The sequence below is a fragment of the Schistocerca piceifrons genome, chromosome 2 (genome assembly GCF_021461385.2).
Source record: "Schistocerca piceifrons isolate TAMUIC-IGC-003096 chromosome 2, iqSchPice1.1, whole genome shotgun sequence".
In the NCBI taxonomy this organism is placed as follows: domain Eukaryota; kingdom Metazoa; phylum Arthropoda; class Insecta; order Orthoptera; family Acrididae; genus Schistocerca; species Schistocerca piceifrons.
Genome location: NC_060139.1, coordinates 637,722,640 through 637,866,818, shown reverse-complemented (window position 1 = coordinate 637,866,818; position 144,179 = coordinate 637,722,640).

The window sequence follows — 144,179 nt, the reverse complement described above, 5'->3', positions numbered from 1 at the left end:
TAACATATAACTTATGCTTAGAGTGTTCAAAAAATCTGAATCTAACTGCGAATGTACAATAAAACTATGAGTTTACACATCATCTTCGTAAGATTTAATTTCACTCAAAACATAGAAAAACACGGTATTCACATCTAATGCAAAGAAGCTCGTAGGTTACGTTAAGAAAAACAAAACCCGTTTCTTCAAAATTCTTATATTTAACAAATATTTGGTGTGCATGGTGCCAATTGTGTATCTCTCTGTGATCAATCGATTGAGATGCATATCTCCACCATAAGTTTCCTTTAATTTAGGTCTATGGTCACAATTTTTTCTGTTTAACAGTTTAGCATGGGTGCTGTACACCAACTCTACAGTGCTTATTAGCAATACAGGCTGTAGTACGCGGCGACGTGACATACATGAAGATAAACTCTCTCACACAGAATATATCTCCAACTTCTGGTGGAATATGGGGCTACAGCTGTTCAGTGTTCAATAAAAACAATACCAGTCGCCGTTATATACGTTCATTTCTAGACAATACTGGTTGCCTAGAAATAGACCTCTATAACGGCGATTGGTATTGTTTTTATTGAACTCTGACACAGGTGTCGTCAACATCACTCAGCGCTCAGTTAGCTAAAACTGATGGCTGACAGATCTCATATCACATAGCAAGTACCACGGGGTTATATATTAAGGTGATGGCAGGTCAAAGCTCTCCAGAGGTTCTGCAGTGAGCACGATAACATGCAGAACGTGAAAGATCACGAATTATCCTCAAGTCATTGCCATTCAGTCACCTCTCATTTCATAAACGATTAATGCTACACCTTCCAAAACTGTCAAAACATGAGAGTCACATCCCAAAAGATAAATTACGTATCACACATATGTGGGCCAGAAAACAACGAAAAGGTGATGCACTTTAATCATAAAAAAATATATCTCTTGTGGAGCGACATACTGCGTTTTAATTTAACGAAAGTAGACGTTTTCGCACTCGGTGTTTTCAACTCTGCATCCTTACCTAGAACATTAGTAAAATCATCTATTACACTCACGAAATTAAGGATTCTTACGCACTATGATTGTAAACTAAAATATTATGTGCACTTAGCCGCGCGGGATTAGCCGAGCGGTCTAAGGCGCTGCAGTCATGGATTGTGCAGCTGATACCGGCGGAGGTTCGAGTCCTCCCTCGGGCATGGATGTGTGTGTTTGTCATTAGGATAATTTACGTTAAGTAGTGTGTAAGCTTAGGGACTGATGACCTTAGCAGTTAAGTCCCATAAGATTTCACACACATTTGAACATGTGCACTTAGACACATATCTCTTACTATTGTGAAGTATGCACAAAATTTAACCCTGATAACCACCAAAGGCCCCTGCGGGTTCGGGGGTAAGAATAGGCCCGCGGTATTCCTGTCTGTCGTAAGGGGCGACTAAAATTAGTCTCAAACGTTTCGGCCTTATGTGATGGTCCCCTGTCAGGTTTGACCTCCATATCTCAAAATTCTTCCGAAGAGCGCGCCGATTGTGGAAGGGCGCCTTACTTGGTGCATTGTGTCCATCTTGCAGTCAGACCTCTCGCCAGCTTATTCGTCGTTACATTGCAGTCCTGCCCGCTCTCTATCTCTTGGATACATTCCGGCGAGCTCTTTCCGCCATGCGATGTGCAGTGCCACTTTCTGCACAGACGGCAACCATGGACTACATGTCACCTAAAATCCAGTACGGTAGCCAGTCCGTTGTGGTGAGGCCGCCACGTACCCTGTTGGTTGTAGCCCCCTGACAACACAGGGATCGCTCTACTGATGCCTGCGCCGTTTACTCCCCATGTATGCCAAAAAGTAGATGCTCCCTGGGGCATCAGGATTCCCGTCAATGGCCATCCTGCCAGGTGGCCCTTGCTGTGGCTGGATGGCGCCCATGGGGAGGGCCCTTGGTTGGAGCAGGTGGCATCAGGGTGGATGACACCCAAAGAATCGTGGCACATCATCTGTTGCTGGTGGCCAGCCACCAGCAGTCTCTAGCCGTTCAAGGGCTAATGTGTATGACCCCCAATCGTTCCTCTCCCTGGCCACACCATGGGAGGAACGAAAGGCTATGAATGGCAGTGAAACGTATTCGCGCCGGAATATCGTCTGTACTAGAGCTGATGGGGAATCCTTTGTATCCGTGAAGCCTCAGTTCTTTGTAGAGCATTTAGAAGACTTGTCCAAAATGCGGTCAGGGTCAGTCTTGATAAAAACAGCACCCTGTGCCCAGTCACGAGCTTTGCTTGCTTGTACGAAGCTGGGGGATGTTTCTGTTACTATTACCCCCCATAAAAGCTTAAATATAGTCCAGGGCATTATTTTTTACAGAGATCTACTTTTACAGTGTAATGACGAGCTGCGCGCCATCTTAAAGCGATGGGGTGTCCATTTCGTACGGCGTGTCCATGGGGATACGACGGATCATCAAGTTGCCTCCAGTGCCTTCATCTTGGTCTTTGAGGGTGACAAATTACCTGAGAAGGTCAAGTTGATGGTCTACCATTGTGATGTCAAGCCATATATCCCTCCCCCGATGCGGTGCTTCAAGTGTTGGAAGTTTGGCCATATGTCTTCTCGCTGTGCTTCCAGCCTCATATGTCGTGATTGTGGTCGGCCATCCCATCCTGATACACCATGTGCCCCGCCTCCCATCTGTGTCAAGTGCAGAGAGCACCATTCACCTTGCTCGTCAGACGGTAAGATTCTACAGAAGGACCGGAAAATAATGGAGTACAAGACCCTGGATCGACTGACCTACACTGAGGCTAAGCGGAAATTTGAACGGCTTCATCTCATGTGCATGTTGTCATCTTATGCCGCCACTGTCACTACGGCTCCAGTTCCATCAACTGTACCACATACAGTCAGCTCTCAGAGCCAAAGGAACATACCTGCCCCCGTGATAGTGGGGTGCATTTCAATCCCTCTTGTTGCTCCTGCTCCATCTACTTCAGGAGCAACCCCCTCCCCCCCAACCATCAGGTACATCAGTTCCCCCTTCCCAGCTGGAGAAGCGTAAGACTTCTTTGGCTCCTCTCGCCAGAAAGAGGTCCCTTGGGGACCTCCCTTCGCAAGTTCAGACAAGCGGAAAAGCGGATACCCGCAAGTGGCTGGAACAACCACTGGTCGCTGGTCCTAGGGCCTCACGGTGATCGCCTGTTCCTGAGACTGACCCAGGGAAGCCCACCTAGCCAGAACCGCCGAAGGCACAGCGCAAGAAACTGAAGAAGAAAAAGTTTCTCGAGAATCCCGACATTGTGGTGGAACCTGTCCCACCGCTTCCTACAAGCTCAGCGTCTGAGGATGTGGTCGAGATTCTGGCGTCTGCTGAAGACCTGGATCTCGCCAGTCCCTCGGACGCAATGGATGTCACTCGTGTGGGTACTGAATCGGTGGCAGCAAGTGACCCAGCAGTGTAAACAGCCTCCCCAGTTCCTTCACGCCTTTCTCAGCCATGGACAATATCATCCTTCAGTGGAGCTGCAGCGGTTTCTTCCACCATCTAGCTGAGATCCGACAACTTCTCAGCCTTCACCCTTTCCTCTGTATTGCTCTACAAGAAGCGTAGTTTCCTGAAATGCAAAACCCTCACCCTCCGTGGCTATCCGGATTATTATAGGAACCGGGCAGCTTATGAAAGGCTATCTGGTGGCATCTGCATCTATGTCCTTCACTCCCTTCACAGCGAGTCTGTCCCTCTCCAAACACCTTTAGAGGCTGTCGCTGTTCGGGTGTGGACGCCACAGGCTGTTACTATCTGCAGTCTTTGTCTTCCACCGGAAGGTGATGTCCCACAGGATGGCCTCGCTGCGCTGATAGCCCAATTGCCGCAAACTTTCCTGTTACTGGGCGACTTCAAAGCCCATAACCCTCTGTGGGGTGGGTCAGTGGCAACAGGTCGAGGCGCCACTGTTAAACATGTGTTGACACAGCTCGACCTTTCCATTTTAAATGATGGTGCCTTCACACATTTCAGTGTGGCTCATGGTATGTACTCAGCCATCGACCTTTTGATCTGCAGCCCAAGCCTCTTACCGACTGTCCAGTGGAGTGTGCATGACGACCTGTGTGGAATTGACCACTTTCCTATCTTTCTGTCACTGCCACAGCGTCACTCTTCTGGGCACCCTTGCAGATGGGCTATGAATATGGCTGACTGGGACTTGTTCTTCTCCAAGGCCGCTATTGCGCCTCTTTCTAATGAAGCCACTGATGCGGTGGTTCACTCGGTCATCACTGGCATCGTTACTGCCGCAGAATTTGCCATTCCCCGATCTTCTGGGTCCCCTCAGCGGAGGACTGTGCCTTGGTGGTCGCCTGAGATCGCTGAGGCGATTAATGATCACTGGCGGGCGCTCCAGCGTCACAATCAAAATCCCTCAATAGAACACCTCATCACCTTGAAACGGCTGCGTGTGCGGGCCCACCGCCTTATTCGCCAACGCAAGCAGAAGTGCTGGGAACGGTATGTCTCCACCATTGGGCTCCATATACCTCCATCGCAGGTTTGGGCCAAGATGCGGCGCCTCTATGGCTATCGGACCCCTTCAGCGTCCCTGCGCTCTCACTGAATGGAGCTGTTTGTACTGACTCCGGCGTAATTGCAAACTGCTTCGCAGAGCATTTTGCTCTGTGTTCCGCTTCGGCGAATTACCCACTGGCCTTCCGCTCCATTAAATAGTGGGTGGAACGTCGGAGCCTTTCATTTCACACCCGCCATCCTGAATTCTACAATGTCCCATTCAGTGAGTGGGAACTCCACAGTGCCCTAGCCACTTGCCCTGATACAGCTCCGGGGCCTGATCGCATCCACTATCAGATGCTCAAACACCTTTCAGTGGACTGCCTCCTCGACATTTAGAACCGTATCTGGGTCGAGGGTGAGCTTCTGTCGCAATGGTGGGAAAGCAATGTTATCCCCGTTTTGAAACCTGGCAAGAACCCATAGGAGGTGGCAGCTACCGCCCCGTTAGCATCACCAACGTACTTTGCAAGTTGCTCGAACGCATGGCGAGCCGGCGGTTGAGTTGGGTACTCATGTCTCGGGGCCTTCTGGCTCCGTCTCAGGGTGGGTTCCGTAAAGGCCGCTCTGCCGCTCTGCCGCCTGCCGCCTGGAGTCAGCCATCCATACTGCCCTTGCCCGTCGTCGTCGTCAGCACCTCGTCGCTCTCTTTTTCGACATGCGGAAGGCGTACGATACGACATGGCGCCATCACATCCTCTCTACACTTCATGGTTGGGGTCTTCGGGGTCCACTGCCGATTTTCCTACGAAATTTTCTGTCGCATCGTACCTTCCGCGTGCAAGTCACGGCCTCACATAGTTCCTCCCGAGTTCAGGAGAACAGGGTACCACAGGAATCAGTCCTAAGACTCTGCCTGTTTTTAATTTCAATTAAAGGACTCGCTGCGCTGGTGGGAACGTCTGCCTCAGCTTCCTTGTATGCTGAAGACTTCTGCCCCTACTATAGCTCCATTGGCACTGCAGCTGCTGAACGTCAGCTGCAGGGCGCTATCCGCAAGGCACAGTCTTTGGCTGTAGCGCATGGCTTCCAGTTTTCGGCTGCCAAGACCTGCGTTATGCATTTCTGCCGGCGACAAATAAGTTCACCCTGAGCCGCCGCTTTATCTTGCCGGTGAACTTCTTGCTGTGGTGGATACACATCGGTTTCTGGGTGTGGTTTTTGTTGACTTGGCTCCCACATATTCGGCAGCTTAAACAGATGTGTTGGCGGCATTTAATGCTCTGCGATGCTTGAGCCACACCAGCTGGGGCGCCGACCGATCAACCCTGTTACGGCTGTACCACGCGTTAGTCCAGTCCTGTCTGGCTTATGGGAGCCTGGCTTATGGTTCAGCATCCCCTTCTGCGCCACGGGTGCTGGACCCAATCCTTCACAGCGGAATCGGACTTGCCACTGGTGCTTTCCGGACCAGCCCTGTGAACAGCATACTTGTGGAGGCAGGTGTCCCTCCACTGCGGTTACGGCGCCAACGATTACTGGCTGTTTATGCTACATATGTTTGTAGCATGCCTGGGCATCCAAATTATCGTCTCCTGTTCCCATCTCCCCAATCGGGTTGTACGATCGTGGTCCGCATCAGAGAGCGTCTCTCCGGGGTTTTTCCTCAACCACCTCCTTTCCGGACCCCTCTGCATACACCCCCGTGGTGTGTGCCTCGCCCTTACCTTCGGCTCGAATTGGCACAGGGCCCGAAAGATTCAGTCCCTCCAGAGGCCTTCTGCCGCCGCTTTCTTTCCATCCTTGCCACGTATCAGGGCTCTGGCGTTGTGTACGCTGGGTCGCTGAATGACGCGATCTCACCGCGCCCAATAAACTCCGTGCTATGAAGGAGACGACGACTGTGTGGCGGTCGACCATGCGGGTCTCTCGCAAAGAGTCAGTTGTCCTCCGCCGGCTGTGCATTAGGCACACACGGAAGACGCAAAGTTATTTACTGCGTCGTGAGGACCCACCTCTATGTCGCTGCGGGGCGCCCTTGACGGTGGTCCACATTGCGTTGGCCTGTCCCCTTTTAGCTGTGCTCAGGCAGACGTTCCAGCGGCCTGACGCGCTCCCTGCCCTTTTAACAAATAACACTGCCGTGGCAGGCTTAGTTTTGCTTTTTATCCGGGCAGGGGTTTTTTATCACTTAATCTGAGTGTTTGTTATGTTTTTTTTCTGTTTTGAGTCTGGCCCTTGGCCTACGATTTTAGATTGAGTTTTAGTGTGTTTCTCGGAGTTTGGCTTTTCACTTTTTTGTCTCTATCGTCGGCCAACCTCTGTCACACTCTGTGTGATTTTAATTTGTTTTGTCTGATCTCTGTCTGAGTCTTTCTTGTCCTGTGTCGTCTGTTGTCGTCTCCATTCTTCGTTTTTGTCCTGTGTGGGTGTTTGCAGTTCTTAAAAAAGGGACCCAAGAGCATCGCAGTCTGGTCCCTTCAATCTCACAAACCAACCACCCAAGCCACCAAAAGGAACACTCGTGTACAAACGACTAATGACCACAAAACGCTAAATACGTACGAAATAGCTGTACAGAAAAAGCAGAGAAAAATCCAGTTGTACAAACGACTCAGTCTTGTCAGGTTTATTGCTTGCAATCAGGAGATGGAGACAGCTATTCTGTAATCTCCAACGTTCAGTTTTCTCTGTACCTCTGCTGGCTACTCGGTGACACCGTCGGCCGGTTGGACAGCCAGGATCATCAGCAACAGAGTTACTGCGTCAGGAAATCCAGGTTTAGAGGAATCAAATTAGGTTCATGGTAACCAACCCCTTCGGGCTTAATGAAACTCCAGTTTCTGCGTTGTTCAGAATTGCAATCCAATGTTGCATTCATGTCCGATGGACCAGGCACTGCAGCCACTACAATCATTATGTAACACATGAAATGTATTCGCCGTTGTAATACGTACAACCAACAGCTGTATAGCGAAATGACGACTGAAAATTTGTGCTTCACCGGTTAGTGAACCTGGAATTCGCGCTTCCAGTCCTTATTGCGTAGCCGTCAGCTTCTTTCATTGTATGCTGATACAACAGGTCCACCCTTAGGCATCATATATAGCCGCTCGCTTGTAGAAAGATGCATACCAAAAGACTGAGAAGTTGTACGAGTTACACCAATACCGAAGAAAGGAAATAGGAGTAATCCGCTGATTTACAGACTCATCTCACAAACGTAGATTAGTAGTAGGGTTTTGGATATATATGCTCGAACACTATGAATTTACCATTCACCTCGAATAAAACGATTTGCTGAAAGGCAGCCAAGAAGGATTCAGAAAATATAGTTATTGTGAAATATACACTTCTCACGAACTATTGAGTGCAATCGACAGAGGACGGCAAACCGATTTTGACGCGTTCCCCAAAAGTGACTTCTAATTAAATTGCATGCCTGTGAAATACTGTAACAGTTGTGTGATTGGATTAATGATTTCCTGTCAGAAGGGTCATAGTTCGTAACAACTGACGGGAAGTCATCGAGTAAAACACAAGTGACATCTGGCGTTCCCCTGATCTGCATAAACGATTTAGGAGACAAACTGTGCAGTCCTCTTAGTCTGTTTGCAGATGACGTTGTCATATCCCTTCTCGTGAAGTCATCAGATGATCAAAACGAATTGAAAAATGACTGTACGAAGCAAATAGTGGCAGTTGACTCTTTATAATGAAATGTGTGAAGTCATCCACATGAGTAAAAAAAATAATTTCATTTACACAATAAATTAAACTGATCTAAAGGTTGTAAACTCAAGTTAATACTTAAGGATTACAATTACGAATAACTTAAATAGGAACGATGACATAGATAATGCTGTGGGGAAGGCAAGATTGTGATTTATTTGTAGAACACTGATAAAATGTAATAAGTCTACTAAAGAGGCTGCTTACACTACGATTGTCCACCCACTTCATGAGTATTGTTTTATGGTGTGTGATCCGCAAGGCATTGATGGAGTACATCGAAAAAGTTCAAAGAAGGGTAACTCGTCTTCTGTTATCGCGAAACAGGGGAGAAAGTGCCCCGGATATGAATTACTAATTGAGGTGGCAGTCCGTAAAACAGACGTTTTACGCTGCAGCACGACCTTCTCATGAAATTTCGAACACCACCGTTCTCCACAGAATGTGAAAATATTTTGTTGGCATCCACCTACTTTGGGAGAAATCAGAATCAAAATAAAATAAGAGAAATCAGAGCTTTGGTGGAAAGATTTAAGAGTTCACTTTCTTGCATGCTCTTCGGGAATGGATCGGTAGAGAAAAACCTTAAAGCTGGTTCGATGAACTTTTGATCGTGAATTGTAAGTTAACATGTAGATGTAGTTGTAGGAACATAACATGAGCAGCCGCACTGCCTTAAGTCTATCTGAGCACTCTCCACAGCCTAAAGCTTCTATGTCTTGTCAACCATGTGTCTATCACATGCATTCGTACATTAATTACTTATATTCCCGATTCGGCACAAATTTTCATTGTTGTCATTCCATTATACAGCTGTGGTTGTCCATATTCGCAACAGCGAATACATTTCATGTGTTTCATAACGACTGTAGTCGCCGCAGTGCATGTATGAGTGCAGTTTGTTGACACATGGATGGAGACGTATGGAAGTTTGGGTCTGGTGGTGGAGCTTGATCGGATAACCTTACTGTCAGGCGACTGCTCGTGATAAGCAGGAAATTAGGTTTGTGTCCCGATCCGGCAAAAAGTTTTCGTAGTCGTTATTCCACTAGACAATTGATGGGTGTCCATATTCTTAACTGGAAATACATTTGATGGCTTTCTGGCTGAGGTCGCTTGCCAGGCGGAAAGCTGTCCACCCACAGCAGATGAACCAGTTCTTCGCCTTTTTTGGGTTTCTGATGACAATCTCTAAGTGTCACTCGTCCTCCCTTGAGCTGCAACATAGAGGTTTTCTTCACGCAGTGTGTCCCGTTACAGACCATGGACATCTGGTAGCACTCATTGGGCCATACTCCCGGATACCAAAGTGGACGACACAATGGCTCCAGTATTGAGCACTTTTCTCACTTACTACAGTTATACCGTAAATACAAACCCACAACACAAAAAGGAAATGCGCTACCATTGGGACCACACCTTGCAATTAACTGGATGGAAATCTTCTGTTTCAGCAACACACTTCGGACAGGATTCCTCTTACAGCTACACATATCACTGCTGACATACGCTGTAACCCCTTTTCCACGACGTGTAATGCACTATGTACTCACTCGATGGGCCACGTCTCTGTCCGCCGATCCCGAACTGGGCTTGTCTCTCCCACCAACTGTCAGTCGACTCCAGTGACCTCTTGCTGGGTGCAGAGGTAAACAGTCACTGTACCACCAACTGGCCTACTCTGTGCTCTCACGTTTAGCAACTCCTCCACTGTGGGCATTTAAGGTTGTCACAGGTGGAAGCCCTCGTAAGGCGACATGCATATTAGCCAGGACTGACCAAGGACGTGGAGGTCATGGTACACAGCTGCTCAGCTCGTTCCCAGCACCACGTTGCTCCATCCCAATCTTTCACCCACTGTTCAACATTTCATCGAACCTGACACCACATTCATCTGGACTTTTCTGGCCCCTTTTTGGGCTCTACAAGGCTTATTGTCGTGGGCGCATATTCTAATTACCAGTATGTAGTCAGCATGGCACTCTCAAAGCACCCACACCAATGGATTTTATACGGTTCAACATTTTTATGGCAGCAAGCAACTGTTTAGCTCACCACTTCACCCGTTCTCCAATGGCAATGTGGAGCATGTGGTGCGATGAGGAGTTCCACCACCACAGCTTTGCCCACCTGTCTACAACAGGAGCCCAGCAGAGCTCCTCCATGGATGGCAGGCAAGTACTCTCCATGTCCTGGAGCCACAGCCCGGAGAAACGTAGAACTGTAGAATTGCAAACCAGGTGCTTCCAGCATGGGTAAGCTGTTTGGGCACACTTGTGTGGAGCAAAACCCTCGTGGATTCTGACCATGGTGGTTGTCACCCATGGCCAGCAGCTTACAACAGTTGACACTCCATGTGGTTTGGAGCATCAGGGTACCAACCAGCAGCGCCTTCCCACTCCATCAGTGCTGCTGGCAAGATCTGACCCTACCGTTCCTGCTGCCATACATTAATGGTTACAACTTGCGCTCTAGCGCACCAGCCGCTGTTCTCTTGGATGCAGATGTTAGGGTGGAATTCTCAGTGCGATTTCTGGCTTCTCGGTCATCGTCACCTACACCATCGTTGTCCATGCCACCGCGCCCCAGCACGTTGCAAGGCTCCCTGTTTTCTTTCTTTCTTCCAACCAGCCGGCAGTTTTCTGTTCCGGGACTCCACCCGTTCCACCAAATCTCCTTCCCAAGCATCGTCTGGGACACTTCCGGCTCTACATATCCATTACAAGTAGGAGAAATCTGGTAAGGTATAGAACTTGGTGATAGCCGTTGGACATCGCAGCTACATATGCAGATGCTGGTGTCGCCACTGGAAACACCGCCATGACGAAACGCTCGCATAGCAGGAATATCAGCACCTGGGGCTGCCCTTCAGTGTCGGCAGTTCTGCAGTCAGTCGTTATTCCTCTGCGCCGTTGTGTTGATCTTGCTACACATCGTTGTCTTGTTTCTGAATTCGCCACGTCTTAAGTTATCGGTTTTGGTATACTCTGTGGATTTGTTATTCTGCCGTGCCATCTCCAACGTTTGTCTTTTCTCTCGTTACTCTCCATCTGCTTACCCTCAGGGGACTCACTCCGACCCCTCGGCTGGTCGGGCAGTTTCTACTGGCTCTCGAGCCTTTCCTGGGTTTGTCATATCCAGGTCACTACAGCCTGGGTCTATGATTCTGCCATTTTCCTCGCAGATTCTGAGACCGACGTCCAGTGCTGCTCTCTCTCAAATTTCCATCAGTGTGTTCTTTCCGTTGCAACCCATGCACTCTTCTCGAACATACGACTTATCTAGTTCAACTAAGATTAATCTGAATCTTCAGATCAGTCCTCTCAACGCAAATGTGGTATCCCATATGCTCCGTCGGCAGTGTATTTATAAATAACTGGATCTGCTCGCCACTACTGTGTGGGTGGTCAACGTGCTGCTTTCGTTTTAAAATGTCATCGAAGTTTGTTGCGTACGATTTCAATTGTGTAGCAGAGGGTGGCGGAATCCTCATAATGCTGAGCTGGAACCTGTTCTTCTCTGAACATTATAATTTAATGACTTCTGATTCAAATTCTTTGAACTTTGCACAGTTTCTTATCATTGGCAACAGTTTCGCAATTACTTCACGACTCATGTGGCTACTAGTAAATTCTAATTTCTCCTGGACTCGCCTAAAGTTCGGTAAACTGTCTTTAAATTGCGCTATACAAATTTCGATTAGTAGCTCTCCACCAGCGTTATATGGAAGAAAGAAGGGTTTTCCATGAATTTTATTCCGGTACTGGACAGAGACCCCATCGACGCGTCCGAATTTCTTATAACTTCTCTGTCTGGTACCGACAAAGTTACAGAATTTTATTTGCGGATTCTGGTGAATTCTCTGCTCATTAATTTCACTGATTCTACTCTCAGCCAATGATCTTAGTGGCACCACGATTCGGAGTCGCTCAGTTTCTTTTCTCAGCAGTTCTACATTGCGTTTGAGGGAGACAAATGTTCCGTTTGTTCATGTTGTACCGTTTCTGTCGCCTCTGACATTGCTCCTACTTTTCGAATTCTCTACCCTACCGGGACCAGCCTGTCTAAGGCACTTTTCGTTGTTTATGAAACTTCAATTATCCTTCCGTCCGTTGATTTCGATTCGGAATAAAATTTTCTGCCTAATTCTGTGGTATTTTACCAAAATTGCTTTCGGTCCTCCTTTGCTTCATTTCTGTGAAGTTATACTTTGCTGTCTTTCTACTGTGCTTCTTTCCTTCCTGCTTCGGCTTTCATTCTGTCTGCTGCAGCCATTTTATCTGTCTCCTGTGCCTCATTTCTACCTACTTTAGCATTTTCCATCATTTGTTTGAGCCAGAGGGAAATGTTCCCTACAGTTCCTAAATTTGGGCTGCTCTGGGCTTCGTTTGGCCCATTTCTCAAGGAATGCTACAATCACCTTGTACGGTTATCGATGCATTTGCCGTGTTTCAGGTAATGCAGCTGCTTTCGACGGCTCTATCTCAACATTTTCGGAAATGAGTTCTTTCACCTGGTAACCTTTCCAACCTGCTTAGAATGCATTCTACTAGCCCTATCCAATTTAAACATAGGAGTTTTTAAACCTCTACCATTCAATAAACAGACGGTAACTCACGTAAAAGTGAAAAACCTCAGAAATATCAAACGCAAGGAAGACAACTTTTCACATGCTACATGACAAAATCAGCTCCCCAAAAACACGACCACATTCAAAAAAATAAAATACACATAACGCTATCGATGCTGCAGCTGCTAAACAATGATCAAGCGAGACCAAAATGGGACAATAAATGATTTTTGCAGCTGATTTTATTTCCAAAGAACTGCCTCAATGTGCCGTTCTCACGGCCAAAAAATCAAACTATCAGAGAAGAACGATTATGGATAAGGATCGATATGAAAAGTTTGCGTTTCGTTTAAGTTACTGGTCTTACTGGGCCAAACCTGCTCTCAGCACATCTGCGACGATTGCAATGCTCTTTAACCGTAATCGCAGATAAAAATGATCTCATAGTTAGTACTTACAGAAATAGGTTGACACCTGATTTTCAAAGGAACACCATCCGGTGAGGAAAACATATTAGAAACCACAGCATTATATTTACCGTCTTACGGTTGCCCAACCAGTACCAATTGTAGGACAACCGATTAGTGCTGAGAACAACAATTTAGTACCGAGATTAAAATCAAGTCTAAATGTAAAAAGTAATTTATTTATTTAATATTTCTACTAATAGCATATTCAAATGACAGTGAATATATTATTGGCCAACAAAATGAACATTAATTTTCGTAATATTGACTGAGAAATTGCTCCAACGAAACGTGCACAAAATCGTGTATAACACTGAAACACTGAACTCTCTAAAGGTTCAGTTTGATCATGAATGCCCTGGTAACGCTGTTGAGGAGACACAATCTATGTGGAAGACAGCTTTGGAAACGCTACAAGCTTTCCTAATGCCTGCAGCTCAAAAATGCAGAGCAAGCGAGTCCAGGACTGACGAAACAATACAGTTAATCAGGCACATCTAGCAAATCCCACAAATTGGGAAGTGCACAGAAAGTGAATGCGAAAGCTACTCAAATCTCAGAAAACGTGCGCCAGAGTGTACCGTTCAGTGCGCCAGGATGTGCCAGTCAGCACCGGATAGAAACGGCTGAGATGGCGTCAGAAAAATGCCGCCACCGACGTCCGCTGGACCATGAGTGCCCCAGATAGCTTCCCTGTAACAATGATCACAAATTCTCCTCCTCTATTTCACGATCTTTCTAAAAACGTTACATGGAGGTTAAGGCACTCAGCCATTGCCACAGTGCCCAGCGAAAATGTAATATTATTTACCTGGATTAAAACGAAACCTGCAGAAATTTGCCTTGCTTCGCTTATTGAATGCATTTTTAAATGGTTGTTCCCTGCTGCTCTCCGTGTTTCACTCATTGATCGAGCCATTTGAGCTATCTACGGTAGCAGGGAAGCTTATTTGATTGGATAACAAGGTTTGGAGTGAAATGGCAACGAATTTTCTCACGCTGGCCGAGTGGCGCAATGTGTATCCGGTCTGAGATCAGCGTACAGGGATGTGAATTTGTCATGCCTAGCTGTGCTGAAATGAGTTGGAGTGACTTAACGGCAGCTTCCTTCAAACCGGAAAGCCGTTTTGACCGACAAAGTGAAGGGCGGGGCCTTATCGCAATCGCTTCCGCGAACTGCACTGCTGTGGGGACCCTCATACTCTTTTCTAGATCCTCTGTGCTGAAACTAGGCCACGGGACGGACACCTGACCCGCTCATTTCTTAGCCAGATAATTTGAAACTTTTCTTCTGAGATAGCTTGCCTTGTACCAACCTCACAAATAGCCATGAAATGAGAAGAAAAATATTATCACTGAGCGATATGTGACGGCCATGTCACAATAAACGGGCTGCAGGGGTATAAGTGCAGATATTTTTATTGATGGATGAGGACAGAGTATTGAAAAACATTACATCCGTATCTATTTCGTCCAGAGACTGATAACTGTAGCTAGTAGAAAGATTACTGATTTTAGGGTGTTAGTTACAACGAAGTACATGTGGCAAAAGCAAGTCATTAATGCTTATTTTTCCCTAGACAGCAGAAGAGGCGTTGAAGAGCGGACACGTGGACGACACTCGGTTAGTCTATGGCGAAATGCATAATCCACTCAGTGATGCACTTACGGCCGCGCAGAAAACACCAGGTAGTAAATTACTTGACGTGTTTGCTGGTAGACAGACGCAGTGGCAAAACAACAAGCTCACTGAAGTGGGTACATAGTAAGGTAACAATAGTAACAATATCTGGAATTAAGGCATAACACCATTAGACAAATACACTATATCGTGTCGGTTCAAAAAATGTTCAAATCTGTGTGAATTCTTAAGAGACCAAATTGCTGAGGGCATCGGTCCCTAGACTTACACACTACTTAAACTAACTTAAGCTAACACAACCCATGCCCGAGGGAGGACTCGAACCTCCAGTGGGAGCGGATACTTAGAGAGTGTACTTTTTGTGCAAACAAACACTTTTAAAAACTGAACAATGCCCATTGACATTAAGAGACTAAAAGTAAGGTAGATCAGAATGTCAGTGGAGTTTATTGCAGCATTCAAGTGCGAGACGTACACGACATATCGTATTTGGAAAAGTTCCCATACCTTCACTTGTTCAATACCTGTGGTAGCACATACTAAGGAACAACACAACGCATACATTTGCTATGTGGATTCCGATCAGAAACGAGACAGCTGATCATAACAAGTTACGTTCAAAATTACTACCGGCAGCGGCATCATAGGCTTCCAGTCTCGTATGAAACAACTTCTGCACACATGCTAGCATTTCAGCGGAGGTACCCGAGCAAGCTGCAGTAATATGTTGTTGCACGTCATCGGGTGTAGCTATTATGCGTTTGTAGACTGCGTCTTTCAGTTTTTCTGTCAGAAAAAAGGCTAGCGGTGTCAATGCCGGGGAACGGGCCGGCGCTACGGTCGCAGGTTCGAATCCTGCCTGGGGCATGGATGTGTGCGATGTTCTTAGGTAAGTTAGGTTTAAGTAGTTCTAAGTTCTAGGGGACTGATGACCTCCGATGTTAAGTACCATAGTGCTCAGAGCCATTTGAACCGTTTTGAACGGGCCGGCCAACGTACAGGTCCTCTGCATCCGATCCAACTATATGGAAACATTTCTTGAAGATGTAGTACTTTGTGCACAGCGGGCTGGACAGCTACCATGTTGGAACCACAGGTTCCTCCTAGTCTCCTACCCATGGAAGATGGTTTCTTAGGAGGCTGCGGTACTTGTACGCATTCGGGGTTCCGTAAAGGTTTACTGTCCCACAATACACGTTTACGTTAATTGGAAGCCAACGAGGAATGTCAACAGACCAATAGAGCACGTTTCAGCGCTTTACCTGGCTATGATTGGTACATGTGACTTCATGATTAAAAAAAATACGTAATTAATTTGGACTATCCTGTCTTAATGCCCGTATACAGACGTTAACACGATTCTCATAATCGTTTCCATGTAGCTCTTGACTGAGACAGGTGTGATGGGGACGAAATTACATCGATGGAGAACGAGTAGGACACTTGCCTGATTCACGCCACTTCCCCGTGCGATTGCGCGGGAGCTAACGTGCGGATCAACTGCAACTGCAGAAAGAACATTAATTTTCCCCATCTTCTGACGTAACCTTGTTCCTCATGATACGTTGTCTAAGTGTTACGCTACCTAGTTCACGTAACTGGTTGAAGACGTTGACAAATTATTGCAAATGAGGTTGACGTCTGTTGGGACATCTTGCCACATAAACCTACATGAAAGAACTACACAACTGATCATTAAAATTGCTACACAACGAAGGTGACGTGCTACAGACACGAAATTTAACCGACAGGAAGAAGATGCTGTGATATGCAAATGATAGCTTTTCAGAGCATTCACACGAGGTTGGCGCCGCTGGCGACACCTACAACGTGCAGACATGAGGAAAGTTTCCAACCGATTTCTCATACAGAACAGCAGTTGACCGGCGTTGCCTGGTGAAACGTTGTTGTGTTGCCTCGTATAAGGAGGAGAAATGCGTGCCATCACGTTTCCGACTTTGATAAAGATCGGATTGTAGCCTGTCGCGATTGCGGTTTATCGTATGGTGACATTGCTGTTTGCGTTGGTCGACATCCGATGACTGTTAGCACAATATGGAATCGATGCGTTCAGGAGGGTAATACGGAACGTGGTGCTGGATCCCAACGGCCTCGTATCACTAGCAGTCGAGATGAAAAGCATCTTATCCGCATGGCTGTAACGGATCATGCAGCCCCATCAACAGATGGGGACATTTGCAAGTCAACAACCATCTGCACTAACAGCTCGACGTCGTTTGCAGCAGCATGGACTATCCGCTAGGACACCATGGCTCCGGTTACCCTTGACGCTGCATTACAGATAGGAGCGCCTGCGATTGTGTGCTCAACGACGAACCTGGGTGCACGAATGGCGAAACGTCATTTTTGCGGATGAATCCAGGTACTGTTTACAGCGTCATGATGGCCGCATCCGTGTTTGGCGACATCGCAGTGAACCCACATTGGAAGCGTGTATTCGTCATACTGGCGTATCACCCGGCGTGATGGCATGGCGTGCCATTGGTCACATGTCTCGGTCACCTCTCGTTCGCATTGATGGCACTCTGAATAGTGGACGTTGCATCTCAGATGTGTTACGAACCGTGGCCCTACCATTTATTCGATCCCTGTGAAAGCCTACATTTCAACAGCATAATGCACGACCGCATGTTGCAGGTCCTGTACGGGCCTTTCTGGATACAGAAAATGTTCGACTGCTGCCCTGGCCAGCACATTCTCCAGATCTCTCACCAATTGAAAACGTCTGGTCAATGGTGGCCGAGGAACTGGCTCGTCACAATACGCCAGTCCATACTCGTGATGAACTGTGGTATCGTGTTGAAGCTGCATGGGCAGCTGTACCTGTACACGCCATCCAAGCTCTGTTTGACGCAATGCCCAGGCAATCAAGGCCCTTATTACGGCCACAGGTGGTTGTTCTGGGTATTGATTTCTCAGGATCTATGCATCCAAACTGCGTAAAAATGTAATCACATGTCAGTTCTCGTATAATATATATTTGTCCAATGAATACCCGTTTATCATCTGCATTTTTTCTTGATATAGCAATTTTGATGGCCAGTAGTGTATATAGTGAAGTGTGTTTTATAAATATAATGTATGGTGGGCTATCAAGATACAGCAGGAAAGTAGTCACAAATTATAAACAGGTAATTAGTAGGCTTTATGCACATGAGAAAGGGTGTAACACAGGTACCACATAATTCATAAATATACATCCTCACTTTTAAGTGTTAAAAGTACAAATAGCACATTGCGTTCTCCACAATATTTTCTATGTAAAGGTTCAATTTTAAGTTGTTTCGAACTTATTTAAATGGAGTTGTTCTAAATTTGTGTAATTTATTTACAGCTGAAATTTAATAGAATTTGTTTAGTACTCTAGTAGGGACCTCGCAGGTTATGACGGCAGGGTGAATGCCTACTTTGCCCGCATCTCGTGGTCGTGCGGTAGCGTTCTCGCTTCCCACGCCCGGGTTCCCGGGTTCGATTCCCGGCGGGGTCAGGGATATTCTCTGCTTCGTGATGGCTGGGTGTTGTGTGATGTCCTTAGGTTAGTTAGGTTTAAGTACTTCTAAGTTCTAGGGGACTGATGACCACAGATGTTAAGTCCCATAGTGCTCAGAGCCAATGCCTACTTTCCCTATCTCGCAGCTACCTTGTGCAATCATTTTGCAATTCGTTTCGATCTTCCGATGACATTACCCGACGGTGAGTAGCAGTATCATCTACAAACAATCCATTATCCAAACTAGAGCATTTTGTGACAATAACATAACTGTAATGTACTCTACTGCTGCCGGTATATCCAATCCCTTTATAAATTATTTAAGTTGTACGTCGCCCTCTGATGCAGTTGTTTCTTATTTAATAACTGTGAATAATAGGAGCACTGGATGCTGTATCGGTATCAAGTCTTTAAGCTATCGTAAACTATGAGAAAAGAGAAATTTAGATTTACTTTCTTCAAAGATAATTCAGGAGATATACTTGAACTCTGTAAATGATCGTTCAATGATTGGAAACGGTACTACTCCGCGCTGCAGTAAGTTAATGATTCCGAAAATTTGTTGGATAATAGTCACAAGTATAAACAGTGAATTGGATTTCGTAGAATTAACATCACTTCATAACCACTACAAGAGCTAGAATAATTAGTGTTCTAGTACTGCTAACTTAAATCAGAATACGTCCTCAATTCGTGTGCTCCGGAAGTCAAAAGAACAATTGTCAGTTTAAAGTTTCCAACATAATCATATATCCTTCTTATATGAGCTAGTCTGACCACTTGCAGCATTACACAAGAATCACTAAAAGCATAATAAACCGATACTGAAGTGACATCAAACAATTATTTAAATAAAAAACCACTGCCTTGGCCAATTCACAAGTCGTAGCAGTGAAAATAATCAGTGAACTTTTGTGAAACAAGTGTATGTAGTATCTCATGAACGAAGTAGCTCTGTCACGAACAATGAACAAGCAAACACTGTTTTGAAAGCAAACCGATACACATGATAAGTTAGTTACTGATCTCTTCTGTTCAATTCATCCTAATTTAATAGTTATTTTAAAGATACGAAAATACTAATGGGTACTAACGTTCTATGCTACAACTGCAAAAACAGTACGTCTTATTTCCAGTACTTTTCTTCCAGTCATGATCGTTCGCCTTTCGTTTCATACTAGTCTTATGGCAACTCATTGCATTTTTTTTTCAGAATAACGCTGATTAACTTCTGCCTCACACTCAAAGACACGATGCAGCGGTATCTGAAAAAGCTCTCATCTGTTAGTAGCAATGTAAGATCAGAACACAAATAACATTTATTTCAATTACTCATAGAAAGCTTTTGAGAGACTGGAACTATATTAACTTGTTGTACTTGTCACTGTTTGTAGCTATCATACAATAGTCACATCTCGAATTTACTACGAACTTAGACCCATATCAGACCCCCAACTACTAGCTTTGGGTTCATTGACATTACGGATCTGAGCACGTGTAAATGCAGTCGTGAACATTGATCAGGCTGTCTACACTGAATCACTCATTCTTCTGCTAGATCACACTAATGTAGCTCAGAGCTGACCAGTTTAATGTCTTAATATATTTTAATACTTTTTTCCCACTAAAAGCACTACTTCCAACATTGTGCAATTAGTAACTTCCCTATAAATTTGTATAATACTACTGTTTTCAAAAGTTCTCTTCTCACAACAGAAATGCTAACGATGTTTTGTTGTAAGGGTAAACGTTACGAATATCTAACCTCACTACACGATTTACAAGCTAAACGTACATTTTTTACCTATGTTAATAAATAAAACTGACCCTAAGGTCTCACCCTGCTAGAATGATTACATTTACAACCACTAGCGCCATCTGGCGACAGTGAGTGAGCTGAGCGTACCAGTTGCACTACATCAATAAGACGTTCCGTGCACATTCAGAGGATACTTTGCTCCCGTAAAGTCGTTACTAGAGGCAAGCATGATTTGTTGTTGAGTTAAAATGCGTATATTATTCCACAATATAAATAACTTCGGTTCACAAATGGCCGATATATATTCTCAAGTAGTTTCATAATTTCTATTTTCGCTGGAAAAGACAGTGCCTCACATGACGACGAAAGTTAGCCTTTCTTGGAGACTGACAGGCACTACACGTTCTGTTGGCCTTACATCCATTTTATATGTCGCAGGCCGGACCATTTTGGTGCGTGACTTTCCGTCAGATTGTTGATTATGCCTCTCTCAGTAACTTCCCTTAACCCAAAGGTGAGTCCCACGCTACTGTGGCGGAGGTTGACTGCTGATTCGTCCGAATCATACACAGACTTGCAACGTTTACTCGTCACGATGCACAAACTCCGATTGCGGAATATTACGCCTCATTAACGTACAGAATTTACAAGGTCAAAAAATGGTTCAAATGGCTCTGAGAACTATGGGACTTAACTGCAGAGGTCATCAGTCCCCTAGAACTTAGAACTACTTAAACCTAACTAACCTAAGGACATCACACACTTCCATGCCCGAGGCAGGATTCGAACCTGCGACCGTAGCGGTCGCGCAGTTTACAAGGTCGGAAAATATATGAATTTGTTAACGTCTTATCACTTCAGTTGATCGCTGGAATTAAATTGCAGTATACTTACCAGGAGAACACGGCAAGCGCCATAAACCGACTTCTCAGAAACTTCGCTCAGTGGAAGAGGAGTCGAAATAAGCGAGCCCGTGTCTCGGCTTTCCCATATATACACGACCGTTTCTGAGAAAACGACGGTCAAATCTTTAGAGGCACTTTATCTGTTCGCCCTAAGCGATAGCACAGTGGGTAATCTCGCAGCTCCATAATTTTGCACGCCGTGTTCCAAACCATGTTATTATTTATATGTTTGTTTTTCGTTTATGTACCCGTGTCCGTAGAAGATAACCTCGCGAATGTTTTCTACTGTACCCTCAAATAACGTTGTCGTTGTTCGTCTAGTAATTGTACATCTGGTGGATCAACTGAAAAAAGAAAACAGTAAATGAATGAGAAAGTTATTTTAATTTTTTTTCTGTGAAACTCCTGCAGCGTTCCTTGACTCAAAATCAATTACAAGCGCAAGTTTTCGATAAAGTGATCCGTTATGCGTCGTATGCCGCCAAATTACTGTCAACGAGTGTAATCTTCAGCAGTCTTAAATACGTTTCTTTCACGAGTGTGTGCCATACAAAGAAATGTAGCTTTGGCAGGAACTCTTTCACTCGCGGTACTCGCAATTTCTACGTTTCGAATGCTTCTACGATCTGTCTCACCCAAGAGACTTCACCAAATCCTTCTGAAGGATAAACACATGATTAAAATATAAGAATTGATGTAACAACTTTTATAATACTGAAATATAAGGTAATGAGAATTTAAAAATTTGTAACCCCAGAAAATACCGTAAAATGGTTCAAATGGCTCTGAGCACTATGGGACTTAACTGCTACGGTCATCAGTCCCCTAGAACTTAGAACTACTTAAACCTAACTAACCTAAGGACAGCACACAACACCCAGCCATCACGAAAATACCGTACTCACATATATATAATATAGAAATAACACTTATTGTGGAACCCATTTCTAATTTTACAATTTATGTAACGGTCTTGTATCGCCTAACTTAATAAGAAACATTCTGTGTCTACCTTCTACGGAAGTGGGTAGAAAACGAAAAATAAATAAATAAAAGTAAAAATAAAAATCGAGTTTCGGACACGGGTAGAAAAAACAATTTCGGCTGGCACTATAGCGCGCTAAATGGCACCTAAATTACATCGAAAATATTGACTTGTTTTCTCAGAAACGGGCAAGTATCTACGGGTAAGTCGATACAAGTGTTTTAGTATTTTGACTCATCTTCCGCTGAGCGAAGAATCTGAGAAATTGGGTTATGATTTCTCCCGTGTTCTCCTTGTTGGTGCAAGTATGGCACACAGTTCGTAAATATTTATAGATATTTATTGCAGTGGACCTCCAAGAACTGGTGGCTAAATAAATCCTTCACTTTTCACCAATATCGATCGAAACCACCATTATCGGACATCATGTATTTGTTACAGCACGCCGGCCGGAGTGGCCGTGCAGTTCTAGGCGCTACAGTCTGGAGCCGAGCGACCGCTACGGTCGCAGGTTCGAATCCTGCCTCGGGCATGGATGTGTGTGGTGTCCTTTGGTTAGTTAGGTTTAAGTAGTTCTAAGTTCTAGGCGACTGATGACCTCACAAGTTAATTCCCATAGTGCTCAGAGCCATTTGAACCATTTTTTTGTTACAGCACAGCATCCTATGTGGCATCACAAGAACTGTGTCACCAACAAAAAGAACAAAAACATCACTATGCGTCAGTCTCGCCAAGAGTAAACTAGGTTCATACAATTCAGTAACGATAGTGTCCTAACGTTTGTTCCCTTTCAGCTCTGCAGAGCGTAGTAGTCTTATTCGGGATTTAATTTTTTTCCTACGAAACAATAATTACTCACATGAGAAAGCGTTCCCTGTTAGTTATTGCAAACCAGTTGTAAAGTCTCAGTTAGCGCGTTTCTAATGAATCACAGCTTTTATAAGCATATTTAGTTTGAGTAGGAAGCTTCCGTAGCCGGAGACAGACGTTTCGGCTGTGCGGTGCTCGTCGTCCTCGGTAGCAGGCGCAGCCGCAGCGCAGTCAGACGGGCAGCTGCGCGGGACTAATTAATGGCAGCGCAGCACTCTGTCAACGCTGGCTGCGCCTCCGCAGCTCATTAGCCGCGCCACGTGCCCTTACCGTACCTAAGGGGAGCCACTACTTCGTCAGCAGCTGCGGTTATGGCAATGCATAATACACAGCTAGCAGCTTGCATCCAGTGGCGCCCTTGTAGGTGCCAGTATGGCGCAGCCTCCTCTACCTTAAATGAGCCACTGATTCTGCAGCCCTGTTCGTGCTGTAATCAGTCGACTAGACACATCTTCATACGTGTACCGAGTGATTAACATCTAACTGTATATAGGTTAATAATTAAATTTTACACATCTCTGCCTTTACAATCGCAAATAGCCTCCCAAATATACCCATTTTTGTCGCCACGATATTAGACTGTTGGTCCTTATCGAGCCAGCAGAAAGACTATTAATATCTGAGTCTCTCTCATCTCCTCTTGTAGTCGGTATGTTACCGATCTTTTCTTTTAACCAGAAACTATTAAGTTGGTGCATAGCGGTTATGTTTTGCGTGTTGGTATTCCGGTTGATACGGATTTATTTATCGATTGTCATTTTTTTTAAATTTATTGTTCATTCTTGCTACTTGAATTTACATGTTGTCATTTTATCATTTGGAGATGGTGACTGGGGCTGTGGGCCATAGAAAATGGAGTACTAAGTGGGAAAATTGGAAAATTCATGACTTCTATTTAAAAAAAAAGTAGTTCAACAGAGGGCTGACAGCAGTTGAGGCGGCCACAAACATTGGCACCGTGTGTGGGGAGAATGTCATTTGACGTTGGACGGCAAGAAAATGACTTTCCAGTTTTGAGGAGGATCATTTTGAGCCGGCCTGTGTGGCCGAGCGGTTCTAGGCACTTAAGTCTGGAACCGCGTGGCCGATCTGGTCATAGGTTCGAATCCTGCCTCAGGCATGGATGTGTGTGATGTCCTTAGGTTAGGTTTAAGTAGTTCTAAGTTCTAGGGGACTGATGACCTCAGAAGTTAAGTCCCATAGTGCTCAGAGCCATTTGATCATTTTGACAGTAATAAGTCTCCACCTTCAAGAAGATATTCGGGGTTTGATGAATATCGTTTATATGATACACAATGATACACGTCAGTGTACTCGCGAACTGGCAAACGTGGTGAACTGTGACCATTCTACTATCGTGCGAAATTTCCATGCAGTGGCTTGAAATGGCTCTGAGCACTATGGGACTTATCTTCTGAGGTCATCAGTACCCTAGAACTTAGAACTACTTAAACCTAACTAACCTAAGGACATCCCACACATCCATGCCCGAGGCAGGATTCGAACCTGCGACCGTAGCGGTCGCGCGGTTCCCTCTTGTAGCGCCTAGAACCGCTGGGCCACCCCGGCCGACCATGGATTGCAGAACGTTCAGATATCGGGAGTATGGGTACCGTGTGCTCTAAGCCAAGATCACAAGGTCAGAGCGTGGCCGTATCTGCATCCTTGCTTGCTCGTCATCAGTGGCCTCGTGAACAACACCAACCACTCCAGTTCTGTATCTTTACTGGTGACGAGAAGTGGTGTTTTCATGCTAACGTAAGGAAAAGAAATGGATGGTTTATCCCAAACAAAGCACCAACTTCCCGCACAAAGACCTGCGTGCATTCACAAAAGATAATACTATGCATCTGGTGGAACGGCGACTTTGTGGTGTACTACGTATTGCTTCCCCGTGTATATCCATTACTGCTGACATTTATTTTCAACAACTGAGGCGTCTTGCAGAAGCATCCAGGTACAACTACCAGGAAGACTGCGTGAAGCAATGCTACCCCACGATCACGCCCGCAGCCTTCTACTACACTGGTTGGGAAGTCATTTCGCAGACACCTTATTCATATTATCTTGCGCCCACAGATTTTCATCTTTTCCACTCCCTATCGAACAATCTTCAGGGAACTCCCTTCGCGGATGAGTTCTGCGCCTCAAAAGTATTTGATTTCTACAGTCGCGCAATCAAGAAGTTACCCCAGCGATGGCAGACTGTTGTAAATACAGTTTACTGATGACTAAAGCCTCTCTAATGTGTATCTGTTGTGCTTATTGAACTTACAGCAAAATGATACTTGCTTATTCACCAACCTGTTATTTCCGGAATGTAATTTTCACTCTGCAGCGGTGTGTGCGCTGATATGAAACTTCCTGGCAGATTAAAGCGGTGTGCTGGACCGAAACTCGAACTCCAGACCTTTACCTTTCACCGGAAAGTGCTCTACCGACTGAGCTACCCAACCACGACCCACGACCCTTCCTCACAGCTTCCGGAACACTTTTAACCTGCTAGGAAGTTTCATATCAGCACACGCTCTGCTGCAGAGTGAAAATCTCATTCTGGAATCATCCCGCAGGCTGTGGCTAGCCATGTCTCCCAACATCCTTTCAACCAGGAGTGCTGGTTCTGCAAGGTTAGCAGAAGAGCGTCTGTGAATTTTGGAAGGTAGGAGACGAAGTACTGGCAGAATTGAAGCTGTGAGGACGGGTCGCCAGTAGTGTTGGGTAGCTCGGTCGGTAGAGCACTTTCCCGCTAAAGATAAAGGTCCCGAGTTCGAGTCTAGGTCGGACACACAGTTTTTATCTGTTATTTGTCCTAATACCCACAAAGCTTGGGACGTGTTTTCAGTTTTCTATAGACCATCGTTGACACACTTATAACGATCGCACCACTATACCTCAGTATGCTGCAGCGTAACAATTTTCTGGAACAAGATGTTTGGAAGTGAGACATGGATCGGTTCCTCTACAGCGCGCAGTGTAATTACTTGTGAGAGTCAACTCACAATTCTCAAAGGGAAAGATAATTTTTCGAACAAAATTCACTGTATGCAGTGGTCCATGAGACGTATTATTCAATCAAATTATTCTCTTTAATTTCTTTGGAAAAGTGTTAATAGTTCTCAAACTCTAATATATGTATCACCTACAATATTAGTAATTACTCAAATTACTGACAAAAATTGTACATAAGATTCAATAGATAAGCTTGGAGAGCGAACACAGATTGTAAAGTGCCTTAAAAAACAATTGTATATCTCCTCCATTTTTAATGCTGTGTGTCATATAAGGTTTCCTAAGACCTGCAGCATATTATAAACTACGTATTCTTTTACCTGAGGTAATCGTTGAGTTTTCGGCCTACGTTAGAGATATGGGTTTTCAGAGACCTTTAAGCGGACTTTTACCATTATTGATCGTGCTAGACATGTCTTGTACTACGTGTGCCCATTATTAAACGACGCTACAATAATCATGTAACTGACTGTAATGTGCCTAGAAATTGAATGGATTAGGAGAAAGACCTACGTTTAGTGCAGTATACTATTATACACTCCTGGAAATGGAAAAAAGAACACATTGACACCGGTGTGTCAGACCCACCATACTTGCTCCGGATACTGCGAGAGGGCTGTACAAGCAATGATCACATGCATGGCACAGCGGACACACCAGGAACCGCGGTGTTGGCCGTCGAATGGCGCTAGCTGCGCAGCATTTGTGCACCGCCGCCGTCAGTGTCAGCCAGTTTGCCGTGGCATACGGAGCTCCATCGCAGTCTTTAACACTGGTAGCATGCCGCGACAGCGTGGACGTGAACCGTATGTGCAGTTGACGGACTTTGAGCGAGGGCGTATAGTGGGCATGCGGGAGGCCGGGTGGACGTACCGCCGAATTGCTCAACACGTGGGGCGTGAGGTCTCCACAGTACATCGATGTTGTCGCCAGTGGTCGGCGGAAGGTGCACGTGCCCGTCGACCTGGGACCGGACCGCAGCGACGCACGGATGCACGCCAAGACCGTAGGATCCTACGCAGTGCCGTAGGGGACCGCACCGCCACTTCCCAGCAAATTAGGGACACTGTTGCTCCTGGGGTATCGGCGAGGACCATTTGCAACCGTCTCCATGAAGCTGGGCTACGTTCCCGCACACCGTTAGGCCGTCTTCCGCTCACGCCCCAACATCGTGCAGCCCGCCTCCAGTGGTGTAGCGACAGGCGTGAATGGAGGGACGAATGGAGACGTGTCGTCTTCAGCGATGAGAGTCGCTTCTGCCTTGGTGCCAATGATGGTCATATGCGTGTTTGGCGCCTTGTAGGTGAGCGCCACAATCAGGACTGCATACGACCGAGGCACACAGGGCCAACACCCGGCGTCATGGTGTGGGGAACGATCTCCTACACTGGCCGTACACCACTGGTGATCGTCGAGGGGACACTGAATAGTGCACGGTACATCCAAACCGTCATCGAACCCATCGTTCTACCATTCCTAGACCGGCAAGGGAACTTGCTGTTCCAACAGGACAATGCACGTCCGCATGTATCCCGTGCCACCCAACGTGCTCTAGAAGGTGTAAGTCAACTACCCTGGCCAGCAAGATCTCCGGATCTGTCCCCCATTGAGCATGTTTGGGACTGGATGAAGCGTCGTCTCACGCGGTCTGCACGTCCAGCACGAACGCAGGTCCAACTGAGGCGCCAGGTGGAAATGGCATGGCAAGCCGTTCCACAGGACTACATCCAGCATCTCTACGATCGTCTCCATGGGAGAATAGCAGCCTGCATTGCTGCGAAAGGTGGATATACACTGTACTAGTGCCGACATTGTGCATTCTCTGTTGCCTGTGTCTATGTGCCTGTGGTTCTGTCAGTGTGATCATGTGATGTATCTGACCCCAGGAATGTGTCAATAAAGTTTCCCCTTCCTGGGACAATGAATTCACGGTGTTCTTATTTCAATTTCCAGGAGTGTATGTCAGGATTTCTCGTGTATAATTATCACTTGTACTTGAAGTACAATGTAGCATGTACTATGAGAGATCTCCATTCTCTTTGACTATATTCATGAAATCGTAGTGGGTAATAAAATGTACTGATATATAGTCTAGAATTCTACGGATTAACTTCCCGAAAACAGCAAAAGTATTTGAATTCACTATCGCAGCAGAATTACGATTATCTACGGCACGTGTGTGGAAGCATCCAACGATATTTTTTATTTCCTTTTTCCTTTGGTTTCTGTATATCGCTTCTGTTTACACTTTTGGCCATGAGGAAAAATGGTTAGTTACAGGGGTCATTAAAGTGCGTGATACAATGAGAAATATAGTGTGCACTCGAGAAAATTGTTTGTGTTGTCCAAATCGACAGTTAAAGCCTACTATATTCCTTACCATATTTAGATACTATTAAACGACGACTGTTTATGCTGTATCATATGAGGTAAATTACATAATACAAATATACAGATAATCAGCATACTACAGAGGACGTATGATAAAGACATTGTAATATCACATATCAGTATCACCCCATGGGCATCAACGTTGGCTACGGAAATGCAAGTTGCCATGAGACGCCGATAGTGGTCATGTGGTATTAGGTGGACCCAATGGTGCGCGCGCACTGAGCCACGTCTCCAGCGGCACTGGACTACGAGCGCCCACTGCCATCTCAACATAGGATGGTCGACAGCAGCTGCATATCCCTCTCACATTTGAAGCCTCTTCGCAATGTGAACCTACGCAAGCGCCGCCCGTCGCGGGTTCGACTCCATAGTTTGTGCTTTAGTACATAGAGTCCTTGTTGACACTGAGAGTAGGACTCCATTTCTTACTGAACTATTTGTAATGGGTCTTCGTAAGATTGGAGAAATACAAGTTAAGTATATTATCTGCTTATTGTGTTAACTTGTTCGCAATAATCACTGTTCCTACCCAGCCTTCCTACGATGAATGTTGCTACACCACTCCATAGCCCACCACTCCTTATCGTCTACAGTACTACACAACAGACAGTATCGTCGTATCATACGAGAGACAGTATGGTCATACATGCAGAAGTGTGATATATTCTTCACTCAAAGTCTGAATAATTCTCCAGTCATTACAGATCAGTGGATGTACCATTCTATCTGTAGCACAAATGGTAACTGTTATATGAAATATAGAACGCCGAGAGGATGAAGTTAGACCTCTTCAGATCCTTTATTAGTAACTTCACAGAACCACTGACAAATACAAAAACATTCAAATGCAGTCGCAAGTGAGAGAAAATGTGCTCTAATCACAGCACTAACAAGAAGAAAATTATTGGCTACAACAGACTGACACAGTAACCAGAAATATTCTAACCGTTGAGAGACCACAACAGAAAACAGCGTGCTCTAGCTAACATCTGCTCTGTAGCATAAGGCGTAAACATAAAAGGAAAAAAAGTGCTAACATTAGGGAAAATAAGCAAACTAAGAAACGCAACGTCAGACACCTGGGAGGATGCACTCGGAAAAAACAAGACGTATCAGTTATCCTCCTTCATATTTGAACTTTACAACACTGGCGACAGAAACCAGTAAATCGACACTTCTCCAATACGAAGTATGCTAAAATTAGATATTTTCTCAAGAAGTACAAAGTCAGATAAACTGTGATCTGCAGTTTGTGTTTAGGGAAGGACGCTATTCTGTATTAGGAACACAACCCCCGTCTCAGAACAACGAGGTGTGCGTGCTAAATAAAGTGCCTGTCTTTCTCATCGCATATACCCAAGAAATCTGTGGGGCAATGTTTGTATAAAAATTTGAAATTCTTGGTAAGGTCTTATGGGGCCAAATGTCTGAGGTCATCATTCCTAAGCCTACACACTACTTAATCTAACTTAAACTAACTTACGCTATGTACGACACACACACCCATGTCCGAGGGAGGACTCGAACCTCCGACGGGGGGGAGCCGCACGGACTGTCACAAGGCGCCCCAGACCGCTAGGCTGCCACGCACGGCCAATTTTTGTATAAAACTGTCTACTCACATCATTCTTCGTTTCGTGACTGGAAATACAATTAATCCTACTTTCTCAACTCCCAAAAACAATGCTGACATAGAAGGAATGTTGTCAGACGAGTTGTCGCCGTCATTTCAGAGTTTGCATGTTAGTACTTCAGCATAAACATTCCTGGCCTTTCGCAATCACTTCTGCACACTACCCTATCGTATGCTACCCATATGAAAGCGTTTGACGATATATTTAATAACATCCACGTATCTGGGTCCAGATACCTGAGGATCCTCAGAAAGTACGGTGTTGAGTAACAAAATATGCACTGTTTAGGTAGCACTCTGTTGTGTATCACTGACAAATAAAATATTTCATTATATCCGTACTGACATGAAAAACCTTCAAAATGACTTGTGGGAAACAAATCAGACCCTCGCATGGTATCAGCTCTGAAAAATATGTTGTATGCCTGGCATCTTTTCTGACCTCAAAGTGATTCTAGCAACTTTATGGTGATAAAATTTGAAATATGTCCAGATAAGTAATTATAATTTATTGGGAAACATGTGCATGATGTAGATATTACAACTCCGTAGTTTCTTAATATAATTAGGTTCCATGTAAGATTTAATTTTTTACTACATTTGCTTGAAATACGAAAACACATTTGGTTTAGATAGTTTAGTTCCAAAAATTATTTTAACACAAAATATTCATATCCCAGACACTATGTAACAATACTGTAATTTATTAATATCATGTGTGATATCACTTACATGAAGTTTTATTGTAAATACACTCCAACACACTCTCCTTGTCATATGACGAACAGTCATTACACAACACACTTATCCTGGCATATTCTTTACAGACAAACTTGTGACACCCATTACATTGTTGATTGACTTTCTTGGTTGACCCTGGGCATGAATCACACCGTCTTCTTTTCAGATTTGGAACATTGGCTTCCTGATTATCGTGTTCTTTTTCCTTTGGATCATCCTTGAAGCCTGAAGATATTATTGCTGAACGAATGCGTTTTATTCTGCACTGGAGCGACAGGATTCGTCGTTCAATGTGAGGTTTGACTAGTCCTTTTCCTAGTTCCGAGAAGAATTCTTCTCTTCCATTTTTACTTCTCATGTCATGCAAAAATTTACAATACTCAACGTAAGCATCGAGACAAGTTAAATCTAGTATATCAAAAAAGGCAGCAAGTGCTCACCTTCTTGTTTCACTCAATAATGTCTAGCCATCTTGTCAACTGTATTAACTCCTGACTTTTTTGAGTAGTAGAACATTATTATTTCAGGTTTTTTGTGCTCATGCTCACTTACATCAACTGTTTGGTGTAGAGCAGACGATAAAATGAATTATTCTGTATAGGAACATACGAAGCTCAAGCGGTATTATGTGCATACCCAAAAGTTTTCGATAATGGACGCCTCTCTTTTACTGAGAACATTTCTTTTGATATCTCATTTTGGTTGGCCTGAAGAGTTCCCACAAATGTCAATTTATTAGCAAGAAGTTCGTGTCCCAATTGAAAACCTGTAAAAAGAAGTTATCAGTGGTAAAGCTCCTACTACTTCCCTTCAGGTGATCAATTAAATCATGTACCACTCGTTTCCCTTGATTTATTTCCCTTCCGTCAGCAGATTTCCCCGTATACACTTGAGTATTTATGACATAATGGGTCTCACAATCTCCAGCAGCCCACACTTTTCTCTCATACTTTCCCGCTTCCGAAGGAATGTACACCGTGAATGGACACCGTCCCCTGAAAGTACACAGATGCTTATCAACTGTAATATGAGGTCCAGGGATATAATAAGAAATGCAGGCATCAACTAACATTTCAAACAGGCCTTATAGGTTCAGCTTTTGATCCAGAAGCATCTTTTATTTATTCCCTTTAAGTTTATCGTTGAACAGGAGGCACATAATAATATCAGGAAATATTCAGAAGCTCATTGGGGCTCGAAAAATGGGTAAGCCTCTTCTGACCAAAATTCACTCAAAGGCTTCCTACGTGCCTTATGAAAGCCAGCTACTATTAATACAAGAAAGAGTGCCTGCATCTCTGTAGAATCAAGTTCAATCCCGAGTTTTAGAGTTGGGTATAGAGTTTTACTATATTTTGCATGATTTTTGGTATGCATCACTATGACACTCTGCACGTGAATGGTGACAAAATATCTGAAAAAATCTGCCCTTCTCTGTAACTGTGGTGGCGTGGAATATGCGCAGTCTCACGTATTACATTCCTTGAAACATGCTTGCACATTTCAGGTGGTACTACGTTATATGTTAGCTGTCCACTTCTAGACGGACCTGTATATCTTCTTCTACCATATCTCCATCAGCATCACTGTCATCCCCGTTTCGAAAAATTGATTAATTATTACTATCACTTTTCTGTAAATTTGTGAAAGCTTGCTCGAGACTGTAGCCCCTTGCAAAACGTATATCACCATCCATGATGAATAAACTATAACACCACATCTAACCTCCTCAATACTCAGATCCAACCTGTCCGTTTGTCGTAAAAATGCACGTGAATGTATTTTCTATTCATTGTTTACAACAATATAGAAATGAATGTCGGTTTATAAGGTGCTTTGTTACCAAGATTTATTTTCGTAACAAAACTTCTATCTAACACTGAAAATGACATATTCCATACTGGGGTATTGTCTGACTCCACTGTAAAAATTTCAAGCAGCTGTGCTATTAACTGTGATATTATCACAAATATTTTACCCATTTATGATAAAAAGTCCGTGATTAGCATATCTGGAAGATGAGTATCTACATCCACGTTAAAACTGTTTATTTGAAGTTAACAAGCCTTGTGGTCTAAAAAGACCACAGACATAATGCGGGGGTTAACACCCACGTAACAAAGCAGAGGAAGCTGACCTATTTTTAACATACTCGTGACTGACGAATTTCTTGACGCGTGTGTGACCTCATTCTCGGGACGAAATAAGATGATAAAATCAACAAATATCTGGTGGGTACTCTTTCTCTCCCACTTACAGGAGACATGTTTTACGGTCGCACTGGTTCACCACGTCAGAAGCTGTGGTAATTCCGACTGACATTAATTACACAGTTGAGTCTACTCAGAAAAACCAATAATTTCATAACTTCTCAGACATAAATATTTTTAAAGTTATCGTTGAGCATGCTGTGTCACGGTACATACTAATTAAAACTATGTGTATCGTACCACAACTTATAGTGTATCTCGGAGCCGTCTTGGAAAAGAGAGTGATTTGACCTTAAAATACTAACTAGCGCCGCCATACGCGGTACAGCAAGCTCATAGTTGTGCCCATTTATTTGTTTATAGAAATGTTTAAAGAGCTTTACAATATTTGAGCTTCATTGAGATACGGTTACCATTTTCTATATTGGTGTCTAAACTAATAAGCATTGGCAGCCGCCACACTTCCGGCATAAGAAGGGAGCCTCATTGTGCCTACAGCCTTGTTAATGAGGGCGGAGAAGCGGACAAACCTTCAGAGCACGCTCTTCTCCTTTGGTGAGAGACTGCAACTAAAGGCTGAAGAATCAGCAATGATCAACGGCATCACAATGGAGCAGGCAATGAAAACGATTGCTTTAAAGACATAACGTGTAGCCACAGGACATGTGGCCTCTAATTGAAGGAGTGTCATGATGATCTCTCCAGTGACAAATGATTCCGGTATAGTCCCTCATTGGCATCTCGAGAAGGGGCTGCCAAGCGGGACGTGACTATGAGAAAAAGACTAAATAACCAACTAAAAGATAACGTTCTTCGATTCGGGGCGTGGGATGTCAGAAGCTTGAACATGGTAGCAAAGCTAGAAAATCTGAAAAGGAAATGCAACGGCTCAGTCTAGATACAGTAGGGGCCAGTAAAGTGAAATAGAGGGAAGACAAGGATTTCTGGTATAGGGTAACATGAAAGGCGACAACAAATGGTATACTGGGAGTAGGATTCGTTATGAATAGGAAAGTAGGGCAGAGATTATGTTACTGTGAACAGTTCAGTGATAGGGTTGTTCTAATTTGAACCGACCGCAAACCAACACCGACAACAATAGTTCAGGTATACAAGCCGACGTCGCAAGTTGAAGATGAAGAAGTAGAGAAACTATCTGGTGGTATTGAAATCATAATAGGGTACGTAAAGGGAGATGAAAATCTAGAGTCATGGGGAACTGGAATGCAGGTGTAGGGGAAGGAGTAGCAGAAAAGGTCACAGGAGAATATGGGCTTGATACAAGGAATGAGAGAGGAGAAGGACTAATCGAGTTCTGTAATCGAGTTCTGTAATAAATTTCAGCTCGTAATAGCGTATACACTGACCAAGAATCACAACAGGAGGAGGTATACTTGGAAAAGGCCGGGTGATACGCGAAGATTTCAGGTATATTACGTCATCATCACACAGAGATTCCGAAATCAGACACTGGATTGTAAGGTGTACCAAGGAGTAGAATTAGACTCTGATCACAATGCAGCAGTGCTGAAGTGTAAGGTGAAATTTAAAACATTAGCCATGAACAATCAATACACAAAGAAGTAGGATACGGACGTACTAAGGAATGACGAGATATGCTTGAAGTTCTCTAAGACCATAAATACAGCAATAAGGAATATCATAGTTGGCAGAAGAGTTGAAGATGAATGGATATTTATAAAAAAGGTCAGTCACGGAAGTTGGAAAGGAAAACACAGATACAAAGAGGGTAACTGCGATGAAATCATGGATAACAGAAGGATACTTAAGCTTATCGAAGAAAGAAGGAAGTACAAAAATGATCAGGGAAATTACGGAATAGACAGATATAAGTAGGTGAGGAATGAAACAAATACTAAGTGTAGGGAAGCTACGACTAAATGGCTACATGAAAAATACGAAGAAATCGAAAAAAAAAAGTTCGGAAGCACTGACTCAGCGTATAGGAAAGACAAAACTACCTTCGGTGAATTAAAAGCAAGGGTGGTAACATTAGGAGTGAACCGGTAATCCCACTGTTAAATGCAGAGGAGAGAGCGGGCAGTTGGGAATAACACATGGAAGATCTCTAAGAGGGAAAAAAAATTTCTCACGTGATAGAAGATGAATCAGCAGTCGATTTACAAGAAATAGGGGATCCAGTATTAGAATCAGAATTTCTGAGAGCTTCGGAGGACTTAAGAACAAATAAGGTAGAAGGGATAGATAACATTCCATCATAAGGTGTAAACTCATTGGGGGGAAGTGGCGCAAAATGAATATTCTCGTTGGTATGTAGAATTTATGAATCTGGCTACATACCTTCTGCCTTTCGGAAAAATATCATTCACACAGTTACAAGATTCCAAGAGCTGACAATTATTGCACAATCAGCTTAACAGCTCTTGCATCCAAGTTGCTGAGAAGAATAATATACAGAAGAGTAGGAAAGAAAATTGAGGATGCGTTAGATGACTATCAGTTTGGCTTTAGTAGAAGTAAAAGCACCAGATAGGCAATTCTGACGTTTCTGTTGGTGACAGAAGCAAGACTAAACTATAATAAAGACACATTCATAGGATTTGAAGACCTGGAAAAAGGATTGGACGGTAAAATTGTGCAAGATGTTCGAAATTCTGAGAAAAATAGGATTAAGCTGTAGGGAGAGGCGGGTAATATACAATATGTATAAGAGCTAAAACGGAATAGTAAGTGTGGACCACCAAGAACGAAGTATCTGTGTTTTCCTTTCCAACTTCTGTGACTGACCTTTTTATAAATATCCATTCATCTTCAACTCTTCTGCCAACTATGATATTCCTTATTGCTGTTCAATCTGTACTTCGAAAAAGCAATGATGGAGATAAAAGGATGGTTCAAGAGAGGAGTTAAAATTCAAGGTGAGAGGATATCAGTGATACGATCCGCTGTCGACATTGCTATTTTGAATGAAAGCGAAGAAGAACTACATGATCTGCTCAATGGAATGAACAGTCTATTGGACACAGGATGTGTACTGAGAATAAAACTAAGAAAGATTAAAGTAATGGGAAGTAGCAGACACGAGAACTGCGACAAATTTAACATCAGGACTGATGATCACGACATAGATTAAGTTAAGGAATTATAGTGCCTAGGCAGCAAAATAACCACTGACGGACGGAGAGAGGAGGACACGAGAGCAGATTAGCACTGGCAGTAAGGACATTCCTGACCAAGAGAAGTCTACTATTGTCAAACATAGGCCTTAACGTGAGGAAGGAATTTCTGAGATTGTACTTCTGGAGCACAGCATAATATGGTAGTAAGATATGGACTTTGGGAAAAGCGTAACAGAAGCGAATCTGAGCATTTGAGATGTGGTGCTACAGACGAATGTTGTAATTTTAGTGGACTAATAAGGTGAGAAATGATGTTTTGCACAGAATCGGGGAGGAAAGGACAAGGATAAGTGACGGACGATAGAACGTCTGTTAAGTACTTAGGGAATGACTTCCACGGTACTAAAGGGAGCTGTGGAAATGTAAACGGAACGTTTTGCGACTCACGCAAGTCACACCTGCAGAGAGATGGTTTTAAGTCTGCCATTTGAGTGAAAATAAGGGAGTCATAGCGACTGAGATGTAGGAGCTGTACAAGAGGGGGTTGAAGAGGCTAAAATTAAAGGGCAATTTCGTTTGCAAAATATATGTAGATGGGGTTGAGTGTAAGTGACGCACTGACAAGAAGACATTGTCACAGAAGGGGAACTGATGATGGGCCGTGCGACATCGGAGGGAAAACCAGAAAGGAGAAAAAGAAACTGAACAGAAAAGTCTACACTGTCCAGCATTTAATGTAGCGAAGCCAGTATTAATTATAAATAGTGCTGTTCATGTCAACATATCTATGAGAGTCTCTTTCCTCGTGTGTCTCTTTAGGTATTATCAGTCCTTAATCACAATCTAAACCTGATAGAGATGATGCTACTTAAACTTTTGTTCGGGTAGGAATTTTGTCATGTGGATTTCGTTCTAAAGACATAAAACGGATATAAATTTGAATATATGGCTGCCTCATTGATTAAATAAAACCACTGAAGTACGTTCGAATATCGCTCTTTCACGGACTCAGATATGAAGGAGTGACTGACGGAATACTAACTGTCTCTGTCAACGATCATCAACTGGCTCCAAGCCTGCGACTGTTGCGTCAAAATTTGTCAATACTATGCCAACTGCCGCGCTAAATCCAGACATGGCTAAGCGTCAAATCTGCTCTTTCCTTTTATACATGACTTCATTCCAGAAATGGATACACATATTCACACTCACATAAAACAGGTATAATACTAAATCATAATAAAATTTATGCAGATAACTCACTTCTGTTACGCAGATAACTGTTTACGCAATTAACTTACTTCTCTGTTTTGACAGACTGGTTGTGTATCAACGCATCTAGAGGGAATCTTGTTGCTTAGGATTGAAAAGGTTTAAACTTTATGAACTTCTGAATATACTGAGCAAGCTGCAGATGAAAGTGAAGATCGGAATGATATGATAACATGAAGTAGCTGTCTTAATGTTACTAATGCTATACACGGGTTCGTGTATCTCAAGCTCAGTTTCTGTTTACGTACTTTGATTTGAAACGATGCAAATGAAAGGATCTTTGCAAAGAAGTTTAAATTACAATATTTCTGAAGCTAGACAAAACTGGTAATGAAACCTCTTAACACTTTTCTCTCAAATAAATATGACTTTACTGCCAGTGTTAAATAATGGCCAAAATACATTTTACCTCCAGAAAGTCCCATGTGTGATTGCAAATGGAATATAGTTGAGTTTACTGTTATTGTTCCGAAATAATTGTCCCTGCTCTCGTTGTCTAATTATCGCTACCTATCATTCCGTTCTGATTTAAATATTCATCGATTTGTCGACGATGATTGCTTCCTGGAAAGAAATGCCAATCTAACTCCTCTCTCATATAAGATGTAACTGCAGCAGCAGATGTCTGATATTGGAGCTGTGTTGCGTCCCACGTTTTTAGTGAGGCAAGAAGACGTTAGATGTCGACGAACTATCTCGTACCCAAGCAAATCAATTTTTAAAAAATGCTACTCATTCCCACTTTCACTCGTGTGCACGGTATTGCTGTGGAAACTCCGTTTAACTTTCAGGATATTGATAAAGACTAGCTGAAAAAACTGGCATGTACTGGTGTTTATTATAGCTGTGCATGAGTCTCTGTAGACATTTAAAGCGTAGAGGAAATTTGGAATAAGCAGAATTCGGAGTACAAAATTCGCTTGCCTATGCCGCTTCCCATCAGAAATTCATCTTTTATGATACTACGTCGCACAGAAGTGAATTTCAGCTTCTGTGAGTGATGGGTTCTCAAGAGCGAGACAATACATAGCGTTCTCAAAAAGACTTACGTCCCACCTCGCTTTCTGAGAGTGTTTCCAAAGAGAGAGTCATAGCTTAACGTTCTCGAGCCACTGCTAGTCAGATCTCACGATGATCTGCACTGAATTCTTATAACCATATTGTTCTCAGCCCTTTAGCGTGCATTCGGAAAAACTCAACTGTTTCCTAGGCATTTTTATTCGTAAATAAAATAAAATGAAAAAGTAACGAGTGGGCATCCAAATAACAAATCAAACTAAATAAATTGATTTTTCCTTAATCAAAACCTATCGAAAATAGCAAAGCAGTGTCGTCCAGTTTTTAATACACAAAGTGACAATTAAGTTCAACGTTAGCTTCTATTTGTGAAGATTAAATTGCAGGTTTTAATTCTGTAACTTATGTAAACTTTCGGAAATGGTTCCGTCAATGTAGTGAAAGAAAGTTTCATAGGAAAGATATCAAATACAAATCAAACCTATCGAGAAAAGCAAAGCATTGTCAATAAATCCTTAATAATCTAAACGAAATCAGTAAATCGCTAAGCCTAGCAACGTAACTTCGCTGTTAGTTTGTATTCGTAAAGACCACAGTGCAGTGCTAAATTCTGTCATTGATGTATACTTCCGAAAATAAATCTGTTGCTTCTTTGGTGTACTGCAAATCTAAGAACGCCATCTTTTGGGTCTTGGTATACCATAACGTTATCCGAGCTATTAAGCTGAGTAGACGATTTTAGATAGATTTTTGAATTACGATTCTTTCTTTTTCGTTTTTGGATTAAATGAAGCCTGTATATTGCCCAACGCTACGCTCAAGTTAACTGTGAGAACCTCATTAAATTTTCGTTTAGTAGTTTTGAAGATTAGCGTGTTTAAACAGACAAACAGACTTAACGATTTTCGATAAAAGTCTCACTATCGTCTTTCTTTCGTGATCCGATTTTGATGAAATTAATCGTATACGATGCCCCAAGCTACGTTCAAGTTACCTGTGAAAACTCCATGCAATTCCATCAAGTAGTTTTGGACAGTAGCCTGTTCAGACAGAGGGACACGACAGTTTTATTGTTTTATTATTAATGTAGATAGGATTTACTGGCCAAGCTGATGCAGTCTAACATCTTTCTACACACAACAACGGAGGACTACGTAAAGATTTAGTTGAGTAATGTGGTATTTAATAATATTTGACTGTCAGCTTTAATGTAAGTAACTTCACAATAACTAATCTGTTCACAGCCCACATCCTCAAACGCGAAAATAATCGAATAGTCACTCACTGTAACTGAGACAGCACCAGCTCCGTAGTTCAGTCTCACGAAATAATGCCATTATCTCCTTCATACACAGTCTTAGCTGGTGTATCAAATATTCATATTATTCTGATGCAAACAGTCTGCGACCGTCTTTGCTGTGGCGTTTTGTAAATCGCGACACCTTTTCGTCTTCTCCGCCGGTCCTTTTACAAAATATTGATATTTGTTTATTGTCTTTTGTGGTCTTCCCTCTTGGCCTTCTGATTTCATTGATAATTTCAGATCAGCGTCTCTTCATAAAATTTGGTGATTCATTGTAACAGTGTATTCACAGGGCGGGTAATTTGTTCTGCTCATCTCTAAATTTTCAGGCTGCAAGTACTACAAAACTTCTCTATGTTCCGACTATTACCACACAGAAACTGCCTCCTTTCCACAAAATAATAAGGTTTTCCATTAAATAAAGCGAAACGTCCCTTTTATCTGAACAACTGAGCTTCAGATGTTCCTCTTCATTGGTTAGTTGTCTCTCATTAATTTTATGTAGATTACGTTTCTCCTATGCGACCAAAATGCACACTTGTACATACGCACTGCATAGAAATAACATAAAACGAGAGGTGCATACATTTATGTTACACTTCCTTTACATGGGTGTTAACATACATACCATTAATTTGACAAGTTTTATTAAATATGTAGCTTTAATTAGCAATGGGGAAAATCTTCACTACAGACAAACTATTTACTAATACCGTTCTACAGAAAATTCTGTGATGATCAACTTCCCCTCAATATAATGTCTTTTATTTCCAGGCAACTATTTGAAACTGGAGCCAATGAAAACATCCCCTTCCAGTAGGACGTGGTATGAATGTAGTTATTTAATCCATAGTAATAAACTGTTATAGAATCTAGGGACCAAGGTTCAGTGTTTATTGAGAAGTTAGATATTCTGTCTTATTTTACAGCTTTACAATACTACTGCTCAGGCGTAGTCTACAATAACGTTATTGGAAGAAGAAACAAATAGAAATTGTTCTAAAAATACTTTAGGATAATTTATGTTGTATTATAAGCTCATTCATCACCTTTTTAACGTATTTGTATTGCAAATAACGGATTCGGTACCGAATCATTAGAATTTGGAAATTTTCCCTCTTAAATTGTTTGTGGTTTCAACTCACAATTGCAATAAGTATTGTACAACACATATTAATCATGTGTCATAGGCCACTTCTGCATAGTATCTATATGGATTTGTTAAGATAACAGTAATAATAATATCGGGAACTAAATTAACGACCCATAAAAGATGTAGGCCACACAGTTGCAATTTAGTTAGAATAATGTTCATTAAGGAAGCAAACTAATAGCGAAAGTGGTCATATTTAGAGTTACTGTTACACTCCAGCGCATATCCATTTGACATAGTTCGATCATTCACAATCTCATCGCGAATTACAAGTTTGACACACCACCTTGTTACCCATGCTAGAAGTTAGAGTTCACATCAGGCGCGCGGCTGCTCACCGCTCAGAGACTAAGTCCCGCGATGCCCCACGACGCGAAATTTAATTTTCAAAGCTTGATGACTTTCATGTTCTAAATAAAGTAACAATAATAATTTCTACTACACAATAAACGTTAAATTCTTTTATTTGAAACCAATACAATTTCCTTTTAAACTTTGAATGTCACAGCCAGTAGCGTTGCAGCGATGTGCTTTCTGATAAATAAACACAGAACAAAAGTAACTATTACCCACTAAACTTTACAATAAATACTCCATTACCTAAAGAATCAATAAGGTGTTATGCTGTCATCGTTCAATGTGTTTTGTGTGCAGGAAATGGTGACCTGATGCTCAACTGAAAATACTAACAATTTAAATTTACTATATCTTTTAAAGAAATTAAGTTACAGAGTTGATATTTACAACATTTGTCATTTTAATGAAGCGCTTCTGTATGAAATGTTGACCGTTGAGATCGACTAAAGCGTTCAGATTTTAGCTTCCAAGTATTTTTTCCAAAATTTGTAAATTTCACTTTAACAGTAAATCATAAACTATTATAGATATGATCAATATTCAAGTTGTATTGGGATCACCATGAAACTTTATCAAAGATGGCAGGTTAAACTAACTGTGGCTTAATTCCTTGCATTACTAAAGAATTAAACAGTTTTTATAAATGTTTCCCTCTATGGCCGATCTTTGGTGCGCCATATGTAACACTGCTACGTCTCCTTGGCCACAAAAGCTTTCTACTGGGTTTCCCTATGACGTAAGTTCTCGTCTGTTTCACTCGAACACTACAGCGCTTAGGCGCCAATAGACAATAGACGCCTGTGAGTTTCCCCATCTCGTGGTGAATCTGCGCCCTTTGTGGCATCCCGTCCTGGACGACAGGGTTCGTTTCAGAATTCCTGATGGCGGGCTCTTTCGGCCATATTCTTAAATGAAAGTGAAATTGTCGTTACCTCACAACTACAGACATTTGCAAGGACAAAACATTGCTACACAAAAAAGAAATTCTAAACGTCGTGCATCAAGGGCTGTTTGGAATTTGTAGCGAGATCTGCACTGCCTATCTTCACCCTTGCGGTTGAGGCGCTGCGTGTCTTCTGACATCTCATGACGTAACAGACATACAGAGCGTTATTCTTCCCGTGTTATCTTAATTCAGCACTGTTTGGCGCTTACTTGGAGTCAAATTTAATTCTACTTACAGGTACTTGTACTCACTTTGGTTTGCATTTCGAAAGCAATGGCATCTCCACGTATTTGCGAATCTTAGAGCAAGTCTGAACTGAAACATGATGTTTTCTTAACGTGATGAGATTACATATATACAAATAACTTACAGTATCTACAGCATGTATAACGTAAACGTAAAATCCAAAAAAGAATTGAGTAAAACACATCGGAAGTTGCTGTTCCACTTTTAACTACTTTATTTAATTTGTATGTGGAGTGAGTAATGAAGCAAGAAACAGCAAGTTTCCCACTGGAGTGAAGGTAGCATCTATAAGAATTCTTATCTCATGGCCAAATGAAAAATCGATTCAGAATAAATGTTACACACAACCGTAAGAACGTACTTCCTCCAACTGGAAGTGAATTTACATAAAACAAAAGAGAACTGGTAGACGTGGCAGTACTAATCAGCTTAACTAAAATATAAGTATGTTCATTTTGGTTGCCGTTGTCAGTGACAATAATTTTTTTGAATTGTTACTCCGTATAATATTTTCCAATACTCGATAATTATACTGCTCTGCTGTGTTCAACTCTAGGATTCTTCATGTGTCCCTGGCTTGTTGAAACAGTTCAAAATCTGTTTCGCAGCCATTTTCTAAGGACTATTTTCCCATACGTTTTGGAGAAGTGGAGGTACTTGGTAAACATATTCAGCTCTTGCAATATTTGCCTTGTCATTTTTTATATGGTATCTAACGTGACTTGCGGACCCATTTCAACCCTAGCCTGTTAAAATGATGCGCCATGAATTCTTCTCCGGTGCTAACCTCTTCATATCACAGTAGCTTTTGCACCCTACGTCCTCAATTATTTGTTGAACGTATTTTAATTTACGTTTCTTTCCACAGTTCTTAGCTTCTACAGCGTCCTCTGAACCCATGAGGTGATAGTGTGATGTCCTAACACGTCTTGTCATCTTATTTCGTAATGTTTTCAGTGTTTCCCAAAGTGCACACTGGTCCTCACTTTTCTTTTCCATCGTTCTGTATATTATTATTGCCAGCAGCTTGGCTGTCGAAGATGTTAAGCTCATGTCTGATAGTTCAAAAATGGTTCAAATGGCTCTAAGCATTATGGGACTTAACATCTAAGTTAATCAGTCAGCTAGACTTAGAAAATACTTAAACCTAACTGATCTAAGGACATCACACACACATACATGCCCTAGGCACGATTCGCAGCGCGGTTCCGGACTAAAGCGACTAGAATCGCTCGGCCCACAGCGGTCGGCTCTGATAGTTGTTGCACTTATCTGTCCTTTCTGTCCTTTCATTTGTTTGTGTGATTTTTTACGTTTCCCGAAGTCTGTTGGTATGGCGCCAGTCTCACAGACTGTACAAATCAACTTGAACACTTGTTTCACAATTATTTTGGATCTTTCGATGCAATGTTATCTATACCTTCCTTGTTATTTGATCTGAAGGCTGCTCTTTTACTTTCTGACTCTGATAGAGGATTCCTTATGTCTTCCCTTTCGTTGAGGCTTTCAGTGTACTCTTTCCACGTATCCACTCCCCCCTCTGCATTTAACATCCCAATGCACTCTTAATGTTACGAGCCTTGCGTTTAAGTTGTTGAAAGTTAGCTTTCACGTTTCTACAGTATATGCTAAGTCAGTCCTTCCGACGATCACTTCTTTTTGGATATCCGTTACCTTTCTTGTGCCTAAGTTTGGCTGCTCGAGCTTAGTGACTGACCCTTTTTGTGATGTCCACTCCTTTTCAACTGAGTTGCGAACTCTGGTATTCCCTTTCACAGTATCAACATCATTGTTGGTATATCTCACGTATGACATGCCTGAGATACAACACGTTCTAAATGAACAAGGGAAAAGTTTATCACAACACAACAGGATATCAGCTAAATAAGAAACTTTTTTCTCACAAAACACCATGACACTCACTGTCGGTCGAAGTCATGGGAAGCGACGCCTTGGCGTTATGCATTCAGGCCACGCTTTTCTGTCAGCTGGGTTTCCGGTCTATCAGACGTATTGCTACAATATGATGGTTGTCGAACTTCAAATGCATCTCATCATCCCTCGTTACTGAAGTATCCCTCTCCGTTCCTCACTAATTCTTATGAACGATTCTCTTGACCTTCAGCCTTACCTTCACCATCATTAATTAGTGATCTGTGTCTTTATTTGCACCTGTGTAAGCCTTAAAATCAAGTATGTGATTTCGGAATTTCTGTTTGGCCATGAAGTAATCGAGCTGGAATCATCTAATATCTCCAGGTCTTTTCCAAGGATACCTCCTACTCTTGCGAGTCTTGAACAGAATATTCGCAATACTTTTTTTCTTTTGTTTACATCGCCGGTATTCTGACTGATCTGATGCGGCCCGCCAAGAATACCTCTCCTGTGCAAAACATTTCGTCTCACAGTAGCAATTACAACTTCCGTCCTCAATTATTTGCTGGATGTAACGCACCTAATCTCAGTCTTACTCTATGATTTTTGCCCTCTAAAGCTCCCTTTTGTATCTTGGAAGCTATTCCCCGATGTCTTCAGGGATGTCCTGTCATCCTGTCTCTTCTTCTTGTCTGTGTTTTCCATATAATCCTATATTCGTTGATTCTGCGGAGAACCTCGTCATTCCTTATCAGTCCACTTCTTGTCCTTCCTGTCGGTGTTTTCGATATATTCCTTTCCTCGTCGTTCCTGCGTAAAACCTGCCCATTGCTTACCTTATCAGTCCACCTTATTTTCAACATTCCAATGTAGCACTTCACCTCAAAAGCTTCTATACTCTTCTGTTCTGGTTTTCCCACAGTCCATTTCTCACCAGATTACTATTCTCTGCTCCAAACTACATTTTCAGAAATTTCTTCCTCGAATTAAAACCTATGTTTGATAGTAGTAGACATTTTTCGGCCAGAAATGCCGTTTTCGGCTCTTCTAGTCTGCAGTTTATGTCCACTTGCTCCATCTGTCATGGGTAGTTTTCCCTAATTCCTTCTTTTTGATTACCAGTTGTGATCTTAAGATTCTCGTTGTTCTCTTTTCTGCCATTCACATTACATCCTCGTTTCTTCGATTTACTCCCAATCAACAATCTGTACTCATTTGAACGTTCATTCTATTTGACAGAACCTGCAATGCTTTTTCAAGTTCACAGAGGATAACAATGTCATCGGCAAATATTAACATTGATATCCTGTCGATGATGTTTCGTTTGTTGGGCGCTCAACTGCGCGGTTATCCGCGTCCGAACAAATTCCCAACCTTTTCTCAGCCCAATCTCACCACTTTCATGAATGATGATGAAATGATGAAGACAACACAAACACCTAGTCATCTCGAGGCAGATGAAAATCCCCGACCCCGCCGGGAATCGAAGCCGGGACCCCGTGCTCGGAAACCGAAAACGCTACCGAGAGACCACGAGTTGCGGACTGAGATCCTGACCTTAAATGTTAATTCCACCTCTGAATCCGTCTTCTATTTCTGTCATTGCTTGTTCGAAGTATAGATTGCACACCAGGGGCAAAAGACTGCATCCCCGTCTGGCACTCATTTTAATCCGTGCACTTTCTTCTTGGTTATTCACTCCTACTGTTCCCTCTTAGTTCTTGTACATATCGTATACTACCCGTCATACCCTATGGCTTACACCTATTTCACTCAGTTTTTCGAACAGCACGCACCATTTTACACTGTCTAACGCTCTTCCATATCGACAAACGCAATGTTGATGTCTTGATCTTCTTCAGTCTTACATTCATTATCAACTGCAACATCAGAACTGCCTTTCTGCACCCTATACCTTTCTTCAAGTCAAACTGATTTGTCCTCAAACAGATCATCAGTTTTACTATCCATTCTTCTGTACATTATGCTTGTCAGAACCTTGGATGCGTCGGTTGTTAAGCCGATTATGCAATAACTCTCTCACTTTGGGAACTATGCGGATGACGTTTTCACCGAAAGTCGGATAGTATATCTCACACATTCTACAAATCAACGTAATTAATCATGTTGTTGCCACTTCCCCCAGTGGTTCAAATTGCTCTGAGCACTATGGGACTTAACATCTGAGGTCATCAGTACCCTAGAAGGTAGAACTACTTAAACCTAACTAACCTAAGGACATCACACACCTCCATGCCTGAAACAGGATTCGAACTTGCAACCGTAGCAGTCGCGCGGTTCCGGACTGAAGCACCTACAACCGCTCGGCCAACGCGGCCGGCTGTTTCCCCCCAATGATTTTAGAAATTCTGATGGAATGTTATCTATTTCTTGTGCCTTATTTGGTAGTTGTTGTTGTTGTTGTGGTCTTCAGTCCTGAGACTGGTTTGATGCAGCTCTCCATGCTACTCTATCCTGTGCAAGCTTCTTCATCTCCCAGTACCTACTGCAACCTACATCCTTCTGAATCTGCTTAGTGTATTCATCTCTTGGTCTCCCTCTACGATTTTTACCCTCCACGCTGCCCTCCAATACTAAATTGGTGATCCCTTGATGCCTCAGAACATGTCCTACCAACCGATCCCTTCTTCTGGTCAAGTTGTGCCACAAACTTCTCTTCTCCCCAATCCTATTCAATACTTCCTCATTAGTTATGTGATCTACTCATCTAATCTTCAGCATTCTTCTGTAGCACCACATTTCAAAAGCTTCTATTCTCTTCTTGTCCAAACTATTTACCGTCCATGTTTCACTTCCATACATGGCTACACTCCATACAAATACTTTCAGAAATAACTTCCTGACACTTAAATATATACTCGATGTTAACAAATTTCTCTTCTTCAGAAACGCTTTCCTTGCCATTGCCAGTCTACATTTTAAATCCTCTCTACTTCGTCCATCATCAGTTTTTTTGCTCCCCAAATAGCAAAACTCCTTTACTACTTTAAGTGTCTCATTTCCTAATCTAATACCCTCAGCATCACCCGACTTAACTCGACTACATTCCATTATCCTCGTTTTGCTTTTGTTGATGTTCATCTTATATCCTCCTTTCAAGACACCATCCATTCCGTTCAACTGCTCTTCCAAGTCCTTTGCTGTCTCTGCCAGAATTACAATGTCATCGGCGAACCTCAAAGTTTTTATTTCTTCTCCATGGATTTTAATACCTTCTCCAAATTTTTCTTTTGTTTCCTTTACTGCTTTCTCAATATAGAGATTGAATAACATCGGGGAGAGGCTACAACCCTGTCTTACTCCCTTCCTAACCACTGCTTCCCTTTCATGTCCCTCAACTCTTATAACTGCCATCTGGTTTCTGTACAAGTTGTAAATAGCCTTTCGCTCCCTGTATTTTAGCCCTGCCACCTTCAGATTTTGAAAGAGTGTATTCCAGTCAACATTGTCAAAAGCTTTCTCTAAGTCTACAAATGCTAGAAACGTAGGTTTGCCTTTCCTTAATCTTTCTTCTAAGATAAGTCGTAAGGTCAGTATTGCCTCACGTGTTCCAGTATTTCTACGGAATCCAAACTGATCTTCCCCGAGGTCGGCTTCTACTAGTTTTTCCATTCGTCTGTAAAGAATTCGTGTTAGTACTTTGCAGCTGTGGCTTATTAAACTGATTGTTCGGTAATTTTCACATCTCTCAACACCTGCTTTCTTTGGGATTGGAATTATTATATTCTTCTCGAAGTCTGAGGGTATTTCGCCTGTTTCATACATCTTGCTCACCAGATGGTAGAGTTTTGTCAGGACTGGCTCTCCCAAGGCCATCAGTAGTTCCAATGGAATGTTGTCTACTCCGGGGGCCTTGTTTCGACTCAGGTCCTTCAGTGCTCTGTCAAACTCTTCACGCAGTATCGTATCTCCCAATTCATCTTCATCTACATCCTCTTCCATTTCCATAATATTGTCCTCAAGTGCATCGCCCTTGTATAGACCCTCTATATACTCCTTCCACCTTTCTGCTTTCCCTTCTTTGCTTAGAACTGGGTTTCCATCTGAGCTCTTGATGTTCATACATGTGGCTCTCTTATCTCCAAAGGTCTCTTTAATTTTCCTGTAGGCAGTATCTCTCTTACCCCTAGTGAGATAAGCCTCTGCAACCTTAGATTTGTCCTCTAGCCATCCCTGCTTAGCCATTTTGCACTTCCTGTCGATCTCATTTTTGAGACGTTTGTATTCCTTTTTGCCTGCTTCATTTACTGCATTTTTATATTTTCTCCTTTCATCAATTAAATTCAATATTTCCTCTGTTACCCAAGGATTTCTACTAACCCTCTTCTTTTTACCTACTTGATCGTCTTCTGCCTTCACTACTTCATCCCTCAGAGCTACCCATTCTTCTTCTACTGTATTTCTTTCCCCCATTCCTATCAATTGTTCCCTTATGCTCCCCCTGAAACTCTGTACAACCTCTGGTTCTTTCAGTTTATCCAGGTCCCATCTCCTTAAATTCCCACCTTTTTGCAGTTTCTTCAGTTTTAATGTACAGGTCATAACCAATAGATTGTGGTCAGAGTCCACATCTGCCCCTGGTATCGTCTTACAATTTAAAACCTGGTTCCTAAATCTCTGTCTTACCATTATATAATCTATCTGATACCTTTTAGTATCTCCAGGGTTCTTCCATGTATACAACCTTCTATCATGATTCTTAAACCAAGTGTTAGCTATGATTAAGTTGTGCTCTGTGCAAAATTCTATCAGGCGGCTTCCTCTTTCATTTCTTAGCCCCAATCCATATTCACCTACTACGTTTCCTTCTCTCCCTTTTCCTACACTCGAATTCCAGTCACCCATGACTATTAAATTTTCGTCTCCCTTCACTATCTGAATAATTTCTTTTATTTCATCATACATTTCTTCAATTTCTTCGTCATCTGCAGAGCTAGTTGGCATATAAACTTGTACTACTGTAGTAGGTGTGGGCTTCGTATCTATCTTGGCCACAATAATGCGTTCACTATGCTGTTTGTAGTAGCTTACCCGCATTCCTATTTTCCTATTCATTATTAAATCTACTCCTGCATTACCCCTATTGGACTTTGTGTTTATAACCCTTTAGTCACCTGACCAGAAGTCTTGTTCCTCCTGCTACCGAACTTCACTAATTCCCACTATATCTAACTTTAACCTATCCATTTCCCTTTTTAAATTTTCTAACCTACCTGCCCGATTAAGGGATCTGACATTCCACGCTCCGGTCCGTAGAACGCCACTTTTCTTTCTCCTGATAACGACATCCTCTTGAGTAGTCCCCGCCCGGAAGTCCGAATGGGGGACTATTTTACCTCCGGAATATTTTACCCAAGAGGACGCCATCATCATTTAATCATACAGTAAAGCTGCATGCCCTCGGGAAAAATTACGGCCGTAGTTTCTCCTCGCTTTCAGCCGTTCGCAGTACCAGCACAGCAAAGCCGTTTTGGTTATTGTTACAAGGCCAGATCAGTCAATCATCCAGACTGTTGCCCTTTCAACTACTGAAAAGGCTACTGCCCCTCTTCAGGAACCACACGTTTGTCTGGCCTCTCAACAGATACCCCTTCGTTGTGGTTGTACCTACGGTGCGGCTATCTGTATCGATGAGACACGCAAGCCTCCCCACGAACGGGAAGGTCCATGGTTCATGGGGGGGGGGGGATTAGGTAGTAAGTCTTACAAAATTTTCCTGAATTCCGATTCTAATGCTGAATCCTCTCTGTCTTGGTATCGACACCTGTTTCTTCTTCTACCACGTCATCAGAAAAATCGTCCTCGTGATAGAGGCCCTCAGTGTGCTCTTTCCACACATCCTCTATCCCCTCTGCATTTAGCAGTAGTATTGTCCAATGGAATCTTAATGTTATCATCCTTGGTTTTAATTTCACGGAACGTTCTTTTGACTTTTAGCTTAGCTGAGTCAGTCTTTCCAACAATCATTTATTTTTCAATACTTTATAATTTTTGTGTAGATATTTCGTCTTAGGTCCCCTACTTTTTCATTTACTTCATTCGTAAGTGACTTGTATATCTGTATTCCTGACTTTCCCTGAACATTTTTGTACTTTCTCCTCTCGTCGATCAACAGAAGTTTTTCTTCTACCACCAATGATTTCTTCACAGTTACCTTCCTTGAGACTACGTTTTCGTCTCCAACTTCAGTGTCTGCCCGTTTCAGAGATGTCCATTCCTCTGCAACTAACTGTCTACTTGAGCTATTCAGTAACCATCCTCAGAGAATATCAATTGTATCACTTCATTCCCTAGTAAATCCGTGTTCTTTGCACATTGTTTTTCCTGTCTAGTCTCTTAAACGTCACTCTTCTCTGTTACTATATGAAATTTATTGGAGAACTCAAGAGGCCCTCCTCCTCTCTCATTCCTGCTGCCAACCCCGATATTCTCTCGTAAACCTTTCCTCCATTATATCCCCTAGAACCGGGTCCCTGTCCCCAACGATTGTTAGATTTTCATCTCCCTTTACGTACTGAATTACCCGTTCAAAATCCTGATATACATTGTCTATAGCTTCATTTCTGACTGTGGCGTTGGCTCGGACACTGAACTATCTTAGTCAGCGTTGATTTACTGTCGAGTCTAAGGAGAACAAACGTAACAATGCATTGTTCACAGAAGATATCTCTCCACCCAACTTCCCTATTCTTAATTAAGCACACTCCCGTTATACAATTTTATGCTGCCGTCGATATTACACTGCGTTGGTCTTACTAGAGATCTTTATCTTCTCTCCAGTTCATTTCCCCAACAACCACTGTACCTAACCCGAGCGTTTCATATCCTATTCTGTTGTTCTGTCTTTCTAAAGAACCCTACACACCACCATATCTAAACGTACAGCCGTCGAGTGATAATCACTGAATGCACCTATGTTAAATCCATGGGAGCGTTATTACTTCTTTGATGTGATACACTGAATGCAATGCGTTTTGTTCCTAATCAAAATAATCGAAACTATCCCACAACCTTTATTCTCTTAGTAAAGGTGAACCGATTCCTATTTTAACTTGAATACTGTCTAATCTGACTTGGGACCATATTAATTTTTAATAATTCCGCTAGCTGGCCGAGCTTTGACTTTGGTTGAGAGATAGCACAGCATAACTGATTCCACAAAAATGGATAAGTTTTACCTTTTCACTACTAATGTAAATAAAACATGTAGACCTATCTTTCAAACCTGATGAGTACTCTGAGCTAATGATGTCGCTAGGCAATGCAGCTTTGCTGCAATCAGAGATATATTTCGACATAAAAATTGCACTGGTGGTATAAAATTACCAAATTTTCTTCATCTGGGTCTACCTATTCAGTGGTAAGGAAGTTAGGTAGTACAGTCTTAGATTCGTTAGATCTGTTATTTAATTACAGGTTAATCTTTACTAATAGTTTGTTCTCTACCTCCAGATTCGCTTACAAAATTAAAGCACGAGACTTTTGGGCCAGTGGTCATCTTATTGATCAAAATTGTTACTGTGGCTGGAGTCGTGTTGTTTATAATTGCGCTAATAATCTAGTCACCTCCAACATACACTTTATACTCAGAAGTAATGAAACGAACATCACAGCAAATCCTATACTGCTCCGGCACTTTTATACATACCATGAAAAAACTTATTAATTTTAAGGCGTTGCCTTCTAACGAGTGTTCGTCTGTCACAACATTCCTTTCCAAAATATTTTACAAGCTATTGGGAAACACCCACGTCAACATCTGAGATTCGAGTCATGCTCCTTTCACATACAAGTTCAAAAAAGCCTGATGTGGTGTCCCAGGAGTAACTGTAATGAAGAATCTCACAGAGGCGCTCAAACAGACAAAGAAGCAGCTCAGCTCTTCGATTCTTTACAGCAGGTGCAACAATATCGCTTCCAAATTTAGCACCAGCTTTAAGTTTGTATTTTGACACTGAGCTAAGGCGTTGACTTACAACGTCATCAGCAGTCATTATTCCTTGCTGCCCTCATTAGATGCCTCTGCAACTCCCCCCACCCAGCTCTCCATGCGGCGTAACACACGTGCTGTGAAACATTATAATCTCATTTTATGGACACTACTGTCCATTAATCTCTGACTAAACCTTTGGCAGCAAAATATCTTTAGTCAGTGACTCGACATTTTGATGGGCAGATATGTGAAAAAGAATACCAACTAAGATGGATAGTCAAAAACGATATCTACAAATGGCCGTTGTCATTGGGGAAATACCGACAGCTTCTACTACGAGAAATAGGAAATATTACGAAAACATTATTGCTTTTGTACCACCCACGTGGTTACCTAGTACTTATTTACGTTCATCTTGCAGCGTGGCTGGGTGTTTCATCCTTGATGACGGGCGGACACGGAAATGGGAAACTGTAGCCAATATCTTTATTAAATAAGTGTAGTGTAAAATATGCTGAATAGATCGCCGATGAAAAGTCATTGACTAGAGGCACGCTGACTTTATTATTTCTATATTACACGCTTCGGACAATGCCATCATCAGATATTTGCAGAAAATAAAATAAAAGTACATAGCTATTTATAAAATATAAATGAGTTACAAAACCAAGATAAACGGACACACAAGAAACATATTACAAGTTGTTAGAAGACACATAAGCTCGAACATAATAAACTACAGAGATACAAATCTTATCTGTTGTATTAGTGACAACAACAAGCACACTGATAAAAGGCTGATGGTTGCCATACTAGTGCACTACCTAGACTACTATCCAAAGGCAAAGTATAAACTACATACAAATCACAATAAGAACCGAATATAGTAACGGATCAGTAGTACCAAAAACTGACGAACAACATAATACAGAATAGCACGAGAAGTACAGTTCTCAATATATTCCTACTGCTACATAGTATCAACAAGAGCCAATACAGTTACATTTACCAATACGCAGAAAACAAAGACAATATTCAACGCAATAAAGGTGCAAATATTGCAAATGAACGTTATGGGCACCGCAGCACTATCTGCCAATGCAAACAGGTTATGATAAGCGCACCAAAGGTAAGAAAAACTGGAAGAATAGGAATGGTAAACAGGAACCTTAATACAATAGGAATTTCTTGCGTGAAGTGATATACAGGTACAGCTGACATATTGAGGTGTTATAATGGAATTAATAACGTAATTCAAAGAAAAAATTAAGCACAGCAGCGCTATCCGGCATTACATATAAGAATTAGTCAATATATAAGAAACATAGAGAACTGTCAAAACGACGAATGTTTAAAACAGATCCCTACAAAAAATAATAAAACCAAAATAAAAAATATTCCAGTTATAAAGAATACATCCGTCGTCGAAAGATCTAAAACAACCTACAATTTAATTTTTTAAAAATATAGAAAATACTGAATATATAAGTCACACATGGTCGCTGATCACTCCAAGGACAAAACCCTAAAAACAGCCATTAGCTCATTGTGAAAGTACATTAGCATACTGCAGAAAATATGGTGGAAAGTGGATGTGAAATAGGGAGGGGGACTGTAAGTTAACAATTAACGGGATAAAGTTAGCTTGCATCCATTCAAAGCGATCCACTCATAATTTTGCATACTGCACATATTTTTCAACGTTGTCGTGTACCTCCCTCGTTACTTTATGTGGCAGCTATACATCTCTATTAAAATTACGTTTACCCTTACGTATTTCACTGTTACCCAGACTTTGCTTCAATGAGTATTACGTTCCTTAGGCAGCAGTAGTATGTTATTTAAATCTCTAACCTAGCCACATTTTACTTTGTACTCAACTACTGCAGATTTCAAACACTGTTTTCACCACATGTTGCATTAATACTCTTTAATACATTCTTTTATGTTCATCTCAAGTGTAGCATGTATAAACTCTGACACAAGCGCGCATCACTCCACGCACTCCAGCAGTGGGGAGGCGAGCAATCATGTTCGATGCAAGCTGAAAAAAAAGTATTTTATTTTGTATTGACTGACAACTGTAGCCGTTACACCATACCTTCGAAGAATTTTGATTATTCGGTGGATTAAATTTTGGTGATTAGCATCATGGGATACATGGTGTTTACTCTCTCAAGTATCAGTCTCTGTATAGATATTTTAATAGCGTAACTTAGCTGCTCAGAGGGGGATTTCTGTGATCTAACGAATCCGGGTTTTCCTGATCCTATAATTTAAGCCTATATATTACGTATTCGCTACGATCAACTTAGATGAAAGGCTCGGTACCTCATTACACAATATCACTTTCAGAATAGTCAATGAAGAGATATGTAACCTAATTCTGAGCAATCGAAATAAAGCAGAATAGAGTACATCTCACACAAATGTAGCGATTACTTCCTGGTAGTAGAAGCAAGGAAATAGGAAGCTTTCTATGTGTTTCTGAAAGGGCATACGCTACTTCCATACGAAACTGTTAGGGGAACCAGGAAAAATTCAGACAAGAATGACACGTCAACTAAAACATATCTTAACATCACAATAATGCAAGAAGTGCTGAGGAAATTAATATGTACGGAATACGAAGTATGTCACGAATCTCTTGAAAGGCGTACACTTCATTCACGATTCAGTGCTCTTATTTCATATTTCTAATCCCAGCATTCTGGTATTCGGTAATTTAATAATACAAGCCCTATTAATAATTTCTATGGGTTGCCTAATTTATTTGACGACGTTTACAGTTTGTCTCACATTGATCTGTAAGAGGAGCTTGGCGCTAGGAATTTTCATTATTTATGGGCGAGGGCAGCAGTGTTCCTAGCAGCCATGATGGCTTCCCGTTTCCCATCCCTTTCCCGATCTCCAGGGTAGCACGTTGTGTCGTTTGAACGTTCAGTAGTGGCCAAAGTTTCTCGTGTTCTCAGTTCCCCAAACCGCCTTACTAACTTTGTAACCTCCCTGTGAGATTCCGGCCCTCTGATTGGCCACTTCAGGTGCGCGCCCGTCTTTCGGGGGTAGGTGCCAACCGCCCTCCGCGAGTGGATAGTGGACAAAGGGGTAGTAGGCAGTTCTAGTGTGACCGTGCCTGAGGCCGGAGGTGCTGCTTCCAGGAGATGAAGTTTCGGTAAGCATGAGCGCCGACGTGCACTGTAGCTTCGCGCCCCGCGGCCCAGGAGGAATCTTAAAGGTCATTTTTACTGATGTGAGTTCCTTAAATTGCGGTTTACGCAATTTTTCCGGGTTATAGGACTGTAGGTTTTCCTTGTGCTGCTAGGATAAAGTGCGGGATGTGTTGCTTAGTGACAGTAACTTGCAGTTCGGCACTGAAGTGTCTGCTTTCATGATCACTTTTTCGTTTCGTCTGACAGTAGCTCTTTGAGTTCTCCCGTGCAAAATTTGACTTAGAATTTAGGTCTTCCCAGTTTGAAAACTTGTCCCCTTTGTCCTCCGCCACGTTGTGAATGTCTGTCGCCTCTTCATGTTTCTTTAACGTAGTTGGACCGCGAGCCAAAGTTATCCAATATTGCCTGTATGAATACTTCCGCGTCTTGCTGGTTTTATGCCTTTGGTACAGGGGGCTACCAAGCGGTTCACCCCCAGTAGCATGTTTCTTAGTCTTTGGCTGATTCCTGGTGGTGGTCGTTGCCTGCATGCAAACCCTCCCTTTAGTAAATTGAACTCCAGTTGATAATACGGCGATCGTTCCTAAAATTCCTTTTCTCCTGGTATCGTGGCTTGTTGTGAACGTACGTTGGGGCAGTCTGCTGAACTCAATTCTTTCTGCCCCCACCCCCATTTGATTCTATAATTGTTCAATGTTCAACTGTTAAATAAATGAGTCCTTTAATCTTTACATTCTCCCTTTCATTACGTGAAATCACCCTTAATTTCACAATAGAATAATGTAGAACTGTAACAGTTGCTATAAGGTCGTGCAGGTCTCGCACCTTTAATGATAGGATAAAGTTTCAATACCGCGTGCCTGGCACGATTACTGCACGCTTGGCACCGGTAATAGTAATAACAATTTTCAATTACCCCCACTGATAAACAGGGAAGTGTTCGCGGCTCAGTGTGAGTACGTGAGCACTAAATCCACTTGAAGTGGTGGGTGTAGTGGCCACTGTTTTACTTCGCTGGTTTAGAAAAAAATATCAAAATTACAGCCCCTACAGCAAGGGATACTAACATGTAAAACTAAAACGAGCCACCGCTTGTAGTCTCTAGAAGTAGATACTGACGTACTGGAGTTAACACATGGAAAGAAGACAGAGTAAAGCACGTGAAACAAGGGCCATCGGAACTAGAAAGACGATAAGAGGTTTGTCTGCTAAGTGGAGCAGTGAGTTGGCCCGTCTCTGCCAGAGAGGCGCCAGTGAAATGTTTTCAGTTTTATCTGTATTTAGAACGGAAGAATAGATAAGTAATAATTTGGGACCTCAAAATCTCAGCTTACTAACGATGAACATTTGCATGAAATTAGAAGCACTTAAGCGGTCCTTTCGGAAATTGTTATTTCTAACAACAGACATACACTTACGGAAAGTAAATGACACAGCACTTACGCCCAGCTTGTGAAAAGGGAGGAGCAGAGCACTCTTAACGGTGTTCCGCCTAATTGGGGCCCGGACTAGCGGCTCTGCTTCCTCCGCCCTCGCCATCGCCTCCCCGCCCCCTGTTCATGCACGGCCTCCGGTGCAGCCGCTATTTGCAAGTGAAAGTGTCTCCCAGGGGCCCTTCCATGCCCCAGTTCCAGGCGTCGCCGTCAGAGGCGCTCATGCTGCTACTACCGCTGCACCTCTCGGCTCCCTGCTGGAAACAAATTTAAAACTCGTCTCATCTGCTTTGCCATAAACGCTGAATTATATTACGCGTCCTCAGCGGCCTTACTGGCACCAACTATACCGCGAAAAATAAATGGAGACCCACGAGTCCGCGAGCACAGAAGTTTTTACTTTTGCATCTAAGTTTTCTTCGATGTTAAAGGAGCCGACGGTACCACCCCTTTTTTGTTTACGTTTCTTTTGCTCCGTTAAATCTCAGTTTTTAACTGTACGCCTTTTGGCTGTAACAAAGTAAAGAAAATTCTCGCCCAACCTGTGCATATAAACTTGCGAAGCGCGGAGGTTTCCTGAGAAATATTCAGACAACAAGAACGTCCATGTTTTACGACTTTTCCCTTTACTGTTTAATAAAAACAATATCACGAACAGAGAGAGCGGAAGAAACGGCACCACCAACGAGACAATATCCAAGACTTTGCGAAGCGTCTTTTGTGCTACTTGACAATTTTAAATTAAAATGTGACCAACTCAAGGCAGGCTATTAAAAAGCTATCAGACTTAATATTGCTGAGCTCTTCATCTCCCACGAAAAGTAAATAGAAGTAAGAGAAACAAATTAAGCGCCAATATTACATAAATATGCTTTCTGTATCTCGTGAATGAGTTATAGAAAGGTTAATTCCGTTAGAGTAGTAGCTTTTATAAGTAATAGAAGGTCCTTATGGGCTGGTATAAAGGTGCAAGAAGGGGACTAGTAGAGTGTTGAGGTATGCATTTAGGGAAGACGGAAGTCTCCCTAACGTATCACTATACGTTTTCAAGAAATTCTCACTGTCATCAAACACACGAAGTAATGTCTATCACAGACAACTTTATTCTAAGGACCTTTTATTCCATGGCAGCCACGAATAACATGATTCCGTGTCGTATTTATATGATGCGTGACAGTTATAAGTACTAGATAAACCAACACATTATAGGTTCAATGAGAAAGCGAAAGTTGTAACGCTTGGATGACATAAATGTGTGCTTGTGCTGAAATCAATATTTTGGCACCAATACTAAATATTTTGAGAATGTCACGAAGGGCAACGAATAGTTACCAGCTTCATTTGGATCACATCGGGAGACAACGACAGGATAATATTCTTTTTAAAAGTAATATCGTCTAATAGTCGTTACCTGCTGTCTTCTATACAGTGTGTTCGGAAACTCTCATTACAAACTTGTAGGGCTTGTAGAGGGGAGTGAGTACGTACTGTTTTGAATAGGAATCCATGTTCGGAAACCTGCCGCTTATTTTCCACGACAGTTTCCATTCAGACGTGTAATGCGTCCACGTCCGCTGAGGGAAAGAGAGAAGGTTCAGAGTTGTTTGTGCTGGTGTGTAATGTGGTACACAGGATGAAGTGTACTACGTTGTAATGGATCACTAATGTTCTTTGTACACAGTATGCTGGGTTCTTTTTTGTTCCGGAATAATGTAAAGACGTTATGCTTAGGAGTTAATACAAAAAATGTGCTTCTTATGGTTAAAAGTTAATACAAATAAATGTGCTTAAGTGACAAATGGATGTTTCGTTATGTTTCATTTCGAATGTTAGGTAATAGCTGTACCGAATCACGCTTAATTCAGTTTCTCAAACAGAAATGGATGAGCTAATCATCTGAGCGAAACCGTCGGAGGACGTAAACGATACGTTTCCAGGGATAGGTTCTTATTAGAACTATCATGTACTCATTCCCCTCTACGAGTCCTCAAGTTTGTAAGGGGAATTTTCGAACACCCTGTGTAACGTGCGTCACCTAAGAGCGTCCACTTACATATTTTGTTTAATTTTGCAAAACGCTTAGTGTTATATTCCTATACAGTGAAATGTATTACGACATATAAACGTCTACAGTCGATACCACCCTTCCGAGTGAAAACATGATCCGATATAAAACTGTGCTAGAGCAGAATGCTTTGTAAGTGTTTGAAACATATACAGTGTAGCGTAAAACATTTGTGTCCGATGACGCATCACGCGAAAATTGAAATAGCGATCATTATTCCCTGAATATACCGGGTGATCAAAAAGTCCGTATAAATTTGAAAACTGAATATATCACGGAATAATGTAGATAGAGAGGTACAAATTGACACACATGCTTGGAACGATATGGGGTTTTAATAGAACCAAAAAAATACAAAAGTTCAAAAAATGTCCGACAGATGGCGCTTCATCTGATCAGAATGGCAATAATTAACATAACAAAGTAAGACAAAGCAAAGATGATGTTCTTTACAGGAAATGCTCAATATGTCCACCATCATTCCTCAACAATAGCTGTAGTCGAGGAATAATGTTGTGAACAGCACTGTAAAGCATGTCCGGAGTTATGGTGAGGCATTGGCGTCGGATATTGTCTTTCGGCATCCCTAGAGATGTCGGTCGATCACTATACACTTGCGACTTCAGGTAACCCTAAAGCCAATACTCGCACGGACTGAGGTCTGGGGACCTGGGAGGCCAAGCATGACGGAAGTGGCGGGTGAGCACACGATCATCGCCAAACGACGCGCGCAAGAGATCTTTCACGCGTCTAGCAATAGGAGGCTTTTTTTTTTTGTTCTAATAAAACCCCATGTCATTCCAAGCATGAGTGTCAATTTTTAGATCTTTATCTGCATTATTCTGTGGTTTATTAAGTTTTCGAATTTATACTGACTTTTTGATCACCCGGTACATTTAGTGTTTTTATAATGTATCATTTACGTAACCTGCGGATATTATGATAAATTGATTTTCCTCCAAACAAATGAATATTAAAATAACAAAAACTGCTTCATGTCATTGCCGATGGGACGTCGTGCATTAACTTCTTGTCGCACGAAACTCTGTTCTACAAGAAACGGCGTTATGAACATAGACATTCGTCTTCCATTGGCTACAGATTATTCTTGTGCAACGCAGAAACACTTCGTTAACAATAGAGTAGCAATAGACTTCAATAGCAGAAAACTGTTTTTTTCTCGACGTTACATGAGCTTCATGTTTTGCAGCTTTGCAAGTTGCAGCTTATACGTGACTTAGTTAGGAGCATCAGATGAGTTAATAGCAAAGACTTCTTCCTCTTTGGAAAGTGAAACACATTTGTGGGCGATGTCTGTTGTTAGCGTGCAAACAAATGAAAACCTAGTCACCCACTACGTGTTCTTCTCTACAAAGTTCTTGAAGAGTGCATCAGCACATGATGAAGCCCGTAAATAACTGCTATGCGCTATATGGCGCCGCCGAAGAACATACATGTGCACTTTCAAGTTGACAAAACAGTAACGGTACTGTGTGAAAACTCTCCGTAAAAAGTACAGATGGAAAGGAAACTACAAATCTGCAGTCATTTATGTTCCTCTACCTCTAAATACGATTTAGAAACACAAGGTGCCCTTCAGAATGACTGGTGACCGGTCAGATTTGTGTATGCTAACATGTTTTGCGAAAGCATGTAACATGTAGAAACAAGCGGAGAGGTTACACGAGGCATGGAACACAGTGACCTGGAGCAGATATATATAGTACGGTGAGTAGACTCTAACGAGTGTGGAAAAACGTGTCAGAATAAGATGAAGCAAAAGATCTTGTTTCCTTGGAAACTGCGGAAAACGGTGATGTATAGAACAGATTCAGTCAGTAAAAAATACATTTTTGACTGATTCAAACATTTTCCAAAGAGGAAATATGTTGACGGAGAATGTTATTCAACTGTTACAATTGCTGGCACAAAGTCGGCGGCTGACTGGAAACCGAAAACTAAGTAACACTCAGCTACTGTCAGCACTTACAGAGATACATACAGGATGAGTGAACGTCCCTTGCCCTATGCCTCATACATCGACTAACAAGCAGCAGTCAACACAAGTAAGTATTTTTTTTTTTTTAGTTTTTATTGATAGTTGTAGCTGAAAACAACGTTGTCTGTAAGGCATCATCACGCGTGGTACGATTTGGTACCGACAGTTTGCTCCGAAGCTATGTTAATAAATATGACGAATGAATACACAGTTGCTTGTTTCGCGCTTCGATTTAAATAGATTCCAAAATTAGTCTTCAATGTAAATTTTTATTTTCGTGTCCGCATGGAATCGACACTGCTAGATATGAACCCAGGTATCTAGAACAGTGTATATCACTAAGAGAGTAAGCAAATACAGAATAGTCTCTTGAGGCGTAACCCGGTACATGTTCTGAGTCCGTTATTTTACACCAAAATGCTAGATTGCTTGTAGGTTGCCGTGATCAGTGATAAGGAGATCAGCCGAGTGACGATTCTCGAGATCGGCGGACGTCAGCGCAGGTCGTGCTCCGGCGAAAGGATGCGTCCTCTCGGCTTACGCTGTATCGTTTTCCTTCAGTATTTTACCTAAGTGTGCGTAAGTCCTCAAATGTAATAAGGAGGACACACAGTTAGTTGACACTTAGTGACTGATAGTATGTACTGCAGCAATTCGTAGCGACCATGGGATAATTAAGGTGCAAAATTCCTATACTGAGAATATTGCTTCTAAGATTGGATCACGTACCAAGAGACCCATCTTAAGTTGGGGTCGACAGCGAAGTTCGGCACCAACTGCCAGTACAGCGACACAAAAATCCTATGCCTAGAGCGACAGAATGCAATATCTGTTCCAAAACCACGATAACTTGCTCTTCCCTATCTGTTAAATACTAGATGAGTATCTGCTGTTGCCTGTATATGTAATTATTCCAATCTTAGATTGGTACATCTCCTCCTCAGTCCACCTCCTCCACCCCACACATCTTCATTCTCCTTCTGCTCCCTTCTCTGCTCATCACCTCATGTCGCACACTCTGACAATTTTCTTTTCATCCCCACTCACTCTGTCCATCTCTTAGTCTCCCTTTACTTTGCTTATCTTCTTCTCCCCCTCTCAGCTCCTCCTCTTCATTCCCCCTATCCATCTGCTCTATTTTTCCCTCTCTCTATCCATCCCCCACTCTGACTCTCTCTGACCATCTCTTCTCTCTCCCTGTCTATCTCCATCTCCTTTTCTCTTTCTGTCCATCTCTTCCACTTCTCCCCCTCTGTCCACTACCTCCTCTTCCCTTTCTCTGTCCATTTCCCACTATCCCTCCCTCTCTATCTCCTCCTTTTCCAGACCTGTCTTTGCCTCCTCCTTTTCCATTCTGTATGCCTGTCTTCTTCTCCCCTCTTCTCTCTCCAAGTTATCTCCCCCACCCAAATAGGAACGTGATGCTTCTTAGCTCCACAGTATTTCTATGCAGATAGTGAATAATTTGTGTATCAAATTTAGATGTATACATACATGTGTTAAGGACGAGCTCTTTACTCGGTACTTTGCTTTGCCCCCACCCTCATTTCACAAGTATTTAACATATTTCACATATACACTCCTGGAAATTGAAATAAGAACACCGTGAATTCATTGTCCCAGGAAGGGGAAACTTTATTGACACATTCCTGGGGTCAGATACATCACATGATCACACTGACACAACCACAGGCACATAGACACAGGCGACAGAGAATGCACAATGTCAGCACTAGTACAATGTATATCCACCTTTCGCAGCAATGCAGGCTGCTATTCTCCCATGGAGACGATCGTAGAGATGCTGGATGTAGTCCTGTGGAACGGCTTGCCATGCCATTTCCACCTGGCGCCTCAGTTGGACCAGCGTTCGTGCTGGACGTGCAGACCGCGTGAGACGACGCTTCATCCAGTCCCAAACATGCTCAATGGGGGACAGATCCGGAGATCTTGCTGGCCAGGGTAGTTGACTTACACCTTCTAGAGCACGTTGGGTGGCAAGGGATACATGCGGACGTGCATTGTCCTGTTGGAACAGCAAGTTCCCTTGCCGGTCTAGGAATGGTAGAACGATGGGTTCGATGACGGTTTGGATGTACCGTGCACTATTCAGTGTCCCCTCGACGATCACCAGTGGTGTACGGCCAGTGTAGGAGATCGCTCCCCACACCATGATGCCGGGTGTTGGCCCTGTGTGCCTCGGTCGTATGCAGTCCTGATTGTGGCGCTCACCTGCACGGCGCCAAACACGCATACGACCATCATTGGCACCAAGGCAGAAGCGACTCTCATCGCTGAAGACGACACGTCTCCATTCGTCCCTCCATTCACGCCTGTCCCGACACCACTGGAGGCGGGCTGCACGATGTTGGGGCGTGAGCGGAAGACGGCCTAACGGTGTGCGGGACCGTAGCCCAGCTTCATGGAGACGGTTGCGAATGGTCCTCGCCGATACCCCAGGAGCAACAGTGTCCCTAATTTGCTGGGAAGTGGCGGTGCGGTCCCTTACGGCACTGCGTAGGATCCTACGGTCTTGGCGTGCATCCGTGCGTCGCTGCGGTCCGGTCCCAGGTCGACGGGCACGTGCACCTTCCGCCGACCACTGGCGGCAACAACGATGTACTGTGGAGACCTCACGCCCCACGTGTTGAGCAATTCGGCGGTACGTCCACCCGGCCTCCCGCATGCCCACTATACGCCCTCGCTCAAAGTCCGTCAACTGCACATACGGTTCACGTCCACGCTGTCGCGGCATGCTACCAGTGTTAAAGACTGCGATGGAGCTCCGTATGCCACGGCAAACTGGCTGACACTGACAGCGGCGGTGCACAAATGCTGCGCAGCTAGCGCCATTCGACGGCCAACACCGCGGTTCCTGGTGTGTCCGCTGTGCCGTGCGTGTGATCATTGCTTGTACAGCCCTCTCGCAGTGTCCGGAGCAAGTATGGTGGGTCTGACACACCGGTGTCAATGTGTTCTTTTTTCCATTTCCAGGAGTGTATTTGTAAACATATGTCACCACTGCCTGTTTCGAAATTCGCGCTGAAATGTGTCTTCACGCAACTCAGTGTCACCTGAACAATGTGTCTTACAGTGAGATGATTTTGCAGATACATACTGTGATATAAATATATGGATACTGTATGCGGAATTTGTTGCGAATAGACGTAGTAGTAAAGAAGTAATCAATTATAAGATAATGCTTGCTGCGAATGTATTGAAACGTCCCCATTGAACAATTTATACACGACTGACCTTAACCTGACACACAATATTTTGTTAGCGCAACGCAATCTGACTTTCAAAATTCCCTACAAAAGAATGGCCCTGACTAACATTAAACTATACCTTTCACAAATCACTTACCTCACAAAAATCTTCGCTGCTCAAGCTACTGCAATACAGCGAGCGCCACTACTGCCAGCTAAATAAAAGATTCAAACTACTGAAGGCACTAACTACTGATAGGGATAGTTAGCAAATGAAAGATATTAATAGAGAACAAACAATGTATTTACCTTGATATCATCATATATAAATATAGCAGTTCATGACAAATTTCAAAACTCCGCCATCTCTCTCCCCACATCCACCACTGCTGGCGGCTCACCTCCAACTGCGCAACACTACGCGCTGTTCACAGCCAGCTGCCTAACACTACAATGGCGAGTATTACAACAATGCAAAGCAGCCACAGACTGCACACAGCACAGCCAGTGATTTTCATATTGAGCGCTACGTAACGTTGCCAATAAGAAAACATAAACAGCCTACTTACATAGAGAAAACATAAACAGCCTGAGAAAACATAAACAGCCTACTTACATAGCCCCCATGCTCCCCACAAAAAATTTTTACAAATGGTGTTGGGCACTGGCCAATACAGATTTGACAAAAATTTTTCTTTTCATAATTACAATAACAAAGAAATCAAATGTACACACTTATTGATACAATCTTGGTCAAAAGCTAAAATTGTCTCACAGTCCATAAAGACAGTCCTAATCGTACATAACAGGAGAATAGCAGTGTTTTTCTCAAAGTCTGAGCAGTAAAAGAAAATGCACACAGAAGTAGTGGATTTCCATGCAGTCTTGAAGAAGTAGTGTTGTCCTTCCAATGGAAAGACAGTGCTGACTCTCGACATGCATGCAGGTAATGGGCCACAACAGAGCAAACCCACAGCAGAGTCAGTCGTAGTTGGGAAGAATATTGGTAGGTAGGTCATCACAGAGCAGACCCACTGTAGTCCTGGTAGAGATTGTGGTATTGGTGGGCCACCAGAGGTGCAGACCCACTGCAGTCCTTGTAGAAATGGCCAGCGGCCATCTGTTGCGATTGTGCAGGTGCACATTCACCATCGAAGAGTCTTGCGGAGAATATAGCAAGTCCATAAACCACCACTTGTGCACTCACAAAGTTTCTGGAATTGTCCTTAGATCCAGCAATGCTGTTATCCAGTCCCTTGCTGAGTTATTAACACACGTGCAAACACTCACAGTCCCAACTTCTCACATATTATCCATATACTATGACCAACAGAAACGTGTGCAGTAAAATGTAACTAACAAGTTAATAATATCATGAACTGGTGACAATTACAATTTTATAACATAAGAATACAATAACAAAGGTACAAAATACATCATTAAAACATAACAATACAGATAACATTTCCAAGAAAATCCTACCTAAACCTGTTTTCTCAATGCATTTCTTCCAATTCATCGCAACTCATTCTCTTAGAGGCTAGCCCCTCTTAAGCTAACTTAAATCTACTGAGCTCAGATGCTAAACTAAGGGATGAGGCAATGCAGCAGCACAAAATAAGTAACACAAACAGCAATGACCAAAAAATTGGAAAATTGCAAAGCAAGCTACAGTAAATCTAAATTAACAGATAAAATGCAAAATTACAACTAATATGAGCCAATGAGCAGCAACAAAAAAATCAGTTGTAAAACTGGCTTAACAGAGTAATGTAATGTGAAATTTAGTAGCACTATGCCTGGCAAACAGCAGCTTATATCGAAACATGACATAGCGCAAGCAGAAAAAATATTACACTAAAATGGCCATGTCTAATACCTATGTCACATCTTAACATTAGAGTGATGCATCACAAAAACTTACGCTAGTAGATAAGTTACCAAATCGTAAAAAAATTATTTATGCAATTCCTGTGAAGGGAAATTTCTTTTTGTGCTCCCTCATTTGTTTTGGATGGATCATAAAATTATTTACTGGATCTGTAGGCATAAAATATTTATATTAGTACATATATTAAATTTTATTTTAACCATTGCTGCAGTGCAGCTAGAAACTTGATATTAAACAAAATGTGTAAATAAATACGTAAAGCAAGCCATATGGCATTTTTCTTAACTAGCAAGACAATAGCTGTGAAATGTTTCTCATCGTTTCATTAGGCATTTCAGTAAATATCATAAATTACGAGCTCCACAGTATGCTTTCAACAAGGAGATGTCAGTAGCGCGTACAATGGCCTTCCCTTTCTTTTTTTTTCTACCTGTGCCGCTGAAAAGGGCTCGCAATAATGGCTTTTTCTCCAGGCGTCTGACACAGCTGGGTGCCCGCGACGCATTACGTGCAGGTGGTCACTTAACTTCCTTACGGAAATATTTACCGCTAAAGTGAAAGTCTGATATAAAAATATTTCACAGGTCAAGAATTTGCGTTACAAATCTGTAGAAACAAAATGCTATTGATATAACAGTGTCCAAAAAAATTTTCGTCTGCATTGTAATACATTCACGCATATACACACACATTTCATAACTCTTAAAGTACGTTTCTTGGTTTCCAACATCCTTTTCATAAATCAGAGTCCCTAACCACTATTCATTATTCCTTACCTTATTATACATATACATATTCGTCGACACTTCTTCAATATTTCATCCTGAGAAACATGTAGCATAATCAAATTCCTCATATACGGTATCATCATCTTATTGATCATAAACATACCTCAACAGCATAATACACATCGTCGTCGTAATAATAACATCATAACACCTCAGTCAAATCTCAAAAACGTCGTAGCTTTCTGCAATAATATCAAAACCTAAAAAAATTCTCTGCTCACGTCAAAAGTGTCAGCTGCCTCAAACGTACTTTAAAAATCATGATCTCATACCAAATACATCATTCAAAGCTCTCATAGTATCACAATGGTTCCGAAAAAATATGAAGAGTTCATACAGTACAGACAAAATACAATTTCGTAAGTGTGAAGTTATCCAACGGTGTAATTACGTAAACATCTGTCACTGATATAGTAAAATAAATGTTTGTCTCTCTCAGTTACATGATCAGATAGCTGTGTAATTTGTGTGTTAGAGAAATATGGTACCGATGTGTAAAGTTGTATAAGCAAATACCATATTAGCTAGGGTTCCTTGTGGTTGCCACACACATGGTACACAAAGTAGACGTGTACCCCCCTGAGGATAAATGTAATTATACCCTCAGGTGTTACAAATTACAGCAATGGAATGAAATGTATCACGGAAAACTTTCTTTGTAATTAAAAAATCTTTGAAAATAAGTGTTTTAAGTATAAGATTAATCACTCAAATGCGTGTCCTGTAGCGCTAAATGCGCGTCTTGCTGTAAGATAATTCTGTGGAACTGTCGTAGTTATCGTCCTCTGTAAGCAAAGTTCTGCTAAAGTCAATGTACTTACCTCATGATACACAAAAGTGAAATGCTTTGCGTATAGATATCTTAGTTATAACGCTTATTGCCGTGATGAGGAAAGTACTGTACAGTAACGTATTGTTATGCCACGAAAAAGGCTGTCTCATTGTTGCTATACCACAAAAGTTACTACTAAAACATGTTTTTCTTCCTAGAAGAATTCAGAAAACTGTGCAGATATAAAACAGATACACTGCAAAAGCAACATTGTAAATTGTCACTCATTAGTAGCGTCGTGATAAAAATCGTGTAGCTGTCACATAAACTAACCTCTGTGTCATCTGGTATCTCTCAGAAAGCACTTTAAATTCAGAATGTATTTTCAAATAAACCAAAATGTTGCATTAAAATCTCATTAGCAGTACTGGTAAATGTTCTAAGTATGTGAGCCTTATAGTCGTTACGTAATCGTGCAACAAACAAGCAAGAATGTACACACACAATAACACTGTGACGTCTGTTCACTATAACAATGCATTCGTCATTTCTGTTTAAATAAGTTCTCTTGGTTCTGGATTGGATATTTAACTTCAATCATTGTTGTATGTTAACAGATTCTAAGTCTGACAATGCATATTAGTAACGTGAAGCGAAAAATTTTATGGCAAAGACTAAGTTAAAAAGCAGATTATCTTTCAATAAACGGTTTTACATGTGAAATGTGGTGTAAACCTTTACTCTTCCTAGTACGCAGAGTTTCAACTTTAACGCAATTATCATGTGGTATATGTCGGTGAGGAGTGCTAAAATTTTTCTCAAGGTTAGCGTCAATGTTATTTTTCTCTGAGCCAGCCGACGCACGTGGCTGCCTGCGGTGCGAGTCATTGTCTGTTCCTTTGTTGGCGCGCGTCGTTATTGGGATTAGGAGATCTAACTTCTACAAATTCGCCTTGCCGAGAGGGCCCAGCTCTGTTAGAATCCCGCCAGTTCTGATGAAATTCACGTCTGTCGTTTTGTCGGTAGTTTACATAGTTTCTTGTTTGTCGGTCATTTGGTGGAGAATTTCTCCCTGAATCGTAACTCTGCGCCGAACTGTTGCGTCTGAAGTTATTCTGCCTCCCTTGATAATGCTTGTTTTGGTTCCCATATTGTCTGTTTCTCTGATTGTCTCTGTGATAGTCATTACCGCGGAAATGCGATCTTTCTCTGTAACTATTATTACTCTGCCAACGGTTGTCGTACGGGTGGTGTCTATTTTGGTCACGATTTGCGTTGTAAGAATAGACCAGTCGTGTCCGGTTATTGTTTCTGTCGTCACGGAATTGTGACGGATGTGACCTGTAATTGTTGTGTCCTTGTTTTCGCGTTCCGCGATTGTCAGTGTCACTTTCCAGTTCTTGTAACAGTCCCTGAAAAGCTTCAATGTCGTCTTTGCAACGTCCTGCCAAAATAATGTGTCGTAAATGTTCAGGCAATTTGATTAAGCAAATGCGGATGAGTTCTGAGGGGCTGTATGGGTTTGTCAGGTACTGATTCTTGTGCAACATGTCTTCAAAATATTTCACAAGACTGGAGAATTCAGATTGTTCGAAATGTTTCATCATTATGATGCCATGTTTTACGCGGTCTTGTGTGGCTTGAGACCAATATGCTGAGAGGAAGGCATGGTAAAATTCTCCTTCACTGTGGCAATCGTGAATTACCGATCGCATTCTTACAGCTGGTTCATTCTCTAAATAGCCACACATAAATTCTAATCTGTGTTCTAACGACCAGTTGGGAGGAAAACAATGAGAGAATTGATGGAGCCATGCTTGTGGATGAATGTCGTTGCCAGAATTCTTAAATGTTTTGAATTTACGTGTAGTAATGAACAGCTCATAGTCAAAGTCATCATGTCGGCGAGTCGCATATCGGTCATTGTTACGTCGTTTCGGCGGTTCCATTTCAAAATTCGATGCGCCTTGCCAATTTCTTTCATAATTTCCGAAGTGTCCGGTTTTATTATTTTGTGGTTGTTCCGTATTTCTATGTCCCTCTTCCCGTATTGGAGCGCGAGTGTCCTCTGAAATACGTAATTCTTGTATTACCTGCGTCAACTGATCTTGTACTTCCCGGATTTCTCTTTTGTACTGTGCATTGATTTGATTTTGATTTTGTTTGAATTTTCTTATTTGTTCATACTCTTCTGTGTCAGTGAAGGCTACGGGTCTTGTGTCATTCAGATCATCATCTACCTTTGTAGATAAGTTAGTGACCTGATCCGAAAGTTCGGCTACTTTCTCCGATAGTGTAATCATTTCCTCTCTATGTTTTTCTGAACCAAGTTTCAGAGTGTCCATTTGTGTTGCAATCGTGTCTACTGTGACCTTTAAGTTTTCCTGAGTTTTTGCAAGTTGCATAACCGTATCGGTAGATGCAACTGAGTCAAATTTTGCTTGCAAGGTCTCATGATTTTCATGAACAATAGTTTGCAGTTCTTTTATAGCTGCTTCGTGATTCTGTAATGCATTTTCATGCCGCGAAAAAATAGGTTGGAAATGCTCACAAATTTGTGATTTTACGTCATTACAGACTTTTTGACATTTCGATTCAATGTTATGTAACTCACTAGTTAAATCTTCACGTGTTTGTTCAAGTGTGGTGTCTAACTTTTGAAGATTTTGTTCCATTGTGTCTAACTTTTTGAGATTTTGTTCCACTGTGTCTAACTGTTGCTGTGTTTGTCTCTGATTTTGTTCCATTTGTTGCATTAATTGCAATAATAATGTATTAGTGTCTGGAATCTGTTTCTCTACGCTTTTCGGCAGTGCATTTGCACCGACAACATTCACATTTTGACAAGCAGAAAATGTGTCTTGACTTATTTGAGAAAACGGTGATGACCCAAAACCTGAATCTACAGTATTTGCGAAATTGTGTCCAGTCATTTCGGATTCCTGAGGCGAGCTGTTGCCGACCGATCGATCGATAATGCTTCCCTCTTCACTAATTGTTTCACTGTCCACGCCATTGTTTGCCGCCCGCTCCATTTCCCTATGCACAATTACCAAATTACTACTTTGAACATCAGTTAATTCATTACTCGGTGGCGCTAACACACTGCTCTCATTTTCACTGTCATTTCTCAGTTTACTTTGGAGCCTAGTATTACGTTTTTCACACGCCATTATTGTCACAGTATTTCACACGACAACACAGAAAAACACAATTTGAAGAGCAAAAATAAGAGAACACATTAACATAACACTGAAAATAATATCTAGTTAATTACAGCTGCGAAATACTTGGTGCAAATCTATATGCATGCCACAACTGTTTTACTGTACAACAATGAAAGGCTACAACTACAAAGGAGATTCTCTCTACAATTACGCGCTAGCAATAAACAAAAGCTACACTAAATACACAAACTACAAGAAAAATCAGAAGATTCCAGTGAGGTATCCTCGGCTAAGGGTCGACATATGAAACGTCCCCATTGAACAATTTATACACGACTGACCTTAACCTGACACACAATATTTTGTTAGCGCAACGCAATCTGACTTTCATAATTCCCTACAAAAGAATGGCCCTGACTAACATTAAACTATACCTTTCACAAATCACTTACCTCACAAAAATCTTCGCTGCTCAAGCTACTGCAATACAGCGAGCGCCACTACTGCCAGCTAAATAAAAGATTCAAACTACTGAAGGCACTAACTACTGATAGGGATAGTTAGCAAATGAAAGATATTAATAGAGAACAAACAATGTATGTACCTTGATATCATCATATATAAATATAGCAGTTCATGACAAATTTCAAAACTCCGCCATCTCTCTCCCCACATCCACCACTGCTGGCGGCTCACCTCCAACTGCGCAACACTACGCGCTGTTCACAGCCAGCTGCCTAACACTACAATGGCGAGTATTACAACAATGCAAAGCAGCCACAGACTGCACACAGCACAGCCAGTGATTTTCATATTGAGCGCTACGTAACGTTGCCAATAAGAAAACATAAACAGCCTACTTACATAGAGAAAACATAAACAGCCTGAGAAAACATAAACAGCCTACTTACAGTATATGACGCCATATCTCCTGAGCTATGTGTCGTACAATGACATAATTTTGTTGATACATTCAGTGGTGCATGTGAATGCTGTCTGGAAAATGTTTGCGAATATATTTAGAAATAATGAAGTAATAAATGAAAATTGCATGTCTGATGCGGCAGTTTTACTGGATGAACAAGGAAACTTTTTCTCTTTCATTACTTTGTGGTGGTTATTAGAGAGGAAAAGTTTCGTGAAGGTTTGAAATTATGTGTAAAGTTTCTTGTCAGTCACTGCGTTCCATCATGGATAAATGAAGTTGCCTATCTGCGCGTCGTGAGCTACGTTACTTTTTCACCTCCATCCCTACCTCTTCGATACATAAGTGGTTCTTATCTCAACAGTGATACTTTCCAGACAGTAAGTTATATGTGTACCCAGTTCGGTTGAAATCGCTACAGTGGTTTACGAGGAAATGTGGAATATACATAAAATCTTATTTACATAAATACATATGTACAGATTTTTGCATTCTAGACTTAGTACTTCAACTAATACGTTGTTACCTTGAGAAACTTAATCAAGAAAGACACTGATTCAAAAAATCCTAGCACTCGTAATAAGCTGCAGTTCACGGTAATAATTACGTATGTCCGGTGATGACCTTGTAACAACACAGCTCTAATGCTCTATTGATTTACTTTGCCTTTTGTTTTATTTAATGTTACATCTTTGAGCATCTGTAAATGTGTTTGATTGAATCGATAACACAAAATTGCATACTTCATTCTTTGTTAAAACTTTGACGTCTTTTAGAGTGTAGGAAGTGTAATCTCTTAGGGTTCTTACTTATTTTGTATGTAAAGGGTGTTGTGGTTGCCCTCGGTAACGGAACTGTATAGCGCGCGCAAATCGTGGTTGGCCTAGGTAGAAAAGGTGGAACAAAGAGTCAGTCGGGGACGAGCTACCAAACTGTCAACTGCTCATGTAAAAGTTGTATATTGTGCTGGTGCCGAGAGAGGCTTTCCGTGCCGCTTACTAATGCCTCGGATGGATGGATAAAGAGCTGGAACTATTCTGGAATTGATATCTATCATCGCCACCAAGAAATGATAGTGTCCATCAATCCTACCTGCAAATCCACCTACCAACCTGCAATCGCCACCACACTGCGCGATCACTGAAAAGGAACCAAGGAGTAATAGAAATGCATGGTGAAGGATCAGCTCATTGGATGTTTTAGTGTGCACAAATATAAGTTAATTTATACTCAACTCTTATGCCTACCTTGATTTTGTATCCCTAGTCACACAACCACTTAGGGTCCTTCCCATGCTAAAGTCCTTACTGAGAGAACATTAAAGCTCAGTGTTTCAGCAGAACTCAGTAATATAGTAAATAATGCTTGCTGAAAATAATTTTTCTATTAAAGCTGCTTATTAATATATTGTTGCCAACTTCTAAAGTCAAAGTTTTCCAAACTGAGGCTTATAAAGTTTTGCTTAGTAAATGATCACAGTGCAGTCTGTTGAAAATCAACCAAAGGTGAGCTTAAGAGTTGAGAACTAATACTGTTGAAAGTTACATGTTCGTACTGGTTAAGGGCTTGCTTCCCTAGTGTACTGAAAGTGTGTTTCGTATGCTCTGCTGCAGTGGTCAGGATTAAGGGGCTTCCTCCACTGAAAGTAGTTCAAATGCACAAAGTTACTTATTTATTACAATTTGCGATTACTCTTGCTATTCCAGTAAAATTCTGTACAATTTTGGGTTCCCTTTGTGTATTAAAAGTGCATGTTAATGTTGTAACAGGATCAACAGTTTGTCTATTGTGCTCACAGCAGATAACGATTGGTAGGAAGATCACGATCTATGAAAACAATAATGTCTTTATTCAAAAGCAGTGAGAACTAATCTGTTAGTGAATCCATTTAATTTTCATTCAAGTAGAAAGATGTTTAATAGTGAAAGACTTAATCTATGGACAGTAACTAAATTTGCTGTGGACCATATCCATATTTCATGTCAGATAGGAATTTATTTGAAAAGTAATATTAAACCTATGTCCAATTTACGATTGTACAGTGAATATTAATAGTAACGTTATTGAGACCACTCAGTTTGACTAAGTGCTCAAGGTAATAGTGTGTTTTGCTGTCTGTTATATTTATGCAAATAGTCTGCTCTGATCTGGTAGCTCCAACCTTAACGTAAACATACTGTATTCAGGTGTCAGAGCTCATTGCACTCGCGTGTGGCAAGGTATACGTTGTGTTTGTCCGTTAAAGTTACTCAAACCTATTTTCTTGAACAAGAATGTCAATTATTATCATTCCTTATTAGGCTCACGACAGTTTTCTTTACTCTTTGAACAGTGTAGATAGGTAAAATATTGTTTGTTACTGTTGAAATATTTACGTGATTCTGAGTTTCACTTCTGACAAGCCACCTCCGTTAGGTATATCACGGTCAACACAACTAAGTTCCTTTCAGAGGGTAACACTGGTCTGCTTCTTTATACTGTAATTGCTTTTATAAAAATAATTTCATTATACGAACTGCATCCAGCTTAGAGGTTATGGTATAGCTGTAAGAGACGGAAGTGTTATACGTGGCTTTTCCCTGACGGGACTACTTGTTCTGTTGGGGCATTGTACGTAATAAGCCAAATTTGGTATTTGATTTCACAAGCTACGTAAAACCGGTGGCAGTGTTATAACCTGCATTAAGGGTTGTAAACGGTTATAGAAGTAAAACATACAAAGAGAACCGAACAGTATCTTTCTACATTATGCACCACCAGAGAATGAGAAGTGAAAACCCAGATGACACGGTCTGATGTTAGTGAAAATTCGTACACGCACGCCCCATCATACTATATGGAAACAATTAGTTGCAGTTCGTTGTGTCAAAGAAAACGGGAAGCAGAGGGCATTAGTTTGATTGTGTCTAGTGTTTTTACAAGATGTGGTAGGGTATGCAAGGTGTACGACTTTGCTTCCGTCGTTTTCCGATAGGTGGCCATAACGCTAAGTAGCGGTCGAAAGAAACAGATCGCAGACGTCAGGCAGTTAGCTTGGACCTCAGTCCACATAACCTCATTCAAACATTAGTCGATTTGTCTGCATCATATTGTTGTTCTTCATTGAAAATGTCGGTTTACGAGCCTAATTCGTTTCATTTGCGGGAGGTGTTACTGTTTTGTTTCAATATGTAGAAAACAGCGGCTGAGTCTCATCGAATGCTCTCAAGTGCGTGTGGTAAGGACGCTATTAGTGAAAGAATGTGTCGTGAGTGGTTTTAACGCTTCAAGAACGGTGATTTTAACGTCGTAGAACTGCATAGTGGTGGAAGAGAGACTGTTTACGAAGATGCAGAATTGGAGACATTGCTCAGTGAAGACTAAAGTCAAACTCAAGAAGGATTGGCACGATTTATGGGAGTGACACAGCAAGCCATCTCAAAACGTCTCAAGGCTATGGGCATGATTCAGAATAAACGACCTTGGGTGCCGAGTGAGCTGATACAAAGAGAAGTTGAACGGCGTTTGTGTATTTGTTAACAGTTGCTTCAGAGGCAAAAACGGAAGGTATTTCTGCATCGCATTGTGACGAGGGATGAAAAATGGGTAAATTACGGTAACCCTAAACGCAAAAAATCATGGATATATCCTGGCCTTGTTTCCACGTCGACGGCCAAACCGAATATTCACGGCTGTAATATTATGCTCTGCATTTGTGGCACCAGCTCTGCGTCGTGTACTATGAGGTGTTATAACCATGTGAAACAATCACAGGTGCTCGATAACGCTGTCAATGCGTTTGAGCAGAGCATTAAAAGACAAATGGCAGCAATACACCTAGAGCCACGATAAGGTGATTTTGTAGCACGACAGTGTTTGACCCCACGCTAGAAAGGAGGTCAAAGCACACTTGGAAACATTAAAATGGGAAGTCCTACCCCACCCGCCATATTCTCCAGACATTGCTCCCACTGAGTATCACCTGTTTAGATCAATGGCGCATGGCCTGGCTGACCAACAATTCCGATCTCATGAAGAAGTCACAAACTGGATCGATTCGTGGACCGCTTCAAAAGATGAACTTTTTTTCGACGCAGGATTCGTACACTGCCCGAAAGATGGGAGAAAGTAGCGGCCAGCGATGGAAAATACTTTGTATGATACATGTGTAACCAATTTGTTTCATTAAAGCCTCAAATGTTTGGGAAAAAACGGCGAAAGCAAAGTGGTACACCTTGTATAAGGGGTGTAAACAGCTTCAGTTGTTAAGTGATCATAGTGAGAGAGAAAGAGATGTTCGTGTGAGACGACGTTGTCAGCACCCGACAGAGTATGAAATTGACCTCATTGTCGATCTCCATTTAGCTGATTGGTCGAATAGTGCAATATCCAGATTTGGTGGGCTATTCAGATGTGATGGTGCCCGATGTTGGATTGCATGGAAACGTGTCAGCATGCTTCCGACCTACCACATCTAACCACCACAAGAGAGAGCAGCCGTGTTGTACACATGACGCATCTGCACCTGCCAGTCGAGAACAAATAACGGGCTCTCTGCAACAGTCTGTGACGTCCCTCACCATTGGTCAGAGACTACAGGCAGCCGAGCTAGACAATTATTGTACGTTGCTTAAGTTGCGTAGTGGCAGCTGAGATAGACAACTATCGTCCCTTACGTAGGTTGCCGTTAACATCACGACACAAACGGCTGTGAATGGAGTGGTGCTGGGACCGGAAAGCATGGATGGATGCTGGACGGCTTGACATTGTGTTCAGCGATGAATCGTAGATGTGCGCGACTTCGCATGTCGTCTATGGTCTTTGAGTTGGTGGCAACCTGTGGAGAGATCCCATTCTCCCAACATTTTGGGGAAGCACAGCGGTGTTACTACTGGCGTCACATCTGGGTGAGCCATCGAGTATGACCTCAGCACACGGCTGGAAAGATGGAAGTAACTCTGACGACACAAGGGTACTTATGCACATGCAGCGTCTTTTTAGTTTATTTCCCATGCGAAAGTATCATGGTGTTCGTCCTCACATGGGACGAGTCTCTATGAACTCTCTGTTGGATCACGTGTAGGACTAGCTCTGATGTATCGAGGAAATGTTACAACATCTTTGGCCATAATGCCTCTGGAGGGGCAACAATGGCCTTATGACACACCTAGCAACCTATCAGTGCATGCGTGATGGGCAGAGGGGGTACAGCCCCATACGCGCTCATGCTGCCAAGTTCTCTGTAAATCTGTCTGGACTACGTAATGGCTGAAATAACATCTCATACCTTGTTAAGCGATGAAATTTCGTTTCCCCTTCCCCTTCAGCGAGTTCCACTATTTTCGTCAGGCAGTGTAGTTAAAGTTGTCACCATTCCTAAAGACATTATGTGTTTAATTATGAAGCATGTTAAAAGTACTGAAAAGTTACCTTGAGTTCAGAGAAATGCGTATTAGTCGAACAAGGGTAAAAATACTCCGAAACATTGCTGTTTGTTCACAAGAATCTGTCTGATACAATAAGCTTGAATCAATAAGTAATCTATTTTGTAAAAGAAATCTACCCTTAGTTTAATTAAAATTGAATTTGTTTTAATTAATATACAGTGAGTAACTCTAGTACTTTATAAATTTTTTGAATTATGGTCTGGTTTTTACGGCCCTGTTTTGTCGAATTTCAGTATCAGATGAGCACACTTCATACAAATCTAGTGTTTTGTGTATTGTATGAAGAGGAACAATTTCGTAGCTCTGCCACAGGATCAGCAACTTCTTTAATATTTCATGAAGCGTTTGTTAGCCACAGTCGAAGTACAATCGTTTGGCGACTGGTTTCGAACAAATTGGATCATTCTTAAGCCTGGCCTACTGAGGGTGCACTGAAAGTGCCTCATCTGAACAAAAAAATCATCAAAATGGCAATGCATGCTGTATAAAATGTTGCAGTTGACTGTCACAATCAACATGTGCCTACCAACAAGTCAAGTTGATTCTGATTTGCTTAGTAGGCACATGTTGATTGTAACAGTCATCTGCGAACATTTTATAAAGCATGTATTGCGATATTGATGTTTGGCGTTAAGATCAGGCACTTTTAGTGCAGATTCAGTAGAAGACCAGGCTTGAGAATGAACCAGCTGCTTCGAAACTTGTCGCGAAACATATTTACTGCTGCTGCGACAGACTTGTTAATAGGGTGTTCATTCTGAATATTGGTTTAAATAACGTACAATGTGGATGGTGCAACACAAATAAAAATATTCCATAGTAAATAGTGGTGATACGCATAAACAAGCAAAAATAGGGATTCACAATGAGAAAACGCCACCTACTTTTAGTAGTAGCCAGCTATTCGGTAAGCTGAATCTTAACTGCTTTCCTGAATTCCACACAAAAATAATTGTTTTTGCGATCAACATACGACTGCAGATACTTCTCTACGTGCCGAGGCTGTGTATGTAGTAGTAGCGTTTACACAGAAAACTTTTCTCATAACAAATTTATTCGCAGCAGTGTGGTCTTTTTGACTTGGCAGCACTATGAACTGAATTGTTTTCGTTGAAGTACTTCATTAGTTTCTTCTCATTAAGTTGCGGAATCGTTTTACTTTAAATGCAGTCCTTCCAAATGTCTCAGCCTTTAAATTAGTCGGTGTCAATTATAATAACTAGAAATGTTAGGACCGTTTGTGAATAAACAACTATCATCAATCACGGTGGAAGATCGGGACTTTCTGCAGATCTACTCTGACGTGGGGACAGGCCTCGTTAACGACGTGGTGCTGGCGTAACCAGTCATCGCGCATCGCAGGCGAAGTGGACCTTCTCCAGAGATCGGTGGCTGGAGCCTGAGGGCTGGAGGCGTGTACCACGGTACAGTATATATATATATATGCGTCACGGCGCCGGGCTAGCCGCGAGCTTGGCGCCGCAGCAGACGCCGGAATTAAATTCCCGATGATTGGATTATCCCGGGACTCGCTTGCTGGGGAAATGGCTTGGCGAGAGGCGCCAGCGCCAAGCCGGGCGGCTGCCTCCCTCCCTCCCACCGTCCCTCCCACTCAATCCTGTGACGCCGTCGCTGCCTCACGCACCGATCTCATCGTTCGTACAATCGGGTGGGGCTCCCATTTCCTCGAGAAATTCTCGGTCTCTTTTCCACGCACGTTAGCGTCTCCAGCGGAGTCACATATACACTCCTGGAAATGGAAAAAAGAACACATTGACACCGGTGTGTCAGACCCACCATACTTGCTCCGGACACTGCGAGAGGGCTGTACAAGCAATGATCACACGCACGGCACAGCGGACACACCAGGAACCGCGGTGTTGGCCGTCGAATGGCGCTAGCTGCGCAGCATTTGTGCACCGCCGCCGTCAGTGTCAGCCAGTTTGCCGTGGCATACGGAGCTCCATCGCAGTCTTTAACACTGGTAGCATGCCGCGACAGCGTGGACGTGAACCGTATGTGCAGTTGACGGACTTTGAGCGAGGGCGTATAGTGGGCATGCGGGAGGCCGGGTGGACGTACCGCCGAATTGCTCAACACGTGGGGCGTGAGGTCTCCACAGTACATCGATGTTGTCGCCAGTGGTCGGCGGAAGGTGCACGTGCCCGTCGACCTGGGACCGGACCGCAGCGACGCACGGATGCACGCCAAGACCGTAGGATCCTACGCAGTGCCGTAGGGGACCGCACCGCCACTTCCCAGCAAATTAGGGACACTGTTGCTCCTGGGCTATCGGCGAGGACAATTCTCCATGAAGCTGGGCTACGGTCCCGCACACCGTTAGGCCGTCTTCCGCTCACGCCCCAACATCCTGCAGCCCGCCTCCAGTGGTGTCGCGACAGGCGTGAATGGAGGGACGAATGGAGACGTGTCGTCTTCAGCGATGAGAGTCGCTTCTGCCTTGGTGCCAATGATGGTCGTATGCGTGTTTGGCGCCGTGCAGGTGAGCGCCACAATCAGGACTGCATACGACCGAGGCACACAGGGCCAACACCCGGCATCATGGTGTGGGGAGCGATCTGCTACACTGGCCGTACACCACTGGTGATCGTCGAGGGGACACTGAATAGTGCATGGTACATCCAAACCGTCATCGAACCCATCATTCTACCATTCCTAGACCGGCAAGGGAACGTCCTGTTCCATCAGGACAATGCACGTCCGCATGTATCCCTTGCCACCCAACGTGCTCTAGAGGGTGTAAGTCAACTACCCTGGCCAGCAAGATCTCCGGATCTGTCCCCTATTGAGCATGTTTGGGACTGGATGAAGCGTCGTCTCACGCGGTCTGCACGTCCAGCATGAACGCTGGTCCAACTGAGGCGCCAGGTGGAAATGGCATGGCAAGCCGTTCCACAGGACTACATCCAGCATCTCTACGATCGTCTCCATGGGAGAATAGCAGCCTGCATTGCTGCGAAAGGTGGATATACACTGTACTAGTGCCGACATTGTGCATTCTCTGTTGCCTGTGTCTATGTGCCTGTGGTTCTGTCAGTGTGATCATGTGATGTATCTGACCCCAGGAATGTGTCAATAAAGTTTCCCCTTCCTGGGACAATGAATTCACTGTGTTCTTATTTCAATTTCCAGGAGTGTATCTATGGAAGCTTTTGTTGAAGTGGTGCAGTGGGGTGTTGATGGAAATCCTCTATCACAGTAGTTGTCAAACTTTTTCCATCAAGAGCCAATACTGACGTTGTGGGGCGGTAGCTTGCGCCGCATATTTGCCGACATCATTGTCAATTGCTAACCCACTTAAATCGGTTTGTTTTGAGCCGCCAGTATTCTAGGTAGGATATGTATCGGAGAGATGGACCACTGCATGCGAGGGACCAGTGGCTATTTCACAAATATGCCACTGGAGAGAAGCGTGCCACTACTTGCGAGAAAGCTCTTTTTGTGAATAAACCTGGTGCAAAAGCCTTGCTGTCATTTTCGTATTAGTTTTGGAAGACAAACACATCGTCTGGAAACTTTCACAGTATAGATGTATTATTTTCGTTTACACAATACTGATTTAGTTTTTATAATGCGATCTTGTCAAATGAAATGCATACACAAGAAACTAACATACAATGGCCACCAGTTCGCTACCTACAGTCAGAATTCGGTGTGATCCATTTTTCCTAGAGAGTCGGGTGAGATGGAAAAGTGTAATTTCGGAGAGATAGAACACTTGTTTTAATTTTAGAGAGATGAAGCACAATTGAATTTAGTTTCAAGGCGTGTACAACATGTAACTGAAGATGATAGCAGCCTCAGAATACTCTTATCTGTTGCAAGACATGTCTGTGCCAAAAAACGGAAGAGCAGAGTCTCACACGTAGGTCAACAAACGCACTTCAAAGTTCATCAAAAGACCTACTGGTCACAAGCACATCAAAAGAGCAGAGTTATCCTAACAAGTCAAATTCGTTCAATGACAGAACTTCGCAGACTACTCTTGCTGAACTTAAAACATTAAAGGTCACCATCTCAGAACTGACTACCCTTAAGCCAACAAAGACAAAAACTTTGGAATAAATATCGCCTGTTCCTGCTGTTGATAAATCATAATTTTGAGAGAGAGGTAGCAACTGTATCCAAAGGGCTAAACTCTACTGAAAATAATGAAACTCTACAGAAAGAGAGGGTCAGGGAAAGAAAATAAACGGAAAGAAGGCACAAAAACATCACTAAACGGGAATACTAGTGAAGAGGAAAAAGTACCGAATAAGCTAAAAACGAAAAAGGCTGCAAATTGCTCACCGTATTCATCAGATGCATACATTGTAGAAGATTACGAAAATAACTTTGATGAATGGCATGAAGATGAATGTGTTGGATATGGAGAAATCTGTTAGCTAACTAATAAATATGAAGATTCGATTCACTGTGTATCCTGTTCGCAACGATCACATGAAAGTTGTTCAACATTTGGTAACAAGTGTAACTGCTGTGGTGAGAGAAATTCAGGCTACTACTTGAAAAACAGCAACATTTTCTTAGAAAAACCAATGCTCATTCAAGATTTATGATAAAGTGATAAAAGTTTGGTAGCCTAAAATATTTAACAATATAACTTGGCATTTTTTACAACATATTTCAAAGAAAAACATGAAATTTTATTTGAGTCCTTTTTTCATGTACAGCCATTTTTATATGGTACATCTCTCCCAATACGCTGGTCCATCTCACCCGTATAGCTGAGTGAGATGGACTACAAATGTATATGTTCATTTTATCATATCACTTGTATTTTATGTAAAAGTGCCTCATTAATATATTGTACTTAAGTTTATAGACACTCTGAACGAACAGGCTGCCAGAAATCAAATATACTGAAACACGCAAAAATCTTGTGTTGAAGGAAGAGAAAGTTACCTAAACCTCCCGGACTTGGGCTATAGCAACAGCACGGTAAGTTGGTCGCCCCCTCCCCCCCAGAGATTGTTAAAAATCGGCACCGTTCACAACACTTCGAGTCGACTGTCGTTTGTTTCAGATTTCTGCCACTCTCAGCGGCCCCACCATATTTATGACACTGTACTTGTTTGCCCTTAACCCATGAACCATGGACCATGCCGTTGGTGGGGAGGCTTGCGTGCCTCAGCGATACAGATGGCCGTACTGTAGGTGCAACCACAACGGAGGGGTATCTGTTGAGAGGTCAGACAAACTATGGTTCCTGAAGAGGGGCAGCAGCCTTTTCAGTAGTTGCAGGGGCAACTTACTGATCGGGCTTTGTAACAATAACCAAAACGGCCTTGTTGTGCTGGTACTGCGAACGGCTGAAAGCAAGGGGAAACTACAGCCGTAGTTTTTCCTGAGGGCATGCAGCTTTACTGTATGGTTAAATTATGATGGCGTCCTATTGCGTAAAATATTCCGGAGGTAAAATAGTCTCCCACTCGGAACTCCGGGCGGGGACTACTCAAGAGGACGTTGTTATTAGGAGAAAGAAAACTGGCGTTCTACGGATCGGAGCGTGGAATGTCACATCCCTTAATCGGGCAGGTAGATTAGAAAATTTAAAAAGGGAAATGGATAGGTTAAAGTTAGATATAGTGGGAATTAGTGAAGTTCGGTGGCAGGAGGAACAAGAGTTTTGGTCAGGTGAATACAGGGTTATACATACAAAATCGAATAGAGGTAATGCAGGAGTAGGTATAATAATGAATAAAAAAATAGGCGAGCGGGTAAGCTATTAGAAACAATATACTGAACGCATTATTGTGGCCAAGATAGACACGAGGCCCACGCCTACTACAGTAGTACAAGTCTATATGCCAACTATCTCTGCAGATGATGAAGAAATTGATGAAATGTTGATGAGATAAAAGAAAATATTCAGATAGTGAAGGCAGACGAAAATTTAATAGTCATGGGTGGCTGGAATTCGAGTGTAGGAACAGGGAGAGAAGGAAACGTAGTAGGTGAATATGGATTGGGAATAAGAAATGAAAGAGGAAGCCATCTGGTAGAATCTTGCACAGAGCATAACTTAATCATAGCTAACACTTGGTTCAAGAATCATAAAAGAAGGTTGTATACATGGAAGAATCCCGGAGATACTAAAAGGTATCAGATAGATTATATAATGGTAAGACAGAGATTTAGGAACCAGGTTTTAAATTGTAAGACATTACCAGGGGCAGATGTGGACTCTGACCACAATCTATTGGTTATGTACTGCAGATTAAAATTGAAGAAACTGCTAAAAGGTGGGAATTTAAGGACAGGGGACCTCGATAAGCTGACTAAATCGGAGGTTGTACAGAGTTGCAGGGACGGCATAAGGGAACAAATGACAGTAGTGGGGGAAAGAAGTACAGTAGAAGAAGAATGGGTAGCTCTGAGGGATGAAGTAGTGAAGGCAGCAGAGGATCATGTAGGTAAAAATACGAGGGCTAGTAGAAATCCTTGGGTAACAGGAGAGATATTGAATTTAATTGATGAAAGGAGAAAATATAAAAATGCAGTAAATTAAGCTGGCAAAAAGGAATACAAACGTCTCAAAAATGAGATCGACAGGAAGTGCAAAATGGCTAAGCAGGGATGGCTAAAGGACAAGTGTAAGGCTTATCTCACTAGGGGTACGATAGATTCTGCCTACAGGAAAATTAAAGAGCCCTTCGGAGAAAAGAGAACCACTTGTATGAATATCAAGAGCTCAAATGGAAAACCAGTTCTAACCAAAGAAGGGAAATCAGAAAGATGGAAGGAGTATTTAGAGGGTCTATACAAGGGCGAAGTACTTAGGACAATATTATAGGAATGAAATAGAATGTAAATGAAGATGAAATGGGAGATGCGATACTGCGTGAAGAGTTTGACAGAGCATTGAAAGACCTGAGCCGAAACAAGGCCCCGGGAGTAGACAACATTCCATTAGAAGTACTGACGGCCTTGGGAGAGCCAGTCCTGACAAAACTCTACCATCTGGTGAGCAAGATGTATGAGACAGGTGAAATACCCTCAGACTTCAAGAAGAATATAATAATTCCAATCCCAAAGAAAGCAGGTGTTGACAGATGTGAAAATTACCGAACTATCAGTTTAATAAGTCACGGCTGCAAAATACTAACACGAATTCTTTACAGACGAATGGAAAAACTGGTGGCAGCCGACCTCGGGGAAGATCAGTTTGGATTCCGTAAAAATATTGGAACACGTGAGGCAATACTGACCTTACGACTTATCTTAGGAGAAAGATTAAGGAAAGGCAAACCTACTTTTCTAGCATTTGTAGACTTAGAGAAAGCTTTTGACAATGTTGATTGGAATACTCTCTTCCAAATTCTAAAGGAGGCTGGCGTAAAATACAGGGAGCGAAAGGCTATTTACAATTTGTACAGAAACCAGATGGCAGTTAGAAGCGTCGAGGGGCATGAAAGGGAAGCAGCGGTCGGGAAGGGAGTGAGACAGGCTTGTAGCCTCTCCCCGATGTTATTCAATCTGTATATTGAGCAAGCAGTAAAGGAAACAAAAGAAAAATTCGGAGTAGGTATTAAAATCCACGGAGAAGAAATAAAAACTTTGAGGTCCGCCGATGACATTGTAATTCTGTCAGAGGCAGCAAAGGACTTGGGAGAGCAGTTGAACGGAATGGACATTATCTTGAAAGGAGGATATAAGATGAACATCAACAAAAGCAAAACGAGTCGAATTAAGTCGGGTGATGCTGAGGGAATTAGAGTAGTAAATGAGACACTTAACGTAGTAAAGGAGTTTTGCTATTTGGGGAGCAAAATAACTGATGATTGTCGAAGTAGAGAGGATATAAAATGTCGACTAGCAATGGCAAGGAAAGCGTTTCTGAAGAAGAGAAATTTGTTAACATCGAGACTAGATTTAAGTGTCAGGAAGTCGTTTCTGAAAGTATTTGTATGGAGTGTAGCCATGTATGGAAGTGAAATATGTATGATAAATAGTTTGGACAGAAAGAGAATAGAAGCTTTCGAAATGTGGTGCTACAAAAGAATGCTGAAGATTAGATGGGTAGATCACATAACTAATGAGGAGGTATTGAATAGAATTGGGGAGAAGAGGAGTTTGTGGCACAACTTGACGAAAAGAAGGGATCGGTTGGTAGGACATGTTCTGAGGCATCAAGGGATCACAAATTTAGCATTTGAAGGCAGCGTGGAGGGTAAAAATCGTAGAGGGAGACCAAGAGATGAATACACTAAGCAGATTCAGAAGGATGTAGGTTGCAGTAGGTACTGGGAGATGAAGAAACTTGCACAGGATAGGGTAGCATGGAGAGCTGCATCAAACCAGTCTCAGGACTGAAGACCACAACAACAACAACAACAACACTTGTATGACGAAGTGATTGTGTTGTCTGTGCAAAATCATCATTATTGATTTATAACTGTATTCTACTTGTATTTGAGTGTCTTGAAAAAATGAGACACGACCACTAACGTACACTAAACGTTTTTAATGTCACTTTTATTCTACTCACTGCGTTGCATTGCAATAATCTTAGTTAGTTTCATATTCCTTGGTACAAACTTGTACCACATTTGATGGTGACTGTCTTTTGATGATGACTGTCTCTACAATGCGCTTTGGCTAATCCATGGTACTTCCGTTTCAAGTGCCGTAGCAGCTGATCAGTAAGAGGCACACACGGGCGTCACTAGTCACAGCTTGTAAGAAACACTAATATTCGTATCTCACATCTTCACAGTGGCCGCGCAATTTATTCCTCTATGCGTAGGATAAACAGGCAATTTCATTTATCTCACGGCCGAGTTCACCAACGTTACCTAAAATTAAGCACATCTTAAAACAGCCTGTTACTCCCACTACAAGAATATTTGTTTGTCGCTGAGCAGCAAAACTACAGTCTTAAGGAGCTCTTTAATATTACTTGAGGATTTTTGATTTGACTTTTAATTATTAGATGCATATTGTTATAAAATCACGCATTGACGTTTTTGAATTCGCCTGTTGGTGGCTACATGCATATTATAAAATGCTGCTGAGAATTGCGGCCCGCACGAATATTTGATTCGGGCCACAATTTGACGACCACTCCTGTGTAGCATGCACAACGAGATAGTGACATTAGATTCTCAAACTGTCTTAGATGTAATTTCGAAATTTGTGATATTTAGAAACTCTATGACAAGTATTTTTACGCACCATAACGTTCATTAAATATTCTACACTATACATTTTCGTGTCTGATATGCGAAGCACGTGTCTCAATACCTTTACAACGAACCTGTGGCGATAGAACATATCTTAACGCAACACGAATGGAGCTATTTACCCCCCATACCCCGCCCACCCTCCCGACAAGCCCACATTGTGACATCCCTGAGGTTATGTATTTCTTTGACACTGGTATTACGTCAAGATTTTGATGTATGTAATGACATCATTATTGGAGAAACACTTAATTTGTGCACTTCAATTATGAATACAGTATTTTGCGTCAGGGAATTCATTTCAGTCTGTGAAGAGAATTTTCAGAACTGGGTACAAATGACGTTTCTATCACTTCGAGTCACCATGTATGAACATGTTATGTGATAGAACAATTTATAAAAAAAAATATCTGTGTGGATCTCACTTTCCTTCTTCTAATTAAGAGTTCCGACCGACTGTCATCATCAGATTAATAACTCAAAGGAGCAATAAAACGTATAACGTCAAATAGTACCTAATCATACCAAGTTTCAGCACATGTACGATCATTGACTATAATAGATCTGAAGTCTGTCATCTCAAGTCGAAACTAATTGCCTGGAGTAAAATATTGTGGTCCATACCTGGAATAACATCGAAAACCTTTCGTGGATCACTGTAGATTTTGCTATGGCTAACTGTTATCTCGTTCAGCAGTTCACGTTTTTTCAAAAAGCTTATAATTTCATAAGTGGCTAATACAGACTCATAAAACGCAAAACAAGAAGCAAATATCCATTGCAATAAAATGGTTACTGTATATACTAGCTGATATAAAAACGTTTTCCACTGTAGCTCGACCAAATTATTTAACACTGAAGTGCGGAAAACGTTTGAAAATTTGTATACTGTCACAATGTTAGAGTAGGGAGTTTGAACGGTATTGTCCATCTGGACACTAACATATAATTGCAGCACAGAACACTTAAACTGACATACGAAGAATATTTCGTACATTTAGTATGCCAGGAATTCCTCTTTGAGACACGACGGGTCGGGTTTCGCATGTACAGTACACATGAGCGGGTTCAGGCAAATGTGACGTCTCGAGTGCTAGTAGGCCTCTGACTGTACAAGCAGTACATATTGATTCTGTTTTGGAAACGATGCTTTTTCCGTTTTCTTTCAAGCACGAGAGCCTCCAGAAGACTTTTGCTTGGGACAAAATTTGTATATTTACCAATTTAGTTCCTTGGACTGTGATTGGGGGTAGGCTGTTTGGCATCCAACCGTTTGGGCAAGTTGCTTCTTTACAGCCAGATCCCAGCGAGGTGGGAGTGGATACGAGTATTCCCAACCTTCCTCACATCAGTATTTCTTGACATGAGCAAAGCGCTGTGCGCTTTATTCCAATGCTAGCTATACTTATCCTGAAGTGGCAAATTTGAAAAATTCATAATCTGACGTCTGATAAATGAACACTTCTCTTCTGCTTATTCCACTTATTTAGTCTGCGTGGAACATACATTCCTCGTGCAATACATTTTCCCTTCCTCTCTGGAATCTCTGAATGGCGTTTCCTAAAATTGTACAACAGTCTCAAAAAGGTTACCAGGAGTAATACAAAAATATCTTTACGAAGATACAGGCGTTCTTTTATTTCGAGTATTAACAACTCAGCAAATGCATGCGTATTTGAAAACAACACACGAAAGAAAACATGAAATGGCTACAACTCTTCCGGATAAGACTCCAGTAATTATTTAAGTACAAAGGCATTCTGAAAAGGAACACCTCCAATATTTTTCTAAGAAAACTCTGAAGACTTTACAAATGAAACAAACTTTAATTACATTGTACATCTTTATTCTCCAAGTGTAAATTTTTTCAGCTTTCTGTTGTTAGAGAACTCCGAATTGTAGTGTGTAACATGGCTGTGTATGACGAAACTACGTCGGTGTTTTAGAAACAGCACGCTTTATTCAAGAGTTCGTCCATGCATGGAGTACTTTTTCCTTCAAAACGACAATGTCAGACCACACACGAGCGCTGCGAAATCCACAACCCGACGCCTTGGGTTGACTGTCATCAATAGTCCACTGACTTGGCCTCCTACGATTTACATTAATTTACTTTGGTAGTGAAGAAGAAGTGGAAGCAGAGGTGAAGCTGTGGGTCCATCAACAAAAATTCCACAGTGACGGCTCCAACAAACGGATGTGTCATTGGGAGAGATGTGTTTGTCGCCAGGGTGATTATGTTGAGCTATAAAAAAAGCAGACCTGAAGAATAAAGACGTAGGCTATTAATAAGGTTTCTTTTATTAAAACGCCTTAAGAGTTTTCAAATAAATATTGGACGGAATCTCTTTTCAGCAGGCTTCGTAACTGGAGGAAACAGTGGTATACTTGGGCTACGGAAGACAAGTGTCCATAGTCACAGCTTATCTTTTGACCGAATCACTGAATACTTTTCTGTCAAAGTAATTGCACTGCCCCTTATCTTCTGAAGTGTTTCATTGCTAAAGTATCCCAGAGTTGAAGGGATATGCATGTAAATGATGAACTGTCGTAACATAGGATTGTTCTTTCGAACATAAGAACTTCGTAATGCTACGACTAATTTAAAAGTTTCTTCATGTTTCAATCTTCATTTATATAAATGGTAAAGTACTGAGGAATCGGATGAATCAATTGAAATACCCTGTTTTTCTCGGCCTGTCTCTATGGTTCCACAACAGAAGAATATGAAGGAAAGCATTGTTTGCTTCACTTTTAATAGAAGTCTCATGTCTGATATGAAATGAAACAGGAGAAATATTCTGGATTTTTTAACTGATGCCCTCTTTGATGACTGTAGTGCTTACTAAGCCGAAAATGTTGTAATGAACTGCTAGTTTTCCTGTAATTCCTAGACATTAAATCTGTATTCCATTCTTTGTTAATGTGACTTGCCTACAGCGTGCGAATATGAGTAACATTTAAAAAATAGCATACGAGCAGAGGCGTGCTACTGTTTCAGGGTAGAGGACAAAGATACTTTCTCTAAACAATTAGTAGTATAGAATAAAAGTTTATCAATCAGAATAGAGCTGCACTGATATGCTTAGCCTAGCTCTGGGTATAAACTCGTCTCGGTTTGGTGTCGCATTAGTATCCTATCCGCTGGTGAGAGAAATTATGCTAATGTGTTGAATCTGCCATCATTTTTGTAGTGATAACTCCGTAAAGTGTGTATCTGCGTGAAGTAATCTTATCAGTTTAGTCCAGAGCACTAGTAACACACGTAGCAGTGTGTACTATCATGACACATAGTTTGTGTGCAATTTAAATTACATTCGTTTATCAGCAAACACGTGACTGAGGAAATATTCAGTTACTCTGACACAAGCATTAATAGCTCTTTTAAACATTTTTAACAGGAAGGATACCAATTTTTCTGTAGCTACTGGTTCTTGCTGCCTGCATACATCATTAGCAACTTTGTTTCATTCTTGCGGCCTCAAGACTTTGCTTGACAGCTGAAACAGAAACTATTGACTGTAAGAGATTCTTACACAGAGTTACGTCACTTACAGAGTGAACCGCAGTTACATTTATCAAATTAACCAACTTGAGATAAGAAATTTGTGCTATCCGAGATTTCAGGTTACAGGAAGAATATAAATTTGGAAAAACATCGGCGCTCAAATATACATTTCCATAGAATTAGGAACTTATGAGCACACGCTGCACGGAAAAATAAAGTAGCTGGTTACGCTTGAAGTTTCTCTTGCTGTTAATATTTGTTTTTAATAGTGTTATTCATCTCAAGCTTCCTTGTTGTTTGGAATGAAGGAAAAAGGAACAGTTGGTATGAAGGTGCATATCCCTAAGATTTCTGAAAGTATAAATCATGAAGATATAGAGCTTTAATACAGAATTATTGAGCGAACAAGTGACTAGCGGCTGTGTAGTCCCGGTATTTATACACTGACGTTTAATGTCAGAACAGCGTCGTTATTCACCTCCCAGCCGGCCCAGAAACCCCTCCCCCCCCCCCCCCCCTAAAAGTTATATTTCTGACCCGATTTCGCTATCGATATACGTTAATACTAACTAAGACTAGCTACTGGAAATCATCATGAAAGTAATGAAATCTTGAATCCTCCGAATATACATTATGCCGTAATTCATAATTATCCCGCTCTTCGTTCGAATTTCTGAACCTATCTCAATAGGTACAAGTAAAGACAGCGTAATGTATACAATAATAAGAATCTAGCCGGCCAGTGTGGATGAGCGGTTCTAGGCGCTTCAGTCTGGAACCGCGCGACTGCTACGGTCGCAGGTTCGAATCCTGCCTCGGGCATGAATGTGTGTGATGTCCATAGGTTGGTTAGGTTTAAGTAGTTCTAAGTTCTAGGGGACTGATGAGCTCAGATGTTAAGTCCCATAGTGCTCAGAGCCATTTGAACCATTTTTATGAAACTAAAAGCACGGTATCAACGACGCATCTAGGCACCAAAATCTGAGTTGAAAGCGACGTAGGGGCTTAGGACCACAGCAAACCACTATTTGGACACACTAATCCCAGAGTATTTCTTGGCTCGTGCATAAAGTTCTGAAATATGCGTAAGTAATGTAGAACGGAACTGTTAAACACTTGTAAATTTCCTTCTAATAGTCATCTCCTCTTCTTTTGTATTACAGAACGATTGCGTTTCTCCGTTTATTATACAGTATATCGTCATCATCATCTTCGGAAAATACTTGTTCACTGTCTGCTTCTAAGACATCTTCTAAGAATTCCATGTACGAGATTTACATGCGTCGTCCATGGTTAATACTAGCTGAATACTACTACGCAGTCTGATTCATACACCAACACAGTAAGCGTACGTACAATAACGAAACGCTGCAAAGAAAGTGAAGAGGTTCAGCAAAGCCTCCAAGATTCGAAAATTGGATGATCACGTTTTTATTTCATGGAACCCTGAATAATGTACAGGTAGAAAATATTTAGTACAGATCTTTCGATGACACTACAACAAACAATGGAAAACAGTATTCTACGAGAGAGATGTGACACTCTAGCAACTTGACAGGCGAATGGGAGCAAATAACTGCCTTTTCCAATTTACTGCTATTTAACCACTCTGTTATGCTTGTACGTTGACAATGTACATGTTCTAGTTACGTGGCAAGATTCACAACTTCATGTGAGACAATGATAGGAACTGCTTTGTGCGAAACGGGGAATATCCTGCTGAAAGCATGTCTCTTACAGAATAACTTAATTAAGACACTAAAATACGATTGTTAGTTTGTAAACGGCTACTCGAAGTTGCTTGTATGGGGACTTCTTACAAGTCTAGACGTAAGGTTTACTACGTATTAATGAAAGAAGAGATAGTTACAAAAAAGTCATTACATGAATGAAGAACGTACTTACTGAGCTAGATTACGAATAAAATATAAAGTTTAGAGGGAAGGAAAACGGCCCACATTAATCTAAAATTCAATTCGACATTGTTTGTAATACCACCTTGGTGCTGATAGGAACTCCTCATTTCAGTATCGCTTGCAATGTTCGTATTCTGTGCACAATCCTCGTCGTAACCTCACACGCCGCGCGGAGTGGCGGCGCGGTTATAGGCCCCATGTCTCGGATTTCGCGGCCACTCCTGCCGGAGGTTCGAGTCCTCCCTCGGGAATGGGGGTGTGTGTTGTTCTTAGCATAATTTAGTTTAAGTGATTTTTAAGTCTAGGGACCGATGACCTCAGCAGTTTGGTCCCTTAGGGATTCACACACATTTGAAAATTTTAATCTCACACTTACAAATTAATGCTGCAGTCATACGTAATTCTCCATCCTTCTAAATACTTTTCAGAGCAGCCATTTTTCTTCCCACACCACAACAGCGAAAGCCAGAAAAGAATATCAATCTTTGTTCATCTTCAAACCTGTTCCACCCAGACGCCTTCAAATTACATTGACTGAGCCTCGATCGGCCCTAAGACCTTTTAAGACGAACCAGTGTGGCAGAAACAGAAATCGCTACATAGATAATTAACTAGTGGACACACAATTATCTCACGTGAAAGCAGATGCTTGAAACATGATAACATGTTACGTGGAAGCCGGTCATAATAATGGCAAGTTTGAAGATATGTGCACTAAATAGTACAGTTAGGTTCCATCTCAATTGATTGCACTGTGTGTAACAGTCTACAACCAGAAATACTTGAGAGTTATCGTTATTTATATACAGGTAACTTAGGATGATGTCCTTGAATCTGAAAGTTACGCAAGGGCTAGTGAGCTGTTTGCTGCCAGGAGACACCTGTATCAGTGTCCGAAAGACCTAACCATTTGATTAATGGAACGAGAAAAAAAGAAATTAAATAATTATTAGAAAGAAATGAGTGCAATTGCTGCAGGTAGCTCCTTATTGAACAACGATCCCAGTTGATATAAAAAGACACAAGGACGATTTACTACACTGAGAGCATTGATTTAGGTAACAAGGACAAGATCATAGAAAACCCAGAGAAGTGTTATTATTTGACTGGGGACGTTGGGTATGCTACATCCCCATCCTTTTGGACATAATATCATTTGAAGCGCTAACTTCGTACATGAAGGTTACCTGTGCATTCGGTGGAAACTGGCACAAATAAAAATGACTCGAACTGTGTAGTTAAAGCGTTATTCATTAGTACGTGACGGATATGAACAAAACCAGGTTAACAGATAATAGATTCAACTCATGACCGTCGGGAATGAACGAAATGGATGAGAAGAAATGGTTATGGTGACAGCGCTTGTTCCTTGTAGTTATAGAAAAGTACGTGCGCTGAGCATGATGACGTAACATTCTAATAGACAATCTAGAGACGGACTACGACATGTAAAGGGACTCAGTGGTGGTTATATATGGCAGGGATGGAGTAAAACAAAAAGCTGAAAGTGTTCAGTGGGCAGCGCTACGAAAATATTTCCTGCCTCATGACACTCTACAGACCAGCGTAATCGGGTAACATGATGCAAGGTAATTATGGCGTAACAAGGATTTATTGTAGGAACATTTTATGTTAATATATATGTTGAAAGTGGTATCTACATAAATGTGTTATTATTTGTTAGATGGCAAGTCTCGGAGTCCTGCATTCTGGCTGGTATAGCAACTTACGCGACAGCCATCCGCACGTAGAAGAATGCGAAGAACCTAGCGTAACACTCATTATACAACACTTCCCACGTATATGTCGTCATATTGACGTGACACGCAATACTGCATCCCACAGGAACTGCTATCGACTTTCAGGGTCTACTGAATAACGGCATACAATCCGTCGGCTTTGACCAATGACGTCAGAATTTGCCAGAGATCGTTGATTACACAGATGTAACAGCTAAGAGGAGTGTTCAGAAACAAAGGAAAAGAGGAGAGAAGAAATATGGTAGACATATCTCAGGGCGAGTAATATTTCGAACTTAATAACAAGGATATCGCTTGCTTGTGTCCTAGTACTGCTGTAAAAAAAGAAGAAAAAAAGGGATAGAAGTAGCTGTAGCATAGAATACCTCAGTTAATATATATATATATGAGTTGTATCTCGATCTTCAGTCGATCTTTATAGGTTAACTGCTGTACAGGATACAAATTTAACGTACGTCAATTTCTTCGTTTTCGTTATCATTAGTATCCTATTCTTCACTTGAACTGTATAGGTAAGCTTAAGTACGGGATACAAATTTTACAGGTGTTGTTTCTTTCGCCTCCGCTATTACTACCATTCTGATCTTACGCAGATAGTACTACTAGCGAAGCCGAAAAGACCTACATACATAATATTTGTATCCCATACTTCAGTAGACTTATATAGGTCAACTGAAGAATCTGATACTACTGCTAACGAAAACAAGGAAATCGAAGTACGTAATACTGGAAACCTATACATTTCAACTACACGAAGGCGAAGAAAAAAGACACACACAAAATTTGTAACCCTTACTTCAGTTGAGCTATATAGGTAAAGTGAAATACAGGACACAATATTTTTGTCTTTTTTGCTAACGACGACAAAAAACCAGGACCAGTGAAATCTGCATCCCACTCCTCAGTTGTGCTATATAAGTCAACAGAAGAATAGGATACTAGTACTAGCGAATGAGAAATAACGATATTTGTAACGTGTCTGCCCTGTACTTCAACTGATATATGTACGTCAACTGAAGAATAGGATACTAGTGCTAGCGAAGGCGAAAAATAGTGACATACATAACATTTGTATCCTATTCTTCGGTTGACCTACATAGGTAAATCACATCACTATTATATATGTCGCTTTTTTAGTATAGCTAGCACGAGTATCTCGACCTTCAGTTGACCTGTATACGTCAACTGAAGTAGGATTCAAATTTTACGCATGTCCGTCTTTTCGCCTTGACTAGTGCTAGTATAGACTCGAAAAAATCGTTGTGATACGAGTGCTGGAAAAGGGAAGAAGAGCAATAGCTGCAAAATTAATATTACGTACTGCAGTTGACGGAAACATGCGTACCGGTGTAACAGAACAATAAAATACGTCTAAACAGACAAATGCAATAAAGAAGAAAAGAAAAAAAGAAAAATCTGAACGTACCACACGGAAACGCCTCTGCAAAAAAATCGAACCTCGCACAGAAAGACGTCAACAAGAATCACATACCCACATACACAAGAAACACAACACTTCGAAAACACACACACACACACACACACACACACACACACACACACACACACACACACACACATTCACTCACCCCCCCCCAACCCCCCCCCCTCCATCCTAATCTGAAATTAACTAACAAATTTTGGACGATATATTTACCCAACACGTTTTAAAAAAAACACTTAAACGGGCAATATGTAGCGCGTACACTAAACCTCCGTGTATATTCATCTAAGTGACTCTGTAGTGTCTAAATCCGTCGATTCACCCTCCATACAAAAGATTTTATAGCTGACCAATGAGCTTCTATACTACTGGTACAACCTCAAATTGATGAAGATCTGAATTCAATATTGTGATTCACTACAAGATGCTGAAAACCGCTATTCCCCAAATCAGTATATGCAGAAACACCATCTGAAATCACTACGGAACCGTCTGCAATATGACCTTCAATTTCTGTGACCACAACTTCCTTCGGTCGATTGGGAAGTACTTTAAAAACTACATCGTCACATTCTTGAACTGAAACTACAGCCCCCCAAACACATAATCCTCCCGAAGGTTTCCCCCTGTTGTACTTCCTTTTGCCAAAATGGGACTCGTCTATTTATACTATAACACCCGGTCCCCCAGCGGCCTCCTATACTTTAAATATTCCCCACAAATTTCCCCACAAAAAGAGAACCAATCTGCAACTGTACGCTCCCTCACACGACATTCATGCACAAAGAGCCACACAGGATACCTCGAACACGGATTTTTAGATTTCTCGAACCATGTTCCTTGTCTAACGGACCGCCACAACCGATCTTTGCTGCAGCGCCATACGAGTAAGTCATGAGTACGGCAAGCGGACACACTTGTCTGGCGCAGATGTTCGCCGCACTCACGACATCGAACGTAATCATCAACAAGAACATACATTCATAAAAATCGAATCGTGGTCATCATGTCTACGCCCATAGTCTCCTTTAAATCATCCAGATTCATAGGAATAGACAAGATCATACCTAACAACAAAAATGAAAAACTAAAAATTCTCCTAAAATAAGAATCTATTAGTCCAAATTATCTGAAACTCACTAAGAATGAAATTAAGTACCGAATGAATTTCAGACAACCAGATATTTAAATCAATGCACAAGAAAAAAAATTTACGCAATATCTAGCCCTGTCTTTTAAAACCGGATTCAACTTTTTTATCGTACAATTATGGCGCTTATCCGCAGCATAAAACCGATTTATTATCTATAGCAGGAAAGTGTACACATCAATATCTATGAGCAATCTATGACGTCATTGGTCAAAGCCGACGGGCTGTATCCCGTCCTTCAGTAGACCCGAATGTCGTTAGCATTTGATACGGGCTTCTCATAAAACTAAATGCACGAGTAGCGAAGATTTAATAAAACACATAATTCTTGAAAAGATTTATTATAATTATTGTTAAAATTATACATTATGATTTATCGACGGTTAATGCGTAAATACGAGTATTACAGTTCTCTTTCAGGAGAGAACTGTTATCGTTAACAATTTACAAATAACTCGTTAACCAGAGTTGTATTATAATCTGTAGTTGGCCTATGCCATTCCAAGGTAACGGAGCACTGAAAATTTATCACAGATACGTCAATATTATCACTAAATGTCAGGTAATGACGTATCAGTGTCATAATCCTTCAAGATGTACCACGATAAGAGAGAACAAATAAACGTCTCATGATAAGTGGTAACGAAATGGATAACGTCCTAATTTCTAGAGTCGAAAGATGTAGGTTTGCATTTCGCCACATTCAAATACTTTTCTTTTCTTGTCAGCGTTGTCCACACATTGAGGGATTTTTTAATGAATTTCATAGAAATATGTTCTTGCATATTCTACATCTTTTAGATTTCCACTTGAAAAGATAAAATAAATATTTAGCGATTTCTTAGTGTATGGTTAGGCAGGAAACTAGAGAACAACTTTAATTGCTGCGAGTGAATCGAGGAGTAACAACATTCATATACTACCTTGTCACAGAGCCGATAACCGATCGTGCTGTTATCGATATTATGACTTCACGTGTGTGGGAGGTGTTTTGAAAGGAGTGTTGTCAGCCGATGCATGGAGTGGAAAAAAAGAAGGCACTGTAGACTTACACTGTACCTTATCTTGATGCCAAAGTGGGAGGGTTTGCCGTCGTCTTACATAGCCCAAAACGTTAGCAAACTACTGTTTAAAATTGCTTCTTGTTCATTATTTCAGAAGTCTGCACGAACGTAACTGCTTTAAATACGAAACATTACAGTGCTTACGTGAATAATTTAGTTCCAGGAAGCAGTTTCGAAAGGTTTTCGGTTCTTGAAGGCGTATTTTCTCTACTAATAAGAGATATTTAGCCTCGTTAATGTAACTTGTTTTTGTTGAAATATTTCGAGTAACCGAGAAGAGAAGGAACTGATGTGAAAAGCATGCTTTCGTAATCCATTAAATTCCACTTTTACAGTATTTGTATCGGTTCCAAACGAAGCTGGAACATCGAAACCAGTGCTTGTTTGCTTACTGATATTGCTTCTTGTTCGTTACATTTTCAGTTTTCAGCTTGTATACACAGCAATTGTAATGCTGACGTTAGCAAAAACCTTACGTTTGTGTTCTTAGCTAGTCCAAATATGAGTGCAATGAGAGAAGAAGCAAGGTATGCTATCATATCTTGTGCCTGTCAACAAAGTGGACGATTACCGAAATGTCAAACAAACAGAACTGCTTAGAGCTATACTTTCACGTATAATAGGACTGATGCCAGTGTGTTTGGTCCCAATCGACCAACCATGCAGAATAGGGTTCTCGATTTAAAGTTTTTCAGTGTTCTGGTTTCACTGTAGTTTACACATCTTCTTACTTTGAAATCTTACCTATGAAGAGTCATTCATTGTGTATCCAGGAATAACAATTTAGAGGGTAAAAACACGATATAGCTTTTAAACATCTTCCATCATTGTGCAATACTATAAATGTGACTAAGGGAATGCTCTCCAACGCTTAGGTCCAGTAAAATGGATATTTTGCTTTAACACGTGTGTAAGCCTATTTTTCTAACCCGCGTATCTCAATATCACAATTAGAATGTTCATCTACTTTGATCATCTGCTTAATTTCAGTTTGGAGTTTCACTTTGAGGTTTTGAAAGTGTATAAGTGTATACCATGCTGTGTGATTAACCAATAGTTAATCAGTCAGATAGGTGTTCCATTTATCACTTGTACGATATATCGTGGTGATGTGAAGCGAGTCATTTTATTTTAACATCCAACATTTTTTGGAAATATGCGTCCATACAGATCATTTAGTAGTTTATTTTGTTTTTTAATTAAATACAGATATATGCTAGTTAGTAATTCCTACCCATCACCATTTGCACATACAATAATAGATAGTATTCCCCGTTACAGATGTATTTGTTAAAGAGAATTATTTTCAGTCTAGTCTGAAATTTTATTTTCCTCTCTGTCAGGCATTTTATATCACTAGGAAAGGGATCAAAACTTTTCGCTGCATCCTTGTCGACTCTCATTTGTACTTGAGACAATATTAATGTGGCGTACTGAATGCCATTTTTTCTTCTGGTATTGTAATTATGTACATCATAGTTCCTGTTGAAGTGCAGTGGATTATTTAGAGGGAAGTTCACGAGGGAATAACTATACTGTCAAAGCTTTCTCCTGTTGTTCTAACCGTAATCTTTTTTAAAGAGCCAGGAAATGTGAATAATGAATAATTATGGGTGGGAGTTATTTTGAGCATGAGAATGCTGCACCAGCCATTAGTTCGGTCATGTAGCCGTGTGTTATGCGGGGACGAGACTGCTGATACAGTGTTGCTCGGTCGTCGGAGCGTTGGGTTAAAAAGAATGGGTATTTTATAGTAATTGAATTTGAGGAGCTTTTACGATAATAAACAGATAACTACAGATTTATTCTAACACGTTGTTAGCATTCCGCCGTCCCATTAATTGACGGGTATTTGACTAGAACAAATAAAGTAGCACTTGCTTTCAAGAGTTCGGGGATCCATTCAAGATTGTGTGGCAGTGCAGGTCATTATGTATAAATATCACGAATTTACGTTCAAATCAGGCAGTAGATATGGTTGATTGCAAGTTACTATTTACAACACTGCACCAAGTTGGACTGGCGATTAATTTTAAGTACATACAAGGACCGAAGTAATGAAATGAGTATTGGTGGCAGCAGTAAAGAAGCAAAAATCGCTACGGGAATAACATAGGGGCGCCTCTGTCGCTTTTCGTATTTATTATTTTCATCGAGACGGAAAAACCATGAATAAACTGGAAACGACTGGAATAAAAAATAATGATCCCTTCCAAAGGAAAATCCTTCTATTGAACAAGCACATCAGTTTCCACGCTAAGAAAAGACTTCTAATCCAAGAACTAGCTGGACGGCCAGATAGACTAACGAGATGGTTCTACAGGAAACAGGAGAGAAAAAAGAGTTACTGTCAGCTGTAAGTCAACGCAAGGCAAAACTTGCTGGAAGGATTAGATTGGATTAGACAAGATTAGTACTTGTTCCATAGATCATGAATACGACAGTTCGCAATGATGTGGAATGTGACAGACGTGATATGCTACTACAAATCCATTTCGAAGGCACGATCGTTCGGAATAAAACGATAGAATGGCCGATAAAATCACATACCCACATACACAAGAAACAAAACACTACGAAAGCACACACACACATACACACACACACACACACACACACACACACACACAAACACACACACACACAGACACACACACACCAACACACACACACACACACACACACACACACACACGCACACACACACACACACACACACACATTCACCCACCCACCCCCACCCCCCGATTCTAATATGAAATTAAGTTACAAAGTTTGGAGGATACATTTGCCCAACACGTTTAAGAAAACACTTAAATGAGCAATATGTATCGGGTACACTACGCCGTTTCCTCCTCCCTACAAAAGGTTTTGTAGCTAGTACAACCTCCAAGTGATGAAGATCTGAATTCAAAATTGTGATTCACGACAAGATGCTGAAAACCCCTGTTCCCCAAATGAGTATACGAAGAAAAACTATCTGAAATCACTAAAACTACATCGTCACATTCTTGAACTTAAACTACAGCTCCCCAAACCCATAATGCTATCGGAGGTTCCCTCCTGTTGTAGTTCCTTTTGCCTAAATCCGACTCGTCGACTTATATTATAACCCCACCCCCCTCCCCCCCTCCCCGCCCCCACCGAATGGCCCCCTATACCTTAAATATTCCCCACGAATTTCCCCACAAACAGAGTACCAATCTACAACTGTGCACTCGCTCACACGACATTAATGCACAAAGAGCCACACAGGACACATCAAACACGAACAGTGTGTAATTTTTATGATATCCCTCAAGGCGAGCTTAGATTTCTCGAACCATGTTCCTCGTCTAACGGACGGCCACAACCGATCTTTGCTGCAGCGCCATACGAATAAGACTTGGAAAGATTTACTATAATTATTGTTATAATTAAACATCACATAATGATTTATCGACGTTTAATGCGTTCATATTACAGTGTTCTTTCAGGAGAGAACTGTTATCGTTAATAATTTACAAATCACTCGTAAAACACTGTTGTATTATAATCTGCAGTAGGCCTATACCGTTCCAAGGTAACGGAGCACTGAAAATTCATCACAAATACGTCAATATTACCAATAAATGCCAGTTTCTTAATCCTTATGTATAAATATCACGAATTTACGTTCAAATCAGGCAGTAGATATGGTTGATTGCAAGTTACTATTTACAACACTGCACCAAGTGGGACTGGCGACTAATTTTAAGTATATACAAGGACCGAAGTAATGAAATGAGTATTGGTGGCAGCAGTAGAGAAGCAAAAATCACTACGGGAATAACATAGGGGCGCCTCTGTCGCTTTTCGTATTTATTATTTTCATCGAGACGGAAAAACCATGAATAAACTGGAAACGACTGGAATAAAAAATTATGATCCCTTCCAAAGGAGAATCCTTCTATTGAACAAGCACATCAGTTTCCACGCTAAGAAAAGACTTGTAAAGGCCTTTGCGTGGAATGTTTTGAGATACGGATGTGAAACACAGATGTTAGTAAAGCAGGAGACAGCTACCCTTGAACTTGCAGAAATGTTCTTCTGGAGGAGAATTCCAAGAACTGGCTGACGGCCAGATAGACTAACGAGATGGTTCTACAGGAAACAGGAGAGAAAAAAGAGTTACTGTCAGCTGTAAGCTAACGCAAGGCAAAACTTGTTGGAACGATTAGATTAGATTACGTTAGTACTTGTTCCACAGATACTGAATACGACACTTCGTAATGATGTGGAATGTGTCAGACGTGATATGCTACTACAAATCTATTTCAAAGGGAAGATCGTTGGGAATGAAACGATAGAACGACCGACAAAATCCTACTTAAAAAATTTAATCACTGAGACGGTAAGTTCTTCATACATGGAGACGAAGAGGTCTCCTGAAGAGCGGAAGCCGTGACTGCAGAGACAAGGCTCAGGATTTTGAAAGAAGAAGAAGGGTACTGACCTGGAGTGTAACGCACACGCTGCAGATTGTCTAATGTATTAATAGACATATAACGAGAATCAGAAATTTCTGGTAATAATGAATTACTAAAATAGGGCATTATTATGCAAATTAACTATTAGAATTATGGGAGTACACACTTTCTTATCATTAAAGTAGGAGAATTCATATGGTCTACCTACCAAAGGCCAAATTATCACGTTAAAATGCTTGACCGAAGTTCATTGCAATAAAGTACCGTTTCTAGCGAATCTCAAATATAAAACACTATGTTAAGGGCTGGGGTATTCAGCTTATATGTAAGCTGAAAGTGATCTAACACAAATCTTGGCGACGCTAAATAAGGAGAACACGTGGTAAGAAGAACACATGGCAATTGTAGAACGGAATAACTTCACTGCCATAGAAACAAATATCATTTCGTAGTTCTAAAACACTGAAGGACTGTGCGTCAGTTATAACAGTAGAGTCGTATGGGTGAATCTACAGGTAATATGAAAGCCAGAATCCGAATTCGTTCATGTGTTCTCCAAAATCTGGCAATATAATAGTTGTCGCCCATACATGGCACAACATGAATTGAACCTGCACTTCGCAATATGGAAGTACTGGCGTTGACTGCCTTATGTTTCATTTCATGAACACCTTTACTTATTGTAACACACAAACCATTGCAAATATAGGGCCGACTACGTTTCATTATAAGCACAGTTTCCTAAAATGCCACCTGCCGTTCAGCAATGTACTTTTCGGTTTATTAACTCTATTAGTGATCCCTTATTGGACAGCATAGCAGATGTACCATAGTTGAATTTTTATGTACATAAGAGCAGATCGAAATTGTACGCCGAACTGAAACCCAAATTTGGAACCTCGCTGGCGAGATTTCAGGTCCGAGATACTCTCCGGCACATCGTTTTAATCTGCAAGGAAGTTTTATGACAGCTCACACTCGGTGGAAGGTTAGAAAATCACACTGAGAACAGTTATTGCTCATTTTCCTTCAATGCTCATGATTAGCAGTTTCGTTTACTAGTCCTTGTTATCTTTCGTGCCACCTTGCCAACAACTATGTGTAGAGATTTTCTGTGCTCTCTACAGAGTCGGTGGGTCTTCGTGCTATGTGCCAGTACTTAACGTGTGCGTAATGTGAATGAATTACATGTCTACTAGGTGAGCACAATAATATTTCTTGAATCTTCTTTGGTTTTGTACATTCACCTGGAATATAATTCTTGTTGTATTGAGGCTTTTACATAAAAACGATGATGTAGTATACTGATTTTTAAGCAGAAAACCAATTTGTACATTAACTTACGTTTGGTCGAAATTTTTATAATTAAACCACCAGATAAATATAACACAGTTTGCGTTTGATACTTGGCATGTGCCAAGACTATTATAGTGGGACGACGGGGCGTGACAGCCAAACGTGATTTACTCAGCACAATTGCCAGCCGGGGTGACCGAGCGGTTGTAGGCGCTACAGGCTGGAACCTCACGACTGCAACGTCGCAGGTTCGAATCCTGCCTCGGGCATGAATGTGTGTGATGTCCTTAGGTTGGTTAGGTTTAAGTAGTTGTAAGTTCTAGGGGACTGATGACCTCAGAAGTTAAGTCCCATAGTGCTCAGAGCCATTTTGTTTTCAGCTCAGTTACACTAGTAATTTGAGGTGATAAGAGGCTTCCATCTTAGAGACAATGAGCAGTTATTACAGTGTATTAATAAAGTTATGGAAGCGTTACGTTCTGCACCGAAAGGCAACACGCACGGTGTCCTCGAGGAAATTTTTGCTTATTCGACGACTTTTTAATCTCTTGGCAGAGTAGTTTAATCAGTCACCAATGCAGTGGATACTCAGCTGTGAGAAACTGCAGAGCTATTGACACATTTTACTCAACGTTTTCAAGTATTTTTCACGTGAACAGCTGTATCTGTATGAAAAAGGCTGCAGTTGTATTTAAAATTATTACACATTTCTACGGTTCATTTCGCATTCGGTGCTGTGCGCTGTGATCTGCAGCTGACGTGATGTTACGGCTGTGGCTCTGCTTTAGTTCGTTAGAGAGGAAGGGCGGCAGCCCATTGGCGTTTGGTAATGAGATTGCAGTGACTGATAAGTTCGTTCTTTCCCAGTGACCCTGATGTTACAGTTGTAGCTGCTGATAGACTATAAACGTTGTTGATTCCTTTTAATCTTAATAAATGCCCGTGTTTCATTCCTCTTCACTTTTTTCTGATTTTATTATTTTATGATTTTAGAATTTCGGCTACTGTGTACTTTAAATTTTTAAATAATTTCGTTAAAATTTACGTATTCAGCATTCCCATATGCGTCGTATTTCTATTTTGAAATTCCAGGAGAATGAAGAATGGAGCGTTTGGCTTCGTTGGTAAAAATTTGTAATTGCTATGACAGATGAGTTCGGTATTTTGTATTGTAATTGTAATTACTAACGACCTCGATTTTACAAGTATTGGCAGCTACTGCACCATAAATATCATGGGTTATTTGTAATGATATGAACAAACCTTATTTTAATGTTTTTTAGTGTGGTAAATCCAAACATGATACTTAAAAACCTGTATCACCCACTATTTCTTTACAGTTTCAGTTGAATTTATTAAATTAAGCGATTTTTAAAGAATTTAACAGCTTTTATACAGTTAAAATAATGTAAAAAGGAGGTGTAATTAATGTAGATGACGTTGGTAGCACTGCTGAAAAACATTTACTTGCAAAAATGGTCGATTCTATTTTTATGTGTTTAGTTTAATGTCAACCTAACCTCACTATCCCGTTTCGTGTATAATGTCTAATCGTGGTTGTAGAAGCTCTACTGACAGTTTTTGTTATATTAGTGTTGAATTTGTGATTAAAAAATTCGAAAGAAACATTACAGACATTGGATCTAAACCTGGTGATCACGATAAATCTTGGGCGCCACTTAAGATACGCAATGCCTGTGTTGAAGATCTGAGACACGGTCCAAAAAGTTGAAAAAAGCCTTTAGATTCGCTCTTCCTATGATTTGGAGGGAGACAAGAAATCATTCCGATGATTGCTACGTCTGTAGTGTTGATATTACTGGTAATAATTCTAAGAACAAGAAGGTAACAAGCTACCCTAACCTTCTGTCCGCCATCCGACCAGTAGGGCATGGTGTAGGTTTGCCGGTTTCTGAACCACCAAATGATTTAAATTCTATTCCAACGGAAGTATTTTCTGATGTATAATGTGATTTAAATGAACCAGAAGATGATGAATTCCATTGTAATACACGACGTCTAGAGCCCAAATCGTTTACCAAGACCGATCTTAAGGATTTGGTTAGGGATGTGGGCTTAACGAAAGAAAAAGGTGAATTGCTTGGCTCTAGATTAAAAGAAAAGAAGTTATTGGCAGTTGGAACCAGCATATAAATGCATAGAAAGAGAGCGCAGCATATTTTTCAAGTTTTTTCAACAAGAAGGTAATGTAGTGTACTGCTCAGACATTCCTAGTCTGATGAGTGGTATTTAATACAAAAACGAAGAGTGGAGGCTGTTTACTGATTCATCCAAAACTAGTTTAAAGGCTGTTTTATTTCACAATGGTTACATGAATGCATCTATACCTGTTGGACATTCTGTACATATGAAAGAAAGCTATGAAAATCTAGAAATAGTGCTAAATAAAATAGACTGATCTGCTCATGGTTGGATGATATGTGGCGATCCAAAAGTAACATGCATGCTCCTTGGTCAGCTAGGTGGCTTTACCAAATTTCAATGTTTCTTGTGTGAATGGGACACAATGGCTAGGGATCAACACTGGTGCAGAAAGAACTGGCCTCTGAGCGAGTCTTTAAAACCTGGTGAGAAGAACATTCTACGTAAAAACAAAAAATCACACTCCTACCATCTCTACATATAAAGTTAGGCCTAATGAAACAGTTTGGAAAGGCTTTGCATAAAGATGGACCATGTTTTTAGCATCTCTGCCAAAAGTTTAGACACCTTTCAGAATTTAAACTAAAGTAAGGGGTTTTTGTCGGACTTGACATTAGAAAATTTTTGTTTGATTTTAACTTTGCATTCACAATGACCTTAAATGAGAAAGAATCATGGGTATCATTCAAGAAAGTCGTTAAAAGTTTCTTAGAACATGAAAAAGACACAGAATATGTTTCTAACATAGCTACAATGTTAAATAAATTTAAAACTTTACGTTCTTTAATGTGCCTGAAAGTTCACTTTTTGAACAGACACCTTGATTACTTCTCGGAAAATATGAGAGATGTTAGTGAAGAGCAAGGAGAGCGTTTCCAGCAGGACATTAAAGTGACGGTAAAACGCTAATAAGGCCCCTGAAACACCAACATGGTAGGGGACTACTGTTGGTCACTTCACCGAGAAGTTCAGCAAGCGACTCATCGTAGGAAAAGCTAGACAAGAAGCTTCAAAGAAAGAAGAGGAAGAAAATACAAACCAATTCCAGCTGACAAGTGAAACCCGTATTAACACATATCATAATTTTAAGTAGCTTACTGTAAATACAAACCATGCTTATGTTGTAACAAAGCATTTCATTAATTTCCCCGTTTACTGTATAGCATAGCATTTTACTATGGGTGATACAAAAAAAAAAAACTAAGGCTGGATTTGGATTCAGCTTATAAATATCTATAAAGATCAGCCGTCAAAGTACAAAAAAGTTTTTAAAAAATTTTTTGTTGGCCTCTGTAATAAAAGTCTCAGGTTCGTTCCTTCCTCATTTTTAAAGTGTTACGTTTATACAGGTATTTGTAATTTTCATTACGGCTTGTAAGAATGCATTTACACATTCCTGTTGGAACTTTTGTACTGAGCTATTTCGATGTGTACAACTTTCATATGTTCAAATTCCAACGGCTGTGGAGTTTTACAGTTACGGCTTTATTAGTACGAATGTAGTCAATACATTACTAATATTACTTACAACTAGTATGTAAATATGACCTGTACCTTCAATATGCGTTTCTCATGTAACAGTTATACTTGAAGTCACAAAATCTTACTACCACGCAACCCGCTGGTGAAACTTGGGGTGAACATAGAATTCTTCCCTACTGTTGGACATGAAATGACGAGTAGATGACTAATGAGATTGTCCTCTGATGGAGCAAACAATTAATAGATATCAGTAATTAAATGAAATCAAACACAAAAGGTAATGAGGTAAAGGGATCGATGTATGAATGGAACATATTACTTAGGTGATTAAAGCATTAAAATAAATGTATTTATTTCAGTAACGTTTACACAAACCAGTCAAGAAAAAATGTTTTAACATTTAACCGCACCTGTAGCACACTACGCATGAGGTAAGTTGTGGGAATAGTGTTAGTCCTTGGCAGAGGTATCCTACATTTGCCGCATCTCCTTCAGGCTCTTACTAAAGTTGCCTTCCACAGCCGCACCTATGTATATACAAACATAAACGAAACAAGAGTAAGAAATAAAGAATGAACGGTAAGAAAATGTGAATGAACACTACCCGTTGGCTTATAACTGCATTGTAACCGTATAAACACATTTATTCCACGTACTCAACCACCACCGTTACCTGTGCCCCTCAGAAGTTACTGCCATCTTCTGCATCACTGTGATGTTGATAACCAGCTGCCAATTGTACGTATGTCACTAATTTAATTCATCCCACACTTGAACACTTCCTGCCAATGGCTTATACACTATCAGTCGTCTAACTGAACTGACTATTCTCAGTCTTGTCTCTCTGAAACTGTCATGATGGTTTCCTCTTAACAGAATAGTTTACCCTTAGATACGCTGATCAGAAGCATCGGGACACCATATCCATGGAAATTAACCTTCCTACCACAAAGTGGAATATCAGGACATGTAACACAGGGCTTTGACGTTCACGACAGCTAAAGACCTGTTTTCCCCTTTATAAATCATGGTCATGTGGTTTACAAATATAAATTCACATTAAAGAAAATATATACAGGGTGTTACAAAAAGGTATGGCCAAACTTTCAGGAAACATTCCTCACACACAAAGAAAGAAAATATGTTATGTGTACATGTGTCCGGAAACGCTTACTTTCCATGTTAGAGCTCATTTTATTACTTCTCTTCAAATCACATTAATCATGGAATGGAAACACACAGCAACCGAACGTACCAGCGTGACTTCAAACACTTTGTTACAGAAAATATTCAAAATGTCGTCCGTTAGTGAGGATACATGCATCCACCCTCGAACGTATGGAATCCCTGATGCGCTGATGCAGCCCAGGAGAATGGCGTATTGTATCACAGCCGTCCACAATACAAGCACGAAGAGTCTCTACATTTGGTACCGGGATTGCGTAGACAAGAGCTTTCAAATGCCCCCATAAATGAAAGTCAAGAGGGTTTAGGTCAGGAGAGCGTGGAGGCCATGGAATTGGTCCGCCTCTACCAATCCATCGGTCACCGAATCTGTTATTGAGAAGCGTACGAACACTTCGACTGAAATGTGCAGGAGCTCCATCGTGCATGACCCACATGTTGTGTCGTACTTGTAAAGGCACACGTTCTAGCAGCACAGGTAGAGTATCCCGTATGAAATCATGATAACGTGCTCCATTGAGCGTAGGTGGAAGAACATTGGGCCCAATCAAGACATCACCAACAATGCCTGCCCAAACGTTCACAGAAAATCTGTGTTGATGACGTGATTGCAGAATTGCCTGCGGATTCTCTTCAGCCCACACATGTTGATTGTGAAAATTTACAATTTGATCACGTTGGAATGAAGCCTCATCCGTAAAGAGAACATTTGCACTGAAATGAGAATTGACACATTGTTGGATGAACCACTCGCAGAAGTGTACCCGTGGAGGCCAATCAGCTGCTGATAGTGCCTTCACACACTGTACATGGTACTGAAATAACTGGTTCTCCAGTAACACTATTCATACAGTGACGTGGTCAACGTTACCTTGTACAGCAGCAACTTCTCTGACGCTGACATTAAGGTTATCGTCAACAGCACGAAGAATTGCCTCGTCCATTGCAGGTGTCCTCGTCGTTCTAGTCTTCCCCAGTCGCGAGTCATAGGCTGGAATGTTCCGTGCTCCCTAAGACGCCGATCAATGGCTTCTAACGTCTTCCTGTCGGGACACCGTTCTGGAAATCTGTCTCGATACAAACGTAACGCGCCACCGTTGCGCGTACGAAGCGTGCTAATCCGTGCTAATCCATACATCAAATGGGCATCTGTCCACACCGCATTTGTAAACATTGCACTGACTGCAAAACTACGTTCGTGATGAACACTAACCTGTTGATGCTACGTACTGATGTGCTTGATGCTAGTACTGTAGAGCAATGAGTCGCATGTCTACACAAGCACCGAAGTCAACATTACCTTCATTCAATTGGGCGAACTGGTGGTGAATCGAGGAAGTACAGTACATAATGACGAAACTAAAATGAGCTCTAACATGGAAATTAAGCGTTTCCGGGCACAAGTCCACATAACATCTTTTCTTTATTTGTGTGTGACGAATGTTTCCTGAAAGTTTGGCCTTACCTTTTTGTAACACCCTCTATATTTACAAAACGTACAAAATCATGTTTAATTAGGAAATAAAGAACGCATGTTCCTAGAAACACGGTAAGAGAAACTATGTGAACTATAAGTAATCATATGATTAGTAAATAATTTTGTTTCATTAACAAAATAGAATTTTGTTATTTCGGAACAAACTTTTTATTTTTTAAGGACGGAAGTTCTTATTTGCATTTACTGAATCATGTACATGAGGGACGCAACACTTTCTTGTGTTTCCCACAAACACTTTTCTGCACTTCGATTCTTTTTACATCCACAAAAGTAACATTTTCCTGAAGTTGCCGATGTTGAATCAATTAGTGATGGTATATTTCTCTCCAAATGTTTTGCTAACGTGCCATTTTGTCATCCTGTTCTTCATGTGTGGTGTAACTAGAGGAAAATGAAGTTTATTCAAAATTTCGGTCCAGCAGTTGTTGCTTTTATGTTCTTGTGGCATATTTAGATTGTAGCTTACGTAGGAATTCAGTTCCGCTGCGTCTAAAATGCTAGAGAAGTATGTCATAGGCCAGCGATATGTCACTCTTTTGCCAGATTTCACATGACATAACTTATCAAGAACATTCTCGCCCCCTTTAATCAAATTATAGAAGTCAACCGCGGCAAGGTTTTGGCTGATTTGGTCAGTTTCTCCTGTGGAATTCATAGAATTCATGGCTGGTATGAGGACTACAGTCTTATTATTCTTTGGACGGAAAGAAAAACGCATCCTCAGTTTATGATGCAGAAATTTTGAAGGATTCTTAATACGACCACTGGGATTTACCGTTTATGGACAAACTTTCTCTTTATTCTTCCGGAGGGTACCGATTAAACTGCGGGTTCTTAACTTAATTCTTCGACTATTTTTAAAGGAGTCGTCGGTTGTCAGTTGTCACATCTCTGTTGTTTCCTTTCAGGGGCTCTGTAAGGTGTATAACGTACTTTGTTGGCAGTACTAACGTACTTTCGGGTCTGTTCTCTCTACGAAAATAAGGAATACCATCATAAAAATGAAACGTTCTTGCATCCCACATTGAAAGGAGTTTGAAACTATTTTTCTCTGGGTTTTGGGGCATATACATACTAAAATGGCATGTGCCCCTAAAGCTCAAAAGGGTTCCATAAGCAGCGGTGTATTCTGAATGGTTGCAGTACTCCGAACAATTTCGATTACTAAATTCGCTTTCTTTTCTAATATACTTTGCAATTTTTGCATCAAAACGTGCTGCTCCCAGTAGAAACTCAAATATGTTTTTTGTCATAGAACATCGAAAAAAATGTGAACCATAAATGTGACAGAACATGTCCGTTACGGCCAATCTCGAATTTTTTTTTAGGATTCTATACGTTAATAACAGGCTGTACTTTGGCGGAATTGCGACCTACGAATTCTGCGTGATTACTTCTGTTGAAACGTTCAGGTACCAATCTCTCCCAGTACAAGAGAAAATCGAGAAAAAATAAAAACTACGTAAAATTGGTAATTACTTGTGGAGAGGAGCAATAGAATTCTATCCAGCCTCTCAGAAGAACGCATGTTTCTAGAAACACTGCACGAGCAACTATGTGAACAATAAGTAATCGTACGCTTGATCGAATTGCTTCTTCCATTAATATATGGCCTTCAGAATCATTACAGTTAAGACCAACATTTATATACCATCAATTACCCACAAAGCCCTTAACAGTTGAGTTGCGTCAGAATTTAGGTATTTTCGTAATTGAATCTGACATCCAAATCCTGAGATAAAACTGTTACTAAGAAACAGTAAATAAACTTACTCACTATATCTGGGTTATTTCTTATGCTAATAATAAATGATTAGTAATCCTTTAGTAAGCCTTTCACAAATATTCTGGCTAACTCTACTACCTCATTAATTGTAACGTTTCAGTGTCAGTTTCTTATGAAATGCTTTAATGTCTTAAGCTATAAGGCACTAGTGTTTGAAAATAACCGTCTTTGGTTTTAACTATTCTCGGTTCAGTTGTCTAGATTTTATCGCTGACCTGAGCATGCTTACGTTACTTGCTAAATGTCAGAATTATAACCTTTTACAATTAGTTACTGAAAGTTCGTGAAGAGTAAATGGTAACTCGGGTCTAAAATATATTTTTCACAAATGAAGCTTTATTTTTCTTTCCTTTAAATGGAGATGCCGTGTGGCTAGTGCCTGCCGTCGGGTAGACAGTTCGCCTGGTGCTATTCTTTTTAGTTGACGCCACTTCGGCGGCTTGTTTGTCGATGGGGATAAAATGATGATGATAAGTACAACACAACATCCAGTGCCTTAGCGAAGAAAATCTCCGACCCAGCCGGGAATCGAACCAGAGCCGTTAGGTATAACATTCCGTCGTGCTAACCACTCAGCTACCAGGGGCGGACTTTCCTTTAAATGTAACTGCATTACAATGACCAAATGCCGATTGTGAATGAGTAACTACAAAAACTATCATCACAACACTATGTCAGATGAAAAATAAAAAGAAAAACCTCAAAATAAATGGACCACCACCACCACATATATCAACTTAAAGTTCAGGTTTACAAAATATCTTCCTCTTCAGTTGCTGGCCTCTGGTGTACCCTCTAGCAGATTCTAAATGTAATTGTCACTCAACACATTTCTACACAAATAATGGCAGCAGTTAAAATTTCCGCTCTGAAGTGGTCATTTATGACTATTTGGTGTTAATGGTTACGTCAACAACAATACGTAAAGGCAAAATACTTCCCCACAGCAATTCACCTCCGATCCGTGTGTTCCTGTGCATGATTCGCCAATCAAGAAGAGCTTCGGGAGTAACTCTCGATAAGCAATTACTACACATGTACAATAATGTTGCTACACCGTACTACGACTCTGTACTCAAAAAATTGCACTCACTGCTGACATCCAAATACCTTAGATTGCGACCTCAAATCTCTAGTAACCATTTGCAAAACCCAAATCTATTGGCGTGTGTACTAACTAATATTAGAGACAACTCAACACGGATCACTTCAGACAAAATTACTGAAGTGAAAACTTTAATGTCGACGTGTTTTATAGACTCAAGAATTCTATTGTAAAATACTAACAAAGTGTACAAGACACTCTTGTCTAAGTCCGCATTTAAAATCACTTGACCTTTCGTCAAATGTCACACAAAATACGTGGAGCCCAGATCTGACAGGAATAAGAAAATGACTTTACTCATTATGCCCTACATTAGCTACTGTATACTTCAAACCTTGTATTTCAAACGCAACTCAGTCCAAGAACAACTTCCTAAACACTTTCAACAAATTCGCGCAGAATTCCACACTGACGAAATAATCGATAAAATTTTTTCGAGGTATGTATCGATCACGATACTTGTAAACGTGTCCTAACTCACATGCAGTACACATATGTCGTCTTACAGAGTCAAGTTAACTATCTCCTCACTCTTTTAGACAAAGTCTTGTGTGGTATCTTTAACTTCTGGAAGGTGGATATTACGTTTTTTCGTGGAATACGGGAAAACATATTTACAACAGGCTTATCTGACCAAATAGTTCCGAAACCCCGTCCATGTTCTGTATTTTCCATCTCCCTTAAGGAAGAAGTTTCATCTGCTGAAAAATCTTACATAGTGTCATCAGGGAGTGAAGCAGTGTCTCCCACGTCGTCATCATTTTGTAACAGTACATTGCTCGTTTCGCTACACGAGTCGTTGATATGTTCGCTTTCGTGACCTGTATCTTCGCCCTGCTCTCACGAGAGTTCTTGGCAAATCTCGCCTTCCGTAGTAAATAGCTGATATTCTGCCATAGTAACCTGAAGAACAACGGTAAATAATCAGGAAATACCTCTTCAGGCTTATTCTACATGATGAAAAATGTTAATATTAACCGTAAGCACCGCCGGGACAAATTGTGCCCTAATAGCATCCAAATTGTGATACAAATTGAAGGTCAACGGCTTACCTCTGCAAACTGCTGTCTTGTGAACTGCTGCCTGATAGGGTAATTCAAGGGCGCAGCCCCCCCCCCCTCCCCCAACACTGGTGCTGTTTCCTGCGCAAACGAAAGCAAACAAGACTTGTCGGATCCGACACCGCCTTGTGGTAGCACGATTAATGTGGTATGTGTCCACTCTTCACGTGTATGATGGCCAGAACTTTGCCGGGGACACTTCCATTGAGGTGGCTGGACGTCTGTGAAGGAATGGCAGCCTTATTGCTCAAGACCAGAGAAGGTAATGATGTTGGAAACTGGGATCTGGATCGAAGTGGAAGTTATAACTCGTCCCAAAGGGGTGCATTGGGTTCAGTTCGTGTCCCTGGATAGGCCATTCCCTTTCTACACTGTACGCAGTACACGTTGTTTAATGCTGTAAAACGTGTTCGCATCCTACAGTATTTGGCTTTTGTTAACTACAGTAAGAGGACTACGTATGTCTTGTATGAACATTCATCCCTACTGTAAATATATTGTGCGCTCGGACAATAAATTACGTCCTAAAGATGAAAAACAACTGCTTACCTGAACACCACCTCCTCCGCATTTCATTGACGGCACTATGCACGATGGCAGATAACGTTCTCCAGTTATTCGCTAAACCCAAACCTATTCATCCGAATGCCACTGTGTGTAGAGTATTTATCACCGCCAGTTTCCCACCATCCACTGTACGGCGACATCTCTCTTCACACCAGCTCAGCGTCACATAGCAATGGCTACGAACATTTTTGGATTATGAGAAGCTGCCTGATCATTGTATCCTTTACCTTGTAACTCCCTATGCACAGCCTTTGTGCTGGAAGCACTTTGCATCTAGTGAGTGATTCCTTTCGCTGATTTCATGCAACAGTTTACAGTCATCCTCTGAAAAGTTCGACGGTCAATTGCCGTCAGTATATATCTACCTGGTCAAGATTTAACTGTTCTTGTTCAGCTTTAGAAAGTTTAAAATATCGTGATGGATTTGTTTCTCGTGTGCGATCCTATGTGCTAAAGCTACAGAGAAAGGACGAACTCGTTTTGCCAACTTATTTATTAAGGAAAGTACAATAAACCACCAACGGTAACATACTCTTCAAAACCAGCAAAACAATAAGGATCGCTTCCGCGGATCAAGCAAATAACAACTAATTCCTACAGTCAGAGTTCCCTTCGACTCTCTACCCGTGGACTATTCCACTCGAAGTCAGCTTTTAGCAGCTGGTTGCTAGCGTAACAAAAGGGAAGCGTCGCATCATAATCGGTACGGAAGAGAGGACGGTCACAGTGGCACACCGTTGGACCAGCCGATCTTCTTCGCACTCGGCGAGTCGAGAACTGCCTGCTGAACGGCCGGGTGCCGGCTTATTTAGCCCGGACGGAAGGATATTTTCGGGACTATTTGCACACACTTGACCGCCAGGAAATAGTTCGTTGATCGACTCGCCCCTTTCCTCTGCTATTGGTTGATACCCTCTGACGGACGGTGGCCGCACCTATGTGTTTGTTGCCAACTGTGGTTCTTGCAGGTAAACACTCTTGCGTCGGCCAGACTCCGCAACGCAGCCGGCAACCCGCCTCGCTGATCTGTCTGCGGTGTCACCGCTACATTAGGCGTCTGTGGTGAGTGCAGCACAATGGATAGTCACTGAGACAGTCAATAGGTCGTTGAGATCCCCTGGCCAAACTGTTCTGCTATTGTCGGTTTTTACTAACAATACAACACTACCCACCTACTTTAATACTGACAGGTCCAACTCTGTGGTCAATTCCGCGTTACGTAGTTGTGTCCGAATTTTTTTCATCACACAGAACTTGTTATTTGATGCGGTGTTTAGTATAGGAAACGTCGTTTTATATCTGATAGTCTCACTGTGTCTCGGCTTAATGGAGTTGATGCTTCCTAACTGACGCATCTAAACAATGATTCTGGTCTCTTTTCTCGACCGTATACGTAAATACTGAAGTTTCAAGACGCCGGCGTGGCCTAGCGGTTCTAGGCGCTACAGTCTGGAACCGCGCGACCACTGCGGTCGCAGGTTCGAATCCTGCCTCGGGCATGGGTGTGTGTGATGTCCTTAGTTTAGTTAGGTTTGAGTAGTTGTAGGTTCTAGTGGACTGATGTCCTCAGAAGTTAAGTCCCATAGTGCTCAGAGACATTTGAACCACCAATTTTTTTAAAGTTTCAAGATGTACGAAAGCCCACCTTATATTTATCTGGCGCCGCAGAAAACAAATGTGGATCTGTCAGTAGAACGGTATGTAGTAGTCAGATGCACAAGAACTGAAACTAGGCCAGCTGTCAGGCTGGCTAGGCCAACAACTACAGTGGACAGCCCTTTCAATGCACAAAGGTAATTATGTCATATGACTCACCCGTTAGAGAAGACAATATAATGTTATGTATGAACATGTAATAAATGGAAAGAAAGACTGATGATAATGATACACAGTCGAAAATGGTTTGACAATCTCAAACAAATTTAGTGCATCGAGGCGGACAGTCGAAAATCATATTGAAATTACAGAGCGTTATTCTGCCAGAAAACCGAACACATCCACGCTAAAATTAATGTGACTCATTTCTAGTCTCTCTCTGAATTGCTCATAATGATATTCTAATCATGCCAAGCCATACTTCTGTTGAGTCCTTTTCAATTCATCAAGCCTCCACTTTCCACTTAACCCATAACGCGTTCACTTCTGTTAAGTTACATTTAGGTCCCTTTATTTTTGGTAGTGATTGTTAAGTTCTATTCTCTGATATTCCTTATCTCCCTGCTCTGATTAATTTTATGTACAAGCATTTTTTTCTAGCATAAGACATGGCATAACGAATGGGGCCAGTGTGGCAGATAATTCTCAATTCTGTGAAATCCTTGTAGCAACTTCGATGGTGAGAAATGAATGTCCGAACTGCCTTCGTTGCAGCCAGGTACTGCAATAAAGTATTCAGTACCACAGAGGTCCATAGCTCGAGTGTTGGCTTATACAATGCTGATTATCTTAGATAGTAGTGTGGTTGAATAAAACAATCTTGTCTGCCAAATGTTTCAGTTTATTTCCCAACAGAAAGTTAGTGGGAGTTTCTTCATATTTGTCGCCCCCATTATCCTTTCGCTACGTAGGACGTAACGGGTATACATGAAGATATTTCAAAGCGTGGTACTGTACCTCAATACGTACACATATCAGTGTTTTTCATTTTTGTCCTCTCTGTGTGAAACAGTCTTCCCACAAACACGACACAAAGCGTACGACCGGATATATTCTGCACGGTTCTACTTTACCACTAAGTAGCCTATGCCTGTCGATATAGACTGATCGTTTTGCGTCTATGTGTCCACACTTAAAACCTGACCTGCTGCCCAGAGAAAAACTCGTAAGCAGTAATGGCTTGCTGTTGTACAATATTCTCGGAGGTTATAACCAACTTAAGAAACAGAACTTGCTATGGCTGTAATTACTAGTCCCCAAATAACGTAAAAACTGATGTAATGTAGTTCAGTACACCGTCCTCAGTCACCAGTATAAATATCTGCGTTTGTATTCGTTACAGTCTGTACTTTTGAGTCTGCAGCTGAGCCAGCGTACACCAATGTAAACTCTCATTACTATAATCTCTTCTAAGACCATAGTAATGACTAAAATTACCTAATGAGTAAACTTAAAAGACAAGGTGACATATGTGACCATTTGGAAGTAGGGATTACAAAAAAATAAGCTTCTGGTTCTTGCCTATGATTTTAAATGTTTGTTATCAAGCGCATCAGTCATTCGTTTGTACCACGTATAGTTAAATTAACCTTTCCACCAATTCATTTTGCGACATACCAGAAAACGCGGCTTTGTCCTTCGATTGGCAGAGTTTAAATGAAAATTAGCAGGGAGAGTAACTGCTTCACCTTGGTGTCCGCACAAGCTTTAGTGACATGCAAATACTGGAGCAATCGCGTGGTCTCGTAAGTATCATGTACTGACCCACTTTTTAATTACGGGGCACTCACTGCCTAAGCAAATCACACAGTATTCAGAGGATAAAATTAAGGTGAATTAGGAAGGAAATGGGAGAGATTCATGATGTTTCCGAGCCATTCGAAAACCGCGGCAGCCTTGCAGCACACTAAACAGGGACAGCTACGGCAGACTTGGAAATGAAGCCCTTTGCTAGCGCGGCGCCGTATGGGCGGTAGCCGGCTCGCCTGCATTACTCGTACACTCGAGGCGCAGGCGGAGGCCGAGCGGGCTAGCATCGACCCCGGCGGTTTTCCCAGAGTATAGCTGCGCCAAAAGTTCCTAAGCGCATTACAGAGGATGAAAAAATAAGTAGAATTTATGAAGTTTGAAGTTCTCTACTCCAAGGAGTTGCGCCGAAATGTGCACTCGACGAGTTACGAAAAATCCCAGTAAACTTTGCCGCGCAGAGAAACAGAAATTGCCCTGTGTGGGTTTATCTGCTGGAAGCCGGCCGGCTATAAAGCCGATGGAACGAGCACGTCTGCTGGCGTAGTTGTTGCTGGAGAGTCTTCGTGTAGTTCAACAAGTTGACACGTCTTCAGACAGAAATTTAAATTACACGAAAATAAATATAGTAATTTTATTTGTTTTGAACTGGTGTAACATTCCCGTATAAAGTAAAAATGATAATTTTTTTGTTAATATCTCAACTCATGAAAACTGATAAATTTTGGCGAAAGCAGCACTACGCTATGGTCCTTTCAAATCAATCTGAATCCGTCCGTGAGAAATAAACTGAAAAATTCTTACCTCATGATGGTGTCGCCGGATAACGCTGTATATATATCTGCTCGTAAATGGCACAGCTTAGTGCAATGAAGGCCTATCTACTATTACTGGACAACATTGGCCTGAGATATGAATTATTAGAAAAACTGACTTTGCTTATTGACATAGCTGGAAAGCTGGTCGTCCGATTACTAAAGAACACATTCCTATGATATGAGAAAATTTCTAAAATATTTAAATCTAAATAAATGACTGTCTCGGGACTGGCAATGACTGAAGGCAAAATTATTCCTTCCTTTTTTTGTTGACTGGTAAAACTTATATTCTGAGAACCTTTTACATTATTGGTAAACACCTGCAATCCATTATATGTAAGATTGAATATTACAAATCTGGGTCAACTGGTGCTGACGAATCACATAAAGATTGAAACTAATTCATATTAACATCTCAGACAAATGACTTAACCACGAGCATGCCAATAAAAATGATAAAATTTACCTTACAATACATGACTGTGAACTGCGCTATCGCAGCAACAGACTACAACTGCACTGTAGCAGCGAACGACTGCCACTGTTCTGTAACAGCGAGCGACTGCAGCAACTGCCGAGACTGCTCTGACCTGCGACTCTATTGCAGCAAAGATATTTTCTGTCGCTGGCAGCGCGTGAGCAACACACCGAAATTGCATTTGCTCCAGCAGGGTGGTGAACCCCTTACACTGGTTACTTGTAGAAGTGATTTAATTAGCAGACGTTACCTACATTAAAATAAGAAAACACATACCGTGCCGAAGACCAGCTTGCAGCCCTTCATTTTAAAATGATCCTTTAGAAGGAGAAGAGTCATGAAATAGAAAGTAAAAGAGCTAAGTTGTGGAAACTATGGGAGAATTTATTGGTATAAACATCTTAAAAATACTCGATTTGTAAACTAGTGTTAGTCTCGTAACTTCTCATTTGCAGTTTAATCCAGTTTTCAAACAATAACCCTCTTGTCTGTGGTTACATCTACATCTATACTCCACAAGCTATCTCGCAATGCATTGTCTCTTCCCTCTGTTTCCTGTTCCAGTCGTGGATCGTTCGCAGGAAGAACGATTTCTGGTAAGTCTCCCTGTGGGCTCGAACCTCTCTAAATTTATCTTCATGTCCTTTCCACGATAGAAGCAATGTGTTGCTTGACTGTTCTGGGAACGTTCGCTCTTGGAATCTTAACGTAGACCGTACCATGATGCAGAGCTCTTTTCCTACGGCGCCTGCCACTGAAGTTGACTAAGCATGTCCATGAGAATTTTCCGCTTACTAAATGATCTTTTAACGAAACGTGCTGCTCTTCTTTGATTCTCTGTTTCCTCTACCAGTCCTGTCTGGTACGGAACCCACAGTGACGAGCAATATTCACGCATGTCGAACAAGTCTTTTTTCAATTACTTCCATTGTGGATGGAGGGTTCTTCCAATGAATGTCGGTCGGCCATCTGCCTTATTCGCAATTAGTTTTGTGTGGTCGTTCCGTATTACTCCGACATATTCCATGGAAGTAATAAAGGATCTTTCTTCGTATTCGCATTATGCTAATTTCTTTATGTGAAGGACAAACTGCCGCTTCATGCACCTGGCAGACCTTCTGCAAGTCTTCCTGCATTTCGGTACAACTTCCGACGTTGTCGACGAGTCCATTTATATATTTGTGAAAAGTAATGGTTGTACAATACTCGCTTTGGGAGCGCCCAAAATCACTTTTAAGTCTGAAGAATTTCTCTCCATTCGAAATGATATGTTCTGCTCTGTTTGCTAGAAACTCCTGACTGCCACCGCACAGTTGGTTTGATATGCGAAACTTTATCGAACGCTTACTAGAAGTCAAGCAACAAGGCATCTACCTGAGTTCCAGTGCCTGTTTTCTTGGTCTCATGACCGAAAAGAGCGAGTTGGGCTTCCATGATTGTAGCTTTCATAATGCGTGTTCATTCCCATGGAAGACATTTTTGGTCTGCGGAAATGTCCTAAACCGAGAGAAAAAAAAAAAAAAAGAAAAAAAAAAACAAAAAAAAAACGTTCCAAATTCTACAACAGAACGACGTCAGATAGACTTGTCTATAGGTTTGCGCTCGGTCCGACGACCCTTCTTGAAAACGGGGATGACCTGCGATTTTTTTCCAGCCATTATGTACGTTTCGCCCTACGGTACACTGCTGGTACAAGAGAGGCATACTCTGCGTAGAATCGAACTGGTGTGAAGTCAAGTCCAGTGACCTTCCCTCTGTAGAGCGATTTGAGTTGCTTTTCTGTCACTTGCTTCAAAATGGCTTTAAGCACAATGGGGCTAAACAGCTCAGGTCATCAGTCCCCTAGAACTTAGAAATACTTAAACCTAATTAACCTAAGGACATCACTCACATCCATGCCCGAAGCAGGGTTCGAACCTGCGACCGTAGCGGTCGCGCGGTTCTAGACTGAAGTGCCTAGAACCACTCGGCCACTCCGACCGGCTTCTATCACTTGGTCACTGCTTCCAGTATCTGTCGTTATGTCGATCGTGAGACGATTTAAAAGAGGAACTCCAGTGCGATTTTCCTGCGTGGAACACTTATGGAAGAAGACGTTTAAGTGCACTTTTGTAGACAGTGACGATTTCCAGTTGTTAGTTACACGTTCCAACGATTATATTCATTCTTATGAAAAATAATTGTTCAGTGTTAGTTAGAATGACAGCATGCATAAAAGTTTCGTCTCTGAATTTTTAACCTTTCATGTGTTCTTTATCTGGAAATACAATATTCCAGATGACCGAGAACATAATTATTTATACCGGAAGAACACTCTTACAAAATTCTTATCGCTTGTAGACCGCGTTTTATCGTAAAATTTTGAAGCATCTTTTCATTCAGTATTACAAAAGGCTGGTGGTGCGTATATTATCAATCTATAAAAGGCAAGCGGGTGCACGTAAAGACACACTTTCCTCCATGGGCAAGCACTGCCACTAGTCGTGGATGTGGTGGCAAATGCCCTTGGTCTCTTGTTGTAAGTTGGGGAGTATTGTCGCAGTGGGTGAGAGTCGGTGAGTTTGAGTGGCAAAAATCGTTTTTTCACACAATATGTTTATAAATAACATCTACAATAACACATTTATCAATCATTACAATACGTATCAAGCACTATAATCATGAGAAACAGCTGTAATTAAAATTATACTGTTGCGTACTTATATATTTAAAAAAAATCATAACGTATATGTTTCTATTTTTTTTAATTGTCATATAATATTCTAGCAAATTCTAAAATTTACTGTCACAGAAAATGCAAAAACATTCAAAAAAGTTTTAGATTTCCATTGTGGAACGTGCATAAGACTTAATTCTGTATAAATTTCTTGAGTTTCCCAATTCGAGTACCGTAGAATAGGTAAACCTAATATAAAAAATTTTGATGATCTATCTATGTTACTGCTCAGATTCTAACAACGATCAAAAGAGGCTGAAAGAGACAAATACCAAAAAGTTAAAGGGAATATTCAATATTTCGGAAAATAATCTTCTGAATATTTGAACGGTATTGTGAACTGGAAAAAGAATACATTTTTTTTCTCTTATTTTTTGTATTCAGTTGTTTTCTGAATTTTTTATCCAAGTGAATACAAAACATTTTTTACTTTTATAGTTTATTGTTAATGATTCAGCAAGAGATGATTCCGAGGGCAGAAAAAAATTACATGTCGATCTATACAATGACTGATGAAAAGGAAATTGTAAATTTTCTCACTGAATATTAAAATTCGTTGAAAGTCGCAGGAATATCTCTAACCTGCCTCAGATCAAAGATTGGTTCACCAGTCATTTTACTGTGGACTATGAATATGTGTAAAATGTGTAATCGTACAAAATTCTCTACTGACAAATGCCAAACAGCATCATCGAAGCCAGTGTAATGACTGACAAAGATAAAGGTCAGACGGTATTTATACCACTGATACCTTTAATGTCAGCTGGGTACCCTTCAGTTTAAGGCGATTGCAATTTCCAGTAAAGTTGGCTTACAGGATGACCATCAACAAAGCACAGGGCTAAGGGTGTTAATTTAAAGGAATCGCGCTTTTCATATGGACAGTTTTCCGTTGCGTGATCAGGAGTTGGATCACCTCAAAATTTGTTCATTTGTAGTTCGAATAGTAAAGCTGAAAATATATTGTATGAAGAACAACTGCTGAGAAAGAAGGAAAGTAATATATGTCTGTGTGTGTGTGTGTGTGTGTGTGTGTGTGTGTGTGTGTGTGTGTGTGTGTGAGTGAGTGTGTGTGTGTGTGTGTGTGTGTGTGTGTGTGTGTGTAGGAATTAAGCTTCTTATTAAATTAATTAAGTTTTGACTTTTAATCGTTTTATTTAAATAATAGTATTTAAATAACATCGTTGACTAACTACTTTAGTATACACTACATTCATCATATGTTTGGTTAATATACATGTGTATATATCCGCCTATATAAAAGGAAATGTCCTCACTCAGTGATGTATCATCGCCCGGTCCAGATCGCTAAGGATAATAACTTGAAGTTTGGCTTCGGTTTTAAACTTGTACCGTAGGCGTCGATTATGTATTGTTTTTTTGCAATTCTATCCTTAAGTGGATGAAGTAATTGGTGAAAGCCTTTTTTGAAAATACATCGCTATTAAGGCAATTTTGAAGCTAGAACTACGAAAATTCGTGTTTAGTTTCTCGGTCAAACAAAGAAAATATTTTTGGAAATGTAATCCCTTTGGGAGTGAAATAGTGAGTGATAGTTGTTTAAAAAATGAATCATTGTTAAAGAACTGCTAAAGTGTTTTGACAGCTGCATCTATTAAAACTGAAATTTGACTTCTCGGTTACAAATTGAAAAAAAAAATGTGTCAATGGTTTTCGAAATTCAAGCCCTAAGAGGGTCAAATGCGGCACGATTAGTGTATGAATGTTTTTAATTATCAAAGCGTATTAAAATTAAGTTTGTAAAAACTGGCGTTTGACCTCGCCGTTAGAAATGAAAGAACACATGTTTCATTGTTTGTGGGAATGCAACGTCTAAGCAGATGAAATGGGGCCACACTGATTCACTTACTTTATTTCGCTGGCCAGACCACTAAGGACAGAAATGTGAAATTTGGAGGGAATGTGGATCATATACGGTAGGCATCGTTTGATCAGGTATTGTTCGAAATTTCACAGCTAAGGGGGAGAAATAGGGGATGAAAATCTTTTTGAATATAAGACGCTATTAAGACAATTTTGAAGTTTGAACCACAAAACATTACATTATGGACTTACGGTTCGCCACAAAAACAAATATTCAAATGAAAACTACAACGATATCAACGCTGCCTTGGAACGATCTATTGCTCAACACACAGAAATCATAGCTGATAACATAGTTCCAAGAAGCACGGAGCAGGTCGGGTAGCACAGGTCATACGAATTCCGTAGTAGTGTCACAAATTAGGAGCCGGTACAATATAGCCACCTCTGCCCTCCATTTCTTGGATGTAGAACGGCGGTGATGCCATCTGACCTGAACAACGCACAGCGCCGAAACATCTAAGAGGCGCCTCTCGGGAGCGCCTCCTTCCGCACAGTAGCGTGGCAGCACCTGCTGCGCCGCGACACAGCAGCAGGTAAAGGAGAGGCGACGAAGCGAGGGAGGCGCACGGCGGGACCAGGAGGACAGGGCGCTGACGAAGCGACGCGTGGTATTTCAATTATCGCCGTGTTCATTTGTCTCGCCGCCCGCTGCCGATCAAGATGGGGAACGTAGGGAGGACGGGGTGCGGCCGTCGGGGAAGTAAATTGAACTTTTATTTGGCCTTCCTGCGACTTCCGAAGGCCTGACGCCTCTCAAGCTAAGCGTATTACCTAACTTAAAGACTGAGCTGTAATCAGAAAAAGTACGATGAAGTGATAATTCGATTGTCAAAAATACCAGTGGCCTGTTGGATATTACTGATAACGTGCGGCTTTATCGGATCGCTAAACTGAAATAACCATTGTGGAATTGGGCCGGCTGGTGAAGAGATTTTTCTACTGTAGGTAGAAATACAGTGTAAAAGGGGCAATCATACAAAAATGAGACAGATCAAAACAAGGAGGTAAACTTATAATTCCGAAAGTAGTTGCCGTAACTGCAAATACATTTATCTCACTGTGGGACAAGAGACTCAGTGCCTTGTGGGAGGGCCCACACACATGTCACTAAGTTTGTTTCGACTACGTTGCAGAAGTTTCACTGGGAAGGCATTAGGCCTACGCATCTTCTACACAGTCACAATCTCTCTCTATTCGATCTCCATATATTTGGATTGCTGAAATATGATACTCGTGGACGTCGATTTACTTCGAACGAACAGGTGCGCGTCTGAATACCATAATGGTTCCGCAGGAAACCGCAAACATTTTCTATGAAGACATTGGCCGTTTTATCTCACAGTGAATAGATGTATTAACCGTTATAGCCATTACTTTTGAAGTAATAAACAGATTAATCACTTTTATCCATTAATCTCATTTATATTTGATTGCCGCGCTGGACTAGCCGAGCGGTCTAAGGCGCTGCAGTCATATGACTGTGCGGCTGGTCCCGGCGGAGGTTCGAATCCTCCCTCGGGCATGGGTGTTTGTGTTTGTCATTAGGATAATTTAAGTAGTGTGTAAGCTTAGGGACTGATGACCAAAGCAGTTAAGTCCCATACGATTTCACACACATTTGAACATTTATATTTGATTTCCCCGTACACATTACGGAACACACCGATTTTTATAGCGAACTGAATTTGTGTATCAGATTGTTATTCCGGTTCGCTTCCCAGAGGAAGGTCATTTTCTTCTGAGCAGGTCGTTGATGAAACATTTTTCGCTCATACAATGCTCCAGACGCGCTAGTCCACAAAGAGTGCGGGAATATTTGCAATTCGGACAGCTAGAGAAGATTTTGTTAAACTAAAACTTTTAATGGAGAATTTTCTTATGTTTCACTAGTCCATTCATTATGAAATACATAACGTACGGCGAGCATTATAAAAAGTTTTTGAACCTTTCGTGACTAATTACTGACGTATTGCCTGTTGTATTCTGTGACGGTGTGTCCGTCCAACTTTCATTTAACTATTCTCCTGCCTTTTCGGCAATACGGGTAGCTAATATTGTCAAAGCTTCACTCTCCGCCACCGGTAATGGGGAATCAACCTTTCACAAGGGCAGCCAGTAGGGCTCTCGAAACTTCAGGAAAGTCGTTAAACAAAAGGCAGCCGAAATCACTGTGTCAAGCCAACAGGCAGCGCTCAACAGCACTTATCCTCTAAAATCCGTTTCAAAAAATGTTAATATTTGCTCCGTCTCCCTATAGCCTGTTTGTCCTACTTTACCTTTTCGTCTAATTCTGGATATAATTTTGTAGCTTTCCAGGAGAAATTCTTCACTTTTATTTTCTGGACTGGTTTTCATGACGTCGCTGTCGTTCTTACAGTACCGTGCTTACACCTTCCTATGCACCAGCAGAACGCTTAAGTAACAGGAACCTATTGGGCAATACCAGTCTACTTCCGATATCATCACTATTTAACCATGCTGTATAGCTTTTCCTCCTTAATAAGGTAATTCGTTTACTTTTTATTCTATTGGTTCGTTATGAGTTTCATTCTCCAACAAGATACCGTTCTCCACTTGTGTCTTAGTTTTTTTTACTATTTACCCGTACTCTGTCTTCAGTGTTCTCCTGATGGTTTCTAACGTTCCGTGTCTTTTTTTTTCTACCAGTTGTAAAGCGTATGGACATAGACCTTGTTATCACTGTTAAGAGAAAGAAACGTATAGAAAGCTTGGTCCGCGGTCCGCCTCTCAGAATGAAACAAAGTTTTCAACTCCCAGGCAGTAATTTAGGGCGTTTAATACTTAATAGAGTGACATTGTCTCAGTGGTCGTATTAACTAGCTTCACGAAAATTCATATGGTAGTGATACTCTGATGGAAATATTGATGGTTATGAATTAAGCCTCCGCTACTTGCGCGGCTTTGAGGACACAGATACCCACGCGGAGTACAAATGTTTTTTTGTTAAAAATACGTTTCTTCTCTACTTACTCATTTTTTTTGTTTTTTACGTCCGTTGCTATGCATGAGTAAAATCGTTACTAACACCTTTGAAACGAGGGACTGGATTAAACATTTAATTTTTTAAACGCAAAATGAGATTTTGTTACTCGACCCATTTATCACTCTATCACTCACAACATGCTACTTTACACAAGATTTAATTATACTATTCAAAATAACTTTAGTGAAGAAGCTCATAACACAAGAAAAGTAATCACAGTATATACACTACTGGCCATTAAAACTGCTACACCACGAAGATGACGTGCTAAAGACGCGAAATTTAACCCACAAGAAGAAGATGCTGTGACATGCAAATGATTAGCTTTTCAGAGCATTCACACAAGGTTGGCGCCGGTGGCGACACCTACAATGTGCTGACACAAATAAAATTTCCAACAGATTTCTCATACACAAACAGCAGTTGACCGGCGTTGCCTGGTGAAACGTTGTTGTGATGCCTCGGGTAATGAGGAGAAATATGTACCATCACGTTTACGACTTTCGTGAAGGATTGTAGACTATCGCGATTGCGGTTTATCGTATCGCGACATTGCTGCTCGCGTTGATCGAGATCCAATGACGGCCAGCAGAATATGGAATCAGTGGGTTCAGGAGGGTAATACGGAACGCCGTGCAGGATCCCAACGGCCTCGTATCACTAGCAGTCCAGATGACAGGCATCTTATCCGCATAGCTGTAACGGGTCGTGCAGCCACGCCTCTATCCCTGAATCAACAGATGGGGACGTTTGCAAGACAACAACCATCTGCACCAACAGTTCGACGACGTTTGCAGCAGCTTGGACTATCAGCTCAGAGACCATGGCTGCGGCTACCCTTGACGCTGCATCACAGACAGGAACGCCTCCGATGGTGTACTCAACGACGAACCTCGGTGCACGAATGTCAAAACGTCATTTATTTCGTATGAATCCAGGTTCTGTTTACAGCATCATGATGGTCGCATCCGTGTTTGGCGATATCGCGGTGAACGCACATTGGAAGCGTGTATTCGTCATGGCCATACTGGCGCATCACCCGGCGTGATCGCATGGGGTGCCATTGGTTACACGTCGCGGTCACCTCTTGCTCGCATTGACGGCACTTTAAACAGTGGACGTTACATTTCAGATGTGTTACGACACGTGGATGTACCCTTCATTCGATCCCAGCGAAACCCTACATTTCAGCAGGATAGTGCACGACCGCACGTTGCAGGTCCTATATGGGTCTTTATGGATACAGAAAATATTCGACTGCTGCCCTGGCCAGCAAATTCTACAGATCTCTCACTAACTGAAAACGTCTGGTCAATGGTGGCCGAGCAACTGGCTCGTCACAATATGCCAGTCACTACTCTTGATGAACTGTGGTTTCGTGTTGAAGATGCATGGGCAGCTGTACCTGTACACGCCATCCAAGCTCTGTTCGACTCAATGCCCAGGCGTATCAAGGCCGTTATTACTGCCAAAAATGGTTTTTCTGGGTATTGATTTCTCAGGATCTATGCAACCAAATTGCTTGATAATGTAATCACATGTCAGTTTTAGTATAAAATATTTGTACAATGAATACCGGTTTATCATCTGCATTTCTTCTTGGTGTAGCAACTTTAATGGCCAGTAGTGTATGTACAACACGAAATCACGTACAATTCCAACAACCACGCTAGTTGTCTAATGTTCAACACACACCCAATCGTTACATTTTGCACACACTCTTCATACTGATTTATTTCTTGATCTGCCACATATTTTACAACGTCCTTTGCCCTCTTTTTTTAGTTTAGCTATTTCCATTTTTTCTTCTGAGTCCTCTCCTAACAACATCAGTCCTCAAATTTTTGTTGTCTGGGTATTAAGGACTGTTTCATGCGTTCATGAATATGCGCTTTTACCATTCGCCAACTAATTTCGTAAACGACATCAGCTCGTTTCACTTTCACATAGTTTTTGTTTGCTGAATAAATGCATAAAGCGTTAATAGCGGCGATATTTAATATATTTAAAAAAATTGCTGTTGGCCATCATTTAGGAGTGCTTGCTGTATCATAAACTAAACAAAGTTGGTCGAATACGTCAAGTCCACCTTTTGTGCGGTTGTAGAATGTAACCTCTGGTTTGTTTTTTCAACTGTTGGACTTGTCAATGGCTGCATCATTGTGCATACTTTAAAGTAAAATTACTGCTTTCTTTTCCCTTTCGCAATAGGATACAAGTGTGGCATCATGTCTAAAGCCGAAAACAGAAGAGTTTAGCTCTCGAGATTTGCTGGGTGAAAATTCCTGAGGTATTTCTTTTCTGTTGTTTCTGATCGTTCCAAAAAAGCTGTCTTTTCTCAAGCACTTCTTGAAGCAGAGGATTACTAGTAAACCAATTATCACCCCTTGACGTTACGTCCTGTGCCTAAAATTGGTCTCGAAATTCTCATGACTACATGCTTTCCAGCATTGCTTACATCAAAAGGCCTCGCCGGCTGTTTTACACAATAAATTTCAATATTCAGAGTATACATTATTCTACAATCCACTAATGCAAACACCTTCAGGCCATAATGAGCAGGTTTACTGGGTATAAACTGTCTGAATGGACATATTCCACGAAAACCAACCAGCTGCTCATCAGTTGTGAGATACTGCCTTAGAGTATAGAACATCTGACACTTTTCTAACACCAAATCCATAACTTCTCGTATTGGTGCCGATTTGTCGAGCTTATTTCTCTCATTTATGGTGCTTACGTCATCAAATATGAGGCAACGAAGCAAGACATGATATCTACTCCTTGACATAGTCAAATAGACTCTTTCATTACCACTGCTTTTTCTCATTGTACCATATTTGGCAAGTATTCAACGTGGAAGACTTTAGCATACCAAGGAAGAAAAGTGTATCAAGAAGGGCACGCATTTCACGCTGATCTGTAAATTTTGCATATCGTTCACTAGAAAATTTGTGTCTCATTGTTTCTGTATAAATATTGGTAGTTTTCACAATCAACTGTATCATTCTGTCATCAATAATCAAGATAATGCAATCGATTTCAGATTTTGCATTTTTTGCCTCTCCTTTTGGATCAGGAACACGAAGAACGATATTGCTGGACTTTGCTTTAACTTTAGAACAAGGCGGTAATCTATTCTGTTTTATCTTTAACAAAATAAAAATCAGATTCATCACCTGCCTTCATGATGTTATCTTCCTTGTCGACATTATCTTCTTCCGATTTTTATTCACTTGCCTTGTTGAAGCTCCCTTCCATGACCACATTTTCTTCCATGTCCACATTTTCATCCACGACATTGTTTCCAGTTTGCTCGCCTGGTCGATCATAATCCTCGTTTGTATATCCATCGCACAGGTCAGAATCACAATCGAAAGGCGTATCAATCTGCAGTTCTTCCTCTAGCCATTGCATCCATATCCTTTCATCATGGGTGCGATCTGCCACTATACTGGTACTTCGATACTCCGGTGGAGGACACGTGTGCGCCACACACAACACGGAGCACTCAAGAAGATCCGTTCTGGACGGTGCATGCCATTTACCGTAGTTATAGGTTAGAACAAGAACGCCAGACTCTGAGAATTTCAGCCCCACCACTTTTGTTATCAATAAGAAAATAACGTTTAGGACGATAATGGAATACATTTGAACTCCGCTCGAGTAACCGAGGTTTAACGACCATTTCGCTCTCATTTAAGTATTTGGCCGAAAGAGTCACCCTTCAGGAATTGTGAAACGAACCCTGTCGTCCTGGACTTTGTGCCCCAATGAGCGCAGATTCGCCTCGAGATGGGGAAATTCACAGGCGTCTATTGTGCTGAACGAGGCCGAAGTGCTGTAGTGTGTGAGTGAGACAGATGAGAACTTACATCATAGGGAAACCCCATGGAAGCTGTCTGTGGCCAGAGAGGATTGACTTACTTGACCTATTCCTTTGGCTCCTATGGGGGCATAGGGCATCCAGGAGAACTCGCCATCCGTCTCTGTCTTTGGGCATTTGCCTCAATTCTGCCCAGGTCTTGCCAACTCTTTTTGCTTCTTCTTCCACTGTCCTCTTCCATGTGCCCCTTGGTCTTCCTCTCTTCCTTGTTCCCTGGGGATTCCATTCCATTGCTTGTTTCTCGATGGCTCCATCTGGTTTTCTCAAGGTGTCCCCCAACCAGCCCCACTTTCTCTCTCGTATCTGGTCTTCTATAGGTATCTGGTTTGCTTCAGCAAAGGATGGAGCATTTTAACAGTACTTTCAATATCGGCTTTTAAGAGCTCCGGTGCTGAACAAGGCCGAAGTTCTGTAGTGTGTGAGTGAGATAGATGAGAACCTACATCATAGGGAAACCCCATGGAAGCTGTTTGTGACCAGGGAGGATTAGCAATGTTAAATGTGGCGGACCTATTATCGGCCATAAAGGGAAATATTTATAAAAACTGTTTAATGCTGTAATAATTCAGGGAATGAAGCCACAATAGTTTTAATCTATCATTCTTCGTAAATTGTCATGGTGATCCGAATAAAACTTTAGTATTGATCATATCTATAATACTTGAGGATTTACTGTTAAAGTGAAATTAACAAGATTTGTAACAATGACCTGAATACTAAAATCTGAAGGCATTGGTCGGCCATAGCTATCGACATTTCATATAGAAGCGCATTATTGGTAGGTTGGTTGGTTGAAAGAGTAAAGGGACCAAATTGCAAAGGTCATCAGTCCCTTGTTCCATAAACACACAGAGCATATTGAAACCATCCACCAGTCAGGCTAAGCACTAAAAAAAAAAAAAAAATCCTGGGGAAGAAGAGCCCCAAGGTCAATGGGTCAATGGTAAGGCAACATGGGAAATGAAGCACAGCAACAAAAACAACATAGAGAAAAAAGGCAGAAGGAATTAAAACTGTACAGCAGAGGACCGTGGCTAGCTAATCACTAAAATAAAAGGATGAGCCAGCCACTCTGCAACACGTTAGAACCTCCAGTCTAAAAGATTAGGGTGGAGTCGAATCAACACAAAACTAAGTAAAAGATACAGCACAATAGAGGGTGATGCAATAAAATTAGATGGACCTATAAAAGCCGCTTGCGCGAGTAAAACTTAAAACCCGATCTGCCATAGAGACATTGTCACCTAAAAGAGATGATAATACACCCTCGAGATTAAAAGTTTGCCTGAGAGCGGATAAAATAGGACATTCCAACAACATATTGGCCACCGTCATGTTTGTGCCACAGCGACAATGAGGGGGGTCCTCTCGACGCAGCAGATGACCATGCGTCAGCCAAGAGTGACCAATGCGGAGCCTACAGAGAACAACAGAATCCCGGCGAGAGGCCCGCATGGAGGAATCCCACACAGTCATGGTCTCCTCTACTCGCCGCAGCTTGTTGGATGCAGACAGAGTGTGCCATTCGTCTCCCCACATCCCAAAGACTCGACGGCGCAACACCGATCGGAGATCAGTTGCTGGGAGGCAGATCTCCAACGTCAGTTTGCGGGTAGCTTCATTGGCTAACTTGTAGGGGAGTTCGTTTCCCGCTATTCCCACGTGTCCCGGGGTCCATATGAACACCACCGAACGGCCACGCTGTTCAAGAGCGTGAACGGACTCCTGGATGGCAACATCAATGGGATGGTGTGGGTAGCACTGGTCAAGAGCCTGTGGACTACTGAGAGGGTCACTGCAAATTACGAAGGACTCTCCAGTGCTCGTACGAATACGCTCAAAATGGCACGAAAAATGGCTGTTAGCCCTGCGGTGTAAACACTGCAGCCTTCCGGCAAGGAGCGCTGGTCTACATAGTCCGCATGAGCATTAGCGTACCCCACAAGGCCATCTACCATCGAGCCATCGGTATAGCTAACCTCCGAGTCACGGGATGTGTCTAGGGGAGCAGGAAATTGGCGGCGCAAGACTGCAGGAGGAACTGAATCTTTTTACCATCGTGAGAGCTCCAGCCGAACCTGTGGCCGACGAATACGCCAAGGTGGTGTATGTGGGTGGACCTGGAAAGCAGATGGAAGAGGCAAAGACTCGAGTTCACCAAGGAGTGACCAAAAACGGGTCCCAATTGTATGGCCTGACTGCGGCCTCCGGTGTGGGATATGGACTGCCGCATTAGCGAAAAGGAGACGATATTTAGGGTGACGGGGCGAACAACGGACATGTGTAGCATAGTTGGCTAAGAGTTGCTAACGCCGGTCGCGAAGTGGAGGAACCCCAGCCTCAGCAAGTAGGCTATTAACAGGACTGGTGCGGAATGCTTCTGTCGCCTGTCGAACCCCACAGTGGTGAGCGGGGTCCAGCGGTTTCAACGCTGAGGGCGACGCTGAGCCGTACGCCACACTCCCATAATCCAGTCGGGACAGCAGGGGTGTTCTGTAGAGCTGCAGCAGCGTATTACGATCTGCACCCCAAGTTGTGTTGCTGAGGCAGCGGAGGGCATTCAGATGCTGCCAGCACTGACGCTTGAGCTGACGAATATGTGGAAGCCATGTAAGCCGGGCATCGAACAGCCATCCCAGAAAACGGTAAGTGTCAACAACCCTGAGCATGGCATCCTGAAGATAGAGCTCAGGGTGGGGATGGACAGTTCGACGCCGACAAAAGTGCATAACACAAGTCTTCACAGCAAAAAAATGTAACCCTTGGGCGAGGGCCCACGCCTGCGCCTTGCGTATGGCTCCCTGCAACCTACGTTCTCCAACACTAATGGTGGAGGAGCTAAAGAGAATGCAGAAATCGTCAGCATATAACGTCAGTGAGACAGACGACCCCACTGCTGCTGCAAGGCCATTAATGGCCACAAGGAAAAGTGGCACGCTCAATACAGAGCCCTGTGGTACGCCATTTTCCTGGACATGAAGTGAACTATGGGATGTGCCAAGTAGAACGCGGAATGTCCGAACAGATTAAAAATTCTTAATAAAAATGGAGAGAGAGCCCCGGAGACCCCACCCGTGCAACGTGGCGAGAATATGGTGCCGCCACGTCATGCCATATGCTCTGGAGAGGTCGAAAAAGACGGAGACGAGGTGTTGGCGCCTGGAAAAAGCAGTGCGGATGGCAGACTCAAGGAGGACCAAAGTATCGGCGGTGGAACGGCCCTGACGGAAACCTCTCTGGCACGGAGCCAGAAGACCCCGAGATTCGAGCAGACAACACAGCTGTCGACTCACGATACGTTCCAGTAGCACAGAGTGTTTGTTAAGCTGATGGGCCGATAGCTGTCCACATTAAGCGGGTCCTTACCAGGCTTCAGCACCAGAATGATGGTACTTTCTCGCCACTGCGACGGAAAGACAACATCGCCCCATATGCGGTTGAAGATGGGAAGAACACATCGCTGACAGTCTGGGGACAGGTATTGGAGCATCTGATTGTGGATGCCATCTGGCCCAGAGGCTGTGTCGGGGCACCGTGCCAGGGCGCTTTGGAGTTCCCACGAACTAAACGGGGCTTTATACGCCACAGGGTGGCTAGAAGCAAAAGAAAGTCGTACGCCTTCCTCCCGGCGTTTTAGCGCACGAAACGCAGGCGGGTACTTCCCCGACGTAGAGGCGCGAACATAGTGCAGAGCGAGACGCTCGGCGATTGCATCGGCATCGGTGCATAGCGCCCCGTTGATGGGAAGCCCTTGGACACCTGCAGAATGCTGCAATCCAAAGATGCCCCCAGTCTTCATCCGCACCTGGGAGAGTGAAGTATGGGAACCAATGGTGGAAACTTTCATCTCGCAGCACTCCTGTTTCTGCTGTTTGATGAGCCTTCGGACCTGAGCACGGATACGTTTGAATAAAATTAGGTTCTCCAAAGACGGGTGCCGTTTATGTCGCTGAAGAGCCCACAGACGCTCTTTAATAGCCTCAATGACCTCCGGTGACCACCAAGGCCCTGACTTTCGCTGGGGCACCCTAACGAACGAGGAATGGTACATTCTGCAGCAGAAACAATCGCAGCAGTCAGTGTCTCAACCGCCACATCGATGGTACCGTGGGGGAAAGATTCAACAGTGGCAGCAGAGGAGAACACTTCCCAATTTACCTAGCTAAATACCCATCTGGGCAAGCGTTCAGGGGAGCAACGTTGGGGTAGTGGAAGGAAGATGGGAAAATGTCACTTCCACATAAGTCGTCATGGACTCTCCAGTGGACCGATGGTAAAAGCCCTGGGCTGCACAACGACAGATCTGTGGCCGAGAACGTGCCATGCGCCACACTGAAACGTGTGGCGGCTCCAGTGTTTAAGAGGCATCGGTTGAGTTGGGAGATGAGATTCTCGACTTCTCTGACTCCGCAAATAATCTTCGTTCCACCCCACAGGGGATTGTGGGCGTTAAAATCCCCCAGGAGAAGACAAGGCATGGAAAGTTGGGTGACAAGTGCAGCCAATTCGGTCCGGGGTACTGTACCATCTGGAGGGAGATAGACACTGCAGACGGTTATATCCTGTGTAGTCCTTACACGGACAGCCACAGCTTCCAAAGATGTTTGAAGGGGCAGAGGAGCACTATATACAGAGGTAAGGACATACCCGCAGGCTCCACCTGACATACTATTGTAAGTGCTACGGTTGCAGTAATAACCCCTGTACCCACGAAGGACAGGGGTCCGCATTGCCGGGAACCAGGTTTCCTGGAGGCCAATGCATAAAGCAGGTGTCATGCTTAGAAGCTGACGTAACTCAGGTAGATGTCTAAAATAACCGTCACAATTCCACTGGAGGAATGTACGAAGCGTGTCCTGTAGGGGCATGAAGGCACTGAGAAGGCAAATTAGTTCGTCGCAACGTCCATCGTTTCTGAGGAGACAGCGAGATCCAGGTCATCAGGGGACGCAAAGTGCTCAACCTCATCCTCAGAGGCTGCGCTGACAGAAAGTAGTGGCGCGGGAACCACTGGGTCCTTATTCTTCTTAGAGAGCTTCCTCTTCTCTCTCTTGTCTTTGGGAGGAGGGTTCGCATGCTGGGAGGGCTTTCCTGACATTATCAGCAGCTGGTGGCTTCTTCAGCCACTGGCTAGTGTCTTCTGAGATACTGGGGAAGTCCTTGGAAGGGACTCCCCAATCTTCTAGATTGGTCACAAAGAAAAGAGAAAATGAATCCCCATCAGTTATCCTGCACACAAGGTATCACGGTGAATACGGCTCCTGTCTGTCCGCAGCCCTACCTCCCTCCCAGGGCGTGGCTAGGGAAGGGAACGATTTGGGGTTATATGCCACAGCGTTAAAGTCTACTTTACCGCGCTTAGAGACGTTGGTGGCCGTGCGACCACCGGATTGAGACTTCATCCGCTTCAGTGCGGATCATCCGCCCCGATGCCATCCACTCCGACCAGGGGCTCTCCCCACGGGCGCCACCCAGCCGCAGCAAAGGCCACCTAGCAGGATGGCCGTTTCCGGCAGTCCCGATGCCCCAGAGAGACGGGCATCTACTCCTTGGCTTATGTGGGGAGGTGGCAGCTCAGGCATCGGCAGTACGATCCCTGTGTTGTCAGGGGGCTACAAACTAGAGAGTACATGACGACCCCACCACAACGGGCTGGCTATCGTGCTGGATGTTGGGTGTGCTGGATGTTGGGTGCCATGGGAAATCCATAATTATTGTGGGTGCAGATGGTTACGCACAAAGGGTGTAACATACGCAACCCATCAGGCGTGTATGCCCAAAATGATGGATGGTGGGAGCAGTTACGACGCCAAGACGGTGAAGAGTGCCAAGGTCTTAGGGCACAGAGGACTGTCCTTCCCCAAAACGCCCGTACTTCTGTTGAATTCGGAAGAATGGAGGTGAAACCCTAATAGGGACCAACAAACGAAAGGCCGAAACAGCTGAAACTCCTTTTAGTCGCCTCTTACGACAGGCAGGAATACCGCGGGCCTATTCTTACCCCCAAACCTGCAGGGGGAAAGCGCATAATTAAAATGACAAATGCAACTTTATTCGTTTAAAAGATATAGTAAATTAGACTATACGTGGGATTCCACGCAATAAACACTAGAGACTACATTGTGGTACCTCGTTGTCACAACTGTGGCGACCTGGACCACATTCTGAGGCACTGCAGCAGGGGGTCGGCCTGCTCCAAATGCGGTGATAGCGGTCACACCAGAGAAGATTGCAAGGTCACAGGCGTCTGCATCCCTTGCAAGAGTCGTGGCAAAAAGTCTTGTGGAGCCACAGGACGGAACTGCCCTACCTACAGGATGCTTGAACAAAGATTAATATCGCGAATTGATTATGGCTGAAAACGGCATACCATGCAGGATGCCAAAGCATAAATCCCTGAGCAAAAGGAGGAGGGATCCTATGAGAGCAAGTAGATTCAGGAATTTCCTGAAGTCGCTCACCACCGTCGACGTACCAACAGTCGACAAATAAATACAAACAGAATCCCCCACTAGTGACATTGGTATTCAAACTGAGCTCCCCTCAGGGATCAGAGCACCCTCCTCCCAATGCCGGGACACGCTGCCGACTAAAAATCCACAACAGCAAGAGCATCCTGTGGTAGAGACAGATAAAGCTGCAAAGCCGGTCCAAGAAAACACGATAACAAGCTCCACCGCCAACTCCATCAAAAAAGACAGCCCGGTGGGCAGGTTGCCACCCGTGGACCCGGTGAGGGTGTACCCGAATCTCGAGTACACCATGCAATTAGCTAGACTGGAGCAGCCGACTACCCTGACCACTGCCGTAAGACATGTGGTCCGAGTAGGACATGAGTACGGACGGAGGGTAACCTTCTCGGTGATGGAGGCTGTGAACAGAATACAATTAAAGTCAGTGAATCTCCCCACTGACTTCGAAGCGCTGAGCGACCTACTCAAAAAAGTGTTGAAAGACGAGGAGAAAAATTCGACCTAGATGAAATCTGCTATCAATCAGTGATGGCAAACGGACGACTAGCATATGACTGGAACAAAACCTGGCCACATGACCACATACACACTTACTTTCCATGACGACCAAAATAAAAATAGGATAACTCAATACTCATAACAGTCGACTAGTAATGCAGGAGCTCCGTAAGGAAGTGGTGGAAAAGAGACTGGACATACTCTGTTTACAGGAGCCGCACTCTCTGGCTGGAAATGTTGCGTTCACTGCCGCAACATGGCAAACCGTTAGCAGTGGGGACACCCCCAAAGCAGCCATCCTGGTGACAAACACTGCACTGCGTGCAACACCTCTGTCACAGTACTCCAATAGTCACTGCAACGTCGTGGAGATACAATCTCCTGCTGGAACTGTAATCATCATTAATATGTACTTCCAGTACGGAGACAGAATTGAACAGCACATAGACCATCTAGTGAGTGTGGCCACGGCGTTGCGGGGACGCAAAATCATTATAACTGCCGACATAAACGCCAAATCCCCCCTATGGTACAGTGGCACATGAAAATGGTGCTAAAGCAGAGGAAATGATTATGGCTCTTCAGCTAGTGGTGGCAAACAGACCAGGCAATCCCCCCACCTTCGTGGCCAGAGGGGGACAGGGTACCAACATTGACGTGACGTTGGTCACGCCAAACGCAGTAAATATGCTCCAAGAATGGAGAGTGGTAGACAATGCCACCACGAGTGATCACAATCTAATTACCTTCATTGTAGGAGATAGAGAGTGCTCTGGGCCATAGGGTGGGAGGTGCAAAGAAATTTCAGGAAAACAGACTGGGAACACCTAGCCAGAGAGTGCGACATTCCTCCATTACCAGAAGGCGACGCACGACAGGACTTTAACGTGGACGACAGAGCCGAGGGGCTGGTACGCGCAATAACAAGGGCGACTAAGGCGGGCATACCAACCAGGAGGAGGGCCATGGCGGCCACATCATCACCATGGTCAGCCGAGCTACAAGATCTGCGTCAGTCTGTCAGGAGACTGAGAAATCACTACCAGCGCAATGTCGTCTGGTGGGAAAAGCAAAGATGGCTGCAGTTATACCGGGAGGCAAAAGAAAACTTTCAAAAAGAGCTACAGAAGACCAGAATAAAAAGTTGCGAAAATTTTGTAACCAACCAGCTGGCCCTTGACCCTTGGGGTGTGCCATATAGATTGGTGAGGGAGAAGATCCGCTTCCCAACAATGATATCAACGCTCAGGCACGGGGACGGGATGACGGAATCCTGGCAGGAAACTGCCGAGATCCTCCTCCAGCCCCTGTTGCCTGACGATGACAGGAATGACGACACCGAAGAGCAGCGTCAATTAAGGAATGAAGACCTTGCTAGGTACGCAAATGACGAAGCGGTCCTCCCCTTCTTTGAGGAGGAGGTTGCTGCTCTCATCAAGTTGCTAAAGAAACGAAAAGCCCCCGGGCCAGACGGCATTGTGGCGGAGGTGGTGCAGTTCTTAGCCTCACACCTAGTTGCGCCACTCACACAACTCTTTAACGAATGCGTCAGGCAGGGCAAATTTCCAAAAATATGGAAAACCGCAAATGTGATAATCATTAAGAAAGGCCTTGAGAAGGACCCTGCTGAGGTCAAATCCTACCGGCCCATCTGCCTGCTGGATGGCTTTGGCAAACTTCTCGAAAAGTTATTAGCTGACAGACTGACCGCTCACCGCATGCTGCAGGGAATGAGCGGCAGGCAATTCGGTTTCAGGCCGGGGCGATCGGCATCTGATGCAATCGCGCTGGCGGCTGAGGTCTGCGGCTCATCTCCGTGTAGGTATGTTGTTGGCATCATGGTGGATATCAGTGGCGCCTCTGACAGCCTGTGGTGGCCTTCGCTCTCCTCCTGCCTTCGGGAGAAGGAGTGCCCAGGGCTACTATATGGCTGTTTGAGGAGCTATTGTGAAGATCGGGAGGTATGGCCATCATCCCCTAGCGGGAAAGTCAGGAAAACTATCACCAAGGGTTTCCCCCAGGGCTCCGTGTTGGGCCCCTTTTCTGGGACATCCACATGGAGTCTCTTCTGGACAGCTTGCAACAGAGCGAAGAGGTGCTAGAGGTGATAGCCTACGCTGATGACCTCCTCCTGCTGGTCGGCGGCCGAAGTCGCGAGGACATAGAACCGAAAATAGAGAGAGCAATTGACAAACTACAACTATGGTGCCGCAACACCAAGGTGACTATCTCACCTACCAAGTCGACTTACCTACTACTCAAAGGACAGCTAATGAGAAACCCGACCGTGAGAATTGACGGTACGCCGATTCTTCGGAGACGTGAAACGCGCTACTTGGGAATCATCATCGATGAAAGGTGGAATTTTGCAAGGCACATTGAAACCGTAACTCAGAAAGCACTACAACCTCTAAATAACCTGACTTCCATAGGACAGAAGAGATTCCACCTTCCGCCTCATCTAACTAAGCTCTATCATAATAGTATACTGACATCAATAGTGGGTCTGGGCTCACAGGCTCATGAGGGTGGTGCCTGCCGTGACGGTGAGAAGAGTACAAAGGAACATGATAGTAAGGACCGTGGGAGCATATAGAACATCTCCGGGAGGTGCTCTGTTAATTATAATCGGGCTCTGTCCCCTGGATATAAAGATAAGGGAACAGGCTGCATGGTACTGGGCCAAAATGATAATATCACCAATGTAGAGGAAATTATGGGGGCACCAGTCAGGGAAAAAGGGGAGATACGGGGAAGGGGTGAAGCTCTATGGCAGGAGATATGGGAGTCAGATGAAACTGGTAAAAGAACCTGTCAGCTCCTACCAGATGTTAAGGAAAGATTGAAAATGAAATACTTCGAGCCAACTCGGGAATTGTTCCACTTTCTCACTGGTCACGGCCCCTATCCGACTTATCTATGACGGTTTGGGAAAAGGGCGACGCCTGCGTGCGACTGTGGCGCACCGGAGGGTACTCCTGACCATGTGGTATACGAGTGCCCCCTTTTCGATGATGTAGCCGAAACACAGAGACGACAAGTACCAAACACAAACACCTATGACCTTCTAAGACAAGAGGAGACCTCTAAGAAACTAAACACGTTAGCCAACGAGGTATCACAAAAGGTATTAAAAACCTTTTTGAGAGACCTTCATGACTAGATAAATAAAAATCACCGATTGTGACCACTGCCCCAATCCCGTACCGCTTGCTCGTGGATAGGTCGACTTTTGCAGTTGGAATCCGCCACGTGCAGGACCAGGGGGACTGGGGTGATCACGAACTGAGACAACGCACCGATTATAACGTAGAATAGGAAGTAGATATAGTCAATTAGAATAGGATAGTAAGTTAGGAACCTGCAGCGATAAATAACTTTTTGCCTGCCCTGTGCCAGGGGCGTGCTCATAGGGATTAGCTCTATGAGCAAGGCATCCAAGTAGGTTTATATTATTAACACTGGCACAACTGTAACGCTGCAGGCAGTTAATACTAACCTTTCGTAGAAGCTAGAAATAATGCTAACACTAGTATAATTAGAAGTAGTCCGCCTAGTAATAGATACAGAACTGTCTGTAGTCAAGTAGAATGTAGAAGCTGCAAATATAAATCTAGAAACATAGGACCCACTAATCATTAAGGTGGTGGGTCATTTTGTATAATTATTATGTTATGAAATAAAGAATTTTTTTAAATTTAAATTATCAGTATTTTCAGTTAAGCAGCAGATCATCAATTCCTCCACACAAAACACATTGAAAGATGACAGCAGGACACTTTATTGAATCATTAGATAATAGAATTTTGTTGTAAGGTTTAGTGCATAATAGTTACTTTCGTTCAGTATTTATTTATCACAAAGCACAGTGGTGCAAGGCTACTTGCCATGACATTGAAAGTTGAGAAGGGAATTGTATTGGTTTTATGTAAATGAGTTTAACGTTTATTATGTAACGTATATTATTGTTACTTTATTTAGAACACGAAAGTGGTCAAGATTTGAGAATTCAAATATGTTAAAATGTAAAGTAATGTATAACAAGCTGCAGCCAATTAGATGGGTGGCTTCAGGAAAGGGAAGTACACTAATCAGTTGAGCGAGGATGTTCAGCGCGCGGGAAACGCGGCCGGGGACGGGCAGAGGGACAGTGCTGGTGGAGACGCAAAAGCGGAGGGTCTGTCTTTAGGTAGCTAGGAAGCTAAGCGATTTAGAAAATGTCGCGTTTTGGGGTATCGCAGGACTTATTCTCCGAGCGGTGAGCAGCCGCGCTCCTGGTGTGAATCTAACTTTTCGCATAGTTAACGAGGTCGAGAACTGGACTTGTAATTCGCGATTGTGTATGATGTAACTGTGTAAAGTGGATATGTTTTTGAGTGTAATAGTTATTCTAAATACGACCACTTTCGCTATTAGTTCGCTTTCTGAATAAACATTATTCTAACAAAATCGCAACTGTTTGGCGTGCATTATTTATGGTTCGTTAATTTAGCTCGAGATATTATTATTACTGTCGTTATATGTTATGTTAATATTGTACGTTTCATAAAATTTCGCAAACACGCCATCAGCCAGAAAATTTACCCAATGGGTCACAATTGTCGAATTTAGTGCGTGTAACGCGACACGTGCGATTGAACCCCTAGACGAGTCTGAGCCAAGACATTTCGACGAAGAGGAACCGCATGTGAACCCAAACATCTTTGGGATGTTAGCTCGCATGCTTTAAATAAATATTCAAGGCACTGTTAGGATGTGATATGAGATACAAGATTGGAAGTCCTCGATTTGGTATAAAAATAGAGTATCTATGTTGTAACTTTGCTTCAGTTTTTTTTTTTCTGGACTCAATTTAAGAGAAAACCAGGTTATATACAGCTTTTTCAGCGCAGTACCTGCGTTCTTTCCATTAAAATTGTCTTTGCCGTCCGTACAGGTGGCGTACGTTTCGAGTGGAGGAAGATGTCTTTTTTTTTTTTAAAAACTGTTTCTTGAAATTTTGCAAGTAGGCTGCTGTGGAATAATTTGCGCCTATCTTTAAGTGTCAGCCAGTTTCAGTTTATGGTTTTCAGTATTTCGTGACAAGCCTCCGTGAGCCAGACGAACCTGTTTCCATGCCGCCTTTAGTAGTATACATTCATTACGCCCTGTTGGTCGTATTTATTATGGGTTCCAAACGCTTGCGCGATATCCTAAAGTTGGGTCCATGCGATTTTGGTATACCGTGTTTATAGCACAGACATACTGAACTCTAATGAAGGCTGCGTATTTTTGGTCGTAAGGCATCGATGTTACGAAGTTCGTAAATAACCGGGATAAGGAGGGTGGCACATTTTCATTGAAGTTGATTGTCTGTCTCCGGCGCTGTAAATGAGAACTCTTCAGAGACTACTTGAGCGGTAGAGAATCGCCTAGCGAGGCATCATCTTCGATCTGCGAGTAACTAACAAAACATATTCATTAGATTCATTTATGACAGTGAAGGGGAACAGTGACCAGCATTTACGAATACATTCGTTTAAAGGAAAATGTATAAAGATAGTAAAATACTCTAGCTTTAGCAAGTGTAACAGGAAAATTATTGCATGTTATCGGAGCTCTCGGCATTTAACATTAATCTCAAGAAACGAAGATGTGGAGTATGAACAGATACAGTTCAAACGTTTTTTGCTGGGATGGCTTTATATTTGCTGAACTCCATTATGCGCAACAAATGATAGGATACAGTAAAAGTTATAAGATATCCTAGGAGTAACTGAGCAGAGTGTTCCATAGCGAAACAACCCCATGACTAAATCGAACTAGTTGAATCAAAACTAGACAACAGTTTGATATTCACTGGAACAATCCTAAGGAAGTGTAGTTCTGCTATAAAAGAGGTAGTTTACAAAACATTCTATCAGCCGAAACTTAAGTATCGTTCAGCCGTCTGGGAATTTTACCACGTAGGATTAGAAGAGAAGATGTAATAGGCTTAATAAGCGGCTAAACATCAGGACGATATACAGTGCACTGCGGCGGCAAATGCTACAAAAGAGGCACTGGGCATCAAGGTGATGTTAACTGATAAAATTCAAAATCTTAAGTTCCAAAACTAGGTAGGAAACATGATTTTCCTTCCAAGTCCAACTTCCGGAAATTCGCAATGGGAACGTTGCACTAAGATGGTTGAGAATGCTAGAATCAAAGGTAGTCTCCGGAATTGAAAGATATCAAGCTTTGTTGAAGTTTGACGAGGACCAGCTGGAGACAAACTAAATTCAGTGATGATGCTTTGAAAGAAACCACTATCAACTACTCAAACAAGGAAAACTAAGCTTTTTTGGGATATTAAAGCAGACCAAATAAATTTTATCAAACATAGTTGAAGGAAGAAAACGGAAACGAAAAGCAAGGGGAAGTAAAAACTAAAATACTAGGTCTTTTGGAGGTAAGAAATGTCAAGTATGCTAGGAAAGGAACACCACCGTACTAAAGGAAGAAGGTAGTTAAGTGACCTTCCTTTTGTTTACTTACTATCATCGTGGCATATTCCCGTCCAACCCATTATAAAGCATTTTTATTTCCACTCAAATACCAAAGAGTATGGTCCGGTGTGAAGTATTTCCCAGCTGCGAAGACTTTCCGAAAATGTTTATCGGAAGGAGATTATTCGATATATTTTTAATTTGTATCTGGTGTGGAAGTACATGGGTGCTCGTGTGTGTGTGTGTGTGTGTGTGTGTGTGTGTGTGTAGCAAAATGATAAGTAAGTTTGAGAGAAATTAAAGGATCACACGCTATGTTTTGCAGCGAGATACGTTTCAACTCAACTGGCATATGTCCCACATTTCTGTTGCTATATCATATGAGTTTTATTCTAAGGGGTTATTCACTACAATTGTTCTCCTTCAAATATCCTCCTCTCATCCGCGAAGGAGTATATTGTCCACGGGCTCGTTATTAGATGCACGAACATCGCAATACAGTTGAACACAGCTGTATTACGCTAACACGATATAGCTGTGTTGCTATTCGAATACTACGATAAGTGGGCATTGAACGACGAAAAAGGAAGAAGGGAGACGAGGTTCAACGTCCCGTCGAGATCCAAGTCATTAGAAGCGGACCACAAGTTCCAATTGTGTCTAGGATGGGGAAGAAAATCGACGGTGCCCTTTTGAAAGGAAGCACCCCAGCATTTGTCTGGAGCGATTTAGGGAAATCACGAGATACCTAAATCTGGATGGTCGGACTCGGGTTTGAATCGCCGTCCTCTCGAATGCGAGTCTAGTGTGCTAACGAACGTACCAAGCCAGTCGGTAGGTAACGGAAATTATTTAATATTTGTTTGGAGTAAGGCTCACATTCCTGTATAGCCACTCAGAATAATATTTTACATTATCTATTTA